A 117,043-nucleotide genomic window follows, 5' to 3' on the forward strand; every position below is an offset into this window, starting at 1 on the left:
TAGGTGGGCGTGTCGGCGGGAAGGGTGACTAAGAGTTTTCAGAAAATGGCCCGCAGCCATGGGAACAAGTCAAAGGAAGCACAGAGCCGGGCAGGGCAGAGCAGGGCAGGGCAGGGCAGGGCTGAGCAGCAGAGACCCAAACGAGTCCAGACAAAGCGATTAGTGTGTCCATGGCCAAATGCTCCGAGCCGAGGGCTAAGAGGCGGAGCGACCGCCTTCGAATTGAGATGGACTTGCGATAAAGTGGGACAAAGGCAGGACGGGACACACAGCAGAACGTGAATGAATCACACGATAAAGAGATGTCAGCAATGAAACGAATTAGGATAATATGTTAAGTGCCAAAGTGATGGGGATGCGGATGGGGATGGGGATGCGGATGCGGATGCTCACTCTTCATGCTGGAGTCAAGCCCGAAACAAAGGAGCAAACTAATAAAAAGTAATACTCTCAGCAGCAGCAGCAAGAAAGTCCCAGTAAATCTCCATTTCTGGTCGAGTGCCAGCACTGGACTATTAAAAATTCCAAGCTGCGATTGATGGAAGCCCAAAGAGGAAAATCATGTCCGGATGGCAGAGGCAGCGGCAGCGGCAGCCAAAAGCCCCACTGACAGGTCAAAGTCAAGGCGAAACCGCGGAATGGTACGGCTGACTTCTTGCAGATTAAGCTGTCATCTCTCGTGGCTTTGGCTCTGCCTCTGGCTCTGACTCTGGCTCTAGCTTTGACTCGAACTCCTATTCAAAGGAAGGGTCCGAACTGCTCCCAGCTCTAACCAGCTGACAAACTGACAAAGTTTGGCAAATTGCTTGAATGGCCGATTGCCCACACTTGCAGCCTGGACATGCAATTAAAGTTTGCGGTCCTCGGACACTTGAGAGACACCCCTGTGAGCCGGCCAATCCCTGCAGCAATTGTACGGCACTTGAGAAGTTCTCCCAGCACTCTGCACTCTGCACTCGAAACTTGTGAGCTTCAAACTGCAGCAAGAACACTTTTAATTGTTCAACAACTTTCGAGTTCTACCCGTCGTAGTCCCAGTCCTAGTCCCAGTCCCAGTCCCATGGCCAGCCGCCCCTTCATCAAAGATGCAAGTAATGTTTGTCCATGAACATGAAACATGAAGCATGAAAGTCGCAGCACAATGCCAGAATCAGAGGCAGAGGCAGAGGCACAGGCACAGGCAGAGGCAATGGCAAAGTCATGACAAAGTGAAACGTCTGCAAGTCGAAGGGGGAGCGGGTTGAGATGCACTGAGAGAAATCAAATTTAGTTTAAAAGCTCTCTGCGGTTCCACTCAAGGATATTCGATGAGCCTGATCTGCATTTTCTCTGGCTAGCTCGAGTATCTTTAACTTACAAACGGACTGCCGTGCCGTTGTTTTCCCTCTGTGTGGCAAGTGCCAGTCGCCGTCCCAGTCCCTTCCTGCATTGTGAATGTAAATACATGTGCGAAAGCGACCACCTGAGAAATCAGCACGCCAAGAAGGAAACAGACGGGAGCGAGGTTACCAAATCGCTTTAGCTCCGCCACAACAAGCAATAAAAATGATACTGAAATGCCGCCCACTCATTGCGGCTGGCGCGAATCCTCGGGGGGTGGCTGGCTGGGCCATTATGCTTGTGTATTGATCTAAAATTGAATGTAAATTGCGGCAACTCGAATGATGCACGTGGGAAAGGAGCAGCTGCCGCTACCGCTGCCGCTGGAGCTGGAGCTGCCTGCCATCCGAGACAGAGGCAAGGACTTGGCAACGCTGCCAATGTTGGGCAACAGCAGGAAGCGGTCTGGACGCTGTCTGGGACACGACAGGGCGTCGGTGTGTCCCGTTCTGCCAAGTCACTCGGCGGCCATTAAAGCAACGGCCGCAACACGTAACCCCCGCCGCATGCCACACTGGCAGTGGGGTGGGGTGCGCCCGTTGCATCGCTGCAAGTGTCGTTGACTCGCCGCTGGACAATGTTGCACCCTGGCCAGTCCCGGGTCCCGGGTGCCGGGTCCAGTGACTCGTAACTCTTCCAGATAAATATGGAGGGACATTCCGGGACACTCCTACACCCAAGTGGGCCACAAAAGGCCATTACATCTTATCTCGGCCAATTGGCTTTTGGTTGAATTTTGTTCGCCTCTGGTGGGAATTTATGCTGGGGCTCTGGCCCCCCGGGCCGGGCCGGGCCGGGCATGCGGATAATTTAAATCAGCGGCTGGCCGAAACCAAGGAAAAAGCACCTGTGAAAATTCCGGACTTTCGGCACTTGCTTTGTGTAGGGTAAGGGGCAGAGGCAGGGGCAGAGGCAGGGGCAGAGGCAGGGAGGAGAAGCAAGCGGAAGCGTATGCCAATGGAATTTGAAATATTCCATCGCTGGCAGCAGGCGAGGGGAGCAAACAGCACCCCCCCGCCACCGCCCATCGCCTGTCGCCTGTCGTACGTCATGCATATTCCGCTTGTTTATGCTCTTTTCCGTCTTCCGTCTTCCTTCCCCGCCGGTCCCTCCATTCGTTTGGCGTCCTTCCGTTTTATGACTCCATTTTGTATGTGGCATCCCCATTGAGCTGTTACCCCCACGTCACTGTCGTCTCTGCCACAGATTTTACGACCCTGATGGCGCATTAAATTTTATAAGTTATCAAAGAGCCGAAGCCGAAGCCGATGCTGAAGCTTCCCCATCATCATGTCATGTCAACGTGCTCACGGGGTGGGATGGGGGTATGGGGGTAGGGGGGGAGGGCTGCACCAGTGGGTGAGAATTCCTCGAAAGTCATTTAAATTTTGGTTAACTGTAAATTGGCTCTCTGTACCTCTTGCCACTCCCCCATTTCCCCTTGCCCATCCATTGGCCTTGCCTTTGCGGGCGTTAATTGAATTTTCAGTCAAACAAAAGACTCTGCGGCTGAAATGTGGCTTGTCACACCAAAAAGCGGGGATCCGGATGCGGATGTGGATGTGGATGTGGCTGGGTGTGGAATAGGTGACGCGGGACCTGCCTTTGACTTGATTACGACACGCGCTGACTGAGGAGTGGGGGAAGGGACGCTCGTTTACTCGTGTATCCCACATGTCACACAAGTGGCATAAAGGGGCACAGAGAATAGAGAGGGAGAGGCAGAAAAGTTACCAAACGAAGTTTTGACACAACTGTACTGATTGAGCGATTGAGCGACTGAGCCATGTCCCACCCACGCCTCAAGGGGGCTTCTATGCACTTCCTTGATGAATTTCGCATAATTCTCTGTCTCTACACTCTCTCGAATGTGCATCTGCATTAAGTTAAGAATGATATCCCATTGGAGCTTCCCATTCCATCAGCAAATCAAACGATTACTCTCCCTTTCGTCTGCACACTTTCATTGTCTGCCTGTTGGCTTCCTAATTAATTTGAGTTTGATTTCGTTTGCTCTGCTTCGTGCCACATCCCTCTGCATGCCATGCCACATTAGACTCGCTTCCCTCTCCCGTCACAAGTACAATTGTTATTTTGCAATCAAAGCCAATTAATGGAGCCAACCAAATGTGTTTTATGCCAGCAGGATTTTGCGTCTGACATGATCTCTGCAGACATGTCCCGAGTCCGCCTGCCAGCCAGCCCTCACCCCCGGCTTCAACCACTTGACCACAAGAGTCAAACATATGCACGAAATGCATTCGCATTAACAATCAACCAGCCAGCCAACAACCGACTATAAATGTGGCCATATACGTCCGTACGTACAGACACATGTACGTTGGATGTATACATGTGTCCTGTGGCGGGGTTTGAATACGGTACGGCAATTGATTTAAATTAAAATTTAAATGGAAATCAATTAATTGAGACTGCCAGAGATTTTAATTGAATCTCGCTTTGTGCCGTGCCCCAAAACTAAAGCCAAAAACCCACAACGAGCGGAGTGGCAGGGGGATGCCAAATGGACAGGCCAAATGGAAAATATCGGAAAGCGAATGGAATGGAGTGGAGTGGAGTGCAGAAAGATGGCACCACCAGAAGACACCAATATAAAGTGAAATTGAAACTGAAACTGAATTATCAGCGGGCAGACAGGACAGTTTCAAGGCAGAGACTCAATTATGCCAACATTTTCCATGACGATACAATTTTTGTGGCTTTCCTTTTGCCTCGATGGGCTCCAGCAGCAGCGGCAGCGGCAGCATTCCCGCACCACCCCCTCATAAATTGGCTTTGGTTGCAAAATTAACAATTTCATTTGATAAATCAAAGGTTCACCCAGCAGAGAGAGAGAGAGAGAGAGAGAGTTCAGAGTCAGAGTGAGAGTGAGAGAAATGCAGGACAGACAGAGAGATGGGATGGGGTGGGATGGAATGGAATTGCTCACTCAGTCACATGCTGCAACTGCAGTTGCTGTTGCATGCATCACTGGGCAGTGGCAACCTTTTGTGTGTCCATATTCAACATGACACGAACACCCACGCATCGTGGAGCATTCATTATGCATTGTTGCTTTCCCCCTTCCCCCTTCCCCTTCCCCTTCCCCACCACCACATACCCACACCCATGCACACCCACAGATACAGCATTTGCATAATTGCATCTGTCAATGGCATTGGCGCTGGCATTGGCTTGCTGGCCCTCTCTTTGAGTGTGTGCAACAATTGCATTGCAATCGTTATATGTGCCACTCCCCCCCGCCCCCATTCCAGACCTACATCCCACTCTGGCTCTGCCCCTGCATTTGTGTTGCACATTTGAACCATTTTACTTTGTGTTCAATATGTTGAACATGCAACTTTTGTTTGCTTTGCTCTGCAAAATGCTGCACAAATGTTCCCAATTACGAATTCGCTGGGGAATCTCCGCCGTTGCAGCTGAAGTTACTGGAAAATGATACTTGGGGCAAGGCCCTCGTTTATGGGCGAAGCGGGTTACTTTTCACAACTTGTGGAACATTAAGAATAACCTAACCTAACCAGAGGCAGCACACACCGTTTGAGTGCACTTGCACTTGCACTTGCACTCGCACATGTAATGTATATTCGTTCTCCCTTGGTAAACGATCTCTGGGATGTATTAAAGCTAAACATGAAAACATTTTGTCAGCTGAGAACTTTGTTGATTTTGTTATAAGTGCATTTTGGGGTCGATGCCAGGGACTCTTCGGCTCGTATTTGTTTTTACACTCTCGACATAAGCAAACACACACAATTTGGCACAGAGCCCGAGAGGGTCCACAGAGGAGAGAAGCAGCAGCAGCAGCAGCAGTCTGGCACTCGACTAAAATAAATGTTTGGAAAATGACTAGAGAACATTTTAAAATCATAGCAGCTGAATATTGACTGAATTGTCAGCCACCTGCCCCCGCTTGACCTGGCCAGAGAGAAACACAGGAGAGGGTGGCACTGGGCGAGACTTTTAATTAAAAGAGCCAAAGAGTGAGGGTAGAAAAGTGTAGAAATGTTGGCAAATATCAAAATATGCAGATTCGTAAATAAGGATTCGATTCTGGTGCTGGTGCTGGTGCTGGTTCTGGTGCTGCCTGCCTGCAGTTTCCATTGAATTCGATTAAGTTTGTCTAATTTTGTCGGCGGCTGCACTTCCAATCGATAATCATTTATCGAGCCGAATGACTCCACACTCTAACGGACTTTATTTCCCGCTGAATCATGGGCCCTGTGCTGTGAGGAATTTTATGGCATTTACTTTATTCCGACTATGTGTGTGTGTGTGTGTGCATCACTGTAGCCATGTGGTGTGGTGGGTGTGGGTGTGTGGGTTATTGCATGCACTTCATTTATTTTATGCGTTCGCTGTATCCTTAAATGTTCATGCATTTTGTTAGTCATTCTTCCATTCCCTCCATTCCCTTCCGTCCTTCCTTCGCTCCACTTCTCCTCTTCGTTCCGCTGCATAAAATTTATTTCGTTTTTATTATCATTTCGTGCACTGAGTGTGCCCCAGTCCCAGTCCCAGGCCCCAGTCCCCATCCCATGGCACCCACACCCACATTCACATCCACACCCGGAAGGAACGGAACAAATTCAAAGAATCGCCTGCAATTGACCTCTCCACCCTGCCCTTCGCCCTTCGCCCTCCTACCCACATGAAATGCTTTTCCCGGAGTACAAAAAAATGAAAGGAAAATAGTTTTCGCCCCCTTGTAAAAATATGTAAAGTTGCAACACGTTCGTTCTGTTCTGGGTTTCTTTTCTTGCTTTTGTTGTGCCTTAAAAAAAATGGGCAGCCACCGAGGAAGAGGCGAAAAGGGTTGGGTGGGCGGGGAACCAGTGATAGACGGGGACTGAAAAAAGAGAGAGAGAGAGAGAGATGGGGGAGAAAGAGACAATAACAACAAGGCCAGTGGCAGTGACAACAAGGATGGCGCTTCATGGCCCCGGGACGGGTGGCTGCTAGAAGGAGCACGAAGGGGGGGATAGTAGGGCGAGTATATGGGATCCCCTGTCTATTTTAGTTGTTTGGGTAATTTTTTCCGTTGTCGCAGTCGTAGTCTTCTCTATGTTTTGCGTTCAAATAATGCCATTTCGTAAATTGCTTCAATTCTTCCACCATCCCATAGACCCCCGCAACACCCCACCCACATCCCACAGCCCACCCCCTCGGACCATCCCCCTCGGCCTTTCCTGCCAACCGCACACCCTTGCTGGCATATTTTTTTAGGGCTTCATACACATAAAAAAAACACACACTCAATGACATATCCACAGACACCGATATGTATAAGTATATAAAATATATATGTATATATACGTGTGTATATGTATATCCTTTGTACTGTGTTCTGTTTTGGTACTTTTCCATTTATTTTTTTTGTTTGTTGCTTGCTTTGTTGTGCCGCAAACAATTGGCCCTTTAGCTCCGGCCCTGCAACCTGGAACCTGAAGCCTCCGTTTCTGCTCCTGCGGCTGTGGCTCTGCTCCATAGTCCTTAACTGGCTTTTGTTTCATTTATCCAACACTGCCCCAGCCCCAGCGGCAGACCCTGCCCCTGCCCCTGCCCCTGCCACGGCACCAACACCAACACCTCTGCCGCTACTATTCACACCCGACGTGTGTCCATGTCCCTTTGAAACTTTGCCTTTTGTTTGCCGCGAAAATCAATTAACGCGCTCAATGAGCTTCACAAAAGTTTTGCCACCCACCCCACCCCACTCACGGGACACGGGACCCACAACAAAGCCAATTTACAGTTAACCAAAATGTAAATGTCCCCGCCGGGGCAGAGAGGCAGGGACAGAGGCCGGGTCTGGGGCAAGTGTCAACTGCTTTGATAAGCTGTTAAATTTAATGTGCCTCACTGTCATAAAAGTCTGTGGCAGAAACAGCAGCAGGCCCAGCCACAGCCACGCAGCCACGCAGCCACAGCAGCAACGGGCGAGGCGAGCCCACAACACAGGGACACACGGATCAAAAGGCATATGAAGACATCATTGGGAGAGGAAACCACCACCAAGGGGGGGTACGGGTACTCAGCGGACAGATGGGAAAATCTGAGGATGAAAAACCGCAGGAATCTGATTTTCCAAGTAGTTTTAAGAACTGCAAAACACTGCACTGACATTTAATAGTATTCTCGAAATTAAACCCCTCGAAATATTGTGTATTGTCTGGGTATATTATACGTGAGTTACACATTCTCCAGCTGCAACATTTTCTCCCTGTGTGGGGCTCAGATGCGCTTCCAGGCATAAGCCAAAAAGTGCATCCCAGCCGATGAAAGCAGCTGGCCAAAGTTGCGCTACAACAAAGAGCCATCCATCAGCTGCTCGACTCCCACGTGCATCAGCGACTCAATGGGAACTGGAAGTGGAATCGGAATCGGAATGAGCTTCAGCTGCCGCATTTACATTCAATTTGGAGATCAATACGCGAACATAATGCTCAGGCATCAGCAGCCGCAACGCCCTCCCCTTGAGCTTGAGGTGGCATCAATTTGTATTCTTTTATGGCTTCTGGTAACGGCGCCAATGCGATTTGAGGATGGATACCCCCGCCTGCGACTCAGACTCAGGCTCAGACTCCGGTTCGGGTTCGGGTTCGGGTTCGGGTTCAGGTGGCTGCATTCACACATGTATTTACATTGCCGATAAGTGGGATGGGCTGGGCTGGGCTGGGGATGGGATGGGGATGGGATGGGCTTGCAGCATTACACTGTAGATTGATACCTTGGTTCGATTGCTTGTCCGAACAAGTTTCAGTTCAGTTAAAGCGGCACGGCACGCAACAGAACACTTGCAAGTTGCAGCGATTTGTGCCTGGTGCGTCCCGGACCGCAAACTTTAATTGCATGTCTGGCTCAGAGCAAGGACAATTGACCAGTCAACCAGTCAGCCAGTCAACCAAGTTGCTGGACTCTGGCAATTGTGTTTGATTTGATAGGCGGCAGGCATGTGTGTGGTGTGCCGTGAGCCGTGTGCCGTGCCTCCTTGGTTTGCTCGAGTTGCGTGTTTGCACAAATTGTGTGCGGTTTGTGGATAGCTCTCTCTCTCTCTACTCTCTACTCTCCACTTTCTCTCTCTGTCTTCTGCTGTTCTCGGTACGTCATGTCCGTGTCTCTTGTGTTGCTTTGGCTTTCTGTTCGGTATGCCATTTATTGGCCTGGCTCTGATATCCAAGGACTTATCTTGGCCTCCCCACCGCTCGCATTGTCATTGCCTTTTCCGTTTTCTTCACACTCCCAAACTGTCACACACCCCCTTTCATTCTATACCCACTCACTCCCTCTCTCTCTGTCTCTCTGTCTTTATCTTTTCCTAGCAATTTTCACTTGGTTTGTTGCCAAATATTTTTGCAGCTTTCCCTGGCGTCTTAGAAATGTGGCTTATTGTCGTCGTGTTCGGTTCTGCTGTATTTTCTTCGAACGATTCTTCGAACGGACAACAATTAATTTCGAATTGTATTTTTTGAGCCATGAAATTAATTTTGGGTCTTTGTGGTCAGCAGGAGGGTAAATCCATTGGGGGGTGTGTTGTGAAAAGTTTCATTAACTGCCTTTGACCTAAATCAAGTGCGTACGGACTCCTCGTACGGCTGTTTCTTTTTAGTCCGGCGGAGCCATTTTATTTCATTCCATTCCATTCAGCCTGAGCTGGCCTGGCCTGGCCTGGCCCCAGCACTACAATTCTTATGTCCATCCCCATCCAATAAATCCTAACTAAGAGACTGCCAGCAATTCGAACAACAAATTTTGAGTGCCATTCAGCCGGAATGAGCACTGAGCTTCGGCTTCGGCTTCGGCTACGGCGGCCATTGATACACGCTGAGTACTTTGTAGACTCGACTTTTGAGTGTTCTTCCATAATTTGCCGTTTGCCGTTGCCATGCCACCCGGTAGGTGGGGGGGACCCCACCCCTCTTGACTGGTACGGGCGGTGCGCTCAGGCGTGGCTGTTCCGTTCCACATGCATGAGTGCACCTTGACTCTCGATATGCCAGTTGCAAAATTGTTTTTCGTGCATCCCCCCACCCCCACTCAAACGGGTGTCGTGGCAACCGCCAGGAGTAGGACAGGTGAGCTGGAGCAGGAGCAGGAGCAGGAGCTGGGGCAAAATGATAACCTGAAGCTGGAGCTGGAGCAGCAGCATTAACAATACAATCAGTCCGGCTATCCAGTGGAGTGGGCGATTTGAAGGTGTTCCCACCAGCAGCAGGCAGCTTCTGTACCTCTACCTCTACCTGTATCTGTATCTGTATCGGGATCTGTGCCTAGCCCTGTGCCACTATCTCCTCCCCACCGCCACTCAACGAATCTCTTTCAGGAGCCCTGGGCAGTGGCAAGCTGCCATGAAGCTTTCGAGTGGCTCATCACTCGCTATTATACGTACGGCTGGGATGCACAGCGTCCTCCTCTCATATGTCCTCTCCGTTCCGTTCCGTTCCGTTCAGTTCCGTTCGCTTTCAAATGGATTAAAAATGCCCTCTGTGTGTGTTTGTTTGTGTGTGTGCGTTGGCTCCGGCTGAAGCTGAAGCTGAAGCTGCTGGAATTATGGAGATGGCGCCGGACAAATTAGTTTAACAGGCAGAACCAGCCAGAGTTCCGGCTGCAAAAAAAATGCCAAATTAATTTCAATGCCTGTGCAAAAGAAAAGCGAGTGGAAAATGGAAATGGAAATGGACATGGTAACTGGAGCTGGAGCTGGAGCTGGAACTCAGTTAAATTCCGTTTGACAGTGAATAAAACTGCTCGCGTTGCGTCTGCCAGTCGGCTCCCGCAAAGTCTGCTCGGGCCTTCCAGCTCCGGAGACGGAGGCCAGGGGACTGCCTCAACAAAATGCAATTCATTTGGCGCCGCTGTCGACGCCGCTGGGCGCCATTTTGCTGCTACGCATCCACAAAGCCAGCGGGGAGGGGTGAAGGCAATGAACAAGTTTTTTCCTGCTGCTCTTTCTTTAGGAAAAGTTTCAAGTTTACTGGGATTACAGTGTTAAAAAGTGGGAGTCCCCCCACCCACCTTACTCCTCACTGAATGGGTACCGTAATGTGCAAAGTTCGGGGCTAACTGCTGAGCAAGGCTGGCCGACTGCATTAAGGCGAAAGTCGCCAGCGGCAGCCATCAGCCATCAGCCATCGGTGCACCAGCTCCTGGTTGCGGCTCTCAGGTGCCTGGGCATAAAGGGGATTCCACTTTGATTCGTTGTCGGTGGGTATCGGTTTAGAAGGGAGCTCATGGAGAGTCGATTCCACTGATTCCACTGATATTCTCGGACTCGGGAATCAAAAGGGGAATTTCCCACAGTGTGGCTGTAGCCACATCGGATTAATCTCGTGCTGCACTCGCACTTCACTTGGGCATGCCACAGGCATCTCTGTCAGCGGGAACATAAAACGAAAATGTGCCGGAATAATAGGAATAATAGGAAACATCAGTCCCAGGAGTTAGTCAGCTGAAAGAGGGGGAAAAGGGCCGAGCACTGGCCTGGGGAGCCCACTGGAGACCCCGGAGAGACATCACCGCTCTGACACAGAGCCGCTTACGCAATAGAGCCCCTCCCCTTCCCGCCCGCCTCCATGAGCTCTAGATCCAATGAACGTATCCTAAATTATGTCGTTATCCAGCGCAAAAATATATGCAAATTGTTTTCGGCTCATGTCAGACGTAAACTATTTTTATGGCCAAGTGACATGCGCCATGCCCCATGCCCCGTGCCCCGTGCCACCCATAAAACCACTCCATTAGTCTGGCAACACTTTCGTCTGCTTCTGGCGTCGCCGCCAACAGGAAAGAGAAAGAGAGAGAGAGTTCCCAGTACATGTGTGTGTGTGTGTGAAAGATGGCGATGTGTGCACGTCCCTGCACTCTTCGTGTATCCTGGATCAGATAAGCGGCACCTAAACACAGGCGAAGCCCATCCACGCCCCCCCACCCCCATGCCAAAACAAACTCCGACTGAAAATTCCCACCTCTCTCTCAATCCTCTCCAGGCTGCAGGCAGGACGCGGTGCAGAATAATTGCAGAACATAAATATAAGGAACGACGTCCTCGACATTATTTAGTGGTGCAAACAGAAGCACTTCACCCTTCCCTTGCCACCCCTCCGGTAGCTTTGTTGCCTGTTGAATTCGCGGAACGCAGCCAGCAGGCAGTTAATTAAGACATTCCGAGCCCCTGCCCCACCATTTGCCTGCAGATCGCGTGCCTGCAACGAGGCTGCAGCCGTGGGGGAGTCTGATTGGAAGAGAGTCCCCCACAACCCACTTCCTACGAGGGAGCCTTTGTCAGGTGCCCGGGACACTGGCCTGGCGAGCAGTTCGTCTGCGATCGCGAATCGGGCTCGCTCCTGGAACTACAAGCGGCCTGGCGCCCAGACCCCAAGTCCCAAACGCCCAGGAGCTGGCCTTCAGCGTGGTGTTCGCCCTACGGCAGACCCTTCAGTAGGCTCGACAGGAGTGGGTGCGCCTGGGAGCACCTTGCACTCCCCAGACTCTGATTCTGTGTGCTGGCCATGGGGGGAGGAGCGTGAAGCTTAAGTAGAGTGGCATATACTCCCACTCTGAAGTAGTTCGGTCTATACTCGTACTCAATTGCAGACTTCTAGAGGCACCTCTTAACCTACTCCCATCTACACTCCCCGAATGGGCTGCGCGTTTGACATAATTCAGAGAATAGCAGCTCCCCCTTCCGTCTGGCAAGACCTTTTGCCTGCTTTACGGCCTCTTTACTTCGCGGAGTGCTGCAGCCAACAGTTAATTAAGACATTCAAGCCTCTCCGCCACCATCTCCCCGCTGAGCTCTGCTGCGGATCATCGCGTGTCTGCATCGAGGCTGCAGCCATGGGACGCTGGGGGAGGGGGACTGTGACGGAGAGTGCTTCCATGTTCATGTACTCCTCGTGCCCCTTCCTCCACTCACCGCTCACCCTTCCAGGGTGGAGCTTACAAGCTTCTAATTGAGCGTGCACGGGGGCGCTTCTAATTATCGCACGAAGCGAACGGTTTCCCATTTCCCATTTCGATCCTTTGACGCCATTGTCCCTCCTGCCTCCTGCCTTCTGCCTCTCCCCACTTCCAACTTCTCTTGTTTGTTGTTTGTTGTTTGTTGCAAATTGCCTGCGACATTCGGGTGGAGGCGGCGAAAGGCTCAGCCGGAACATGAATTGAGTTGTTCGCCATCTGCGATAAAGTTTAAAGTCGTCCGCATCCTGGGGGCTGGGGGTTGCCAGACTGCGGTTGGGCACTGGGGGAGTCACTCTGCAACCAGTCACCAAGCAGTCTCCCACCTTCGCCCATCCCTCCCTCCATCCATCCAAACTTCATTACCCCGAACGGACCTTCTCTCTGTGTGTGCAAATTTCCTGTTCTGCTTTTTACGGCGGCACGTAATCAAATTAAGCAATTACTGCCTGGCGCTCTGCCACATCCATCCCCACCATCCACCACCCCCCGCACCGACCCACCGGGCACACATCCCCTTGATTATGGGGCAACTTCAAGGGAAATCACCAGCTGGCGGAGCGACCGACCGACCGACCGACGAAGGAAGTCTGCCTGTGGCTCTGCCTGTGGCTCTGCCTCTGCAATCATAACGGTAAACGGTGCCCAGGCGAATGGCAATGGAACGGAGCATCAGAAATGCTCCCCCGTGAAGACAGAGACAGGGAGAGAGAGGCGAGAGAGAGAGAGCAGCCAGCGACAAGTGGCATTTACCCCCACACACCATGCCCCATGCAACATGCCTCATGCCACATGCCCCGTGTGTTCCGAATCTGCCGTCTAATCCAGAGCGCTGTCTGGTACTCGAGCATCGAAAGGCAAAGGGAAGGGCGCTGTCCGACTGGGATGGAATGGCATCTACCCTGTGTAGCCCCCCCCCCCCCCCCCCCACCACCGATCAGAGTGGGAATTATAATCGTTTGGTTTATGGCCAATTAATCAACTCTCGAGCTCAAGCGCAGGAGACATTTTCCACTGGCCATATGCTCATCCAGCGGAAAGGCCGCGCCCTTCGCTGTCCCTAAACAAACATCCCCACCCCCATCCCCATTCCGATTTCCATCCCGATTCCGGACATGACTTCCAATTCGACAGCGGACAGCGGACAGCGGAGTGTAACCGATATGTGTATGGGTCCCGTCCCCCCCTCTGGGTCCCAACGATTCGGCGGAATGTTTCCACGATGTCAATTAATAATATTGAATCGAAGGGAGCTGCTCCCGCCATCCTCGACGGGGAAGCGCTTACGACTCGCCTTGGACTTGGCCTTGCTGCTTCTCCTGCTGTGTATCCATTGTATCCTTCCGCCTAATCGCTCCCCTCGAGAGCCCCAAAAGGCTCCCTAATGATAACTGACCACGCAGCAGTGCAACGCAGTTGCGAATGCTTCCCTTCCACATCCCCATCCACATCCCCATCCTCATCCCCATCCATTTCCATTTCCATTGAATGCTGAATGTTGGTGGCGTGAAGGCAACGACAACTCCCCACTGACCTAATGAGCCATTTGGCCAATTGGGGTTAATGTCCACACCCGTCGGAGCAGGAGCAGGAGGGGAGGCGTGGTCACGCCTCTCAACTCAAGTCAGAGGAAGCCAACTCCTGGGCGTCTCCTTGATGAATTTTTGAAGAGGAATCCGCCGCGTGCAAAGTTTCACGAGGATAAATATATCAACCCGATTACGGTTACGGACTCCCAACTTGCCTCCTCCTCCTCCTCCTCCTCCTCCTCCTCCTCCTCCCTCCTCTCTCTCTCCTCCTCTGTCTTCCTCCTCTTCTCTTACATTATTTTCCGACTTGGTCTGTTCATTTTCATATTTTCCTTGCTTACGGCCAAACATTTCGGTCACGTGCTGGAGACGTGAGCATTTTCGGGCAACTTTCCTACGTGGCGGGGGGAAGTGCAGAGGGGAGTGGAAGGAGAGCTGGGAAGGTGTGGAAACCATGGCCCAGGGGACGGAAAGTGCAGTGTTGCCTCGCTGATGACTGCAGCAATCGATGGTTAACCGAATTCGCAGATTACTCCTAAACTTGTTGGCCCATCATCCTCCCTTTGGTCCCACTCCACCCCTGCAGTCGGCCACTGCCGGACCCAAGCCTCGTCCGACACAGCTTAGTCCTTGTCGGACACAGCCCACCCTCCCCCACCCGCCCTTATCGAATCTGAACACGACACCAATTGGATCCACTGCACTGGCCCTTGGAAGGGGCGCAGGTTGCATGGAATGCACTTCTGGATGCTTCTGATTTCCATTTGTCAGTGGGTGTCCCACCCCTCGGATCGGCCCAGCTCCTCCCCCTCCTTAGCCCTCTCCTGCGTGGCCTCGTGAAGAGCAAATCGGTTTGACAGTTCTTGAAGCGGTAATGGGAAGCCCCAGGAGGGGCCTGTCTCTGTCAGACAAGAGAGCTTCTCATAGCTGCGAGCACTCCCCCCGCACTGGAGGAGGATCCTCTTCAGCTGCACACTCGATAGACGGAAACCCCACCCCCCCCCCGCCCCGACTGACTTCCACCTGATTCCTGCTGGCACCATGGCGACCCACATATTAATTATGGAGGAGAATATTGGAACAGAACCCGCTGCAAATGCTGCAAAGACAGTGGACGGGTCGACTCCTTCTCCAGTCTGCTGACTCTCCAGAGGGTTCACCTGAACGCAATCCCTTGTGTCGCACTGCTCTGCCATTCATCGGCGTCCGATTTCAGCGTCGATTTCTGTTCCTTTCCCGTGATCCAGCACGTCATCCGTTGGTGTCAATTAGGCTGGCATTGGGCATCGCATCGCTTTGTTCCCCCTCCTCTCCGCATTGTCATTCATTATGGACCCATTCCTTCCCCCTCCATCCCCATTCGACCCCTTCTGTTGCCGTGATGGCGGATTCATTGGGTGCTATCTGTCCACGGCTTGGCTGCCTGCTCCTCTGGCTGCGCTGTTATCCTGCGTGTATCCTGCATCCTGTCTCCACATCCACATATTTTCCAACTCATTTCATTGCGTGTGGTGTGGTGTGGGTGTTGTGCGGGGGGGATTGGGAATCATCTGAAATTCAAATATCACTGCTAAAAAGCGTAACCATGTCTGAATCCGCCCGTATCCTGCCTCCTGGCCTGCACAGACACATCATCGGTGTCATCATCCCTTCATCCTTATCCGTGTCGCCCCCCCTGCTGCCCCCTGCAGCACCCCGTGCCCCCGCACTTTACGATCGAATGCTAATAAAGTCGTCTGCCGTCGGGCGGCGGCGGCGCCAACTTGCATAATTCAATTACATCCGATGCAGACTCATAAAACTAAATCAAAGGAAAACAAAGCGTCACGCTTCATTTACTTTAGTACAGCTCCCCGTTCCCGTTGCTGCCCCAAATGCGAGTGGGGGCACATCCAGCTGCGGAGACCAATAAAAGGCTTCGGCTAAGAAGTTCGCCCTCTCGCCACTCTCCTTCTCCTCTCCTCTCGTTCGTCCCAAGTAAAGATCTTCCATGTTGCGGCTGCTGTCTCCATCCTCTTTGGCCGCCTCCCAACTCCTGGCTGCTCTCCACTGGTCTCCGTCCTCGAGTCTGGTCTCTGGCCATGAAAGTTTCCCGTCACTTCCGACACCCCCGAGGCGCTTTGGCCGCTTTGCATGGCTGACTTTCGGAGGCACTGAAAGTTGGCTGCGACTTTGATTCTAGTTTGGCTCAGCAACAATAATATCCCAAAAGATGACGAGATATGTGGGGCTGTAATAGAGCTTATCCCTTGTGCGATTATCTGCTTTCCTTGTGTTTGTTTGAGTGGCACTTGCAACACTTGCACAGAGTGTAGCCACTGTTGGGATCCTTTTTTTGGCTCCTGCAAGTGTCCCTTCCCACAAATGCAATATGCATCTTGGCAATTAACAATGTGCATCCATCCATATGCATGTATATGCATGTACATAATATACCCACTCATAGCTAGCAATGTATATACACAGACGCGTAATATGAATCCAACAAACGGCGGTGGCACTTGGCCAGAACTGGAATATATCAGAAATAGAAAACGAATGAATGAAAATGGTACAAAGGAATATTCTTGCGTTCCCTCCATCCAGCACAAAGGAAGGAACTTGGAAGCTGACTGACAGCCGGGTGTTGCAGCAATGCGGGAAGCCTTCCAAAGTGGCAGCAAATGGTTCGACAGTTGTGGAGGAAACGGCCACGAAGAACGGCCATCCACTGGCCAGTCATCTTTTCCTCGCCTTGCCAGTTTGAGATTGCTCCAAAGATGTTTGATTTGACAGCCAGTCGAGGCAGACTGCAGATGCAATCGGAGTCGTGGATGGGGCATGCCAAGGAAATGGCAATGGGGGGGCAGCATGGTCATTGCTGGTGTGAATAATGCACAACCCACACTCCACCCTCAGGGCAGTACAATGTCTGCCAGCTCGCAAAGTGCTTCCCTTTTCGGATCCTAGATCCTGGCGCCGTCTCAATGTCCGTGAACGCCTCCGTGTCCACCTCCGACGGGGTTTTATGATGGCGCAACAATCTGCAGCCTGTCAGGATTACTTTCATGCGGCAATTTGTTGGCCGCTCGGCAACTTTTGCTGCTTATCCCGCAGCTCCAGACTCCAGACTCCAGAGTCCAGACTCCGCCTCTGCCTCCATCTCATCCTCCGTCTGCCCTGCCGGGTGCTCCCTTCCAGGTCACGTGCCCATTCTGTTTACAAGCTGCATTAGGGGGATTCCGTTTAGTTTTCCCCCATTCTCCCCCCCTTCCTGCGTTTCTTTTATATTTGTTTTGTTTTGTTTCGTTTCGTTTTATTGCGATTTGATTCCATTTTCTATTTGTTGTCGCTCGCGTGGCTGCCACTCGCACACATTCTCAGTCTCCGCAGCCAAGTCTCTGCCGCAGATCGAGTCTCGCATATTTGTTTTTACTCTCGCATTATTATCTTTATCCTTCTCCGCATCCCCATCCACATCCCACCCTTTTCCTGCACTCCCCCTGCTGGGGTTGGTGTGAACTTTGGCACTCTGTGGCAGCTCTTCCTGCTGCTCTCCTGCAACTATTTAGTGCTCTTCCACTTCTACTTCCACTTCCATTTACTACTGTGGCTGCTTATTGTGTCCGTTATCCGCTTTAGCACTGCCATTTGTTGCATTGTTTGGGGGTTGCTGTCTGGCTTAACCTCTCAGGGGCTTCTCTTTCTTCATCTTTTGCAGCTTGTTCCAGCCATTCAGCTTTTTTCAGTAATTACCGGGAAGTGGAATGAGCTTGGATTGGATCGCTATGTGTGTTTGTGTGTGTGGGCCATGCCTGATAAGAGCAAGGCTGTGGGATTTGTGGTCTCTTATCAGTGGAGTCGCAGCTTCCATTAAGCTGCATTTAAGTCACGTGTACCGTGTACCCCGTGTACCCCGTGTACCCCGTGGAGAGCGAAAAAGGGTTTGGGCCCATCAACAAATTCAATTAGTTGGGAAAGTACCTGGGAGGATTTTGAATCGTTTCCCCGTCTGTGCTGCATTGCCTGGGTGGAACTCAGTATCGCCGATGGCTCCACCATCAGAGGGGAACTCGACCTGAACAGCGGGATCTACATGGTGCGGACATTGAAGTGCCTGGCCCTGGCACTGGCCCTGGCACTGGCCCTTGTATTGGGCTGGGGTTCATCAATTTGTCTGGCTGCAAATCAAATCTATGGACCCCGCCTGCGGCCGTTGGTTTGTGCAATTAGTCGCTGTGCCAGGCACTCGGTGCACTCGTTCCGCTCTCCGGCTGATTCGGGCAGATTGGATTAGTGTCGCTTTACAGTGCAATCAAAAAGAGAAGCAACAGTTGCAGGCAGCCTGCAGACACATGGGCGGGGGGAGTCCCTCCCCAAGTGCGCATGTGCCCACACTCGGGCCGCCTCGCACTTCGGAATCTGTTCGTTGGGGTCGTTTCCCGCCTCGCTGCTCCGTTGTTGTGTAAACAGACGACAGTCTGGAATCGGAATCGTAGTCGGAGTCTTCCGTACGCAGTCGTCCGGCTGCTGATGAGCTTGCGGTTTGTCCAAAAAGGGACTGGCCCTCGAGGAAGGCACAGGAAGAGGCAAAGGCTTGACTTTTGGACCTTTGACAACGACAAGCGCTGCGAGGTGTGTCTGTGTCAATCGATGGGTGGCGGGGGGGTGGGGTTGTGGGGTTGTGGGGCAGAGCAGCTTTAAGGCCACGCAGAAATGCGGGAAATTCCGGAAGCAAGGGACACGGATAAGGATACAGATACGGATACGGAGATGTGGGTTGGGTGACCCTTGTAGCATCGGATGCCCCGGCACCTCCACGGCACAGCGATTCCGTTTACTTTGCGTAATGAAACACCTTTGATATGAAATCCCCGAGAAATGGCAGCGAGTCAGCGGAGATTACATATCCCCCCACCCCCCACCACCCCCTGCCCTACCCAACTTACGTGTCAGCATTTCGAGTTGATTGTTGAAGGGTTTGTTTAACACACACGCATACAGGGGGGGGGTGGGGGGTGGGAACAGCGGAAAGAAGGTAGGCAGGTAGAACAAGGAACTACACAAATATACATATGTACATACATATGTACACATATGATCATAGTAATAGGTACACGTTGAAAATTTGCAATTAAAATCTGTTTTATCGTACTTGTGTTGAAACACAAATTTTTTGTAGTAATTTTTGTTTGTCAATTTGGGAGGGCGTCCAAAAATTGTGGTATGAGACCCCTATAGAAACCTGCCAGCTGGATACACTGCATATTAAAAAAAATATTAAATATTCATTTAACAAGTTTTTATCTTAACAGCACTTCAAGTGTACCTATTATTTTGATCAGCCTGACATCGAATCTATAACATCTTTATAACATTATCCTATACTATAAAAAACTTTATATTAATGAAAAAAAATACTTAAAGAATAATTGGGAACTAATTTTAATTTTCAAATATCGAATAAAACTGTTTTCTGCTATGATAAAGTTTACGTATGTAGACGTGTGTAAATATTATTATTATCATGTGTGTATTTTTGTCCATTAGGGCATATGAACTTGCTACACTCGTTTAATGTCCCACCTTAATGCAGCCAAGAGCTGAAGGTACAGTACGGAACAGAGTACGGGCCGAAAAGATTAAGCCAGCAGTCAGTATGTTTCCATGAATCCGAAACTGATTTCTACTCACACAAATATACATACTCGTAGTTCACCCACTGCACAATACTCTTTCCAGGGTAACATTTTAGTCGTACCTTTAAAGCGTAAAGGCAAGAGACTGTTAGGTCTCTTCGAACATTATTTTGTGGCTGTCACCGCAGCGTTGCGTGACCAACCCTCATGTACAACGCCTCACACTTATGCGTGTATGAGTGTGTGTGTATTTGTGTGTGTGGTGGATACACAGATTAGAGTAATGCAAAGCAAAGAAATGATAAGGGAGAGGGCCAGAGAGGTTCTCCTTGGGTTATGTTTGTGGAAAATCAAAAAAGTTGACACTAATTGAAATATTCCAGAGATTAAGAGCCACTCAATAAACGCCTCCAACGTCGTTGGAGCCAACGACCCCTCAAACGGCCACCCAACCCACCCACTCTGATGGCGGAGTCCGGTTTCACGACCACAAAGCGTAAGCCATAAAAGAATATTATGCAAATCCGATGTTACGCTCGGACACTTTTCAGTGGAGACCCGGCCAGACCCTCCTGCTCCCTGCTCGTGATTTCTTTCGTTATGGCCATTGAGCCTGTCCACTAACTCCACTTAGTGGATTTTTGATTGAATGGCCGCTAAGTGCTTTTGGCCCCGGCCCCCCTCAACAGCAATAGCAATGGCAACATTAACCACAAAACAGGACACAGTACAAACTACAATGAGACGACTCGAATATCAGTCCTTGCCTTTAAATGCTAGGATTTATTTCCCGGAGGAAACTATGCATAGATTAGTCAGGGTTCTCATGAAATCCTCCATCAGTACGAGGGAGGAGGGGCAATGCCAGAGAGACAGAGAGACAGAGAGAGAGAGGAGAAGAGGGAGGTTTGATGACCATTTTTAAAGAAAAGAATATGCCGGACCCGGACTGGGAAGGCCATAAATCAATGATTATGTCTGAGACATTTACACTGAGAATAAAAGAAGTTCCAATGAAGAATATATCTATACATATGTATGCATGTACATACATATGTATATTCTTAACAAAATGTAGCATTAAATTGTATTTTAATTTATTATTATTATATATTTTATATATTATTTGTAATATTATTTATCATTCCCTTCAGTTAACAAATTTTATATGAAATTATGGCACTTTTTCTTGGCCTAAAACTATATTTTAAAATGCACACTAAAGAGATCTTTCCCATTCAGTGCACCAACAGCGGAAATACAATCTGTCTGCCCCTCTCCCTATTTGAGACTGAGCCAATGTCCCCCATCAAATATTAATTTCGGCCGCACATCTGATACATCCCCATAACATCCCCCAGCATCCCCCCACACGTATCAGCTCGGAGCCGAACATTTCCATTAGCTTTAATGTGGCAGCCCAATTCCCCAAGTTTATTAAATTCGCGTAAAATATTTCCGCTCTGCAAATTATAATGAACCGAAACGTGTAATGGGCAGCCAGAAATAAAAGTGGAGCACAAAGTGGAGGCCCAGGGACACACACAAACACCTGCCCAACGGCCAGACAAATTTTCAGCAATAAATTTTGATAGCTGATTAAAAATAACGAGCGACATTTGCTTTTGTTGTCCCTGTAAATGGAAAATGATTGCAATTGTTTTTCCAACGGGGCCACTGGGCGAGGGGTGGGGAGGATATCCGCGATAGCGAAGGTGGAAACCCACTCTAAATCGATGTATTTTCGTTTTCCCAGCTAATTGTATAGACAGTTTGTAATTTGTTCATTGAACAGCAGTTCGCATGGCCGAAAAATCGGGCACGGACGGTGCACACGATGAAGGTTTACACAAATATTTAAATTAAATTAAATAATTATACCCCAAGTAGGAAGGTTCGAATGGACGCTTGAAACGAGTTCAGCTGAACGTTTCTGGGGGATGGGGATAGGATACTCGTACTCGGATATCTAAATGTATTTACAGATCAGAATCAGAATCAGAACCGTGCCAAGTCGCCTCTTCTCGAGGCAGCTTCTTGTGCTGTTCTTGGAACGGAGTCCAAAGAGCTGCCTGAGATCAAAATAAGCCGGAAATGAGATGCTGTGCGGAGACCAGTTAATCATTCAAAGTAAACATTTCGCTCGGTCGGAGTTCATGAACTGCTTTCAAGGGGCTAAAAGCAAACACAGTGGAGTGCCGAGGTGGCATAAAGAACGAGCATTAACCGGCATGGAGTCTCGGGGCTTGCGATTCAATTAGAAACGAAAGCCACTTTGTAATTGAAAGAAGGAGGTCAGAGGGCAGCCCATCGATGTCCTTTTAATTGCTTGTTGCTTGTCCTGAATGCCAGTCCAGTGGAGAATGAGGAACTGCGATGGAATCTCGACAGGAGCAAAGTAAATATTGTTCCTGCGAGGAATCGTCCAAGAAAACAACTCGTCCAACAAGGAAAACGTGTCCTCTCTCCCCCTCTCTCTCTCTCTCTCTCTATCGCTGCTCTATCGCTGCTCTAATGGATGGAAAATGTTTGCAGTTTGGAGTGGGTAAGGCAGGGGACGATAAGGTTATTATTCATTAGAATTCCACTCCCTTTCCACTGCTTCGGCTTCACATCCTGCTTCTGCTGCACCTCCACCTCCTGCCTGCCTTATTTGCTGGCAAGTAATTGAAAAGTTTCCTCCACCAACCCCCCAGCCAACCCCCAGCATTCCTGCCTCATTTTCTGCTCATCTCATCTCATCATCTCCGTTCGAATGGCGAATGCTCAATTTGTCACTCGCTGGATCCATTCGGAGAGCGGAGGGGGCTGGGGGGCGTGGCAGACTGACTGACTGACAGATGATTCGTGTGACTAGCCAGAAAATATTCAGCAGTAGCTCCCACTCCCTTACTCCATACTCCACTCCATTCCACTCCTGATTATGATTGAGTCGATGTCGTTAATATGTTATCGACTAGCATAGGGAGGGAACCATCAGCCGCCGAGGGGGGATTGTGGGGTGGCCTCCTGTCCCACCCTTTTCGTGGCATCTCCCTCGCGAGCTGCTCTCGGAAGTGCGCCCTGCTGGCTGTTTGTCTGCTGCTCCACTTAAATCAGTTACAGAGACTCCCCCAAAGCAAACACACTCGCACTCACACGGCAGCCCCCACATTCCCATTCGCATTCGCCTTCCCCTTCGTTTGGTTTGTTTGTCTTTTGAATTATTAATGAATGCATTCGTTGAATGGCTCCGAATGCCGAGATGTGAATCCTTTTCCTTATCCTTCCCTGGCTGCTGATGCTGATGCTGATGATGGAGATGCTGATGATGGAGATGCCGATGTTGATCTGGCTCTTAATCAACTGCCTCCTTCTTGGCATCCTGCGGCACTTTTTGGCCGCAGATAAGTTTAATTAAAATGGCCGCAGAATTCTTTAGCCACGCCCACTTTCCGCCCGCTGCCACAACTATCTTCCGCTTGTAAAACTTTAAAATTTCGATGCTCAAAATGCTCAAAGCGAGAAAAACGGGAAAGGGGAAATGGGAAATGGAAAATGGGAAAGCGAAGGCAACAAACTTTTCCGATTTCGATTTTTATTGCGGCTAGAAAAAGGAAAGGCAGGAAACAGAGTGAAGAGAGAGTGAAGGGAGAGAGAGAGAGAAGAGGAGAGAATTCCCATGGAGATTTGGGGCAAGTGGGGCAGCTGCTGCTGCTGCTGCTTCTTGGCAACAATTTCATTTTGGAGGCACTCGACTGTTCCCGTTCCTGTTCCCCAGCTGCCTCTTCCATTGTCATGCCTACGCTTCCCCCTGCCCCCTGCCCCCTGCCCACTGCCACAATCGCCTGCACTTCACTCTCCTGCGTGCCCCACGTTGCAGTTGGAATTCCATTCAAGTTACCTGCACACGCAACCAGCAGGGATTGAGGGGAAGAGAGGGGCAGCAGCAGTGGCAGGAACAGCTGAATAAACAGTGCCACAGCCAGGGAAGGGGCTGGTCGGTGGGTGGTGGGCAGCGGGTAGGGGGGGCAAAGGCAAACCACTTGAACCACAAACATTTCGAATGCCAAAAGTTTTTCCCTTTTTCCAGTTCATAATTTATGCCAAACAAACACATAAATATAACCTCAAATATATTAAGGCAGCCCCTGCCTCTTCCCCCTCCCTTGATACAGCCACAAATGTGTGCGTGTGTGTGTGGGTGTGATGTAAGTGAATTCTGACGGAGTCTCCTCCGGATGCAGCCCCTCCGGAATCCTCTAAGCCGTTGTTAATCTTCTCTCAAGTTTATAATTACTTTTTATTCCCTGAAATTCGCATTTACAAATTGTTGACTCTGGCAGGGAATCACTCAACCCAAGGACCACAGACCAACAGGCACCCTCCCCACACTGATCCCATCTGCATCCTTCCTCAGCTTCTTCCATGTGCAACTTCTGTGGCAGCTTCCCGACTCAAGCTTAAGTAGAATAAATCACTTTCTATTCAACAGGAACATGGCTTTAAAGATGAATACACGATGAAAGGACACCGGAAACGGGGAAGAGACAGGTGTTCAACGCCATCGAGTCATCGAGTCTATGTGACAGGAGGAACCCACAACGCCACACACCAGAGTGGACAGACAGGAGGGTCAGGAGGGTAAGGAGCAGAGGCAAAAGCACAGGCAACTGACAGGAGCTCAGCCAATAAAAGTCCAGGAAAACTGTGGCAGGGCCGAGTGTGGTGGACACGTCGATGCGGCTTGGATGCGACAGCCGAATCCAGACAGCGGATGAGGAGCAGCGGGAAGAGTGGGAAGAAGGGCAGCAGCAGCAACCGCAAGCAAAACAAAGCAGCAAAAGTTGAGAGGAGTCCGGGAGCCGGGAGCCTGGAGCTGGAACAGCTCGAACGGGAGGCACAGGGAGGAACTGAAAAGTTACAAATTTCGTTCGGAGGACATCGTCCTGCCATCCCAGCCCATTCCCAACCCCAACCCCAACTCCAACCCATTTCCATCCGTAACTTTTAGCTGCAGAGCCGCCTCTGCACTTGGCTTCTGTTTGTGGCACCAGCAGCCGCAACTGGATTCAAATCAGCAACAGCAGGAAGCTTCCCCCGGGAGCGGAAGTGACTCCTCCACCCACTGGCGACGCTTCAGTGGCCAGGCCACACTCTGAGATTGGCTGCCACCGACTGCATGGAGAAGAGGACCTGAAGTGGAAGCGCTGGGCACATGCTCTGACAACTTATTGGCTGCACTCTGCACCCACTAGGCATCCTGCCCCCCCACTGCATCCTCCGCACCTCGCCATGGCCTGCTTCAGAGCCCGTTCCCTGCCGCATCCGCAGCCGCTGCTGCTGCTCCTCTGCCTCTCGTTGGCCACTTGGCGGACGCCTTCGGTCAGCGGCTATCTGAACATTTTCATCAGCCACCACGAGGTGATGAAACTGATGGGTAAGTCCAGTTCCAGTTCCTGTCTCCCCCTACCCTCTACCCCTTGGTGACATTTCGATTTGGAGACAAACCTCAGACTGGCACGCCCCCCTTCCAGGCACACTCCTCCCCACACCGAGCGATGATTAATAGTTGGGGCACAAAGTGCGACAGGACACATTCATTGATCCCGGAACACGGAAGCACAAGCAGGCAGTCCCCCAAGTCCAGGACTCTTGGGTCGTAGTCATTAATAGTTCTGAAATTATACTTGACCAGAGGGGGGAGTGGGGAGTAGGTGGAGCAGTGTATGGAAGTGGAGCGAGGAGTCGCTGGAGTCGATGGAGGAAAACAGAACAAATCGCACACAAATCGATTTCCGTTCCCCACCCCCCTTGCTGACAGCGGCAAGTAGCTTTTCCTGCCTCCCACTCCTGCCACTCCCCCCTGCTTAGCCACCCCACCCCACCCTCTCTCTCCCTCTCTTGCCTACTTTCCGTGTTGTTTTGCTGTTTTGCTGTTCCGTTGTTTGTTTTCTTGTTTTTGCGTTTGTTGCTTCACGCGAATTCCTGTTATTGATGGCGCCGGCTCCAGATCGGCTCCAAGGCCAAGACGCCTCTGCACTCCTCCCCTCTCCATGGTCCGGGACATAGTCATAGGCAGGATTCATTCGACGTGCCACAGCGGAATGGCCTCGTGCCTGTCGTTTGGCTCGCGATTTTCCTGCTCCTCGCGTTGATTAATGGATCACAGGAATCGGAATGGAAAATGGTAAAAAGGGAAGAGGGGAGAGGGTGCAGGAAGTGGAACTCCGAAATTGTGGGCACAAGGGGGGCAGAAGGGGAGAGGTGTCCCAGTTCCTGGCCACTCCGCCACTCCATCATTCGTCGCTTAGCTGGTCACAGCATTTTCCGGCACTTAACTGTAATTGGAGCATAAAGGCTTCCATCTCATTATCCAGGCTACGCCTGTGCCACTGCCCCCCTGCCTATGCCTATGCCACCCCTCCGTTTCCTAGTTGCCAAATCAGAGCCACTTCAATTAGTTGATGGCCCAAAAAATAATCCAAATCCACATCAACATCAAGTGGAAATGGAAATGGAAATGGAGATGGATACTAGAGTGATGGATGGAGCACTCCGCCCACCCCTACCCCTGCTCCTACTTCTGATGTCTCTCCACCTCAGTCGCTTCCCTCCCCTGTGCTTGAAATGCATTCCCTCCCCTCCACTCTCTTTGAAGGCTTTCAATTGCATTCGAGGTCGATGGGGCATGAATGCAGGCACCTTCCTGTCGATTGCCGCCCTCCAGAGGGACCCCCGCACTCCTCTCATTTGCGCACCTCTCACCTCCCCTCCCGCCCACTGTCCGGCCCATGCCAATCGGATTTCATTAGCGACAACTCAAAAGATTTTCCACTTTGTTTGTCGCTCTGTGAAATTTCCTTTTGCTTTGCTCGATTGCTTGGAGATTTTCTCTCCTTTGGCCTCACCACTCCACTCCACTCCCCACCCACCCCCTGCCTGTAGCTCTTTATGTTTTTAACTGCCAGTTAACACCCCTCTCCCTCCCCTCCTACCGTCCACCTTCACATTCCGCCTGCTTTGGGGATGGTTGCCGTTGCCGTTGCCGTTGCCAGTGGAAAATTAAGCAGCAGCAGCATGAAATCAAACAAACTGACCCGCACTCCCCCTGCCAGCACCTATACACCACACTCCCCTCCCCTTCCCATGTGGAAGACCGTTCAAGCGGAAGGCAGGCTCCAGTTACCGAAAGACCCCCCTCCCAGGACCATCTTGCAGCATGGAAATGGGATTCGATCCCCCCCCCTTCAACAATATGTTGCATCCTTTGGGGCTTCTCCATCTTCTGTGTCTGCGAGTGCCATGGAACTGTAAACAAAGTTCGACGATTGCCCCCGTCCGCCCCACGATTTCTGCTCCTTCTTGGGCGTGGCACTTCCCCCTCCCCCCACCTGTCTCTGCAATGAAGTGACGACAACATTGAAATTAAATATTTTTTACGCTTTTGTTGAGAATTTTCCGCCTCTGAGTTCAATTTGGTTCTGTTCTCCCGTCAGTTGCCCCAGAAACGGCAGCAATTTTTCCTCTTTTCCGCATTCGTTGCCAGCGACACCCACTCCCCGCCCCCCTGCATCCTCCGCACCATCTCCTTGAAGACTTTCCCGGTTCAAGGGTGCGTAAAAATGCAATTTCAACAAGTTTCGCTTTGATGTGCACACTTTTCCTTTTTCCCGAGTCCCCCCCCCCCTCGGACCAGCTTCCCCCTCAGCCCACACCGCACCCCCTTTGGGCAGAACTGAACCTTCAGAGAGTAAACGGAGCAAATTTCCCCTTGAAAGAATGAAAAGTTAATGCAAAAGAAAATTATTTTTAATGAATAGAAAACAGTCCGAAAATCCCACATTAATATGCTCCATCCCTGTGGGTCCTGCGCCAGTCCCTTGCCGGTCCTTTCCAGGGGTGGTTCGACACTTGGAAGCCACCATGAGGGGAGGGTATTGGAATCTGTGCCAATTGGGCGATTCTCGCCTCTGATTCGGATGACAATTGCAGGGAACTGGGATTACAGGGATTCCCCTTTAATCAGCGACAAGGTGCCACTGCACTCCCCAGAGAATGGAGAGGGGGTAAGGGGAAAGGGTTGCTGTCTCCGCACTAATGACACTAATTATCCTCTTAATCTTTTATGCAAAGTGTGCCAGAGCTGAAAACTAACACGGAACTGCCTTCCACCCTCCACCCACCACTCTCCACTCCACTCTCCAGCCAATCCCCTCCAGTCCACAGTCTCCAGTTGCCAGTCCCCTCCCCGCTCCCCTTCTGCACCCACGTTGCGGTTGCAGCGTCACGTGTGTGCGGCGGAGTCCTTCAGACAATCGCAATTGCAGGTATTATAATTATGGGCAGGGGGGGTAGGGGAAGGGGAAGGGGGAATGGGAATGAATCATAAGCGAGGAAAACTTTCGCAGGAAAAGTTCAGCAGCAACTGGCAGGAACGCGCAATATGAAAGACGAGCAAAGTTTGACACGGCCAGAGGGGGATGGGGAGGGGAGGGGGAGTCACTTGGAGCAGATAACTCCAGAAGGAGGTTGAACTTGGGCAGGTTGGAGAGGAGGGTGGGTGTGGGTGGGGGTGGGGGTGGGAATGCCAATTCAGGATGCTCAAAGCGCAGTTCGCGGATTCTGTTCCCCACCCCCCCAAAGAGGCCAATCGAGATGAGGGAACTGAATTAATTGAGGCTGTTGCAAGTGCAGCCCCCTACCCCTACCCCTCCCCTTCCACCCTTTGCAGAACAGTTTGTCAGGGTTGTCCTTTGACAGGAGAAGAGCGGCAGAAAGGACTGCGTGGAGATGTCCTTTTCGTCTGTTTGTGCATATTTGATGGGAGTCACTTTTGGGTTGTGTTTCGGGGTTTGCTCTGCGGGATCGTTCGCTGGGAGAGCCAGCAGGCAGCAGGTGACCGAAGGACACGCCAAAGGAAAGTGGCACACGTGCCCCACTCTGCCGCAGAGTCTGTGGCAGCGTCAGAGCGGCGTACGCTGTGGGGGGGCGAAGCAATTTGGGACTCTAAAACGAATCCAAGCTGAAATGGAAATAGAAGACGGAGCTGGAGCTGGAGCTGGGGCTGGGGCTGGAGTACTGGATCAGTCGGAAGATGAAGATGCTTCAAGTGGAGGCCACATTGAAGGATGAAAGCGAACGGAAAGCGCTTTTCTTTTTCTGTAATTGGATTTGAAATTGTTTTAAGCAGCACAGCACGCGGAGCGCTTTGTTCCACTCCAAATGCACACAACACTCCTTCTGCCACTCCTTCTGCCACTCCCACCCACTCTGCCGGTCCGCCGGAAGCGGAATCGCAACATTCAACATCCGGTGAAGTCTGCAGCGGAGGCAGAGCCAGTCAGAGGCAGAAGCAGCGGAAAGTTGAAGAGACCAAAGAGCATTCCCCGCTCCTGCTGCTCCCCCTGCTCCCCTGCTGGCATCCATGCAAAGCAAAGCTTATTCTGATCCCCGGGAGTAAATAATGCACCACACAGAAGGGGGTGGGGGGATGGGCAGAGGCAGAGGCAGAGGAGGAGCAACAATGAAAGCGGATGAAGAAATTTAATTTCACGTCGTTTTAACCCAAGGAGCTCGTCTCGTCTTTCATTGCCAGCGTGTGGGGAAGGAAGGTGAAGGTGGGAGGATGGAGGTGGGAGGATGGAGAGAGGATTAGGAAGCATTCCGGACCCGGACAGGGGCCAGAGCTCTCCAGCACTCCCACGAAAGATGATTCCCGCAGCATTTGACACCTTTTTTAACACACGACACCACCCCCTCCCATTCCCACCATACCGCCCTTTCGGTCCACATTCCGTCTCTGATTTGGTGGAGTCCCAGAGCCTGTCCTACGACCCGCAGCGTCGCGACGCTGCTGCTGGTGACGGATTCGATTTCGATTTCGATTATTATTGTGTCTTGGGTGTTGTTTACCCGCCAGTGTTGTCACCTCGTGCCACACTCCCTTGCCACCTTTCCTCCACCCTACACCCACCCACCACCCTTCGCCGCTCTCCTTTTCCTTTGTGCTGAAGTGAAAATCAATTTCCGCTCAAGGGCGTCGGCAAGGGACTTGAGGGGAGAGCAAACAGCAAATGCACAAAGTTTGCTCAGCAGGGTGAAAGGGGGGGGAGGCGGGAGGAGGGCCACGCTAATGGACGGGGGTGTGCCACAGCAAATTGCGAGGAAACTTTCCCTTTATGTCTGCACTGCATCCTCCTGACTCGTTCTCTCTGTGGCTCTCCATCCTCCGCAGGACTCGAGGCGGATCTGTTCTACGTGCACGAGGGATCCATTAACACATACGCGATGCACTTCACCGTCCCGGTGCCCGCGGACGTCCACGAGCTGGAGTTCTCCTGGCAGAGCCTCATCGCCTATCCGGTAAGACACCTGACCAGACCCCACTCCACGGCCCAATCTAACGTGTGGCACTCCCCACAGCTGCCCTACGCCATCAGCATCGAGTACGCCAACGACCAGGACGCCCTGGGCACGCCCACGCTGAGCATCCCCCACAAGGGCCTGGTGCCGCAGGAGATCGAGTCCTTCCTGGTGTACCTGCCGTGCACGGGCAACGCCAGCCTCCAGCTGCCCGTCAACGTCAACATGGTGGTGCGAGGACCCCCGCGCTTCAACGACACCAGGCTCCACTTCAAGCGCAACAAGATCTGTGCCAAGGGTAGGTGCTCCCACTCCCACTCCCAGCCACTCCAGTGGATCATCCATCACCATCCATCTGCTCCAATCAACAGGCATCTCACCCGAACCGAACCAGTCGCCGGCCCCCGCCCATGCCCCCTCCCAGGGACCCGCCCTGCTGAGTGCCGCAGCCTGTGCTCTCGGCCTGGTCCTGGCCGTGGGCCTCGTGGCCAGCATGATGTATTTGCGGGCTCGCAAGCAGCTCCGCCAGGACTCGCTGCAGTAAGTTATCCTCCCTCCGTTGCCATTCCACCGCCCATTAACACCTGTTCCCGCCCCTGCTTCTGCTTCTGCTCTTCCCCTCCCGCAGTACAAGCTTCACCACCGCGGCCTATGGCAGCCACCAGAACGTGTTCATCCGCCTCGACCCGCTCGGACGGCCGCCGAGTGCCACCGGCTCGTACGCGACCATCGCCAGCCTCAACAAAACCCCGGGGAGACGAAGAAGTCGTGCAGCATATTCGACCGTGAGTTACCCCAGCCCACAGCCCACAGCCCCTCCCTCCTCCCTCCGCCAATCCTCACTGACCACACGCATCCACTCTACAGGTTTCCGCAGCTCCCCCATCCCCACACCCTACGCCACCGCACTGCTCCCGATGGGGGACAGGGACAGGGACCAGGACCAGACGCAGACCGGAGAAACAATCTACTCGAAGCCAGAGTCGATCTGTCCCTCGAGGATATCCTACTACGCCTCCTCGCAGCTAACCCAGGTGAGTGCCGATAGAGAACTATCTCCCATCTCCCATCCCCCTCCCCATAAGCTGCCCCAAGGGGGTTGATTGGGATTGGAAATGGAACTGGGAGATGGAAACTGGGAGCTGCCCTCGGGTAAATCAAAGCCTTTGAAATATTGCGGCACGTGGCAGCCAAATGGAGATGGAAATGAATCCTGTTGAAGCCGAGACGATAAAAATTAAATTCTAATTTATATTTACGAGCTGATAAAGCTCCCGTAGTGCGTTAACTCGAAACAAGAGCCAGGCCATTCCATTCCACTCCATTCATAAATATGCGGCTGTCCCTGCCTCCTCCTCCTCCCCCCTCAAGGATGTCTGACTGCTGGCTGTCTACCTCTCCTTTGGCTGGGGTGGGGCAAGTTCTGTGCGGCACTCACGTACCCGTGCATGCCTCATGTGGAAGGTGGGCGCATGCGACACACAAACCCAGTGCCCGGAGAGGCGAAGGATGCGATGGGAGTACTCCCGTGTGGGTGAGTGCGCATGGAGTGGGGGCGACTGTTTAGATAAGCGAAAGGTGCCCCATGCAGGCAGCCGCAGACAGTCTGCCGCTTCCCTGTGTCTTTGCTTTTGTTTCAAATCGAGCGACTAGCTCGGGCCCGGGCCCCTTCGGAGTGGATCCGAACTAACCCCAAACAGCCAACTTATCTCCCCCATAAATCCCTTAGTTTTCCCTCAAAATTAACTGGGAAGTATCCACCCAGCCCTCCCTTTCCCTACTCCCCGCCTCGTATTTCTTTCGGGAAAGTTAACTTTTTGGTTGTGGGAAAATCTCCCAGAAATTAGAATAAATTATCTGGCAGCCTCTCGCATTTGTTGTCCTTGTAAACATTCCTCAGACTTTTCCAGCTGCGACTGTGACTTTTCTTTTCCCCCCTCTACCCTCGTATCCCAGCATCCTGCTCTCCTCCCTCTCATTATCCCCATGCCGTCTGGGGCCCATTTTCGTCACCAAGTTCCGACGCCATTTCCATCGACGCATAATTAAATATTCAATTTCCGTGGAGTTAGGCGGGGACTCGCTCTGTTTAATGCGCCCTGTCTGGGGCTTTCCTTTGGCCTGATCTTTGCCCGTATCCTGCTGCTGCTGCTTGCTCAACGATTTCTGTTTGTTTAGACTTCAATTTCATCCTCATTATGGGAACAGCTTCGACTGGTGATGGGGCATGGGGCATGCCGCATCAACTCTCGTTACATGGCTATCTGGCAGCACACAATGCCAAGAGTCATATCCATTTGGCTCTATCTACTCCCAGTGGAGGGACGCACGCATCGAAGCAGACGACAGGGAATTAAATGAATCCTCTTGCCCGCCCCATCCGGCTCCCCGTCCTGTACGAGTACTTCCCCTAATCGTGGAGGGGAGAGGCGATTGCCATGGAGATGGAGATGCGGTTGGGGGTCTGAGGGTGCTTTCCATAATTATTGTTGTTCTGTTCCCCATTCAGTGGCCTCCCCCCCCTCCCCTCTACGTATACATATGTGCGAGCGTTAAGCGAAGTGTGGCACAATTTGGGGGCACAGACATAGAGAGCAGCGGCTGTGGTGTGGGTGTGGGTGTGGGTGCGGGGATGTGCAGCTCCACTCATTTAGTCAAACAATTATATCCAAGTGCACACACACACACACACACACACACAGATGCCCTGCTCTGTTCACTTGTGTGGAAATATCTCATTTGGGTGTGGAGCGATTGGGGCTGGCAACCCCTCGCAGCCACATGGCGAGCCACTCCCTTAGATTCTATTAAATCAGTCTATAAATGTTGGCCAAATTGCTTTAATGTGCAGCCAAAGTTTAGCAAGCGGCAGCGGGTGTAACGGGGTGGAAAGGGTAGCAAAAGTAGTGGAACATAACAATAAAAACGGCAGCGAAACCAGAACACAGTACCAGACTACTGACTACGGACTACAGACTACAGCTGTTGAAACATGGCTTGGTGCTTGTTTAGAAACACTTGCAAAATATTATTGCAGCCCCACCAACCAACCACCAACAAAGTAAGGAGAACACCCCACGGGGGGGTGCGGGTGTGGGGAACAGACACCATATGCAGAGGAGGCAAGCAAACAGCGCTGCAAACAGAATAAATTGCAAAGGCACAGAGAGGGAGAGGCATTAGGATATTGACTCGGAAGAGCAGCCCAAGATGTTGCCTCTTCGGTGGTTCCTTGAGAGTGGGAATCAGAGCGAAGAACGGGAGGGAGCAGCAAGTGTCTGGGGTGCAGGAATGGGTTAAGGAGGAGGCAGCGACAAGGACGCCATGCGCCGCATTTGAATGGCATCATTAAAGCAAAAGTTTTCCAAGTGCGTGAGCAAAAGTGAACAGAGACACAGAGAGAGGGGGGAGAGAGAGAGAGAGAGAGAGAGAGAAGGTGAAGAAGAAAAGCGCAAAGGAAAGTTGGAAATTAATTTCCATGGCACTCGAAGCATGTCGCGGTGTTTTATGGAGATTACTGGATCAGCAAATGGCAGGCAGGAGGCTGAAGATGGTGGATGGAGACCCAGAGCAGGTGCTAATTAAAAATGTTGTCGTCGCCCCATTAAAGAAATTTGTAAATCAACCTGCAAACGACGCGCGCCGCATGGGGCAAGTCAAGCACCAGAGTTGCATGGTGGAGTTATCTAAGGGGAGACCCCAGTCATTCCCCGTAGAATCTGGCGGCACGTACTCCGTTAATGGATTTTCCACTGCTGTTCTTTTTGATTAAAACGCATTATTTACATTTGCCACAAAAGCTTTATGGAAACGAAAATGGCAAGGATGGGGGCATGTCGTGTCGTGGCATGTGGCCGGACAGGGGCCGACTCCAAGGGGGGCTGGCCTTAGCCCTAGAAACAAAAGAAGTCGCTGGAAGGTGACAAATTACCCGAACGCTTGTCGTAGTTTTTTTTTGGTTTCTTTTTGCTGCGTTTCCATCGCACCGCCGAGGGCTCTCCGGTGGCAGGCAAACTGCGGCGGATGACTCTGTCTGGCATTACACTATTGATTGCTTCCTGTCAGCCGCAGGAGAGAGAGACAGCGTTGGATGAGCACGGATGGGCGGATGGGTCCGGGGCAGTGCTGGATATGTTGGGCAGGCCACATAATCAGCCATTCGGGCCATAGTTCTGCCCCAGCGGGATGCCGTGGTTTTCGCACTTAACCATTTGATCGGGCCGGAACGGAATGTACGGAATAGGAGGACCGGAGGACCGGAGGACCTGAGCCCACTGGTTTAATTTGCGGTCAAGTGGCTATGAGTGGAACAGCTGGTATTAATCGCTCTCCTCCTGATGGCTGCCTGATGGCTGCCAGATGGGTGGTGGCCTGCACTTAAGCGGACTGTCAACCGTAATGGCGCCAGGGTACGGCTTGGCATGGCTATGATTAGCAAACAGTAATTGAAGACAAGAGCTGCCCATAAAAGGGGACTCGATAACTGGGTCACAGGGCTCCGAGTGTGGCTGCACACATCCAACCCATCCCATTCGACAGCGCAGCGAGTGTTTGACCAGCTCTTCCATTTCCAATGAAATCCCAATTAGAACTGCTGACCACCGCGGATGTAAGTGCTCCAGCTCCAGCTACGCCATTCAAATGTAAATGGACTTGGAATCGATTGTCCCAATCAGCGATGGAGCTGTTTCCATGCGATCACTGGCAATCGAGCTCGCAGGACTCCACTTTCATACCCTGCAGTGTCCTTGATGAGGGGCTCCTCGTACAAGTTAGGCTACAAGTCTCGCGGGAGGCTCCGACAGATTCTCGTGTACACTGCGGAAGTTACGAGCTCCCAAATTGAAATATAAACGCATGCTGCGCCTCCACCTTGCCTAGTCCCGCATGGAGCGCCAGGACGGGGGCCCCCTGGTGTGACACCTGACTAATTTATGTTCATTAAGCAGGCGTTAAGTCGCCTTGAGAGCAGCTGGCAACATCGTTGCCCATTTGCATACGACCGAGGGGGTGGTGGCTGTGGCTGTGGCTGGGGCTGTGGCTGGGGGGATAGCCGAAAGCTTTTGCACACACAGCTGATTACGTTTTACGTGTCGTAATGCCGAGGTGACAAACCAAAATGTGTAGTTCCATGTAATTTCAGAATGGTCGTGCAGACCTTCTGCACGATAGAAAGATAGAAGGTCCCTCTGCCACTGCCACTGCCACTGCCCCGTGCGGAGAAAGGAGAACGGAGAAAGGAGAAACGGGACCCAAGATTAATATGCAAATTCATGTACGGGCATTAAACGTGAGCAGAGAGAAACATTTCTTGTGTGTGTGTGTTGGCTGTGGGCACAAATTACGAGTGTCGTAAGGATGGGGAAGAAAAACAAAGGACACGAGAAAATCAATTTCCCAACACGAACGGGGAAGTTCACTCTCTAATTTGCGTTTAGTGCATTTCCGTGTCGTGCTTAAATGGCAAGAATTAAAGCCAGAAGCTGTCAAGGAATAGGACTTAGCCAGACAGACAGCGGCAAAGTTGGAGCGGAGCTGTGACCAAGCTGCCACAGCGACGGCAGGATGCTGCTGGGATGCAGCAGGGTAGCCGAACTGAAGCCGTAATCCCATCAAATCTATCAAAATCGTTTACGCAAATCGGAAGAGCAGAGAACGCATTTAATGGAGAGCTTTTCCTATGCCACCAACGCCACTATTCCGCCTCTCAGTCCCTTCTGTTCGGCGTGCTCCCCTTCAACATCATTCACTCGGAGAGCTGCAAATCCAATAAGGGATGAGCCGGCACCAGCTTGGTGAAAGTTTATTAAAAAAAAGGAAAACTCTTCGCACCCAAAGTGGCGCCAAACTGACAGCTTCGGTCGCAACCCCGGCCCCAACCCAGACCCATGCCACAAGCACCCACGCTGCAAGGCCCCCAGGATGTCAGGCAGTCAGTCAATTGTAGTTTCCGTGGCTGTTGCTCAAAGTTTTAATTACACAGTCCTTGCCGACTCCCAGGAGGAGCCAGAGGAGGGAGCAGCCTGGTTGCCTGGTTGCCTGGGCAACAACCGTCTACAAGGCCACTAGCATTTTTGGGCTGCCAATGAAAGTGCAGGAGCAGGGGCAGGAGCAGGAGCAGGGGCCTGGATAGTATGAACATCGAGCATCTCTGGTCCTGGTCCTGGTCCTCGTCCTGGTCCTGTCTGCGTCTGTTGCTCCATGCCCTGGCAGATGCTGCTCCTGGCCCCTGTTCACGTTTGGCTTTGGTTGTGGTCTGTTTTGCATGTGCATCCTGTGTGTTCAGCGACAAGGATTTATCACCGCGAGCACATGCTCACCCACGCAGGGCGGGCAGAGCATATCCGAAGATCCAAAGATTGGCAAACAGCAAAGAGGAGTTATTCCGTTAATTATGTTCTGGCGAATTCACAAAGCATTTTATGAGCGACCGCTGTCGTTCTGTGTGAGTGGAAATTCCTTCAAAGCTTAGCCAGTTGTCAAATTAATTCTTCAATTAAAGCAAAGCATTTTCGAGTCGTTTCTGTTGGGTTTGCAGTTTCTCTCTTCACTCCACGCTCTCTGCCACACACCAAACGACGAATTTAAACCAACTTTTAAGCAGTCTTTTTTCACTAACCCATTATGTGTATTGGAAGCAACCTCCGAACAGTGCCAACTGCACCACCCAGACCGACCAGTAAAGAGTCATTTGGCGAGACGCTGAGACTCGAGTCGACTTTTTGCCAGCCAAATACGTGCGGGGAGGGAGGGGAGGGGAATGGCTGCCAGGGTGTATGTCAGTTTGCCGCGTGGATGATGGAGTGCGCCATTGTTGCATTTTAATTGAAATTTCTGTGTGAACTTGGCGCGACACCCGTGCAGCAGCAGGCAGCGGCAGCGGCAGGCAGCAGCAACACTAACGAGAGCCCAGAATGATGGCATAAAAAAGGAGCAAATAAAACAGTGCCGGGTGCAATCACAAGGCAAACAAGGACAATGCCAAAGTGGCAATACATAATAATGAATGAATAAAGCGGACAGCGCAATAAAAGCAATAAGGAGTCGCCCCTAGAAGTACGAGGACTCGCAGTAGAGTAGAAGAGTCTGCCCAATCTGTCACCGATTTCCCCTCTCTGTGGCTCACCGGACCGATTCGTGTGTTTGCTGGCAAATAAAGGGTATTCAAAATTCAACCTAGCTGTTTATAAATTTGCAGATTCCCCTCCGCTTTTTGGGTCGTGGGCCGAAATCCGTCGCATTTTTGCGGCTCAACGCAAATATAATAATAAATTTTGCATATTGCTGTTGCCATTATTTTTCATAAATGGAAACTGTTCTGTTGTCAATGGTTCGGCTACAGTCGCCTCTTTTTCGCTGTCCGCGATGCTCTCGCCGTGCCCTTTGTTGCGGTCCTTTTTATGGGCATGGCATGGCATCCTGTTTGAGTTTTTGTCACCGTTTATTGTTTCCAGGACACCAACAACACCCCCACCCACCTCTGAGGTGGCGGAGCAGGAGACGGCTCCCGTTGTGGTCACTTTATTGTTTGCCGGATACGTTCCGCCACATTTCGAAAAGTGCCCCCAAATGCGATGGATGTCGGAGGGGGGACCAGGGCGCTGGAAACCACGTAATTTGCCGTCTGATGAAGATTTACGACATGGAGAAGCCGCCGCAAAAATAAACGCCAAACACACGAAGGCCATATAAAGCAACAAAGCGCAAGGTTACTCACCCCACAGACACAGCACACAGAGCAGAGCAGGAGGGGGCCAGTCGGGGCCATGATGGATGTGCATGCTGGTCGGGTGAATGCGAACCCTATCCGAGGCTCCTAGGCGGGCCTCCCCTTGGCCATTTATGTAAATTTGCTAAGAAAATTAAGCTCAAAATGAAGAGATTTGTCTCGGGTTTATTAGCAAAAGATGTGCGAGCTGAGAGCCGTGGCAAGGAGCTCATCTAGGAGCCAGGCCAAGCATCCCGGCTACATTTTTGCCCGTCCAAATGGGCCTCCAGGGGCAGGGCAAGTTCTGGTAAGTACCAACCAGGCCAGCACATTCTATGCAATTCCAGGGCGTTAACGAGGGGCAAGAGCTGTGCTCAAATTAGTGGGCGTGGTGGTGCATGGTAGTCCGAAACAGAAGAGTGAAGGCACATCCCACACATCCCACATATACATGTACATGTACGTATGTGTGTACGAGCGCCATGTGAGTATCTGTTTTTAATGGCTGCTCTATTAGGCGAGGAGGCTGCTTCATCCTGATTAGGAGGTGGCCCAGGATAAGGCTGTTTCGGCCCCACCATCTTTCACTGCTTATGAGTACTCTTCCGATGCTCCGAATGCTTGTCCAATAAATAATTCATGTCTGCTCAGAAGAGCAACCCCACAAAGGAGTGAGTTCCAGTTCCAGTGCCCATCCGACCCATCCGACCCATCCGCCTCAGCAGAGCCGGACACGAGGCTAATGCGGATGCAGACAGAGGAAGCTGTGTGTGGAAACGGAAACGTAATGCATTTCACGAGACCAAATGAATGGTTTAATGCATGCATACTCGTACATGGCATGTGGCCAGCAGAAGCAGAGGCAGGGCCAGGGCGTAGGAGGTGATTACCAGAATCTGGGATAATACTTGCTTGAAAGGACGAGGCGAGTGGGTTGGGCTGTGGCATTTTGTGCGTAGGTGACCTCAATGGCTCCATTAACAATTTACCAATGACTGAGCTAAAACAAAGGACGAGTTTGAATTTAATCTTTCAATTAGGGAATTTGTTTGCCATTAGTAATGCTACAATAGAGGGGTCTTAATGCAATCGAAGCTATCCAATTTAATATTAATGATATATTTGCAACGCCCTTTCCGCTCAGTAAATATGCATCTTTGATGCGCTTTTATTATGCTGAAACAGGTCATCTGCCCTAGCTATTATCTGCCCATTTGCAATGTTTGGATCATTTCTGATACCAATAGTTGCCCTGTTAATTAATACAGCAGAAAGTACGAAATCATATGCCAACTTCATATATAATACGAATATTGTAGTCCAATTTAAGGGTTTAAATGGTTTATGAAGTAGATCTCACTCGATAAATGGTACATTGTTCCCACAGTCGTAGTAAATGCACTCCTCTAGGGTCTATAGCCTAGAGGAAGGTCTGTATTTCCCAATGATCCATCCCCCTTCCTGCTTGAGTTAAAGAACTGTAACATATAACGGAGAGAGGGGCTGTTCAAATAACTGAGCGGGGTTCGCGATGGGAATCGGCTTTTCTCTGGTCGGCTGGGGTGGGTTATTAGGAAGAGGACGTCAGTTATGGTTCTCACAAGAAACAAGAAATCTAAACAAGAAATTAAGTTCGCGTACGGAAGGATGAGAACGGGAGAGGAAGACTACAGTACAGCAGACCATCGATGATCGATCTTGGGCTGCATGTGCTCCGCGGCACGGATGCTCACCCTACCATGATCCCTTTTAGGCCAGTTTGTCGCCAGGGATCCCTCCCAAAATCGTTCAGGCATCAGACTGTGGCATCCGGTACAGGCATGGGTCCAACCAAAAAGAGTTTTAATTTATTTTACTAACGCTATTTTTATGGACTAAATGAAAAATTCTAACTTTCACCATGATACTTCATGTTCTGTTCCTAATACTATTTCAGGCGTCGAAAATTGCCTAAGGTGCGAGGAAGTAATAGGCGGAGCAACTTCAACTTAGGTCTAGGAATATGTACATGAAAATGATTATAAAGAATTTATTTAACAAAAATGAATATGCAATAAAATCTAATATAATATATAATATACGGTAATACAGTAAGAGCCCAAACCCAATAATATTCAAGTTAATTCAGGCTAACATCAGATGGAAAACAGTGTGTGTAAGTATGGGGTACCAAAGGTGTCTTCATGCCCATATAAGTTATAACGGGTTCATAATCAAAACTCTCTTTCTCCTCTTTGCTCTGCCCACTCTCTCTACCACAAGCACAGACAAAAAAAAAACAATCTTAGGGGGTAAAGTTTGTTTCAATCACTCCATTCACGGTATGGAACTTATATGCCAATGGGTTTGGCGCACTTCCGGTAACTTCCGCTCACTTTAGCGATCGGAGATGTCTCTCCGCGAGCCCGGCGGGTGCAGCAGCCTTGCGGCTGATTAGAGTTTCCCTCGCTTACTGCAGCTTTGCGCTTAGCTCCAGTACGGTTGATAATGGGTGCTCTCTATTTAGAGCTTTCTCATCTCTCTATATTGGAAACTATAGCCCAGGTGCAATTCTGCGGTATTTAAAGTAAAACAGAAAAAGATCCAAGCCGAAGGCCGCGTAAGTGGGGGAGTCGTGTGTGTGTGTGTGTGAGCGCACACTAGTGACGAAATATTTATTTATTATCACACGGAGAGAGTATGGGGACTATCTACATTCGTAAAACATAGCATGAGTGGGCTTACAGGATCCGATATCTACTTGGCTAGGTAATTACACAGACAGTAAGTGGTAGATTTGAGCAACATTGGGTTCGTTGAGTAAATTCATTGAGGTTGTGTCCCGCGCAGACGTTACACCCGAGATCAGTGCTGCTTGATGAGAACGTGGCCGGCGTGCCGCTTGTATAAGACCAGCGAGATGTTGACCAGGAAGGGAGCAGCTAGCCAGAACATCCGCGTGCCAATGCCCGTGTCCTCGCGATGGAAGATGCCCGAAGCAGCCCCGCGGCCCGTGTTGCAGAAGGATTCCTCGCAGCAGGAGGTGCAAGCGTAGAGCTTGGTTCGCTCCCCAATAATGATGCAGCCGGGCTCACAGTTGGCGACACATCGACGATCTAGGGACCACATCTTTGGGGAGCTAGTGGAGTTTTCCGTGCTGGTGGTATACGAGAAACGCTTGACCTGAGGGAATATACGCGTAGTGCTGGCTCTCTTCTGGGATCATCACTCACCATGCAGATGAACTCCTCGCCTTGGCACTTCTTGAACAGAGCCGAATCATTGCGCACCGCCACGTCCACGCAGGACTCGCCGTCGTCCATCGTGTGGCAGGCGTAGCACCAAAGCTTGTTCACCCGCTCAATGGCAGCCGCAGTGCGGTGGATGTGTCCCGTCAGGGACGTGCTGGACCCAGGGCCGGGCGAACTGGTGCCCGTGACTGTCCGGGAATGCAGAGATTTGGGAGATTATTGATTTTTCTCATCTGCGGCTGCTGGCCTGGCCACCAAGGCCACACCGCACTCACCATTGTTGACGCAGGCCGTGAACACAATGGACGAGATGGTCAGGAGGAAGTAGGCGAGCGTGAGCAGCACTCGGCACATGATGCAAGCCACCAGCTGCGTTTTCTAATCTACGCTCGAGTCCCAAATGCTCGCCAAGTGTCGCTTGTTTATTGTGTGCGAAACATTCAGCTGGTCCATGTGTGGCCAGGACGAATGACAGGTGGAGACGCACTGGACGAGGACATGCGCAGAGGATACAGGCCATAGCCGAGACACAAACCCCGCAAGCAACTCGATTACGTGCCATCATTCGATAAATGATGCGACAGGGAAAGTTGGAAATGGAAACTGGCAAAAGGGCTTAAAGAACAAAGATCAGTGATCGCAGTTGGCATTTGGAAATAGGTAAGGACAGTTGTATGGGACAGCTGGGCGACTTTTACACTTCCAGAATGCCGCGATCTATTAACACGAACTCTTTTAATACGAACTCGGCCTTACACGGCTATAAAATTGCTCCCTTTTCCCTTTTAACACGATCAAAGCATCGTTCTAACACGATTGCAAAATATGGAAATTAATTTATTTTTTGTTATTATTATTTTGTTATTATTTTATGAGGCCTTACAAGGGAAATTGTTTTTTTTTTCATTATTTATTTTCTTTTTTAACTGAACCTTTAGTTTCGTCTTCGGCCCAACGGCCGAAATGGAATCGGCAAACAAAACGGTCTTGTAATTTTGGTTTTACCGAATAGTTTTAGTGCTTTATAAATTCTGATCCGCTCATCGAAAGACGACTTCAGTGAGTTGGAAAAAATACTTTCACCTTATAAAGATTGCTGATTACTGATTTTCTTGATAAACCAGAAGAGCCAACACAAAAAAACATTTTGGTTAATTAAAAAACAAATTTGAACAATAAAACAATTTTTGGCCTAAATTTTTTAATTCTAGGCATGTAAGCCCTTATTTTGTACCGAATCCATATATTCGCTGAAAACGCTTCCGCTTAACACGAAGTTTTCCAGGAACCTAAAACCCTTGTGGGCAGGGTGTACTAAATATTTCTCACATACTTTATTTGTTAAAAGATATACTGATGAATCGATGATATACCATCTCTACAATCAGTCAAGATAATATCAAAAACACGTTATATTTTAAATTAGATATCGAGAGGGTTGGAAAGAGGAAAAAGAAATAGCGTTACGATAGAGCCAGTCAATACTGTACTAAATTTCCAAACGCTTCGCTGTCAATTTTTAAATTAGTTATCGAAAGGAGTGGAAAGAGGAAATATAAATAACGTTACGATAGTGATATTTTCATGTATCGATCTGTTGGTACCATCCCTAGCATCAGTGAAGAATGTACTAAAATTGCCATACGCATCGCGTTCATTTTTGAAATTAACAAGCGAAAGGGGGTGGAAAGGGGAATGCGCAATAACGCTACGCTTGTTTGTTTCCCATCGTCCCTGCAGAACAATTTAAATAATTGTACAGTATAAAATAAGTGAAAAGTGCAACAAACACAGTGACAGTGTGCGTTATTTACATTGCAAAAATCAAAACAAATCCCAAAATGCCCAGGCCAAAGGCGAAAGCGAAGGCAAAACCCAAAGCGGCAGCGTCCAAAAAGAAGGCGGCCACGACGACCCAGAACAACAATGCCGTTTCGGCGGAAAAGGAAAACGAGATGGAAATCAGTGATGCGACCTCCGTTTCCAGTCGGGAACAATTCAGAGGTGGCGCGGAGTCCATGTACGCAATAATGCGTCACGCTGAACTCAAGGAGTCGCTCCACCAGCGCTACGAAAAGGAGCTGCAGCAACTGTACTCGAAGGTAGGAATAGCGTCACTTGGCAGCGCTGGCTCAGTCGATTAGAACTCATTCAAATTCAACTATGAATTTCCTTGCAGATGGGACACCAAGCGTTTCTGAGCACATTCATCAATGTGTTGAAGACTGTACTCGAGGCCGAGGAGAGCAACGAAAATGGAAACATGGCCCTGTCCTTTTGCGCCAAGATCGTGGCCAGCTTCGAGTCGGAGAAGACGCATCCGGTGCTGGCCGAAACATTCCACTGGCTATTGACAGTAAGCCTTAACTGTACTTTCCCTGGATGCATTTCCATTAAACGCGCTTGTTTGTTTGTTTTTCCCAGATATATTCGAGCAGCCCTTACGTTCGCTATCGGATTTGCTACTTTGTGAATCTGATACTTGAGAAACTGGGACCCAATGCGGCACTCGACGACACGCAGTGCGACGAGATTCTCGAGACTATGCTGGAGCGCGTGAAGGACGTGTCGGCCAGTGTGCGCAAGCAGGCAGTCCTGGCCATGCAGCGTCTTCAGATTCCAGACAATCCCAGCGATCCAGTTGTCTGCGCCTATCAGTTCCATCTCTCCTCGGATCCCTCGTCCACCGTGCGCCAGTGCATTATCACCTGCATGGGCCGAAACTACATCACCGTGCCCTACATACTGCAGCGTCTGTGGGACGTGGACGAGAAGGTGCGCCGCCATACGTACGTCAACATGTGCAACTATCCAGTGCGCTCCTACAAGGTGGCGCAGCGCCTGACCTTGCTGGAGCAAGGTCTGAACGATAGCTCGGCCAACGTTAAAAAGACTGTGGTGAACATCATGCTCAAGGCCTGGATCGACTCCTATCAACAGAACTATTTAGCTCTGATAGCGGCCCTCAAGCTGGACTCCAGCGAGGAGGAGCTGATGCGCTTCCGCTGCGTGACCAAGCAAATGTTGCGTGTGATCTTTGAGCAGACCGACAACCAGCAACTGATGGCCCAACTGCCCCTCAGCGACGACTGTGAGCTGCATCGATGTGTGCCGCTGGAAAATCTCAACGTTGAGCTGTTGCTCTATTGGCAGTGCCTCGGCGAGTATCTGGAGAGCACGCAGGCGAACGAGAGCGACCAGGTTCTGCCCGAACTGAGTGTCTTCTGTAGCTATGTGGACAAGTGAGTTTTAGCTGAATCAAACTCAATCCAAACAATTTATAATTGGTATCCATTGCAGGTTCTGTCAGTTTCAGAAGCCGGACATGGACAAGTTTGCCCAGATAGAGTTCCAGAGCATGCTGCTCTCGCTGGTGGAAATCCTGGACTCGTACGACCTGGGCGACGAGATCGGGCGTAGTAATATGAAGATGTTGATCAGCAATCTATTGAAGGACTGTCTGCTCGACCACAAGATCGTCTGCGTGCTGGTGCGTTGCATGGAGAAGCTGATCACCGACCTGAACGACCGGATGCAGTTCTTCATTGAGATCATCTACGAGACGTGCGACCTGAATACCAAACAGAATGAGCTGGTGCACGATCGCAGCCTGATCAATAAGTTGCTGGACGACTTGGACACACCCTCGAAGATGAAAATCTCTTCCCTGAAGGTGAAGATCCTGGAGCTGGAGGAGCAGGAAGATAACTTTGTGCGCCAGAAGGAGTATATACGGGCGCAGTCCGTCAACGAAGAGAAGATGGCCGTCACAGAGGAGTACACGGAGCTGATCAAGCCGCTGCTGGTGAAGCATGGTGTTATGGAGATGCCCGCCCGACCGAAGCTCTCCAAACAGGAGCGTGTCCTCAAGGGCCTGTACACCTCATACTATATGGTGGCCTCTCCGCATGTACACAAGCTCACGCCCAGCATCTGTAAGCTGTACAAGGACTTCATCTGCCGCCATCTTCCCTCCTCGGAGGTGGACATCTTCGAATGGGCCATCAAGTGTGGCACCACCTACAGTATGTTCTATGAGGCATATGCCAAGGAGGTGTTCGAGGTGGTTCTCGACCAGTTCTGCAACAACAACGTTGTCCGTCTCTGCGAGACCTCTGCCAGGTGTATTCTCGAGCTGCTGGATCACTATGGCATCGACTATTTCAACGATTTCAACCAGACGACAGGTGGAGGAGGGCTGGCGTCCAAGACAAAGCGTCGCCAGCTCTATAATGTGCAGGATATGTACGACGGCGAGGACGATGGCAGTCAGACGCAGAGTAGCGAGCAGAGCACCGACATCATTGTCGTGATGGGCCACTATGTGGAACGGGTGGTCAACAAGGGCGTGGGCCTGGCCATAGTGCGTGGCTTATGTCGCCTGGTGCTGCGCGGCCACCTCGACGATAGGCCCGAGGTGCTCGAGCAGCTGCTCAAACGTTACTTCAATCCGAACACAGAGCCCGTCATCAGCCAGGTCCTGGGCATGTTCTTTGAGAATCTTGTCCGGCTCAAGAAGCAGGCCCTTCTGCAGCCCTGCCTTCTGCCCACTGTGTGGACCGTCATTAACTGCAGCTTCGACTCGCCCTTGAACGGCGTCCAGCCCGATCACGTAATCAAGTTCTTTATCGATCTGACGACACAGGAAGCCAGCTCCCCGATGAGCAACATACACAACAGGATCGCCCTGAGCTTCCTGCACTACATTCAAAACTATTTCACCGAGCGCAGGGAAATGTGTCGCCTGCTGGCCAAGGAACTCACCAACCTCACTGTAAACGTGTTCAACGGACGGGAAATCAAGACTGAAATGTTGGAGATGGCGGACAAACTGATCACGGTTAGAATTCATTTGATGAATGCGCATGGAAAAACCGCCTATAATCATTCGTTTTGTTCGTTTTTCAGAGCGAGTTGGAGCCGCGTGTGGTCAAGAATATTAATAACTTCAAGATGATGGTTGACGGAAGCTTTAATCCACCCGCACGTGAGGCACGCGACGAGCTGGACAGCGACGAGGAGTGCGACACTGCGACTGTGACTACAATGGCATCTGAAAATGTTGGGCAGCCAGAGCAGGTGGCAGTCCCCCCAACGCCTGTAGAATCTGCCTCCGAACAGACCCTGACAAATGCATCAGATTCACAGGCTGAAGCACCAACTTCCACACCAAGTGAAACTGCGCCAGTTGCAGAGCCTGTCTTGACCACTTTCGGCACTGAAAATCGAGTGGGACAACGTTTCCTGCGACGCTCTCTATATAACTCTAGATGCTCCAGTGATAATGCCACACCAGAGGAACCAGTGGAAACGGATGCGGCCGAAACATCCAAAAGAAATCTCCGTCGGCCGCAGATGAAGCGACGCCTACAGCAGGCATTGGCGAGATCTTCCAAGACACCGGAGAAGCAGCCGCAAGAGCAGGAAGAACCCGATAACTCAGCCGAATCTGAGCAAAATGAATCTCTGCAAAGTCCCGCCCGGACAGACAAGGTATGTGTGGAACGGCCTAGGCGCTTTCTGGCAACTGCTGCTGGGAATAGGAAATAATAAGCTTTCTCTTCTTATAGTCGGACACATCCGAGGTAATTGAAGCCTCGCCCACCTCCGAATCACCCAAAGACGCGGCGGCTCCCAATGCCAGCCACCTGCGCCTGCGCTCGTTGCGCACCAGATCCGCTGCCGTATCCACATCCATGTCAATCACTGCCCCCACAGCTAGCAAAGTGAGTACCTCGCGCCTGCGCATGCAGCTCTAGGCACTGAAGCAGGAGATACGCACCGCTAATCAAAGAGAGAGAGAGAGACAATGAGTGAGACGTGTAGTGTCTTTGCGAGAGTAAAACATTTTCTAGCTTAAGCCAATACTTGCAATTCAATCTTCATTAACTATCATCAAACGATAATCAAATCAACAATGTTTATAAAACTCAAACCCAAACATGTTGTTTCCTTTAAGTGCCGCACGCTGTTTTTTCTATCAATATAGAGCTTGCCCGTAGACTAAAAACCCCCGCGCCCCACACACATCTCTTCTCTGGTAGATCCCTTGTAGTATATCGTCAGCTGAGATCTGGTAGAACTAGCTTAATTAGCATAGAAGTCCTATTTCGCAATGGGATCGATTGGCCTTTTGATTTCGCTTAAGTTTTCTACACTTTTTTGTTGTTTTTTTGTTTCGTTTTTGTTCTCAAGGTTCGCAAGGTCCTGCATCTTGAGACGCCGCTGCGTAATGGACGCAAGCGCGTCATTAGACGGACGCCCTCAGATCCACGGAAATCCAGCCAGCGTGCCAGCAATTCGTTGGAGTCGCCCTCGCGAAAACAGCCTCGCGTTGATGAAAAGACACAGACGAGTGAACTGGTGTCGCAAAACACAAACAGCCCCACGGACAGCACGTCCTCGGTGAAGGAGAACCGAGTTCCAGTGATTACCAGAGCTCCAGAATCGCAGTCAGAGGCAGAATCCGTGTCGGAATCGGAGCCATCGACCTCCAGGCAAACATCGACGAGGAGCTATTTGTCCCGCACCACCACCACAAGTACCCCCAAGGTGACAACACGCCATGCGGCACAAAAGGAGAGGCTCAACAGCATGTGCATGACACGCAAGAGGATGTCCCTCGAAATGAATCTGAGCGGCGGACAGCTGAAGGTGTCCACGCCCAAGCGTATAACGCGATCCGTAGTGTTGCCTGCCACTGAAGGCGGCGGCACTCGCAGCAGCAGCAGGAGGAAATAGCTAATCCAATAATAGTCCTTTGCATTCTACGCTTTTCGTTCCTTATTGGTAATGTATGCGAGTTTAATGTGCATTGGTTTTGTGTATATGTGTAAATTAGGTAGCAATATTAACGCATCGTTGATTAATTTAACCCAGATTAAGAATAGATTTTTCCAAGCGAGCACTGCACGGGAAAATGCTCAACGCTCTTGCAATGTTGGCTCGAAAGAGCGTTCACTGTAACGATTGTTAAATGTAATAATAAAGTTTTCTACTTCATATCCGACTGGGCTGTGTTTCCTCAGACAATGGGGCTTATAAAAAAGTTTATAATTTATTGAAAATATCCATAAAGAGGTGTGTGTATACGCGTAAATGTATGTTGATGTTGGTCATGATCTGCATGCAGCAGGCGGCGCATGGATGAATAAGTACATGCTGAGATTCGAGCGATACCTTTCGGAGCAGTAGAATAATGAAGGAAACGTTGTATCAATTGCGAGCAATGAGCAGTGCTTGAGTTTGGGATCGAGTTCTTAAGGCTACAAATGCTTAGGATGCGAGTTGAATTGGAAACAAGGACTGCTAGGTTAAGGCCACGGCGATCGTTTAGAACAAGTAAGGAAAGTAAAGGATGGGGATGTATCTATAGTTTAGGGCCATTCAGTTTGTGGGCCGTCGTGTGCAGATCCCATTCGTACTGCTGCAGGGCCTCGAACGAGGCCTCCAGGCTGAGATTGGCCTCGCTGACCAGATTCTGCAGCTTTATCAGCTTGATCGACTTGTGAACGTCCCAGTTGATGAACTCCAAAGCGCCCAGGCATCGGTTGGGCGTGCTCTGTAAGAGATAATCGGAATTGGGATTCCAATTGCTTTTGCAAAATGAAAACTAGATACTCACATCCTTGCCCAGCACTTTCACCATTATCCGCACTTCGTCAGAGTCCACGCCCCGCTCGCATCCTTTCGGCTTCTTGTCGGAGAACTCCAGCAGATCCTCGCAGCTGACAGAGTTCGAGTCGGCCAGTCGCGCTGCCGTGGCTGCAAAGTACTCGGCCTCGGTTTGAGGTTTGCCAGAACCGCTTCCTCCTTGACTCCCAGAAGCGCCAGTCTCGCTAATGGAGCTGCGACTCATGGCCAGATTGACTGAGGCTCTTACCTTCTTGAACAGAGCATTCCCTGCCAGCTCGTTGTCCGCACTGGAAGCGCGACGACATGTCTCCTGGGCGACATCTGCTGTCGCATCCTGCTGGCCCTCCTCCGACTCGAGCGCACTGGAGCTGGTTGCCTTCCGGCCGCTCTCAATGTCCAGATTTCGCAGCTCATCGTCGTTCACATAGAGGCCGGAACGACTAGAGATCTGGGTGGCTTCGAACTCCGCATCCTTGCCCTTATTGTAGTGCTCCTTTTGAATGGAAAAGTTGTAGAAGCCATCAGTGACATCGGGCGACTGCAGCGCGCTCTCCTTGCCGGAGTCAGCCTCCAGAATAGACTCGAACTGCAGCGATGCCGTGTCGGTCAGACCAGCTGCATCGGCAGGTAGTAGCTTGTCCAGGTTCTGGTAGGTGTGAGCGGGCTCGCTACCCACGGCCGGCATGTTCTCGTATTCCCTGTCTGAAGGGCGCACTTGGCGCCTCAAACTGCAGGGTCTAACGGCGGCCACAACCTCGATGGACCGGCCTGGCTGCGAATTCTGATGCTGGCCCGAAGCTAAAGAACTCCTGCCTGCCTCTTCGCTCGACTCCCCAAAGTCAGCCAGCTTGCTGAGGGTCCGCTGCAGGCCGTTGGCCGGAATAATCAGCGGATACTTTCGCACGTGCCTCTTGGTGCTGGTCTTCACCTGCTTCTTGCCCTCGCGCGGCGGCAGGGGAATGGGATTCGGATTGGCTGCCTCCGTTGTTTCCGCTGCGTCTGGGAACTTGTAGGTGCTGTGGCTCATGTAGCTGGGACTCTCGCAGGCCTCCAGCGAGTTGGAGTTCTCGTCGTTGTGCCTGCCCAGCGTGGCGGTGGCCAGTTCCATCTTGCGCACTCGCTGCGCGGCTCCACGCGTGGGCAGAGTCATGGGTCGTGCGGCTTGGTGCAGGCTCTGCAGGTCGAACTCGTCGGTGTCCATGTGCCGCAGCAGGGTAGCAGCCGGACTGGGTCCGATGTCCAGCATGCCCTTGCGCTCGATCAGACTGTTGTAGGCCTCGAGTCCCTCCTTGCCAATGAGCTCCTGTGTGTGCGCGCGGGGAGAATTCAATTCGATGAAAATTATACAAAATGATAATTAAAATGAAAAAAAATGGAAAAGGAAGGGGTAGGATAGTTAGAGATTTAGAGGTGCATTGGCGGGGTAGGGTTGGGGCTATGGTCCGGCAGTGGTTGTTCTAAACGACCCTCGGAAGTGCGACCCCCGCATTGAATTTCACATTTAGTTTTCGTTTATTGAATCCCTTTAAATATGCACAACATTTTTCTTTGTTTTTGATTACCAATTAACTTGTTTGGTTCTTGGAATCCAAACAAACTCAAACTCTTTGTTTTCGATCGTTTCAGTTGGGTTTTGTTTCGCTTCGGGAATTTGGGGATTTCGGTTCTTGTATAATATTATAATACTCGAGTATATTTTGTTTTGTTTTGTTTTTTGGGGTTGAAACGCTTTAAACGCATAGTTTAGAATATCATTTATATCATATAGTATGTATATAAGTGGTATACACATATGTATATAGTTTTTAGGTTGATTTAGATTTAAATTTAAGTAGGTGTATATATAATCTGTATATGTATATATATATATCTCGTATAATATTATCGATTTGAGTTCATAATCCATAAATGCATAGAATGCGAAAATCTTGTAATAAGTAGAATCCATATAATGTACGAGTAGGTTCTTAGTGAGGTTATCAAAAATCTTGGACATTTATATCCATTCCCATGCATTTAAAGTTAATTTTTGGTTGGTTTTTTTTTTTTAGGAGTTTTCTTTGGGTTTTTTTTTTTTTTTTTGGTAAGTTTAGTAGGCAAATACTCCCACTTTCATATACGATATTTAAGGGGTTCGGTTTCGCATTTGGTTTAGTTTGTAGTTTAAAGTCAGCTTTAAATGCTTCTTTTTTTTTGTTAGTTTTTGGGGGTTCTTCTCTTCTCTTTTGGTTACATTAAAATGCAAGCTTCAGGATATGGCACATAATATGGCTTTCGCAAGTAGTAGTACCTCTTGGTGTGGAAATTTTTTCGGTTGTCTTTTTGTTTTGTTTCTTTCTGACGATTGTCAAAGAGTATGTGTCTGTGTTGTGTGTATCGTCTAGAATTGTAGTCTTCTTATGTCCGTGTGTTAGAGGCCTGCATGGATGGCTAAAAGCCGGCCGCATTCGAATCAACAATTACGCGGACGCACAACATTGAAACAATGAGGCACGAATTGAGTGAGTTAGAATGTGGAAATGATTCGAATACCCACTGGCTCGAGCTGTATCTTAATTATTGCTGTTTTGCTGTGCGTAAGGAAAAGAACAAAGGCAATAATTCGAGAAATTTGAATGTCTTCTATAATTTCAGTCATTTCGATTTGCCGAACTCTTTCATTCAAACTCGCATCACTGAATGCCAAATGTTGTGAAACATTAATCATTCCGTTGGACTTATGTTTGTGTGAGGCCACGCAGATCTCTAGTGTTTGTGTGTGTGTGTGTGTGTGTTTGACTTAATAGTTATCTCTCAAAAGGCTCGAAAACAATTGAAGAACCCATTAGTAAGTGGTAATTGGTAATACCCTGTTGTCTAGTAGGAGGTAACTCTACCTCAGTGAGTATATTTTTCATTGTGTGACTAGCTTTGCCTTGACTTGTAATACTGTTTCCGACAACCAAAAGCTCTTGTTGGGGCTTCTCAAAATATAAAAAAAAAAAACAATATCCTTTTCAGTTTCCGTTTTCCTATTCGATTTGGAAGCCAAGCCTTTTCGTTACTCTTTGTTTCGAAATATTGGTTTTTGGTTTAGTAATTCTCTATTTCCTGTTTCTTCGAAATATTGTGTGACGTGAATCGGTGAATCGATGGAAGCGATCTCTTGATCTGATGATTTTGTAGGCGCTGGGCAGCGGTGGGCAGGATGTTTGGTAGCAGTCCAATAAAAATCCTTATCAGCGAAACTCGAATCGAGCATCAATCAAGGAGCTCACTCAGAGCAAGGACATGCCCACCGCTTAATTATGATGATGCGCTGGATAATGCAATGGCCAATGGATAATGGAGTGGAATGGAATGGAATGGAATGAAAGCTAGTATGTAATGTATGCTGCTAGTTCTGCTGCTCTGCACATTATTATCTGTTCTGAGAGGTCTTGCGGTGTTTTCCTGTAAGGCACACTCTACTCTCATTCATCTCGACTCAAAAAATTCAAATTCCAAAAAATATACGTATCTATCGCTGTAAATATATCATCAATTTACTTGCCGCTCCTTCCGGACCGCTCCACGAACCAACCGACCGACCGACCGCCCATCTTTTCTATTCTTCTTTTCCACCCACCCACTCACACACACTCACTCACTCACACACATACACACGCAGACACTCAACACACTGACACTGACACATACACGATACACTGCCCCCCACTTCCTTCGGCCTTGGATCCTGGGATCCATCCATTCCATTCCATGCCATGCCATCGATCGATCCTATAGAACTGAACTCTAATCGGACAGAACATTGCCAAACAGTAAATTGAGAACATATTTCAGCATTTTCCTTAGTTATGGGGCCGGGCTGGGCGGTATTCGCGGTGCATTGAGCTCCGACTCCCGACGAAACTGAAACTCGTCGCCGCTCTCTGTGCTCGAGGAAGAGGAGCTATCGCTGGTTCCTGCTGCCCCTCCGCCTGCTCCCCCGGCGCTTATAAGCGGCACCGTCGCAAGCAACTGTTGCTGCTGCTGCTGCTTCTGTGGCTGCTGCTGTACCTGCCTCCAGTGCATCTCGTGCTGCTTCACCGCCGATGCGTGTATCTTCTCTGGCCAGTGGAATTCCGTGGGCCGCTGGTGCTTCGGATTCGGCTTCCCAGTCGTCCCAGGCGTCAGCAGAGAGCCCGTCGATAGCTGTCGCTGCTTGAGCTCCTCCGGGGAGCTTCCCACGAAATTTGTTGATGTGGGACTCTTGCCCGTGAGCCGGCTAATGTCGAACTCGTGGAGGGCAGCCCCCCCACTCATTGGCCGCTGCAGGACGATTCCTCTACCGGTGCCGGTGCCGTTGCCCGTAGGTCTGTAGGTGGCATGCGCGGCCGACGAGGCCGCCGATGAGGAACCCGACCCGGAACCCGGTCCCAATTCCGTTCCGTTGGGCGCACACATAGGCTTCTGATAGGCCATCAGGTAGCCAGGCAGTCCGCTGCAGTAATTATTGCCCGGACCACGTCCACCAAAGTCGTAGATCCGCTCTTCGTACTGGAACTGCTCATAGCCGCCGCCGCCATGGCCATGGCCGGATCCGCCCCGGTGGAAGCTGCGTCGCTGTCCTCCAAAGTTGTAGTGGGGCGCAGACTTGATGCTCGAGTTGGAGCCGTAGATCTGTCGCGGCGATATGATGGCGTCCCGCTCGTCGTGGCAGGCAGACTGCACCTGGCGGATGAGAGCCGCCCGTCGGCGCCTGCTCATCGAAGTATTCGAACCGCCCACCACTCTGGCGCGTATGTCGCACTCGGAGCGGGCCAGACTGGGCTTGGTGTCCTCCTCCTCCTCGCCGCTGGAGGAGCTCGAGTACAGGGTCATGGGGTTGTAGCTGAGCCGCCTCATCGTCCGAGCCCGAATGGAGCGCGGCTTGTACGAGGCCGTGCGACGAGGTAGGGGAGCAGAGGGTAACTGCGGCTGCTGCTGCTGTTCCTGCCTGCTGACTTGCCGCTGCATGACTATCCTCTGGGGTGGCTCGGAGAGAACAGGGGAGATGGGGTGGAAGCTCTCGTTGAAGGAGGTGGAGCGCTGGCGGTAGTTCTTGGAAGCCATGTAGACGGAGCTACTGCTCCCCAAGCCTGAGCCCGATTTGATGGGCGAGGCAGAGGCCAGCATTTGCTTTGTGGGGCCGTTTCCGAATCGCTCGTAACCACCCAGCTCGTCCTTGAGGCTGGGATAGCCGCCACTGGTCATGATCACGGGCGGGGCGCTGAACAGGACTTCGGACTTGATGGGAAAGTAGCTCTCCTGTGGACTGTAGCTGGACTTCTGGCTGCTGCGGCGCGACAGCGAGATGTTGGTGTCCCGCGAGGCGAAGCCCGTGTCCGGGGTGCTCGATCGCTTGTCCTCCATCAGCTTGGGCTCTGGCCCGCCCGCCGCAGCGACGGCACTCATCTGTGCCTGGTTGTGCATGTACTGGAGATGCTTGTCCAGGTGGCTGGTGGCCGCATTGAAGTCGAACATGGTCTGGACTCCGTTGCTGTAGCTGTAGACGGCCGACTTGAGGCTGCCGGTGGCACTGCTGATCCCATCGTCGAGGCTGATCAGCTGCGGCAGCTGCTGATCGTTGAGGATCGTGTCGTTCGAGTCGCTCTTGTCCAGCTCCGTGTACGTGTGCATAAAGTCCAGATTGAGGGCCTTCAGCGTGTTCTCAATGTCCATGATGTTGTCGCTGATGCTCTTCGGCTGCTGCCGATCCTCAGCGGCCCCCTCCAGGGAGCTGTCTATGTTTAGCGGACGACTCAGTATCTCCCGCGACTTCTCGAAGAGAAAGTCGGAGCTCTCCTTGTCAAAGATGGGCACGCGCAGATCGGTGCCGTTCTTGATCTCGCTCAGCGAGCGGAAGCGCTGCGCGATGGGTCGATGGGGCGATGGAGGAGCAAACGAAACAACCAAAAGAAAATGCCAAACGAAAACAGGGAAATGAACAGGGGACAACGATCGTGAGCAGGAGGGGGAGCAGGAGAGCAAAGAGAAAGAGCAAAACGTGGACGAAAACTCATGGATTAGATACTCCAGACCAGGATAGCCAGACTGCTAGCAAACTCGTGCGACCCAATCTGCGCCTCACCTGTATGTCCGGAATGCTCTGCAACTCCTCGGTGAAGTTCTTCTTCTTGGAGAAGGGCGAGGCACTGCCCGCATGCGTGGGCGTATGCCCGGATCCACTGGCCGAGCCGCCACCGACGCCACCAAAGCTGTGGGCCTTGTCGCCACCGCCGCCGCTGCTGTTGTTGCTTAGGTGCGGGAATCGGAAGCTAAACTTTCGCTTGGGGCTATGGGTGGCAGGGGCGTGGTCCGAAACCAGGTCAATCATCGATCTGAAACACACACAGAAATGGGTTGTACTCTTGGGCTGAGCCTGAGGTTGGGTATCGTCTCACCTGGCGCTTATCTCGTTGGCTATTTCGATGGCATGGTTGAGCATCTTCTCGTCCTTGACGGATATGGGCTTCACAGTTCCAGAAGTTTTCTTCTTGGACAGCAGGCCGTGGCCATGGCCATGCTTGTTGCCATTGGAGTCGCCCGGCTTCTGGCCCAGCTTCACCGACAGCTCAGCAAACTCGTTCTTGCTGTTCACCTGCTCAAATCCTGGCGACTTTGGATGGCCCCCAGAGGCACCACTAATCGATCCAAACATCGAGTTGATCTCGTCCAGCAGCGAGGGCCCAAAGTCCAGCTTATCGGCCGCCATCTCATCGTCGGATATCTCGTGATACTCGTGCGGATCATCCTGCAGGACACTGCGGGAGCCTCCCCTAGATTGCATGTTGTTGTTCTGCTGCTGTTGGAGGGCGAACTCGAGCTGCTCGTCGTCCAGTTTGTTGAGGAAGAATGGATTGGTGGATCCGCTGGCGGCAAAATCAAACGAACTCTGGCCGTTGGTGGCGATCAGCTTGGGTGTGTGCTCGGCGGAGGGAATGAATGTGGGATTCAGGCTGTTGGTGCCGGACCCCTCGGGGAAGTAACCACTGGCCGTCTGCAGCGAGTCGGGGCTCGTGGGTGTCGGTGGCAGCAGCAGTGGCGTCTGCTCAATATCCTCCGACGGCTTGTACGGTGTGACTATCTGCTTGGGCACGTGATTGTACTGCGAAACGCAGGGGAATAGGAGAAATTAGTTCTGGATGAGATGGGAGAGTATGTCTGCTTACATTTTGAGAGCTTCCCAGGAAGGCAATGTCGCCGAAGGTGGCTCCATCGATGCCCACATGTCCGGTGTGCTTAAAATCGTTCTGCGGCTTGGAAATCATCTCCGTGCGCAGCTTGCGCTTGCTGATGCGATGGTCGCTCGCCCGGCTAAAGGAGTCGCGATTGGAGCTGGAGGGCAGACCCTCGAGGAAGGCCACCGTGTTCGAGGGATTGAAGTAGCCGGTCTTGCCGGTGGTGAGCACTCCCTTCCAGAAGGGTGAGCCCGTGTTGCGGTCCAACACGCTGATGATGTCGCCCTGGCGATACATCAAATGGTCCTTCTTCGGCTCCGTGCAGTTGACCACCGCCTTGAGCTGCTCGGGCTTCATGTCCGGCAGCTGGTCGTAGATCTCACCGAACTTGGGCCTCTTGGCCGCATCGTCCTGCCAGCACTTCATCATCAAAGTGTAGTACTCGCTGGGGCAGCAGTCGGGCTGCTCCAGCCGCTGAAAGTTGGGGGCATCGATGGCCTCCAGTATCTGGAGGCCGGTGAGGGCTGCCCAGGGCTGGAACCCGTACGAGAACATCTCCCACAGACAGACGCCGTAGGCCCACACATCAGAGGCGTTGGTGAAGCGCAAGTAATTGATGCACTCCGGGGCACACCAGGCAATCGGCAGCTTTAGGTTCACATTGAAGTTGGTCTTGTAGTAGTCCTTGCCAACGCCCAAAGCACGCGACAGCCCGAAGTCGGAGATCTTGACCTTGTCCTTGCTGAACACCAGAATGTTCCTGGCTGCCAGGTCCCTGTGGATGAGGCGCTTCTGTTCGAGGTAACGCATCCCATTGCATATCTGCAGGGCGAACTCGCAGAGTGTCGGGATCGTGAGGAAGCTGACGCGCAGCCCCGAGTCCTTGAGGCACTCGAGCAAGGAGCGCAGGTGCGCCAATTCAGTGACCAGCATGAGCGAATCTGTGGCCAGGACCACACCGTACAGCCGCACAATGTTCTCGTGCTCAATGGAATGCATGATGGCCGCCTCCTTCAGGAACTCCATGGGATTCGACTGCATCCGCTCGCGACAGAGGCACTTGATGGCCACTTGTATCTGCGGATGGGCAGCAATTAATCAATGGGGATCATCGTTTACGGGGGTTCCGCTGCTACTCACCCTCTCGCTGCCATTGGACCAGACGCCCTGCTGCACAATGCCAAACTCTCCGGTGCCCAGCTGCTTGTTGACGCTGATCGAGTCGGCCGGTATGATGTGCTTGTTGTTGGGCACCTTGCTGGGCGATGTTGAACCGTTCTTGGCTGCCAGCGACGTGGCTGGACTGCCATCGGGGGACACTTGAGCCGCCCCGGCGCCATCCTCCCGCCTCACCATCGTAGTGGGGGTCTGCAGCAGACGCTTGATCTTGCTGAGATAGCTGTGGGGGAAGTGCTTCTCGTAGTATTTACGCAGTCTTCGGATTTCCGGCCTCGAGAGGCCAATGAAACGCAAATCCTCATCCGCTGCATATTTAAATTGAGCCGCGTTCGTTATTTTCAATTCATTTCTGTGGGAAGAGTGGGAAGAGAAGGGGTGCCAGTGGCAGGGGAGGAGGATGAGTTTTAGGGGGGAAACGCATCGAATTTCTGGGTCACTCACTTGACGGCATTGTAGTACTGTTGCAGTTCGGACTCTGTGAGGAATTCGTATAAATCAATTTGTGGATACTCTGGAAACGGAAAACAGAAAGAACGGAGAATATAGTTTAAAAATAAACACATTAAATTCTCAAGTCCATAATCTGGCACTAGCCCGCACGCAGGAGCGCAGCGCAGCGGAATGCCCCTGAGATCAGGGCCTTATCTTTGATGTTTTTATTGGTCCGCAGAGGAACCAACGAGGGAGAGGATGGCAATAAATAAACACTTTAATTTAACGATGGTCCCCATCCATCCATGCATCTATCCATCCACTGATCCCAACCAAATCCGGCCCTGGTCGAACCAGCGCACCAACGCCAACGCACTTCCCCAGTGATTTTCGTTTGCTCCAGGGGCTCCCCTCTCCAAAACGTAAAAATCTCATTTAGCTTGGAGCTCTTTTCCGCACTCCCACTCCCCCCTCCAACGTGCCCGTACACACACACACACACACTCGCGCAAGCACACTCCCATGCGTGAGCACATTGACACAGAATTCAGATTGCCTTGCTGCCTGCTGCACCCGCATTTGTCATCCGCCACGCATCGCCTTGTCGCTGTCACCTTTTGTTTGCTGCAAGATACACACCTCCCCACCCCACCATTCTCCAGGCGCTCACTCCCACTCACTCACACACCGCTGCATGCAAGGGAAGCAGCGCAAGCAACAAATGTATGTACACAGCAGCACCAGCACCAGAATGCTCTTCTGTGCTGTGCTGTGTGTGGCTGATAATAGCCGTCAAGAGTCAGAACGTCAACCCTCTCATCGGTGCACCGGGATTTTGCGATTTGAGTCATCGGCGGATGCGAGGCGTTGCGACGTTAAAATTGTGATTTCCCTTTCAATGTTGCACATTATCTGGAGCCGCCCCCATTCAGGATGGAGGCCTTTCCCGCAGGATTACGCTTGTCCTTGAATATGCAAAATAAAATCGATCGGCCAATACATACACACACGGCACAGCACACCAACACAAATGCACAACGGCAGCAGAGGCAACAACTGCGTATCACGGAAAATCATGTTTTAGCTACATTTCGATTGATATTTTTGTATACACCCATTAAAAATCACTTGGGGGTTGACAATAAGATCACTTTTCACAATTGATTTGCATTTTTTCTGTCAAACTTACCCATTTTAATCTCGCGTGCGCGTCTGCATTGTTTTTTGTTTTTTTGCTGCAATTAGTATGACCATAAACGAAAGCGTACAAAATGCCGAATGCTTGGTTGGCTGTGGCAGTGTTGATAAAGTCTTGGGCACGCAGTAGTAAGACCACCACACAAAGATTCAAAGTGTTCCGTTACATTTGTGGTTTATTCAAAGACATATTTGATTAATTTAATTTAGATATAAAACAAAATGGTAGCCGCATTATTGCGTTTGTGAACATACTACTACTTCCTAATATTTGAGCAGAGTTTTAGAACAAACGGTATGTGCTTGGGAAGGAGGTGACCGTCATGCGTTTAATAACTACCGTAATGTGCTCGTGCCCCAAGGCACTGTTGATGGCGGCCAGTTCATCGTATTGCTCGCGTGTGCGTTTTTCTTCAATCAGCTTCACAATGTACTTGTACATGCGTCCATAGTGTGCATGGGCGTAGGCATGCCACAATGCAAATTGTATAGCCTTCGAGTCGTTGGCGTCCACAAACTTGATAATATCCGTGTACACTTCGTTTATTTCGGCCAGCCGATCCTTCAGACTCTCATCCAGGACAGCCAACTTGGCAATGGCTATGCCCTTCTTGCTCAATGCTTCGATGAGATTGTTTCTCTGCTTGTCCATGTTGCTGAAAGAGTTTTAAAAGTGAATTATACAAACAATAAATCAAATTGCATCCTCTTTCATTCACATACGTCTTGATCTTGGCCGCATCGGGACGAGTGTCGTTCTTGAGCCCGTAGTAGGAGAGCAATGACTCCGCATCCGTTTCCACAATCACATTATCGGCCAGCTTGATGACGCGCTCCAGGGCACTGCGCAGCTTCTTCTGCTCTTCCTTCTGCTGGTCGGCATTGTCCCCCTCGGGCTTCTCGCTCTTTTGGCAATTCGTAAATGTCAGCGGAAAAGCCGATTTCAGCTGCGCTGCCTCGATGTTCTGGATGAGCAGCAGATGGGCCTGTAAATGCTTGGGATGGGCTTCCACCACCTCGTTGTAGATCTTCTCGGCCATTTCCGGTTCTGCAAAGAAAAGGCAATGCAATGCAATAGATATTCTACCCGTAGGGGTATGGGATATGGGATACGGGCAATCTCTTACCACACTTGACTATGTGCGTGCACTGGAAGTCACGCAATATCTCGGCATATTCATCCGAATTAGTCTTCCCCTTCTTGGGCGAGACGGGACTGCCATTTCCCTCCGGTGGAGTGTCCGTCTGCGTGGCAACTCCATCGCCGGCTGCTGAATGGGCCGGAAGGACGGACTTGGCTGCCTGCGGAGTGGCCGGAGCCTTTGGCTTGGCTGTATTGGCGCTGACAGCAGCGGGTGCTGCCGCTGCTGCTGCTGCAATGGCAGTGCCAGAGTTGTTGCCGTTGCCAGATGAATTTGTCTTCTTCTCGGCAGGATTGAGGATGTAATTGAATGAATGAATGGCCACACGACGGCCTGCCTCGTCCTTGGGGAAGATCAGGTTGCCAGACAGCCAGGCACACTGGGCCGGGAGATTGGCCTTGTTAAGCCGCTCCTGGCTAATGGGAGCCACGTACACCACTCGAGTGGATCGCCGTACCAAGGCCGCGGCCAGCTTGCGTCCTCCCACAATGCAATGATTGTAGTTCTCGTAGAACTCGAGATTGAGGAAGTTAACGAGCTTGAACGAGGCCACCATATTGGCGTCCGAAATCTTTTCCAGCAGATCGCGCTTCTCGTGCCGCACCTGCAGCCGGATGGTGTATTCGCCCTTCTCCAGCTTGGTGAAGAAGTTCTGCGAGTGCGCATCGCCGGTGGCCACCATGGCCTTATTGCCATCGTACAGCATCCACATCTGGGACTCGAACTCCGACTCGTACAGCGAATCATTGAAGATCGGTGCATGGAAGGACACCTCCGCCGCCTTGGCCACGTTCAGACTGTACACCAACAGGTTCTGGTACACCTGTCGTCCCTCTGGTATGACATCGCGGGTGGCGCTCAATGGCGATATCTTTGCCTCGGTGGGCTTCAGCACAACGGCGGCAGTCTTCAGTTGCAGCTGTGGCTGGATATCCTCCGCCACCAGGGCCTCAATCTCCAGCTTGTGAATCCCCTTGCCAGCGTGCATTACATCTGAAAAGCGTGGATTAAGCGTCGATCAGTTGATCGAAGGAGCAGGACTCGCTTTCGATGGCGACTCACATGCATTGGGATTGTAGGCCTCCACGCCACGGAATTCCAGGCTGTACTTCAAGTGACTCTGGCCATAGTTGGACCAATATTTGGCTATGCACAGCTCCAGAATCTTGCCAGCCTTCACCTTGAAGGTGGTGGTCGATTCATGGTCCGAGCTGACGGAAATGATCTTCATGGTCTCGCTCTTCCGGCACGACTGCTTTGGCAGCAATTGGTTGGTGTGTAGGAAGAATTTTCCCGTGTCCTTTCCACGATTGGGATCGGTTATGCGCATGCGCAGCACTGTAAAAATACGGAAACATTTCATTTCGTACCGTAGCTGAACAATTGAATGCTGTGCTCGGCTCACCTGCCCAGTTGGCACGGTCTGGCACCAAGATAAAGTCCCGCTGTATGGTATTCGGCTGGAACTCAACGCTTTTGTCCCCCTTGGATGAGGCTGGCTCGAAGATTGGCGTGTTCAGATCAGACTCCAGGACATGGGGCTGCACCACCGTCACGGGGATCTCAAAGAGAGGCCCCTTGGTGACACAGTCCGTGTCGTAGGCTCGAATACTGAAAAACAGAGAGCAATAAATTGCCGGAACAATTACTGAGAGCTGGGGAAGGGCTTACACTGCGCTATGTACGCCTGGAGGAAGTCCCGTGGGGTCGATGCGAACGACAATTGAGCGAGTGCCATAGCTGAGATCCAGAAAGGAGCCACACTGCGCCCACGTCTGCGAGCTTATCAAATTCAGACGCACATTGAAGTTGAACTTGTCTTTGGGATCTGTAAAGGGAGAAACGTTTAGTGAGTGCTTCTCGGAGTCTGTTTTTCATACTAACCCGTCTCCTTGTCGTTGAAAAAGACCGGCTCAATGTTGACATTGTAATCGATGAAATTACGGAGTACGCCCTGGCGTACGTGGATGCCCTTGGCCATGTTGTTGCCCACGCGAACTGAGAACCTGCAAGAACGCATTCAGAATATTGTTTACTCCAATCGAAAACCCCCAATGGAGCGAGGACGCACCGCAACATATTATCCTTGGACTGACGATTCTCCACCAAATGCTCGAAGGCCTTCTCCACATTCAGCAGTCCGTGACCCTGGGCGAAGGGATCCACATAGCTCAGTTTGGTGGCAGTGACGCTAAGGGCTCGCTTAATACTATACGGCGAATACTCGATGTTCTGCTGCTTGAGCCCGGAGATGAGCAGAGCCACCGCACCGGCCACGTGGGGGGCGGCCATGCTGGTGCCATTCATCAGCTGCGACTTGCTCATGGTGAACTGTGGAACGGAGGCAATGGCTCCACCGGGTGCACAGACCGTAACGCCCTGGCCGCCATCGATGCAGGGATCGCGCGACGTCCAGGTGTACACATTGCCGGGCAGCTTGTCCCGCATGGCATACTCGGCCTCCATCATCTGGGGCGAGACATACGCACCCACGCCAATCAGGCTGGGCTGGCTGATGTCGGGCGGGGTGCCAACCGTGCTAAGCGCTGGACCATGATTGCCAGCGGAGGCCACCCAGACAACGCCATACTTGTTCACGATCTCGTTCATTAGGTCGCCAACGCGGCTGAATGATGATTAGGGGGGGGCAGAGCAGACATTTAATTTAATTGATATCGCACAGGTGAATTGTGAATGTTTGCTGTAGCGTGTTTATCTGATGTCAGATGTCGTAGAAAAAGAGGAGTGGACAGTTGTGGAGAGTGTGAGTTCTGGTACGTTTGGTGGTTGCATTTACCTCGAACACCCACTATTCTTCTTTACCCTTCGACGCTTATCATCAAACTCGCTAAAGAAACAGGCACTCTTGGGTTAGCTTCCATTAGGCCATTCGCACTCGCTTACCCGGAATTCGACCAGTTGGCATGCTCGCCATAGCTCATGTTGATCACATCGATGCGTCTGCCCTCGCGGCACAGCTCCATTACCTTCGTCATGGCCCGCACCAGAGCAGTGCCTGTCTCCATGGATCCCAGGCGCCCATCTCCGATGGTCATGGACACGATTTTGGCATTTGGTGCAACGCCATCAACGTCCCTGGAGCTGTGGTTCCCACTGGCAATCGACGAGACGTGGGTGCCATGAGGCGAGCACATGCCCACGATTTCCAGCACATCTCCCTCATCGTGAACGTTCACGGATATCGACAGGAAGTCGTCTACGTTCTGGGTCTCGTGCGTCTTCGAGTACTCGCCAATGCGCAGGGCCTGATCCAGGTTTCCCTGCTCCGTGGTGTCGACGAGCGCTAGCCACCCGTTGGCCGTGGGAAAGAGGACACAGTCGTACGAGGTTTTAACGTCGTTGTAGACCTTCTCATAGCTATTGAGCATCTCCAGCTCAAAGTCTAGGTTCTCTTTGATGATTTTCTTGTCCCACGGCAGCTTTGGGGCTTCACCTGAAAGGAGGATATACACCCAAATTTCTGTGCAAGATTCTCTTAACTAACTTACCTGAATTTTGTGACTCGAATTCAGATATCTTGCGACTGGCATTGGCCGTGGCAATCTTGTGGGGCTTGTCCCAGTGCTTCAGCTTCGCCTGGGCTACAATATTGTCGCGCACCTTGGACGGCACCAGATCCCCGAAAGACTTCAATCCCACGCGAACCGCCTTGTCGGCGTCCGTGTTTAGGGCCAGCAGCTCGGGACTGAGCGTCAAAGTGGTGCCAGACAGACCCTTCAGCGTTCCATTCTCATCTGGAGTGACCTTCTTCTTCATATCTACGTCGCCGCAGCCCGAGCAGTCGTAGCGCTCAATCACTTTAATCGTTTTACCATCGACAAGCGTCTACAGAAACGCACACAAGTGCATCCAGTGAAATTGAAATCCAATCCAATCCAAGCGACAATTAAAAATGCCAACTCACCTCAAGTCCGGTAGCCCGAGGATCCACACCGGAATCAAATATGGCAATTGTTACATCTTTACCGTCGTATTCGGGATACTTTTGCAGAAAATTTAGGACTCCTGTCTCCGCCTTGGGCACCAGGGCACCAGTGGGAAATGACTCGACAATTCCGCTTGTAGCCATACTCATACTCTCGAATTTATTGCTGCTCTCGCTGTGTGCTCTAAATTGTCGCGTTGTTGCTGTTTTTTGTATGTAGAAAAAATGAACAATTGAACGAATATTTGATATATAAATATATCGATATATATAATTTTTGTATAATATATTTTGGACTGGGGCGAAACGCTTATCGGTATTTTGGTGCGATATCAAGACGGAATTTTACAGCACTATATACACAGCTGATTTGTCCGTGTCCCGTTTGTGCCCGTTTGTGCAAAAAATAACAAGACACTTTTTCTTGACAAGATGTGGTTCGAAATCCTACCTGGTGCCGCTATCATCACCGTGCTCCTGTCCGTGCCCATATACGCCATGTACGGCGTCCAGAAGCTCACGCTGGGCAATGTGAGTTCGATCGCTGCCTTCTGGCCGAGCAATCCAAAATTCTTATATAATCGCAGTTGATTGGGCACTACACGGAATTTATTTAACATATTCCAAGCTCCGCGGGTGTGCAGCTTGTGGCAAATAGTTTACAGATGTCTGTAAGACCTTTGCAATGATTTCTAACCGTTTTCTTACACTCCCGCAGGCCTTCCGTCGCAACATGGACGAGCGTTTCAGCCGTGTGATGTACCAACGCGATTTCCGACTGACCGATAATCCGTACTTGATGAATGTAAGTGGTATTTGTTTTGTTGATAAGTGTTTTCCATATTCTCTGCATTTTGTTGGTTAGTGTTTCGTTTCGTTTTGTTTTTATTTTTTTTGCATTCCATTTGGTGTTGGTTCTCATTTTGCACGTTCATTTATAATCTCCCAGAACCGATCCTCTATTGTTCCATTGGTGTTGGGTCTCTTCATTGTTTGCCCATTTTGCACGTTCATTTATAATCTCCCAGAACCGATCCTCTCTATTGAGACACCGTTGATTTTCTTGCAGGGTCTCGACGCCATTCCAGATGAGAAGAAGGATTGAGTTGATCTAAGTGAAATTTCTCTAAAACTTAAGTGCAAAAGTGAATAAACGTAAAGTGCGGAAGTGAAAGATTGGTCGTTGTAGAGTTTTCCTGTAGTTTTCCTTCCTGCCCCCATGGAAATTCCGTTGCCCAGTGCTATAGCCAGCCCCCCATTTCTTTCCAGGGACTTGAGGCCATTCCCGATGAGGAAGAAGACGATCAGAATAAGGAACAGAATGAAGATTTCAATGTGGGGGATGATCCCGACCAGGAAAATTAGAAAACTGCAAAATGATAAATATTTTATACCATAATTTCCATTCAGAATAAAGTCAAGGTTTGGCTTTTGCCGCGCATTTAACAACCCTGTTCTTGTGGTGGAAACCACCCCTGTGAACCCCTGCCTAGTCCGTTGGCCTGGCGTCGTCAACTTTTGTGGTATTCGGTGAAAAGGCGTCGTCGACGGAGAATAACATTGCGAATATAAACAGGTTTCCGCGGGTATCCTAACTCAAAACCTTCCAGAAAGTGGCTAAAGATTAGCTGAAGAGCCACTGCATCCGCCTGGAGCTGTGTGAGATGAGTGAAATCGCGAGTCGCTGCGAGGATTTCGTTTAGAAAGAGTGCGCAAAACAAAGCTTCGGCCGTGCATATACAGAAACGCAGCCATGGTGGCCCGGTTGAGGGTGGGAGTGGGTGGCGATGGGAGTGTGAGTGTGGGTGGGGGGCCAGTTTTGGGGATGAGGAAAAAACCGAGGTTGTTGGTTTTTGTGGTTTCCGTGGGACTGTGCGTGTTCTTTTTTACCAGCGGAGCGCACGCCAACTCGCAGAACGCCATCGAGGAACCAGCACGGCGCCACCACCAGCACCAGCGTCATCACGAGCAAGACAAGGAGCGGGCCGAGGACAACGGCTACTGTGCCCCCTACAGCGGCAAGGTGTGCAAGCAGTACATTGTCGGCCAGGTGTGGTATAGCCTGGACGACCCCACGGGTGGCTGGAAGAATGAGCAGACCACCACGGCGCTCTGGGACGAGCTAATTAGCGATCTCACGGGTCTGTGCCGCGAGGCGGCTGAGGTGAGCATCCCACTGACAATAGGTGTCTTATTTAATCTTATTCCTTCGATCGATCACCCCCTTTATAGAAAATGCTGTGCGCCTATGCGTTTCCCAACTGCCATGTGGACGACGGACGGGCTGTGAAGGTTCCGCTCTGCTTCGAGGACTGCCAGGCCACCCACCTGCAGTTCTGCTACAACGATTGGGTGCTCATCGAGGAGAAGAAGGAGCGCAACATGTTCATCAAGAGTCGCGGCACCTTTCGGCTGCCCAACTGCTCCGCTCTGCCGCACTACGACACCTCCATGCGGCGGCCCAACTGCTCGTACATAGGCCTCACTGAGATCAAGGAGTCGGAAGCTAGCTGTGAGTTTCGCCCTCGCCGCTCATTCCTTTAGAGATGGTTCCTCCAATAACAGACGAGATTCTTTTGGCTTTTGCAGACGACTGTCGAAATGGCAACGGACGCTTCTATCTGGGGACTATGAACGTGACCAAATCGGGCATTCCCTGCCAGCGCTGGGACACGCAGCATCCGCACAAGCACATCCAGCCACCACTGGTGTTTCAACAGCTCCTGGAGGGCGAGAACTACTGCCGGAATGCGGGCGGAGAGGAGGAGCAGCCCTGGTGCTATACCGTGGACGAATCCGTGCGCTGGCAGCACTGTGACATTCCCATATGTCGTGAGTCGAAGAACTGATCACCTTCCAGCAGCACCTAATGCTTGTTTACATCTTTCCAGCCGACTATGTGGATCCCAATGCCGGCGACCTGAACACACCCATCAAGATGGAGAAGTTCTTCACCCCCTCGATGATTTTCCTGCTGGCGGGGATTGGTTTCGTTGCGATCGTGACCCTCCACCTGTTGATATTGCTGATCTACAAGCTGTCCAAGCACAAGGATTACTCCCAGCCGCCGGGAGGAGCCGGACCTGGTGCAGGAGCTGGTGGTGGCGACTGCAATGCCTCGATGCGGGCCGGCGAGTGTGGAGTCAACTTGGCCACCAGTCGGGAGACACTGGGAGGCAATACCAACACCCTGGCCAAGTGGGGCACCATCCGCAGCACGGCCACCATCCACAGCAATTGTGTCACCCTCACCACGGTGGCCATCCAGGATACGAAGGGCAAGCAGAATGCCCGTCTGGAGAAGCTGGAGTATCCACGGGGTGATATTGTGTACGTGCGCTCCCTGGGCCAGGGGGCCTTCGGCCGGGTGTTCCAGGCCAAGGCCCCCGGTCTGGTGCCTGGCCAGGACGATCTCCTGGTGGCCGTCAAGATGCTCAAGGACGATGCCAGCGATCAGATGCAAATGGATTTCGAGCGGGAAGCCTGCCTGCTGGCCGAGTTTGAGCATCCCAACATCGTGAAGCTGCTGGGCGTGTGCGCCCTGGGCCGGCCCATGTGCCTGCTCTTCGAGTACATGGCGCCGGGAGATCTGAGCGAGTTCCTGCGTGCCTGCTCACCCTTTGCCACCCACCAGGCCCAGCCCCGCGACCGCCTGCAGCTGAACGAGAAGCACCTGCTGCAAATGGCCGCCGATATTGCGGCGGGAATGCTCTACCTGTCGGAGCGTAAGTTCGTCCACCGCGACCTGGCCACTCGCAACTGCCTGATCAACGAGCACATGACGGTGAAGATAGCCGACTTTGGGCTCTCGCACAAGATCTATCTGCAGGACTACTACAAGGGCGACGAGAACGACTTCATACCCATCCGATGGATGCCGCTGGAGAGCATTCTGTACAACAAGTTCTCGCTGGAGTCGGATGTGTGGGCCTACGGCATCGTGCTCTGGGAGATCTTCTCCTTTGCCCTGCAGCCGTACTTCGGGCTCACCCACGAGGAGGTCATCAAGTACATCAAGGAGGGTAATGTCCTCGGCTGTCCGGACAACACGCCGCTCTCCGTCTACGCACTGATGCGTCGCTGCTGGCACCGCAAGTCCAGCGAGCGACCGGGCTTTGCCGAGATTAATCACTGCATCCAGCACAGCATAGCGGAGAACGAGTGCAAGGCCATGCTCTAGAGCAATCCATCGAATCCGAACAAAAACAACAACAACAGCAATAACTCCGTCGCGTTTCACACGTCTGCAATGAATCCGTAATCCATAAATCGTAAACAGAATGCTCGTCCGTAGTCTTCCGGGGCAGGCAATACAACGATTACTATATATACAGCAACAAACACTCTTTTATACACATATACCATTGATGATATATATAGTTGATATACATACTGATATATTGATTGATTTCCCAGATCAGAGGGGCAGGCGCAGATTGTGCTTAAGTTAAGTTGAACAGTTGTGAAACCCTGCAATGTTTCCATTCCACAACTCTAAGGAATTGATGTCTCTCTTTGGATGCTTCCACGCGCAGCCTTCCGTAAACCCGGTACTATTCTGTTATATTTATGAAAAGGGATACCCTCTGATCCGGGCACTGGTCTCTACTCGAATTAGTTTGCCACAACGAACGCATCATGAATGTCAGCCACGCTAATCAGGTGGTACGCGTACTCATATCTAGTCCGTAGACCTAAGTTTTCCATATAACCATATGTATGTAGATTGCATTTTAATGGGTTTTTACTAGGATTAAGCAGCCCACGGCCACATGGCATGTGTGGCATGTGTGAGCCATTATCAAAGTGAAGCACTCACTCCACCACAAAAAAAACTCGGTATGCATTTATCTACATTGTGTATTGTGTATTGTGCAAGACCATCAAAACAATAAGGAATATGAAATATTTAGAGAACTGTCTACACAGCCCAACTTTCTTGGGACATTTACATAATCAGAATTTATAACTAAAATGTTGAATGTAATTTGTATAAATAAACCCCCACTCATAATCGTACCCACTCCTACTCAGCACCTGTAGTAGCCGTAGTCGTCGTAGTAGCAGCCGCTGTAGGCCACCGGCAGGGGAATGGGCAATGGAACGGGTAGAACGCCTCCGTATCCATAGCCTCTATAGCCTCCATACCCTCTATATCCGCCATAGCCATAGTATGGTCGGCCGCCACCGTATCCGTATCCTCCATGGTGTGGGCCGCCTCCATATCCTCCTCCACGTCCTCCATATCCTCCGCCACGTCCTCCATATCCTCCACCACGTCCTCCAAATCCTCCACCACGTCCTCCTCCTCCGTGTCCACCACCTCCATGTCCACCGCCACCGTGTCCACCGCCTCCTCCGTGTCCACCGCCGCCGCCGCCTCCTCCTCTGGCCTCAGACATTTCCCATGTAACTAATAGCACAGTCAGGCATAGCAAAATCCTCAATGTTGACATTTTCCTTCCTTCCTTTTAGAGAACCTTTTCGATCAGTTTTTCAATTGCGACTGTGACAGAGCCTCCAGCGGAGCTTCGCGACTTGGACTGGCTGTAAGCTGACTGTTTATTCCCGATTAATTAGGATCACCGTGATAATTGCTATAGCGAAATTCCCCCAATGCATTGCAGATACAGATACAGATTTTTTTAGTGGTAATTTGTTTTTGTATTTGGATTTCACTCCTCCCGCCCGGCCCGGCCGCCACGCCACGCCCTCCGATTCACACTCCTCGATATCACAGCAGCCTAAATGATTAGGCATGAAATTCAATATGTGTTCCTTAACCAAATGAGAACCTAAATGTACAAATGGGGATGGATGGATGACCCATGGAGCTGTTGTTTTTGTTTTTTGTATTCAGAGCACCTCGGGGCAGTTTTTGTTTTTGCTAATGATCAATCTGTCCGGATCCAGCGAGAGTTTCTTCAGCACATCGTACACCTTGGAGCGTATGTCGACCTCGAAGTCGCGGTCACGCCCCAGTATCCATATCTGATCGGAATGGCCCAGGGAGCCAATGCTGCCGCAGGACCAAAGGATGGCAAAGTTCTCATAGTCCGTGTAGAGCACTTGGTACTTCCCGGAGCCGGGCAACAGACGGGCAATCACATCCGGGAATCGAGTGGTAAACTGTCCAAATTAGGAAGAATAATAACAGCTATGATAAAGTGCGAGCAGCGAACGAAGTGGAAAGAATCTCACCTTGAAATCCATGATGGAGGATCTGCTGTTCTCGGGCGTAGCATAGCCAATATTCACATTCGGATTGCCAGTTCTAGTACGGAGGATAAAACTTGCCTATAAGGCTCAAGATCTATGATGGGCTTGGCTCTACTCACATACGATTGATGTTCTTGATGGCCACTCCCAGCTTGAAGTTTTGGAACTTGGACTGTTCCCCCTTGTTGTATGGCTCGAACTGAAATGTGGTGCAGCCCGAAGCGATCTCTGGAAGGTAAAACGAACGTTCTACCTCATACCAATGGCCAAGAACCTGAAATTCAATTTTCATTCATTAATTTAATAACTAATAACCATCTTTCAGATGGAACTAGAACCAACTAGCTTGGAGCTACGACTCTGAAAGTTGGGCCCTTTCTTGCGCTTGGCACGCGCTTCACCTGCGTTTCTCTCGCATTTAACTGGGTTACTACTACAACAAGTCACCGCCGGCCCCCCTCCTTCCTCGCCGGTAGCATCCACCATTTAGCAAATAATGCGTAAAACATAAACATTTTTGTGTTGGAACTGGTTTTGGTGGCTGACCATTAAAAAAGCAGAGTAGAGTAGCGGCATCAGACTTTTGGCTTCTTGCAGTTCAAAGTCATGCGGAGAAGCAGTCGAGTCGGCTTTATGATGCATCTGTGGATGACGAGGCGAGGTCTTTGCCCCTGGGTCAACAGTTCAGAGCGGGGCGAATGGTGTGGGGAGGGGGGCGTTCGCTAATGATGTCAAATGATGTTTTATATACGCCCGTCCAGAGCTCAATTGGATGATGTACGCAGATGATGTGGTGGCATTTTATTATGTGGTGACGGTGCGAGCTCTCGCCGGGCCAATTATGAGAGATTATCGTTTTATGCAAATCAAGGCTCAATCAATTTAATTCGTGCTGCTAAATTGATTGTGCACCAACAGCGACAGTGGCAGCACTGTTTGGCACTGGTTCCACGTCTCCGTCAAGTCCCCTCCTAATGGGGCTCTGCAATTAGTTCACTTTGTTGTCCTTGGCATGCCTATGAATGCCGTTTTTATTGGAAGTTGTGGATTTACTTCTTTTTTTATTTGTATTTTAAAAAATACACAAGTAAGTGGCTTGTTTACCATCGGACGGACGGACGGACGGGCCAGGCCAGGCCAGGCCATCATGCTCGTAAAGCTTTTGTGTGTGTGGCTGTCTCCTTCTGTAAAACTGGTTTGCATTTTTACATTGGGGATGGATCGGATTTGGTGGCCTTAAATTGGTTCAAGTTCATCTTTATGCACAATCCATAAAATGAAGAAAGGTCTGCGGCCGCCTTGTGCTAATTAATTAAATATGCGACAGGTTTAAATTGATTTTTAAATTGGAAAGGGTTTGAACTATCCACAAGAACTCTGGCGCTAGGAAAGTATAGCGATTCAGTACTGCTTCGTTTGAAGAGAAACCCAATTTCTAATTATGAAAAACTAAATGAGAAATTAAGTGAATCTAGAGATTAAATTCCATCTGGAGTGCATACTTATTTAACTTATTGGACAATGACCTACTTCAATAAGTGGTCTCAATGTACTGCCTAAGTATTCTAAAGATCAGCACGAAGTTTAACTTACACGGCTCATATTAAACTTTGGCATCGATGGGTAGTTGGGGCAACGTCCAAATCCATAGGCATTTGTCTCCGGCACTAAGGTCAGTAGGAACATACTTGAGACCAGCCCAAATGCCGAAATTTGGCGAAGCGTTTGCTTGCCCATGATTGCTTGATTGTACTTCTTTTATTCTATTTTATTTTATTTTCCTTTCCAATTGGATTTCACTTTGAGTGCTCGAATGTGGTCTGGCACTTGACACGCGAGAATTGGCACAGTTCCGATGAATGCTCTTCTAACTAAACCGAATGGAATTCAAAAGCGAGTTATTAATGCGATTGATGTGATTCACTTGGCTATGCACAATGTGATTTCCGTTTTGGGTGTCACTGAGCCTGGGGGTTTGGGGTGTCTTTGGGGAGGAACAGGTTTACTTGGCCAACGAACTATGGATTTACATTTCCTCAAAGTACTCGTATGGGCTTGCCCATTAATATTCCGCAAGGGAAATGTGCGATAATAAAAACGTGCTGCTGCTGCTGCTGCTGTTGGTCTTCCAGTGTAGGAGCAGGCTGGTGGAGCAGCCACTCGACTTTGTGGCTCTGGACATGGATGACTGGCGCGTAGTGCAGTCGGCAAAGAGTGAAAATAACAACCGAAACTAGGTTGATGTGGGCCTGTGCCGTGCCTGGCCAGCAGCGTTACGTAAAAGAAAAGCCCGAGCAGCGCCAAGTGAAGCAAAACCCAGCCCCAAGTCCCCGAGTCGCCCGATTCCGATCCCAGTCCCAGCCCCAGCCACAGCCACAGTGCGAAATGCAGGTGGAACAGGTTGGACGACAGATTCGCGCACAGCACACAACACACCCGAACGATCCGTAGGAAAATGATTGCGCATTCGCGAATAAATAAAAGCGAAAATGGCTAATCAAGGAAGCGCACAGGGAAACCTGATGTCTGATGACTGATGCCGTCAATTGTGTCATGGAGTTAATCGAGTGCATTGCTCGATTTATGCTCGAATGCAGCGGTAGCATCAAGTTCAAGATAAGCCTCATTAGCTGCCAGAAGGAAGTAGTCCATAACTTTATTGCAGCCACTGTGTTTGCCATTACCACATTGGGGGATCGGACAAATAGCCGCTCTCGGCCCAATAGGAAAGTGTTAATTTCACAGTCAACACAGAAATCCGCTTAAACGAATCGCACAAATGGTAAACAATAGTGGCTGTCGTTGTTCAGTTGCAAAATATTGTTGCTGCTCGAAGTCTGATTTCACTTTGTGTACGAGAGCAGCACTCGCATGCCAGTATCTTTATCCATACATACGCACCCCCATGGGTGTGTGTATCTGTAAAATGCACTCGTTGTACCGCCTTTTTTATTGCTATCTCTTTGTTTACATCGTTATACGTATGTGGCATGCGTACGCGTTCTTTTCATCTGTAGTTTTATCTCGAGGTGTACCGCGCTGATGCCGTGGACCGACCGAACCGTTGAAAGCTAATGAACGGAAATTTAAATTGAACTTGATTCTCGGCACTCTGGTTACACTCGAACCGATCTATCGATATTCTGGTATCGATAGTAGGCAAAGGAGATGAGAGAAGAGTATGATCATACAGATGTCACTCAGCTTAATAGTTATTATTTTGTTGCTGGCAATTTTAGGAAATCACAGTAAAAGTGAAATTGTTAATTAATTTATTTTTATTTATATCATTTTAAATATTCATCCGATATTTCCCAGTCGCAGTGACTGAGCAGATTGCCCATCTCTAGCTAGCAGTGAAATGCCAAAGTTGTAAATTTTTTTTCGTTTTGCTGTAATGTGAATTTTTCTAATTTATTTTCGAATATTTTATTTGATAACACGAAAAAAAGAAGAGATCGTAGATATACACTAGCGTAAGTTGCAGTTCAGGTACAGGCGACCGTGGACTGCTCTTCGGCAAAGTCACGCACCAAACACGCCTTTGCCAGTGCCCTTTGTTCCATGTTCCAATATTTTACACACTTTCACCTTCTAGGATAAACATGGACACGGAAAAATCTAGCAGCAGCTCCTTCGAGGATCTGACCAATGCCGAAGATACGAAGGATATACGTAAGGCCACAGCCGAGGCAGCCTCTGAAGAAACATCAGCAACAACGACTCTCGTGGGCGGTGAGGGAGAGGAGGCCGAGAGTGAAAGTGAATGTGATATATTGGGCAACAAGCAGCTGATAAAGCGCATCATCAAGAAGGCACCGGAAGAGGCTAAAAGTCCCAGTCGCGGTGAACTGGTAACCATAAATTTCACCGGCAAACTGGATGGCAAAGTGGTGGAGGAGGAACAGAACTTTCAGTGTCATGTTGGCGACTACGAGGTGGTACAGGGCTTGGATATGGTACTGCCCATGCTGAAAGTTGGCGAAGTCGCCGAAGTGCTAGTGGATCCCCGATTTGGCTATGGGACACTTGGGCTAAAAAAAGACAACGACGGGGACTACATCGTCCCACCTAATGCGCACGTAAGTAAAAGCAGCAATGTCACGATTATTGAGCTTCATGTGTGTCTATATCTTACAGCTTACCTATGAAATAGAGCTGCTGGATAGCAAATACGAAGAGTTTGCCGATCTGAAGACCTTTGAAGTGATCCGCAAATATGGGTTTGTTAAAGCACAGCAGCTGCCTGTCCATATCACATGATCACAAGAGCAACTCTCTCCCTTTGCAGCACCCGCAAGAAAGAGCGTGCCAACTACTTTTTCAAGCGGTTGGAATACAATACTGCCATTCACCTGTACAGACGCGCTCTCGACTATTTGGACACACGTGATGGGGATCCGGAATCTGAATTCGACAAAGAAGATTTGCAGGTGAGTCAAAACTAACAGTAACGTGTCTCAGTGAAATCTAAATGATGCCTTTGACTAGCTATCCAACAGTGAAACGCAGACCATTCTGGATGATCGCTTGATTGTCTACAACAATCTGGCCATGACTCAGATCAAAATTTCCGCTTTCGACGCAGCCCTTAAGTCTGTGGAGAACGTCTTGCGCTGTCAGCCGAATAACCCAAAAGCCTTGTATCGCAAGGGCAGAGTAAGTGAAAATGTAGTTTCTATTCCTGTTCATAGTGTGTGAGCAACCGTTTTTGGTTAATCCCCCACTAGATACTGGAAGGAAAGAACGACACGCAGGGTGCGATTAAGTTGTTCCAGAAGGTGGCTACTCTCGAGCCTGAAAATCGTGGAGTTCAACAAGATCTGGCCAGGCTTCTTCATCAGGGCGCGTCGCGATCAACACAACGAAAAAGAAATGTATCAGAAGATGTTGGGCCAGGCCAAGAAAATGGAACAAAAGACTGCTGCCCGACAAAAGCAACCCCTTGTGGAGAACTCCAAGGTTCTTAAATCACATACAAATTGCTGTCCCTACTTTTAACTATGTATTCTATTTCTTTGCAGCTGAAACTCTTGGGCTATCTAATGGGTTCCATATTGATTGGCGTCGCTGGCGTTGCCATTTATCGTTACAAGTACTAAGGACAAGAAGTGCACTCGACGTGAGATTGACTGTGTACTTTGGGCAATTGAAATGCATTTTTAAAATTATACACAACAGTCAAAATTATGAACGTTAAAATGCCGTAATTGCTTACTTAAAAAGAAATGAAAGGGCTCTTGTTGTACAACTTATACTATGCACACTTTACAGTAGTATGTATTTGTCGAAGGTATGGTTTTGGATAATATACATATGTATAATGTTAATGCTTAGTTCTAATCAATTACATTCTTTTTTAATCAAGTACCAGGAATTGTTAAATAAAGCATAATTTTCATTTACTCATTAATGGAATGCGAAATGGCTTTCCATTTGATTGGAACTGTTCGCTATATAGTCAGACCTCTTTGATCGATAAAGCAACTTCCCGAAATGTTGCATTTGCTCCGAGGTTAGGCTGAGTTTTGCTGCTTGGCTCGATTCTGGGTGATTTATTCCAAAGCGTCGTTGATAGTAGTTTTCGTCCTTGATAATGGAAGGTTCAACGAACCTTATTTGAGGTTCGTTTGGATCAGCAGGTGGCTGTGGTGTGCCTGCTGACATTTTCCCCCATATAGGAATATCCAGATCTGTTATTTAATACGAAAATGAATAATACTTTTTATGGTGCAATGATCATCTTGCATCTTGTATCATCATTATTTCATTATTTTTCACTTTTGGTGTTGTGGCGATTCAGTTCGTAGGGTTTTTCTTTGAGCAGAGCGGGACTTATCCCCATTTGCTGGGTGTGTGGGGGCGGATCTTCGGCTGCAAAAGGCAAGAATAAAATTGGGAAACCTTAAGTGGATGATCGTAACTTACCGTCAGGATCTTCAGCTTCTTCTTGCAACTGGCAAAGTGTCCGCAAAGTGTCCTTGTGGGAAAGCCGTAGAGACCGTCCACATGCACGGTCTTTACTTGCCGCCCTAAGATCTTACAGATCCAACTTTTGCAGCTATGCTCCATCTGCAGTTACCAGAGCAAGTGTCCCTACTAAGCGGGTTGTAAAATAGAGTTCATCCTCTTGAAACTCATTGGGCTCGCTTATGTGGCATGAGAAATTTAAAATTTCCGCTGTAAGTATTTTTATCACAGATCCCATCGTTTTTATATCATTGCTTCATTTGCCAACCAATTTTTCCAGATTTACCTGTTTTGGTGGATAGTATGGTTTTTATTTTTCGGGAACTACTGTTTGATAAAACCATTTCGCCCCTTCGAACGAAACCAACCTTTTTTGAAAGATTTCGGGCTTGAATAGTGCTTAGTGATAAATTAACTTTTTTTTATGGCAGATCATTTTTTTGAAGAAATGCAATTTTTTTTACCTTTTTTCAGAGGTAGCGCATTTTTTCACATAACTTATGTATCTTACATCTGGTTGAAATGAACTTTTTCCTTCTAAAAACAAGCTATGAAATGCAGCTATAAATAGAATGTGATTTCAGCCACTAACCATACTGTACATAGATTTGAAAGTTCTTACTCAGAATGTGTCGCAGCTGAATTTTCTGTCCCACCCTTCGGCTGGGGTGCTGGGGTATAGGTGCATTAATTCGGCGTCGTTTAAGGTATTGCTCATTAAAATCTAAGTAGAGACGGCGGATCTAAAATTTGTTGACCAACTCTCCGAAAATCATATTTCACCGTTTTACCGTTATCTTACTTTCCGTTTTATGCTTTCGTTTTGTGCTTTGGCCGTTTTGGTTCAAACCTTATTATGTAAACAATCCAATAATAAGGAGTTCTGAAAACAAGCCAATCTTGTACAAAATTAATTGAGAAATTGGATAAAATTGTTTTTTTAAGGCTGAGAGGGCTAGCTAGCTAGTAATATTAAACAGAATAACAAAATCGAGGAATATCAACGCATCTTGTCGTGTCCTTCAGTATATTTACGGTATATTTCGAAAATGAGAAGGTATATTTGGAATATTTCTAAGGGTCAGGCGGTATATTTTATCGAAATATCCGCGGTCACACTGTCTACCACCCACTAGTCCTCCCCCCCATTCCAAACAACGAAAACACTAATCCAGACACTCAGCATCTAATTCGATACTGGCGGCATCAACATGGTGGACATTAACCTGGAGTGTGTTCACTTTATAGAGCCGAAGACCACCAGGTCCACAGAGCAGCAGCAACAGAATGTAAAGAACGCTTATCTCGAGGCGGTGCGCATTTTGCTGGTTTTGCTGGAGAATGTACTCTCCCAGCCGAACAACACAAAGTTCCGGACAATCCGGCTGGAAAATAAGGCCATCAAGGAGAAGCTGCTCTCCCTACCGGGATGCGAGAAGCTGCTAGATGCCATCGGCTTCAAACACGCCCCCAACTCCAACTCGTATACGCTTCCTGGTGATGTCTCCTTGCAGCAGGTTCAGAAGTACCACGATGTTCTGAGCGAGCGGCGCACTGCTTGGCTCAGTGGGGCCATGCCAAAAGGTATAACGTTTATATTTACCCTAAGGATGTACATTTACCATGGTTCTGTGGCTTCTGTTCCTTAGGTCCAGCTCAACCAAGCGCCGCCTGCAGCACTCCTTCGCCGTTGTTCATAAAACCATTGGTACCCTATCGCCAACGTATTGCCTTTCCGCGAGTGCTGGTAAGCACACATTTGCACGCTGATCAATCACAGTCGGAACCTAATTTTGATTTATCTTTGCAGCGCACGTCCAATCGATTTTTGCAGTCGCTGGAGCTTTATTCCGATGCCGTCATGCAGTATGAGGACGAGCTTCTGTTGGCAGCTGGCCGCAGCTTGATTCCCGTCGACGACCTTACCTCCAAGGCGAGCGAAAAGATGATCGACATGCAGGACCTTATTGCCTCTGGGGAGTGTCGCGAGAAAGAGCCTTGCATTCGCGATCTCTTGCTGGTTGAGCTGGTGAATTGGTTCAACACGCAGTTCTTCGAGTGGGTCAACAACATACAATGCCAGGTGTGTGGCAGCGAAGAGAGCAAGCTGCGCCGCACGCAGACGGAAGGTGATGTCCGTGTGGAAGTCAACGTCTGCTGTGGCCAGGAGAGCAAGTTCTATCGCTATAACGACATATCCCAGCTCCTGGTGTCCCGGAAAGGCCGATGCGGCGAGTACGCAAACTGCTTTACGTTCCTATGCCGTTGCCTGGATTACGACGCGCGCCTAGTGCATTCCCATTTCGATCATGTGTGGACTGAAGTGTTCTCGGAGACGCAAATGCGCTGGCTACACGTGGACCCATCGGATAACGTGGTCGACTCGCCGCTCATGTATCAGCACGGCTGGAAACGCGGCATCGACTATGTGTTTGCCTATTCTCGTGACGATGCCCAGGATGTGACCTGGCGCTACACGAACAATCACCAAGAGATTCTTCGGCTGCGCAAGCTGTGTGACGAAAAGGAGCTCATTCAGACGCTCAACGCCATTCGAGACAAGCGGCAGCAGAACTGCAGCACTGAACGGAAAAAGTTCCTCAGTCAGCGAAACATGTTTGAGGTCATCGGTTTGACCCTGGAGCGGTAAGAATTTAAGCCATTTAACACTGCATCATTCCAATTTAATCATCAACGCAACGCTGTTGCTTGCTTTCCCAATTACGCAGCAAGCCGACTGAGAACGAGCTTAAAGGCCGGAGCTCAGGAAGCTTGTCGTGGCGTCAATCGCGTGGCGAGCACACATTTACCAATGTGAGTATACCGACATTTTTGCGCTTTTTTATATATACCTACATATGTGTTTAGTATGATGTGTTTGCGATTTAAATGAATGCATTATTTCTTTGCAGATTTTTGTGTTTACTCCCAACGAAGCTGAGCTGAAGAAATGTCAGCTCAATTTGCGCTACAGCTGTGCCACAGACACATACGAACGCTACACCAAAGGTAGGTCTCTTACTGATAATTATCAGTAGAACTATTCATAGAATTAATGTAACTCATTATATATTCCATGCGCTCGAAGATGATGGGCAGATTACTTTGCTGGATACTTATAAAACTTGGCAAAGTGCTCAATTTTCCTCGAAGAATATTTATCGAAAAGTAGAGCGCGATTGGAAAATGGCATATTTGGCGCGATTGGAGGACACGGATTGCGCGGAGATCATTTGGAAATTTGATTTTACCAAGACCAATCTGAAGGTGAAGTCCCACAAACTAGTATTCGAAACGAAAACATTTGGCAATGGCAAAATCGACGTGTCCGTTCAAACCAGCGATGGAAAGGGTTTCATTGAGAACTCTAGTGAATTTCAGGTCGTTGCCAAGCTGATGGGCGGAAAGGGCGATGTGGCGTGGCAGCACACGCAGCTTTTTAGACAGAGTCTAAATTCTAGGGAATATCCCTTCGATCTTCAGGTAGAACTGCACTAAAAGCCCAACGAAATTCCAGTATAATTGTAAATATTGTGAATGTATGTATGATTGTCAGTCTGGATATAAATATTGACTATAAATAACCCATAACTTATATAGGACAGTGTACCAAGTGCCACGTCATTTAAAATTCAAATTAAAGAGCATGCCGCTCTACTTATACCCGTACTCAGTCAGTATATACATTTTTGAGCTTATGAATTTTTTTAATTTAAAAAAAAAAGTTTTAATTTTAAATTTTTTTGCTACATATGTTATCTACATATACATATACAGTGTATATTCTACATCTAACATGTAGATTGTAAATGTACCATTTAGATTCTACTTTTCCTCCGCTAGGGGTTGCTCGCGCACTGAACGCGGCGAGCGTACGAGCGAGAAGGAAAATGAGTAGCTGGTGTGGGCAGGGGAAGCAACTGAAAATGAATTTCTTCATTCTGGCTATAATTATGATCCGATCTTATTCAGATTCGGCAATCTGGTAGATATGGTCATTCTCTACGATACGATATCTTTAAAATTGTGGCTGCCACAGATTTTCGTCCTTTGTGGGGGCGGAAGGGGGCGGGTCGAAATTTTGAAATACACTTGTAGCAGTGTGATATCACATGAGTCTGGAAACAAAATTTGGTTCCTCTAGCTTTTATAGTCTCTGAGATCCAGGCGTCAAAAAAGACGGACAGACAGACATGTCTCTATCGACTCGGCTAATGATGCTAATCAAGAATATATATACTTTATGCAGTCGGAAACGTTTCCTTCTCTGCGTTACACACATCCACTTTTACCACAAATCTAATACCCCTTAACTCTTTTTGAGTACGGGTATAAAAAATACAAAATGATGCAGCCCTTGATTGTATACGAATATATAAATAGTGGAAAAAAGAGTATACAAGAGTATACTTTAACAAGCATGATAGCTTCCTATGAGCCATTACCAATGGTGGATCAGGAGTGTTTAAGAACTCTTTCTTCGATTCGATTATTGGGTACTCAAAAAAATGGAATAGCAGGTATCCCCCTGGAAGTAATGGGCATCACTTCGAAAAGAGGATAGGAAGTATAACTTTGATTTTTACGACGACATGAGACGAGGTGGCCTTTGATAAGATTTGTTATCATTTCGTTTTAATACCCGGTATTCGAAGAGTCAAGGATTATATTATATTTGAGGTCGAGGTGGATATGCGTAGCGCACAGAACGAAACGTTTCCGACGAAAAGGCTCACAATTTATGTGAACCGAACATCCAGAATCGTATTTACCATATGACAATCGAGATCAATTGAATATTATAAAGCCGGAATTTTGAGTGGCTATACCCCCAGCGCTGTATCTACCATCACCTCTCTACAAACTTTGCCTCGTACAGTGGTCGCCCTCTGGTGGAGGTGAAACAAGAGAGATGTAACAAAAAAATGTAAGCAGATAAAAAATTTTAGAATTCCTCATAAGCGGAGTATAAAAGTAGAGTCGCAGCAGTTGCAGCGACTCAAAACGTTACCTTTCGTTTGTTTATTCTTCTGAAATGAAAAAATTAATGCATTTCGTACATTTTTATTGAAATTAAGTTTTTGAAATATTATTCATAGAGTTTTATCTTTCTTGCGACATAGTAGATAAGCTTGGAAACGGTTACTGGCAAAGTTAACAAAATTCTGAGAGGAGCCCAAACATTGGGTCCGCCTTGTTCGCAGCGCACCGCCCTAAGGCCGGTCTCGACTTGGAGATCGAGGATTTTGATACCCTCACATCAGAGTTATAGATTTTTTAAAGTTTTTTTTTATTATTTTTTTAAAAACAAAGTTTTTCTGGGAGTCCTTAAAACCGACAGACGGTAATGGCTGTGCCGACACCTTCGCTGCGTTGGAAACTTACGGGTTTAAATGTTACTGCCCACAGTAAGGGCAATACAGTTTATAAAATACATAAATACATTGGGATATAGGGCTAGATCGATCTAATAATAATACTATAGCAGTTTAGACGTAATCTCCGAAAACATATTTCGAGGTCAAGGTACTGGTGACGGATGGGATCTGGCCGTCTCTGGAAGAAGGAATTAAGTTCAGGTTTGAAAGTGTGAATGAAGGGGTTTTGTACTCACTTTGTTTGCATTTTGACCACGCTTCGGACACTCATCATTATACCGTCAATATCGGTTGTCTTGCCCGATCTGTTCAGAGCCTCGCAGAGGGTCTGGATGAAGGGAGTGCCATCCTCAGTGCGATAGGAGACATAGCCCTCGTAGGTGCTGTAGCATTTTAGAATCTCGTTGGGAGATCCGTTTGGCTGGGCGCTATCTGTCATGAAGCCTCCGAGTTCATTAGCGCCCTTGCAAGCCTGGACAAACAACATTTTGGGTTTGTCCTTCAGCGTCCGGTTGCGCAATATGGGGAAGAGGACATCGTCGTCCAGCGAGTAATCAAGATCCCTAGCAGCAAGCCTGTCGTGGCGCGTTCCATGGCTTAGGAACACCAGGACTAGGGCACTCTTATCCTCGAAGTCTTTTGTCTCCACTGAAAAGATCAACAATTACATCATCGGCCTGGTATCGTTACATTCTTGCCACTTACACATCCTCACCGTACTCTTGACGGTGGCCAGTGTGGCGTCTTTGATGACCTCCACCTTGCACTTGAGCTGCTCGAAGGTGGTGCGCAGAACCTTGACGTCCTGGGCACTGCCAGAACGGAACTCGTTCTTGCTGTCGAACTTTTCGTTATTGAATATGTAGACTCGGGCGGCCTTCAGCTTGGTCTTGGTCCCAATTGGCTTGGTTGTGCTTACGCCGGCAAACAAAGTGGGCTTTACTACCCCCTGGGCATCGTGAGTGGTTACGGTTTTCTTGGGTGTGGCTCCAGTAGAGGCGGTAATGCTAGTAAAGGGTCTGGGCCCAGGTGTGGAGAGAAGCGGCCTGGTAGTCGGCTTGGAAGCCATGAAAACACTTGGCGCACTAGCCACTGTGCTGGCACTGGAGCTTGGGGTTGTGGTTGACTTGGCATAAGGCGACACATAAGTAATGGCTAGACTTGGCTTCTGGGCGTAGGGCGAGACATAGGGCTCGGATGTGGCCCCGGAGTTTTTCGAATTAAAAAATGATGGCGGCCAAGAGGGCTTTCCCTTGGCCTTGAGATCCACACGCTGCGTCTCCAGGTGCTGGGTGACGTTGCGTCCGTTCTTCTTCGTCACCGTAGTCTGCTCCGTCTTGAGCACAGTGCTGGAGCGTTTGTTGTTTGTCGTGGCCTTGAAGGATGGTGTGGAGCGCAGGGCCACGCCGTTCAGACTGGGCGGTCGGCCGCGCGTTGTAGTTGTCGTGGTGGTGGTCGTCGTGGCGCCATCGCCTCCCATTCTCATCTGCGCGAAGAGCAGCTCCAGCTCGGCCTGGCTCGGTGTGCGACGCGTTGTGGTTTCCGTTATACGCGCTCTCTGCGTATGCGTCACCGTCCGACGGGTGGACATGAAGGTGATAGTCTGCTTGTTGCTGTCCGTTATCGTCGAGTTCTGCACCGCCGTGTTGGTCGTCGCTGTGGCGGCGCTGGTGGTCTTCACACGCGTGCGCGGATCCTGCAGCACCAAAGCCCGACTGGCAGTGGATCCGCTGGAGCGGTCCGTTTCCTGGTCTTCCCTCTTCTTGCTCCACCAACCCATTTTTCTCAATGTACGTCCCTATGTGTCACCCGCGATCGAAAGCAGCGCTATCCGGTCCGCTGGGTCCAATGTTTCTCTTAGCACTGACAGCTACACAATATTTTTCCCATATTCTTTTTGCTCAGGAGATAAGGCGCGATTACTAATTCCCCCACTGTCGCTCCCTGTGCGGAGAATGAGGAGTACGGGCAGCGGGGATCGACTGTGAAGGTGGTCTGTTGGTATCCACCAACCTGCGACTGCGCCAGTGCTCCAATTATCACGACTGTGTGTGTTATCAGTGGGGGTTTCTCTGTCTCCTCTCTTACAATCTGATAGCCGAGCAGCTACACTCACGGAAGTTGGTTCTCTTCCAACAGGTTCTAAGCTTTGACTACTAACTAACTATGCGATGTGGAATTCTAAACAGGTATGCACTTAATTAATGGGTAATGCCTCTCACATTCACATAAACATGTACATATGTATTTGTGCTCATTTTGTTATTTCGCTCAATCGTTTTCTTTTTCGTTTTTTTTTTATTCATCGTTGCTGGTTTCTCTTCTTTTGTGTTGACAAAGAACACAAAATTTCCAAGAATTGTATGTACGTAAATATGTACATTTCATACATGCATATGTACATATGTTAGTATGTACAATCTTTATGTGAGAGAAAACACAGCTGATCGGCTCGACGCAAATCAACCAAAAGTTTTGATCTCAGCTGAGAGAAACTCTCCCGCATCGGCGATTTCTCTCTGTTCTGTTATTTTGCCGGTTTTTATTTTAAAATTGAGAGCAGCTTTTGGTGAGAATATTGTTTTACTTTAAGAGACGCTGCGGCGACACGACACGAAGCATCTACATATGATATGTACATATGTATTTATGCACGTATAATTGTTTATTTAGTCGTCATTTCTCGGCATCCAATTTGAATTGGGATATACATATGGGCATTTCCGCCGTCTGGTCGACCAGGACCAAAAAATAACTTATGTGGATATACTTTATAGAAAGCTACATTAATTATCTTTAAAAGTAAATTTATCGCATTAGAATATTGCATTTTCCTAGATTAAGTCAAAGTCGACTTCTATTTTTCGTACGTTCGCGACCGCATGATTTTTGCAATTATTATTAAAACTAAAACTTGATGGACCCCATGACCTGCACTAATCATAGAGCTAACAAAATGCTATTGAAACGCAAAATAAAAGCCCGGGAAAGTTTTTGTTTTCTATCCGCGGATTAGCCCAAAGGTAGAAAATCATCAACTTGTTGAATACTTCATCCATTATTCTATGTTGCTGGTGAGAAAAAAAGAGTACGGAAAGTGTAGAAACTATGGCACTAATATATGTATATATTATATTAATATTATTTATTATATTCGATCATCTGTGGGCACGTCCTGCCCCTATCGCTACGAAAAAATGAAAGAAAGAGAATATACGATCTAAGAATTCTCTAGAATTTCCTTTAGTTCGCCTTCGGCTGAAAAGATAACGATGACAAAAAAAAAAAGAAAAGCAATGCTCCAATGTAAGATAAACACATACTCGTATTTGAATAGATCTCGATTAATTTCGTTCATGTTTTTTATTTCCATTTAGAAAATTAAGCGTAGGTGATTCTAATAAATATTGTATTATATATAACATTTCGTCATTTAATGTTATTCTTAGGCGCTGTAAGACACTATGTAAATACAGTAAATGTAGTTATGCAAAAATATATATTCGTAAATATGTATGTATCATCGTTCATTTAGGGTAGTTATGTATTTAGCCTATCTCTGGAGTTAGCAGACATTCATCAGTGTACAAATATTAAAACTAAAAACGTAGCAAAATATAGTCATAGTCATAGTTATAGTGTTAATAGACAACGCCACTGGTTAATTAATTAGTTCGTAAATGAAGGAACCTGCCACACAGGTAGATTAGCGAGTTCAAGGCGATACAGATCTGAAAGTTAACTTAGATCTATGTATGTTCTATTTAGGTGCTAGCTTCATCTCGAATTCTCCTCATTTCGCGCCTTCAGTGGCACTTGTCGGCCACAATGGGGAATCGGACAACGCGTATTTCGTTGCCATAGTCGCAGACCACAGAGTCGCAGGCAAGCATCATGGTCTTGGGGCACAGCTGCAGATTGGCAAAGTCCAGCTTGACCTCGCGAGCCGGCTGTCCGGTACGTACATCCCAGACGATCAGAGATCCTGCCAAAATCACAAAAATTATTCAATTGCTTGCCACGAAACGTCTGACAATGGCACTTACCCATTTTGCTGGTCACAAGCAGCGACGGGGTCAGCATCAGGAGGCTCGAATAGGCATTGGAGATGTTGATGGTAGTCAGTAGGTTTCCCTGGAATCGCTCCCACACACAGATTCGCTCGTCTGTGCCCAGCGAGATCACGTAGCTGGGCGCACAGGCCAGACAACTGACCGCGCCATCATGGGCTTGGATGTTATACATGCAGGCGCCCGTAAAAAGATCCCAAACACAGAGGAGGCCGTCCTGCGATCCTGAACCGCCAGTGCCAGGCTGCCAGCGGTCCACAAACAGGCAGGTAATGGGTCCACAGTGTCCATGCAATGTGTACTCCGCATCCGATTTGTTGAGACAATATACCTGCAAGAGAGCAGCGCAGATGAGCATTTGTATGGTGCATTTGGAAGGGAATGAGACCTACCTTTAAGGTGTGATCCTGGCTGCCGGTGAAGACCATGTCGTTAACCACCTGCATGCAGGTAATGGGCTGCTGATGTGCGAGGCGCACTCCCTCGAGCGTGATCTTCATCTCCTCCTTGGTGGTTTTCTGCACTGTGTCCTGCTGGCATCGCTGCTGGCCCATCATCAGGCCCAGGCTGCCAGTCGAACCAGTCCGCACGTGAGCTGAAGGAAGGGAAAGCGAAAACCAGGAGCAATTTAATACAGCTTCAGATATCGCCTAACACTGTTATATGCATGGACTTACTGCGTCGGTACGCGGATGTGAACCCCCAGTCGATCTGCTTGCCCTTGTAGTATGTCTCCAGACGGTAGAAATCGAGGCGCCCATTGAGACGCGCTACAATCACACGATCGCCGTTCAAATGGATGTGCGTGATGCCCTGGTTGCGCTTGGCATCCTCCTGGTAGGCGCACTTGAGCACGCCCGCCGGGGACTCCCACAGCTCCACACGGCCATTGGCACAGCCGACGGCAATGAGATTATCAAAGTAGTCCAGACACCACACAGGCGAAACGGGTAGCTTCCGCACCAGTGTTTGTCCGTCCTGTCTCGGCTGTGAGATCTGCATCTCCGATCGCGCGATGCTCGCCAGCCGCTCGCCGCTGCGCGCGTCCCATACGCGAATCTGTCCTTTGAGGCAGCAGCTTATGATGTAGGCCCCGTCGGAGACCAGGCACTCGATGCGGTGCTTGTGGCCGGCGATCTGGGTGGGAACGCCCTCGAGTATTTGTTCGGTTTGTTTGTGGGGGGCCTCGGACTCGTTCCAGCTGGAACGCCACTCGGCGTAGTTTCTGGTGCAGATGCATCGATAGAAGACGACCATCGTGTAGCAGAGAACGAAGATGCTGATGCAGCACAACAGGATGGCGAAGAAGATCTCCATGGGGCTCTTGGGCACGAGCGGCATTCCGCCGGCCATCACCATCGGGGACTCTCGGCGAACATCGTCATCGTTGAAGTCCAGCGGGTCCAGTGCAGCAGCCAAGGCTTTCCACTGGAAATTCTGCTGCAGTTGCTCCTGGGGATTGCGCAGCAGAGTGGCCAGCTCCGGCGTTATGGCATGGCTCAGCCTGATGGTAGGCAGCAGCGTCACGTAGTGGCCGCTCAGCGAGATGTTGTACTGCTTCATAATCGTCGACCAGTGGAAATTCGACAGAAAATAGTTCTGGTCAAAGTTTGGATACCGCAGACGCAGCAGCTCCTCGGCCGTTTCATTGATGTCGTTCTCAGGACGCGCCTCCAGTGGTGTGCTAAACCCGTTGCTGCTTGGGTGGCTGGTTGGGGTTCGATGCCCGTCCGCTTTCAGTCCCTCGAAGAAGCTGCTGACTGCGCCGCGACCCGCCTGGAGGCGGCGCTGCAGCTCCAGAGTACCAGTCATGGTCCCGTTGCTCTGCATGCTGAACAGCTGCTCAAGCACACCCGAGTTGTACACGATGGAGCAGATCCACACAATCATCCAGACCATGAAGGCGCGCTGGAAGAAGCGCGTGCGCGCCCAGAAGTTGACGATCTTGATGCGCTTGGGGATGCGCTGCTCCTGGGTGGAGTGACCGTGGCCATTGACCAGGCCTGCCCGCTCTCCGGCAGCGGCATCGGCAAAGCAAAGCTTCGGATGGGACTGCGAACGCTGAAAGGAGCCGGGCACAAAGGGCGGCAGGGTCGGAGCGGCACCAAAGAAACGGAAATCCTGCCGTCCCGCTCCCTGAGTGCAGCTGAGCATCATTTTGGGCAGGTGCTTGGCCTCTGTGGTGTACTCGGCCCGCTTGATGTTCATGGCCAGGATGGTGGAGAAGAGCAGCATCTGCAGCATGAAGTCCGAGAGCAGTCCGACGATCGCAAAGATGCAGAACTCCTGAATGACGGGCACAAAGGTGGCCAGGCCAATGGTCAGAATGGTGATCTCTGTCAGCAGCGTCTTCGAGATGTGCCAGCCCTCCTTGCTCAGTGCCTGGGCGACACGGATCTTCACGTCGAACGTCTCGTCCATGGACACCACACTCTTCGTGATGACCAAGCTGTTCTCCAGGCCCACCAGAATGACCAGGTAGGGGAATATGTCCTTGGACTGCAGCGAAATGGTCAGGCCAAAGAAGAAGCATAGGCCCAGGGACATGGCCAGGCTGCCGGCGGTGGTGATGACGCTGCACAGGGCCAGCAGGAATCGCGACCGGAACACGTCGATCTTCCGCACGGAGAAGTAGACGTAGGCGAACACCAGCACGAAGGCCACTGTGTAGGGCACCAGCTCCCACATCCTGTACTCTCCCGGGTAGAAGATGTACGTTATGGTCGACGGCTCCTCCCCGGTCGCAGCCACCGGCAGCGGCGGATAGTAGCGCAGCAGCTTCTCCTTTAGCGTCTCCAGATAATCCACATCGTTGTGCTTCAGTATCAGCGTCAGGGCATACTGAACTATCCTGGCGCGTGCCCGTAGCGGGTAGCGCTTGAAGCCCGTGTCCTGCATGGGCAGGCCAAAGAGCATTTCCGCTGTGGATACCTTCGACTTTTGCAGATTCTGAAACAATAACAGCAGATGAAAGAGATTATAATTGAGATTATTGGTGGCCTCCAGCTCCTTCCAGGCTCGAATCACTCGTGGTGAGGGCCTCGTCGTGTATGGGGAAATGCAAATAAAAACTTAACTTTACTCGTGTAAAGTTCCACATGATTCACGGACACTAATTATCCGTTGTGAGCGTTTCTGAGTCAAGTTAATCGACTTGATTTGACAGTTAATTGGTAAAGCTCTTTATCAGCCAGAATAAATGTGTGCGCTTGTATTTACGTACGTATGGATTCCTCCTCCTCATTATTTCAATATCAGTAACTTCCTCTTGCGAGCAGAGTACTTACATATGCAGGTACATACATATGTACATATGTATAACTTTTGTTATCTCTATTCGAATTATTTGCCCAATTTCCTTGAACTTCTTCATTATCATTGCCATGGCATCGCTTTATTTGAAGGCGAGTTGCTAAAGTGTTTTATACAGAAAAGTTTCCATTGCGAATCTTTTTGTGCAACTATAAAGTGGAACAACGGGTACAGGAAGATTCCGAAAGTGCGGGAGGAGAGTTCGCTAATTGGTCAATAAGTTCCAGGTTTATGGAGACACAAGTTGCTGGCATATGCCCAAAGAGCGGCAATGAAATATTTAAAAATCCATTTGTACACACACGGCATAAAGCTATCGTTAAAGCAAATCGCGTCAAGGGTGAATCATATACTCGTACAACTCATACTATATAATATATAATACAACCAATCTGGAACTGTAGGCTTGCATCGTTTACTCTCGAGCGGAGATCCATTACGCCAAAACAAATCGGTTTAGATACCTCGTTAGGGTAAAGTAAGTGCATGCATACACATGTACATATGTATGTACCCATGGAATACCAAAGGTCTCCCAGTCTAGACTGCGAGCAAAAAAGCTATGCATAATGCAGTCGACTCGAGACTCGACACTCGACACTCGCGAAACTATAATGTTTGCAGTTCGCAAATGCCGAGGGACTGCAGGCGGCTCGGCTCCCTCCTGCCTCTAATTCTGTAGATTCCGAATCCAACAGGTGGCGGGTGCCACATTCATGTTCCGTGTGACTCAGCTTCAAATTCGTAATCGTTAAAAACCCAAATGTTGACTGATAAGACACGCGCAGCGTCCAAGGGTTAAGCCAACCCATTTTCCACTCAGACACGAGTGTTTGGACGATTTGGGGTTTATGTGCATGCAATTCGAATGGACAGACAAAACGCATTAGGCTGCTCCATCTCCTATGGCTACGGCTACGGCTACGGGTACGAGTGCGGATGCGGATGCTTGACCACTTACATGATATTGAAATATCGTGTTCAGAATATTCGTGTCTCTAGTAAAGTTCTGAGCGTTCTGCGTCCAGAGGTTGGCCGGGGAGAGCAGCAGACAGCCATACTCGGGAAAGATCTGATCCAGCTGCCCTTGGACCCCGCGCTTCACGTTCTCCACGTGAAGGCAGTTGTGCTCGAGAGTGCGCTGGCTGTGGAGGATTACGTGGACGAAATTTGATTCAATTACTCTGACAGCGTGCTGACAGTGGCGGGGCGTATAGGGGTACGGTACTCACGTCTCGCTGCTCTGATGATTGCGCACAATTTCGAGCAATTTAAAAACTTCGTAGAGTGGCGCACGAAACGCATCCATTAGCTGCATCCCATCGCTCCAGGGCAGCACGCTGGCTCGGAGTGTGATCTGCTGGACGTAGAATAGGGCTGGACTGCTCTGGGCCCAGGGCAGCAGCGGGGGCAGGCTGCGGTCTGTGGCACTTCCATTGAAGAGATGTGTCGCGGCAGCAGGCGGCGGATCGGGCCCGACCGGGGCCACGGAAGGCGTCGACGCTCCACTATGATTGTAGGCCAACAGAGAGTCCGCCTCGTAGGGCAGCACTATCTTTGTGGGTATGGTTCCCGGCAACGGTATGTTGATCAGCGGATAGCTATCAGAAGAGAAAGAGGAGAGGGTGGCGTGGTGGTTAGCCCTAGTGCTCGACTGGTTTGCTATTTTAAGAACTGGCGCGTGTTGGATCTCGTCGGTTCGTCATCTAACGCGTGTCCCAAGCATTCCCACTGCTCGCGCAATCGCCGGCGCTAAAACTCACATATGTACATATACAAATATGATTCGCGATTTAAATTTTAATGAATTCATGGTGAGCAGGCCATCGGCCATCGGGTGCCTGGCAGCAATGCTACCATTTGCCTGCGCCCAAGCCAAGCCAACACTAATGCGACCACGTCGCTGGCCACTGATAAGCGTCCTGATAAGTACCTATTACTAGACCCGGCAGGTCCCAAAAACAAACCCCGATGCTGATAAGCGCAGGTATCGGATTGCGCTGATCCCGCTTACAGACAGCGCGATCTGATTTGGTTTGGTCTATGAGTAAGCTGGGGAAATGCTGACATCTATCCGCCTTCAGCAATTTCCCCGCAATAATAGAGCTACTGAAAGCAATGAAATGTGATCCTTCTGCGGTCTTCTTCCCCACCTACCCTAGAACAAATCCAAAGTGCTGGAAATACTTATTTGATTGCTATTTAATAGTTTTCTAGTAATCTTCAAATCTGGCGAATAGAATATTTGCGGCAAGTCTAGACATTGTTTATTTCCCGGTCAGAAGCAAAATCAAAATACTGCTGGGTAGTACATAAATATGTATAAAAAGCAACCGTATGAAATCCTAATCAAGCGGGGTCCAAGGGCAGCTGGCCCAGATCTTTAATTGTTTACTTTATCAATAGGTAAGTTTTGCTCACCACAAATCCGTTTTCAATATGTCATAATTATAATCTACATTCATATACAAGGTACATATGCATATGTATTTATTTATATGGGCGCATGCCGAACACCCAGTGTGTGGGGTTCAACAAATTCCGCTCATAATCAATAATATTATCAAACTTTGAGTGCAGTTTGCCATAATCGAGTATTGTTGCTTTTGTTCAGTGACCTGGTGCCTTGTGCCTGGCCTGGAGTGCCGTATTAACTACAGATTAAGGAAGCACACAACACACCTAAAGCCTTAGTTGAATACTACATATTTCCAAACTATTGATTATTTTCCAAAGTTCATCGTTTGGGTGTCGCGTCGCTTTTTAGTTTCGCCCTGCTGGTTCAGTTATATAATCCGAATTGCTCATGTGTATGAACATATATGTAAGTATTTCAGTATGATCCGACTAACCACGAAAGTAAAATCGCCATAAAGGCTATGCTGGAGGCGCATGTCGGGTAGCTGGACAGGAAGAGGCCGTGTTTGTAGTAGAAATGCGAGACGGCGGCCGGCAGCCCTGCTGACGCTGACGACGTGCTAGATGAGGAGGAGGCAGATGATGCGGCTGCTGATGCTGCGGAATTTGGGGGTTTGCCGGCACTCGGCGTCGATGTGGTTGTTGTACGCGGCAATGTCGACGCAGCAGCCGCTGCTGCTTTGGCAGAGCCATCTGTTGCGGCAGCCATGTTGTTGTTGCGCTCACACTCACTTACACACAGATACGAGAATGAACTTGGGCCAAAACACACACACACACACACTGACAATTAGAGGAGCGACGGCGACTCGACTCGACTCTGGCCACGAACTTTGTTTCAAACTTTAGTTGTGTTTTATGGCGTTCCTCAGATTTGTACAATTTAGTTGCGGCAAATTACGCAATTTCGCATATGCAACGCATCATCTGCGTAGGCGAGACGCCGACGTCGACGCAGCGCTCGCTCCCAAAGAGATATTATTTATGTTTATTAATAGCGTTGATTTGGTTGCTGCGGTTTTTGTTCTATCGCTTTGATTTCCACTATATCGGTACATTTTCCTTAGCACTTGCTGAAATCCCCAACGATTTGCATTATATTTCTATTGATTTTTCTTTTTCTTGCGCTTCATTCGCACCTTTTGGCCCCACGTTTTGTTGTTGTTGCAATTAATTGACGTTTTCGCGCATCTTCAACGCTCACTCACACACACTCACACATAGCGGCACAAACACATTGGCGTTTTATTCTTATTAAAATCTACGACGTCAACGTCGCTGTCACCGCGAACTTTCAATTAAATGGAAATTCAGCACCGTCGCTGCTTATTGTTATCAAATTATCATAACTCAAAGCACAAGAAATGATTCTTTCATTTGATTAAGCACTTTTCTTCTGGTTTCCTTCGCTTTTTTCGTATTTTACTGTGGCGCAACAAAAATTTGACCGCAAGTTTAAGAATATATTTCGATATTTCACGTTATTTTAGTGCGAACAAATAGCGGGCCAGAATTAATCGTTCTTTCTAATATTCTATTTAGCACGTTTTTTTTTATTAGGGGAAGAATTTTTTGCCGTTTCCCATGTAAACACACGGCACTAGGGATGTTAAATATATGGTTATATCAATATATCGATGTATGTTCTTGCATTCAACCTATCGATATCGGTACTTTTGTGCGATAAGCGGAACGAATTCGGCGGTAACATACCTTTATTTTGAAAATAATAATATTCGAGGGCCACATCCGATTTTGTGATTGTTGAAAAATCATGAATGTTTCGTTCTCAGTTAACAGTCTATTCTTTTTTGATTATTTATTTATTTTCACTTTACGGCAGGCACACTTACAGAAATATAGTACATTATTGTGTAATTTGTATAATTATGATTTATTGCAATGTTGTAATAATTGATTTTTCATCAGAATAAGTTTCTACTGAACAAATATAATCTTTTAAAACTGTTTTTGGTAAATTTTTTTGGAATTATAACCTCAGTGAGCATGAATTTGTAGCATTAATTGTATGTACATACATATGTACACGTCTTTTGATCAACCTCTCTACCTCTCAGTTCACAGATCAGATGAAATCCTCGTTACTTCTGTATATGGAGTTACGGGACGGGGTCTAACTACAGAGCGTGGCCCGGACCAGACCAGACCGAAAGTTGCTAAAGTAATTCAAGAATTGACAAACATTGTGGGCATACAATATACGATATCCATTGCTCGGCCCTCTCCTTTGCTGTGGACTAGTCGATCCTGGTCGTGGGCATTCTATACTCAGCAGCGTCGTATATGGCCGCCATTTCGTCCGCATCATGCGAATGCATTCCACCCGAGGCTGCCGAAGCTGCCTGAGCATTGTACCGATGCCGCATTAATGTCTCTGTGGCCTCCTCTGCTGTGCCGTACTCCTGTTGCGCACGCTGATGATACATGGCAGCCTGAGTCTCCGTCCCCGCCGCGGGCAAAGTCTCACGACCCACGTTCCTCATCCTCGCTCCATTCTCACCGGAGGCGCTCTTCCGGCGACCGAACAAGAGTACGGTTCCCTTGCTGAGCAGCGGGCAGAGCAAAGCCTGATGGCAACAAGCAAAAAGTCTGTAGTTGGGGCCCTGAAATGGATCAGACATGGCTGCGCACAGCATGTGATCCAGATTGATGCCAGTAAACTAGAAAAGAAAAACCAGAGGGATAATAACGTTGTACGTAGCTGCCATTCATCGACTTACTATGGAGAGTGGGGATAGGAAAATGAAATGATAAAACAGCATGAAAGCTGTTCCAATGTGTGACCAATGGAAGTCGCCTAGGTCCTCAACGGTGTACGCGCCTGAAAGTGGGCAACAGTTACAGTTTAGCGGGGGAAACACCTCCAAAAGTCCTTTCCTTACCGCTTCGTATAATGTAAATGGGTATAATGTAGAGCAGAGCATGCTGTATCCAGTACGTGGACTGCTCGAAGGGATACGTGCGCCCCTCCACCTCGGGAAAGAGAAAGGCCAGGAAAGGGCCGTTCAGGTTGCTCATTTGTATCCGAAACATTGCCGTAGTTGTCCTTGTCGGCTTGGCGGCCAGAAGATAGATCTGAAATGAGTGCATTATATTTAGATGGTGTGTGGTGTGCATGGTTCATTAATGCAGCAGAACTTACCTGCAGACACGTCTGCACGTGGCAGGGATTCAAGGCGAAGATCATTGACTGGCCGGACAGCTTGAATCCCATCTCAATGCCAAACACCATGGACATGGCGATCAGGAGGAACAGTCGCGTGGGACTGTGTGACTTTTGAATCTCATGGAGTGGCGGCAGGTTAATGGGAGCCAGACGCTTCCAGGACCTGTGCATAATAAAGATGAAGAGGGCCGACAGCAGCACCGTCTCTATCCAGCGTCGCCGATCCGTCATATAGTTAATGCACTCAGGCCCCGTCGTCCTTGGAACTTCAGGGGTGATGCCCGCAACGGCCCAACTCCAGTCCCATTCCATTGTAGTTCTGCTTTTGATTTCAGGTTCTGTAAATAATATTGACTTTTGAGCTCATTTCTTATTGATTCTGTCCAACCCATGTCCTTAGATTCTGCATTACAAATGAACAGTATTTCGTGTCGCTGAAAGGCCAAGACTGGACGTTCCACTGCCCCAAAAATTGGAATACTCTTGGACATGTTTTCACGGAAGCACAAAGAATATTTAGGGACTGCCATATGGGTGTAGGAAATTGATTTTAGTATTGAATGGAAGAGCATGAAACCTAACTAAAATTAGTTTCTCACGCGTTTACGCTGAATGAAAGCCATTGCTTTCCCTTCCACCCCGCAAAAGTAAACAAGGGTGGGGGTAGTGTTTGCGTCTAAGCGGTGAAAAATCCATGGATACGAACCCATACCAGGTAAACCCAACCGGACCCAAGCAGAACCACCTGCACTGCGGTTTTCTTTCTGGCTGAAACAGGCAGATTGTTTGTTTGCTACGTTTTCTATGTTGTTTGCCGGAAGTCGTGGAACTCTAAAAGAACGATTAATAGCGGTTAGCAGACTTGGGACCCTTCCAATGCAATTACCACTGGAATCTCACCCCTTTGGCTAGCTGCCAAGGCAGAGGCGTGGTACAGCACTGGCACTCGCCCTGTGACTGCGCTGCTTGTTGATTATTTTTTGGGCCAGACCGACTAACAGGAACGCTGCAGTGTGGGAGGAGAGCGAAGGTAAGCTCTTGGGGGGAAAATGCGATGTGAAATAAATTGAACACTGCGCCGGGGGAGACACAATGAAAGAGTATGAAATCATTTCAGCGCTGACAGTTGCCGCAGCTGTCGGTTTGGCCAAACGCCAAGACCTGAAGGCCACCTCGCCGCACCACCAAGCATTTCTCCCGACCACCCTTTAGGAAGAACCGGCTGGGATAAGGTGCATGTGTGCATATCTCCGAGTGTTTCTTACCGCAGCGGCGGGGCCACGCATGTATTTTTAGCCCGCAACATTTTTAGAAGCACACTTTTGAGGGACAACCTACCTACACCTGCCCTGCCTTTGCTCTGCCTCTGAATCACGCCACTGCAGTCGCGACGTCGCATGATCTACTTGAAAGGTGCAAGCAATGGGAAACCAAACACAATACGATTGGTCTGGTCAAGCGTGGAAAAGCGAAGGAGAGTGGCAGAGGGAAAGGTTGGTCTTCCTCCACTGACGTTGTGCTTTTCATTGTCAAGAGCAGGAGAGCACAGCTTGAGGACACGCGGCTGAGAGCAAAGCTTTCAAAGTCAGGACACTAAAACAACACTAAGGCTGTGATTAACAACCAAACCAACCCACAGACCACACACCACCCACCACCAAGACAATAAAGAAGCTTTCACACAAACCACCCGATTAAAAAAGCACTGCAGTTGTTATTTGTTTGCCGCCTGCCGGTCGCACAATTATTTTTTCAGCTGTGCGCAGATTACAGCGGAACCCGCGGCCCCAGATAATGGGGGCGACACATTTTCCACATTGTCTATTCGATTATTCCGTTTTTCAGCCTATATTTTTCCGTCAATTACCTCTTCTTTACGATGTGGGATGTTTTTGGGATTGCCACGTGGTATTGTGCAAAGCTCGCCTCGAACCCACTAATAATCACCAACCCGACGAACTTTTCACGCTACAGTCCAGAATTTTCCATTATCGCATTTTTCTAATTGTCGTATGCGCTTCCCTACAATCTGCATTCACTTAATTTTCTGCATTTACGATGCAATTGTTGGACAAGAATAAACGCGGAGAGTGAAGTGGGTATATAACGCGCCGACGGGCGTTTCTGTTGGACGATGTTTGCGTATTGTCGAGATGACTGCCGTTCAAGTCGTGTAGCGGCTGTTCGGTCCCTCCCTAAGCTGGTAGTCACGTTTCCCCTGCCATTCATTGTCCTTGAGTGAGCTTTCGCTCTCTTAGTACTGAGCATTCCGGAGAGACGAATTTAGCTATGTTTTTCTCTCTCCCTGTTTAATTGGGCGCCAAAAATTCATACGCAAACGGTTGTGAACGGGAGGGTGGGTGTAGGTTTTGCAACATATGATATTCCTATGTATATATGTGTGTACAGTGTACATACGCCTGCATACTATATATGTGTTGGATGGCGTATGCACTTATAATGACTGAGAATCGGACGCGACAACTGTCGGACCCAAATTGGATTAGTGGCTGCGAGAGTGACCCAGAGAACTCATGGCATCGTAATATTTCCGGCGTGCAATACCCATGTAGCCAAATCATACTTTTATTTACTATGCATACACTTTATTGAAACTATTTACCCAAGTGAAATTTTGACTCGGTATTTTGACCTTACAAATACAAGAAATTTCACAGGTCCCGGGACTGGCCAGGCTGTTACCGTTACCGACAAGAGAACACACGTAACTGCAATTAACCGTAAATTGCGAAGAGGAACAACAGACGACAAAGCGACTGAGGAAGCCAATCGAATAAAGCGAAAGAACAAAAGACTAGCGACTGGGGTAGATGCATTGCATTAGTCGAATGCAGAAACAATTTAATTACACATGCCCGTATTAATAATGTGCATCAACAGATAGTCATAATTTACGTGGTGGTGTGTGTATAAAAGCCTATCTATTTAAATTGGCACTTAAATGAGTAACGGGTTGATAAGATTGCGTTTTGTCCAAAACGATTCATGGTTTACAGATTAGCCGAATATTGATTACTCTTAAAACAAAAGATTTTCAAATGAATTTCATTTAACATTAAATAAAACATTAACTTTATATTTAACAAATAATGGATCCAGCTTTAAGCATAGTATCCAGCACTGCGGAACATTAAATAAAATGTCATTGGACTACCATTTTCCCACTCCCTGGAGTCCATTTTCCCATCACCAGGTTCCCTGGACTGAGTGCTAGCTCCGTAAATCCAACTTGGGATCGACTCCCAGAAGGAATACCACAAGACAATACAACCCAATGCCATAATTATTAACGGAATAATTAATTATAATAATTAATTTAATTAATTAAATTTATATTTAACAAATAATTAATCCAGCTTTAAGCATAGTATCCAGCACTGCGGAATCGAAAAATTCCTGTCAAACTGTGACAGGATTGTTTCGTTTACGTATTCCTGGAATGTGTAACCAGCAACACGAGCGGAATCCACAGATTTATATCGATAGTTGCCTATCGGGACCGTGTGTGGACTGAGAGAACAGCTGATATTCAGCTCAGGAATACATACTTTACAATTCTTCCTGGAGTGAGTGGTGCAGGATGTAGGCAAAAACTGTGCGCAAAACCAAAAAGAGAGATGAAAATTATTCTTCGTTGTTTTGCGCTCAACGTGCGCTCTATCGATAGTACTACCCACAAACGAAATATTCATATCGATAGAACTATCGTTGGCTTGCAGCTGTATCATAATAAAAATAAATAAAGTAACTTGGATTGCAGAAAAAATCCACAGGTTTTATAATTACCTCACGAATGCCGCTGTCCGTGTGAAAACGGGAAAAACTCTGCTGAGGTTCAAGTCGTAGCCAATTTGGGGAAACTGTAAACGGAAAAACACAAAGCAGTGTTGTGTGCGTTTGTGTGTGTGAATTTGTGTGGGCGCCGCGTAAACAACAACACCAACAATGGTCGGAATTATTGATGAAACGCAGCTGTTTTATCCCCTGGGAACACGCATCAAAATAGCAAACAACTACGGAACAGTGCGATATGTGGGCGAGGTAAGGGAGAAAAAAAACACATTGGCTTACGACATGATTCCAACGATGCATTTTGCAGGTGATGGGACACATAGGCACTTGGCTGGGCATCGAGTGGGATGACGGCATGCGAGGCAAGCACAATGGGATTGTGGATGGCAAGCGCTACTTTCAAACGCAAATGCCCACCGCCGGCAGTTTCATACGTCCGGGAAAGGTGGGTCCTTGCGCGAGCCTGGAGGATGCTGCCCGGGAGCGGTATCTGAACTACGACTCGAGCAATGTGGATGAATCGCTCATTCGGGAGGCCCAGGCCAGTCTTCAGGCCTCGTTATTCGAGGTCGTGGGCATGGACAAGATAGCGCGAAAGCAAAGCAAGTTCGAGCAACTTTCGGAGGTGAGCGTCGATGAGACGCCAGTGAATGCGGCCGGGTACCTGAAGGATTTGACGCAGCTGACGACGCTGAATGTGAACCACACGTTGATTTGGAACTGGGAGACAGTGGCCAGCATAACGCAGCAGCTGCCAACCTTGAAGAATCTGAATCTTAGGTGAGTCAGCGCTCGAATCACTTACTTGTTCGGTTGATGACTTAATTGTTTAGCTCTAATCGCTTGGTCCTGCCCTCGGCATCACAAATTGCGGAGTTGGAGCCTGCCTTCCGTCATCTGAAGCACATAAATTTAAGTAGTTGCGGCTTCACCGACTGGAAGGATGTCATGCAGACGGCCCTACTCTGGCCGCACATTGTGTCGTTGAGTCTGCAAGAGAACCCTCTAAGTCAACTGGCTGTGGTCGACTGCAAGCGGATTTTCACTCAGCTGCAGGAACTTGACTTGCATCGAACAAATCTTATGGATTTTGATCAAGTTGTCAAGTTGAGCAATATCACCACATTGCGCTCATTGAATCTCATAGAGAATGGAATTGAAGAGATTAAGTTGCCCGAATGTGAGCCTCAGGACAAACTCAACATGTTCGTGTCGCTGGAGAAACTCAACCTACTGCACAATCCCATTTGGAATGAGGTAAGCGCCAACGATCGGTTTTGATCTGTTGCATTAACTGTTTAATCATGTCTACCACAGGCTGCTGCCTTCAACGAGTTGGATAAGCTGCCGAAGTTGAATCATCTTTGCAAGACGCCGCATTTGAAGTCAAACTTTGATGAAATGGTATCCAAAGCTGTTGGCTGCATCGCAGGTTTGCAGTTTATTAATAAAGCTAAAGTCACTGCGGGGGAGAGGCGTGGCGCCGAGTACGATATTTGGAAGAAATACTCCTTGGAATGGATGCAGGCGACGCAACAAGGAGCAGATGCTTTACGCGAGTTCTGCAGAAAGCATCGCACCTATCCGTTCCTAGTTAAAAGTACGCACGCCTATTATATCAATCGATTAGCATTTTTAAACTTGGCCTTTCTCTCACTATCTAGAGTATGGCTCTCCGGCGGACTTTGTTCCCGGCATACAGGTCAAGAAATCGAATCTGATCAAGCTCTTCATAGTGCATCAGTCAACCGGCGAGATCTGGGAGAAGAAAGTGCCGCGAATGATAACAGTGCAAACATTGCAGGGACTGGTCATGAAGCGGTTCCGGCTGACTGACATCGTTCCCCAGCTTTGTTACCATGATGCCAAGCATCCCGAGCTGGTGGTTCCCCTGGATAACAATGCCAAGACTCTGGACTTCTATTCAGTGCAAGAACACGACACAGTTTTGGTTGAGTAGCGGCTGCCCCATATTTTAAATCGGCTACCATTCTCTTTTTGGTATTCAATACTGGTATTTTAGTTTTAGGCAATGTGCTAAATTATTGTTCTGATCCATGGCACTTGCAAATTTAAATTACTAATGTTATCGTTTAGGTACTGATAAGTTGAAATTTCCACTGCAATTACATGCGATATTTATATTTTGTTTTGCTTATAAAACCTAAACAAAAAGTTGCCTAATCCACATTTGAAAAATATGAAAACATTTTGGGAATGGTTTGAGATGCTTTCAGAAGCTCGAAAATTTTAATTTGATTTTAGACCAGGCTTGCAAGCAAATTTAAAACATCGTCACAACACATTCATGACAGAACAGAATAACAAAACTTTCATTCAAAAATGCAGTTGAACTTCAAAGAGAACATTTTTGTTTGACAAAATGTTGAGTTACGGAGTATTGCAGACATAGTATGAAAACTGCTGATTTAAGTTAATATGTACATGTGTACGCATTTATGCATTTACTTATTGTACTGGGTGGCAAAAATACAAGAGTTTCTACAATATGTTACCCAGATATAAGGCCTCTTTTGTTTTGCAGATTTTGTAGAATGTTACAAATAGGACTGAACGCAGACAAAGTCGAGACGACTGGCTTCAAAAAGGTTAAACTGTGCTATGGATGTATTTACCGATGTACATGTATGCAAGTACATATTTACATGTTATAATATTGTTTGTAGTCAGGAAAACATCGCGCAACAAGAGCGCCAGCGTCGGGGATGGCAGACAACGTTGTCCCAAGCTCCAAAACAAAAATATTGTTTGACCCTCATTAAGTTTGAAATTTGTTTCGCTCGGCAAAAGCAAGGAACACATTAGGATGGGATGAAAGAGTGGTCACGTTGAAACTAAAAATACCCTTCATTGGGAAAACTTTTAACCCTACGAAAAAAGTACCTTTATTTTTGATAAGCATAACCATCCGTCCGATTCGATATACATATACAATTCTGAGATCAGATCAAGTTTCTGTAATGGAGGGAAGCGTTCTGGGGAAAAATTCACGAAATTCCCTTAGTTCACCCGCGCCGGTCTTGCGGAACATGTTTGGAACATTCGTTGGTTGCCGCTCCTGACAAAAAGTTGATGACCCTTCTTGAAGAGAGTATAAGGAAAATAAAAAAGGAACATAAACCGAAAACAAGGGAAGCCTTAACAAAGTAAGATGCGAGAAGTTAGTTTTTCTTTTCCTTCCTTTTTGCCTCTCCCAAACTCATTTTCCTCGCCCATGATGTAAGTAGCAGGGCAGGGGAAAGAAAAACATCAGTGGGAATACGAGGAACAGCGCTGGCGGCAAACTTACAGAAGAGTAAGGTAAATATTTTCGGCTGCCTGTGGGCAGTGGGCCAGGCACCAAAGTATAACGAGTTTCATCTACCACCCAGCTTCCCTCTCTCAATCACTTTCTGCCGTGCTCCAAAAACAACAATAATATAATTCCATATACATGTCTATATGTATACTTATACATACTCGTACATAAGCGCATAAGTGGACTCCATTGAACTTTCACATCATTATGGAGCTGTTAGCAACGCCAAAAAGGAAGCACCTTCCACCTCAATACAATAAAAAGTCGTCAGTGAAAGCAAACTTAAATATCCATCTGAGGTCCGGCAAAGCTTGCCTTACATATGTACATATGTATGTACGCTTTTCCTTGCTGTTGTTGTTGCACTGCTGACTCGCACCTCGGATCATAAACCATCCGCTTGAGCGTATGCACTGAAAAGTACAACTTTCGCATAAGCTCGGAAAACTTTCACGCTCACGGAGCTAAGAGTAAACAAATTTGCTGAGGAGCGGACCAGCAAACAACTGGCGTACCGTACCTTATTAATGAAAATGTACTAAAAGTGCGGAGCAACGCTTAAAAATTATGCAAAAATAAACATAGAGTATGGAGGGGAAATGGGAGAGTGAGAAAAATGAATAAAAGGCGGCACACGAAAAGAAAAAAGTGCGATAAAAACAAATGCGCCTTCTTTTTGAGGGCTTCCTTCCAGATGCCAAGATATATGGAAAGGAAGGTCGTGCTGCCGGCCAGAACCCGCTCTATGCAACACATTTTCAGTAGTCGTTTGCCTTACCTGCTATTCCATATATAATTTCTTATATACATGCATACATATGTATGTATGTATATTGTAGGTAAGCCCACTGCTCTGCTTTCAACTCTGGGCTTCTCTTTTCTCGAGGTGATTATCCATAATCCCCAAAAAGCGTTCGTTGGGCGGAGGATGACGATGACTCCCGGCTGTCGGATTGGATGACTAAAGACAAAGTTGCCGTTGCCGTTGCCCAGAAGATAAATGCGGGATGTAATATTCGCTTGTCCCGCAGCCATGCCATGTCCTGCCCCACCTCCAGGCAGGATAGACAGGTACGAGATGGCGGCGTTAATATTTGTATCTGCGCACGAATCTGTAGTCTGGCGGCGATAAAGCATCTTTGTGGCGACAATGAATCGGGGATAAAGCTTTTTACGTGCCAGCGGGTAAATAAAGTGCTTCTCCGTATCTCAGACTCATCCCATCCCATCCCTGACACATACACAGCTGTTTCGGCTGTTGCTCTTTGTTTGTCAGCTCCGGCGCTGATTTCGCATAATTTTATGCAAGTGAAAAACCGGGGGGCTACGGATACGCCAACATGCCGTCGACCGAATCTGGTCGCCCACACTGAGAAATTTTTTAATCAATTGCTCACAAAAACGCCCTTTTGCAAATCATCATCATATACATTAATTAATTTGTAAATAATATCAGCTCTGTTATGATCTATACAAATTTAAATTAAATTTAATTGAATTTAAAGTTCTGTTTTCGCTCAGTGCAGACCACACCTCAACTTCTCACAAATTACAAATGGGCCCTTTATGCAGTGGAAACAACACGTTTTTGTGCGTGTGTATTTGGATTTGCTGGATGTTTGGCTTAAATTGAACTCCGCTCCAGCCCAGACTCGGATCCACGGCCAGAAAGCTACTTACTGAGGGCAACGAAAACCACAGAGAACTCATTTCCCTTTGAAGCTAACCGAAATTAGTTTTCTAAGCTTTGCAGAATGTGTTAATGAATATACATCCACTGCTGCTCCTTCGATGTGAGGTGGCAAGGGCAGGCCAACAGCATCCATGACTCCGCCTAAATGGGTCCGAATCGAATAAAGTCATTTCGAAGGGCATTTGACTGGAAGACCGCAAAACCAATTGCTCATATTTCTCTGTGGTACGGACGAGACGAGGGGCAAAGAAAGAGAAAAAAAATCAACATTTATCCAAACGAAATAACCTCCATGTAGCGCCACTCCCATCCACCATCCACCATCCACCATACTCATCCTGACACCCACCTGAGTGTGCTCGAAGCGACCCATGTCCATGACATCCATGACATGTGCGGAGTGTGCTCACTCCTCAGCCACGAAAAAGCTGCAGTTTCACTGCCGGGAGCTGCTGTGCTGTGCTCTGGCCGGGCAACAAGTTGGATTGCTGATGCGGGCCCCCTGGTCCTGGTCGGCACTGGCTGTTGCTGTTGCCCCTGACACACTTCCACCGTGCAAACAATCTTTGCGACATTGTCTTGGCCATGTACACGGGAAATACAGTAAAGTCATCTCTATTATGGGCCACCGGGAAGGGCTGACGCTGACTGAACTTTTATGTCATAAGCATGCGACTTTATCGAGCCGCTGCCCGGGCAGACAAGACCCCTCCATTTCCCTTTGCCATTGCAAGTCGCACAGAACATGGGCTTCGACTTTGACTTTAATGTTGAGACATCTGCCCATCGCAGCTGCGTTCCTAGAAATTTTCTCGAACTGTTAAAGCCAAACCATCGTTTAAATAACTATTCAGGCAAAAACGAATTTAAAAATCGATGGTGTGAAACAGAAATTGTATGGTTTCTATGCAACGTTTTCTTAAACGTTAAAGTTATGATGAAATCAAGAATTCCGTCCAGACCCTAGGAGCAATAACAATAGTCAGCGCCCGTAGTTTGCACCCAACCCCCTCCACAAGCCATTATACTTAGTATGGGCCATGGCAAGCTCCATTTCATTGTTGCTAATTTGCAACGGTTTGTAATTTTGTATATTTGACATTTTGTATGAATTGGTACCCTTGTCAGTCGGCATCCATCGATGGGATGTGTTCCGTTTTGGTCCTTGAACACCTATTTGTGTCCCGGACACGGATCGGCTTGGTCGGGCATGCTGTTATGCAAATTACAGACCAGACCCGCGCACACATGACTGCGTGTAGGATTTGAATGGGAAAAGGACGAGCGGGACTCAGAGATGGGGCGCATGTGTCGTACACCGGGATGGGGTAGAGGTGAGCCGAATGCAAAGTAAACGTTTTGAATGGTTTTAATAACTTTACACACTCACACACACTCGGCTCTCACCTGCTGAAGCAACAAACAACAACGACAACGACAACGACTAGGGACAACAATGGTCCTTGGTAATGCGAGTTGGATGAACCTCATACATATATACATATGTATGTGTGTGTATGTACGTTTCTATGTTCTGCATGGCAGATGGCTTAAATGCCATCGCAGCTGAAAATTAATTCCGCTCACTAGCCATCAGGCCTCAGGGTCGCCCTTGGACTGAACGAAATTAATGCTAACGAGGATTAGACAAAAGTTATTTACATATGTACATACAACTGTATCAGAGTTGGCCAACTTGAGTTACGGTTCCAGTTCCAATTCTTATCGTCGTTAAGCGTTTCAACGTAAATTGGTTAAGACTTACCACAAGAGGATACAGTAAGGTACATAAATCCCTGATGATCCATGTATAACTTACGAGTATGACGCACATTTTGTTCACATTTTAATGTTTTGAAAATTGCCCAGTCGAAATGGGCATTTTTCTTTAGATGTCTCTGCATCAAGAGTTTCTGTCAAAAGGAAATGTTTAAATTTGGTTAGTAGATCCCCTCGACTCACTCACGGACACTTCCAGCAAAGTTTGGCGATGTTTTGGCTTCGTTGCTTCCATCCGAAAGGGAATGAAATTATGCTGGCAAACTTTTTAAATGAAGTCAAAAGATAATTAAATCCCATTTTTATTTCTGGGCGTCAAAGCGCTTTGTTGCCAAGTTATTAAGAAGCGCCCAAAGGCGCCCGAGCCCCAAGCTCTGCATAGTTGGGTCTGGCAAGAATTTACGTGGAGCTCTTTTCAATGGAAACAATGCTCTTAATTAAAGCAGAATTGCTGTCGCCCTTCCTGGCCCCCTGCTTGAATGCAGGATGAATCCGTGAGCAGGTGAGCCAAAACCAATTACAAAAGCTGGCCAAAAATCCAAAACAGACAGACAGCCAGCCAGAGAGGTGGAGAAATGGGGATAAAGAGTGGGAGTGAGTACCTCTCATATGCAAAACACGTATACAGCGTGTGGACCATAAGTCAGGCAATTTCGAAAGCTTGTGTGTGTTTCGGACGGGAGGCTGCTGAAAAATGTCGGATGGTGCAGAATGCAGGATGCACCTGGCAGCTGGTACCTGGCAGCTGGCACCTGACCTAAACACGATTCCACGGAAGAATGGCTGTCCCTGTGGGGCAATCATGGTGATGCTATTTTGGGGATCCCGATTATGCACGTTCATTGCAGGTAAATCAGGTAGCACAGCACCCACCCACCCGTGACAGCATAAATCGCAGAAACCCAGCCAAAAATGAAGTTGCCAAGCCAAAATTTTGTGGCCGTGTTGTGGCGGAAAATGAAAGTTAATTGGTTTAAGGAGCTTTCCTGTCGAGGCGATGAAGTGGCAGCAGGCGGGAGCAGAAGCAGGCGTCTGTTCGCGCATTCCTCGGCGGCAAACGAGCCAGCCCAAGTGCCAGACTTGACGAAGCGCAATGAGGCGGAATGCGTGAAAGCGGCGTGGAAGGAGGAGGTTTAGACGGGCCTGTAATCAGCCTAGGACATCATGGCCTGAGCCATAGTGATATGGCTGAATGAATTCATTTGCAAGCCTGTCCCCGTCCCCGTCCCCGTTCGCGACCCCCTGCACCACTAATGGGTAATAATTCGCTGGTTGTTGCTTCTAATTGTCAAAGTTTTGCCGTTCACTTAGTGGCAAGCAAATTGTCGACGCTGTCTATAAATGCTGTTATTTGTTGTACTTATTGAATGACTTGTATGGAATGGGATTTGATATTGCTGCGGGATAACAAGAGAAAACAAATTAAATGTGCAAGAGCACTTTTCCCTTACTGAATTCCATTATTCAACGCTAATTGGACTTGCAACAGCCTGTCCAGAAATAGTTCCATCCCACACATGTTCTCAATGACCTCGACATTCTGCCTGTACAGTGCGTATCGCAACAGTAAGAAGAGCGGCCGATTGAGTATTTTTATTGACGATGTTGATAGAAACGGCAGCAAAAAGGAAGTGAAAACAATTTATCCGAAACATCTGTTGGACCTCCTGTCCTCCTGAACTTGGAATATTTCAATTGCGCAAATACATAGATGAATAAGAACCAGTTTTAAAGCTTAACAATTTTAATTCAAGTGAATGTTTAAAATTAAATTTTAAATTTTAAATTAATATTTGTGTTGAGCTACTCAGCTTTTTCAGTAGCGTTGTAACATATGCACATATGTTACATATGTATGTAATATCGAAAAATAGCGAAAGGTGTGCGGATTTGATGACGAGAGTTCACGATGAGTCGATTGGAGACGCGGGGCTGGTTCAAGACTGCTCAAATATATTATGTTATGAGCGTTTAGAACTATGCGGCAGGCAGGTCACAGTGCCAGCTAGCAAAACGTTTAACTGCGGCTGACGCACGCCGAGAAAGAGCATGAGCAAAGGCAATCAAAACGGTGATAAAGAGAGACGTTAAATTAGGAGATGTTACATATGCTCAACTGCCCTTTGTGCTGCCATGGGCCGGCACTTAGCCGAACAATTTGTTTATAAAGCAGATTGAAGCAGACTAACACACACTCTTCGGCTCTTTGGTTATAAGTTCTGAAACGCACTGTACATCCTCCGCCCCACTAGCTGGCCCAATATTGATTAAGTGAAAATCGCATTTGAATCGAATCTGCATTTACAGATTAAGTTCCTCCATTCATCCGCCTGCACGTCCAATTATGGAAAATGCAAATGTTGCTCCTGTCGGCAGATAGAACACCTTGAACTGCAAGCACTTCATCAGCAGGCTTCGAGCTTCGAGCTTCGGATGTTCGTCGTCCGGAGTGACCTCAATTGAATTGCATTCCGCTGAGCATTCCACATGTTCGTGCAGACGCTTATCAGCAGCAGGCAGACTGCCTGCTGGACAGGATAATCGCCTGGCATTGTTCTGTCCGTGTCCATAGGGCACCCAAGCCCACACAAATGCCTTTCACAGTGGCAGTCGAGCAGAGGGAGGTTCGTTTTCAAAACTGAATTTCGCTTATTGCTCCATGATTAGGGCGACTCCATTAGACCGCCGTCAGTGAACAAAGTGATTATCTCGAGCCGAATGCCAGCTTTGCTACCGATTTTACCGCTCACGTCCCTGTCGATTGTGGAAAGCAAGTGTCAGGTTTCACATTGAATGGCAAATCAGAGCCCAGAGCATGCGCTACCTTTACATCCCAGGGCGCTTGTTCGACCAATGTGTGGCAACATGAATTCCCCATCAGCAGAGCAGAAACACGCCTGCTGCTCCGGACATGGCCATGGAGTGGATTGGATTGATTGGTAACCAATCTCAGAATGTAATAATTATCTGCTCATTTGAATTTATATTCGTTACGTTGATTGGCATTGTTCAGGCCCACACACACAGAACGTGGACTTGAATGCACATTGTACATGCTCGTATTCCAATTATTTCACAATACTAAATTCTATTGGAATATTGAATTTCGTTGGGGACGGACTTTGCGACTTTCGTTGGAGCAAGTTAATTTCATTGTTAAACAAACCGCAACCGCAGAGCAAACAGTGAAACGACCCCACAATAACAACAACAACAACAATAACAACAAAAACAACGACAACTACAACAGCAAACAGATGGCCGAAACGACAATTCAACTTTAAACGAACCGGAAATGGGTGAAGGTCCCGGCACGGGACCAGCACGGCACCAACCAAGGACATCATTAATCATGAGTAGCTACAGTTGGCTACAGTCTGGGCTCCGGGTTCCTGGCACGCACTTAGGCGGCTTTTTTCCTCCACTTCCGTGCTTTTCTTTCAGCTCTTTCCTTTTGGGGCATTAAATTTTAATCCCGCTGCAAACACACACTGGCAAATGGACAAAAAAAAGGAGGATCCAACCTTTCCGACGAGCGTCCACCGCAAAAGTTAATGGTATTTGGAAAAGTGTAAAGCGAAACGGAGGTCAAGCCTGGGGATGCTGAGCCGAAACTTTTCTCGTGCAGTGTTGCGCGTCAATTGGCGCCTGAGTGCAAGTGGGCGGGCATTCTGCCCGATGCTCTCCGCCTTCCCAAATGCACAATACTTGTATGCAATGTCACAACACGTCACATCACATATCATCAATGTGGCTGCAGAGTGCAAGAGCTTGACAGGACACACACTTTCACTCAGAAGGAGATCCCGAAGACCCTTCCCCCACAGCCCACAGCCCACAGCCCACAATGACTCGCAATGCTGGCAAGATGGCAGGTCCAAGTGGCCAAAGTCGTAAGTTAGCCAAGTTAGCCGATGCCATAACAACATTAATGCGATCACTTACAGGTTGTAATCAATTTCAAGAGCAACCAAACAACAAACAAGCCCCCCACCAGTGGCCGGAGGGAGGGCAGAATCAAAGAAAACTTTTTGGCTTCTATTTCCAGAGTCCAGGACGAAGTTCAGGTTACTGCTTGGTCCTTGCTGGTTGCTTCGGTTGGCCCATAAAAAACTTTTTCCATTACTTCTAGACCAGCTGCACATAGCTGTTCGGATGTCCCTGCTCCTATTCGCACTCCCGCGTGGCGTGGCCACATCCGCACTGGTCTCCTATCGCATTTCCCATTGTTGTTTGCTGATAGGAGCGGAGCATGATGCATGGCGTCTGCTTTTATTACACATTACATATAATATTGATTGATTGTTTGGGATGGACTCAGGACTCAGGACTCAGGACTGCTTCTGTTGACGTTCCGCGAGCAGGCCCTTGACTAGACTCACCAGCAGGTCCAAGCCTTCCTGATTGCCGCTCTTGTAGTAGGGCAGGGCCTGCAGGCGCTTCACCCACCCGGCGAGAAGGGGATACTTGTCAGCATCGATGGGTGCGAACGCCTCGGCCGTCGACACCGAGGCAATGCAGCACAGATCCGCGATGGTCAGTGCCTCGCCAGCCAGGTAGGGGCCGCCTGCCAAGCAGTGTTCGAGGCCGTCGTAGGCCCTTTGCACATAGGTTACGCGGTCGGCGGGCACCTCGGACACCCCGAAGTAGATCACGGGCTCCACAATGAAGCGGATACGGGGAAAGATGTGTCCGCAGTCGTAGTAGAGGCGTGCGTCCACTATGCGCCGCTGCGAGGGGTCCTTCGGGTACAGGGAGTCGGAAGCGCCTCCGAACTTGTCCGCCAGATAGCTGCAGATGATGTGCGAGTCGCTTACCACGGTGCCGTTGTCGTCCAGGACCGGAATCGTGTGCTGCGGATTTAGCTTGAGAAACTCCGCCGTCAGGTGCTCTCCCGCCTTTACATTAACAGCGCTGAGGGGCAAGGGAATGGCCAGACAGACCGGTTAAACAGAAAGCGAGAGGGAGGGAGGGACAGCCACAACGTACCGTAGATCCAACTCCAGGCCCAGGGCGGCGGCTGTTAGCAGCACTGCCCGGCAGGGGGGACTGCGGGGGGTGTAGTAGAGAACGGGTTTGTTTGACATTGTTCGTTCTTGGGGAATCTAAAACAGATAAAATGATTAGAAATTTGCGATTAACTAAATAGAACACCGCCACCTTCTTCACTTCTTAAACGCAGGTTAGCGAATGGGGAATGGAAAGAGAACCGCACAATTGATCGCTGGAGCTTTGAAAGCTCCCTCTCTTGCGTTCAAATTAGAGATGGGGCTGGAATACAGTCAATAGATGGATAACATAATTAATACAACCGAAACGTCCCAAAAGAACTTGCTGCGACAGCTCCCACCGCTCTTCGATACCATTTAGGCACGTACAAAGTAAGTTTACATTACCTTTAATTGGATTTTATTATTGGTTTTTTATAATTAATGGGACGATAAGTTAATTGAACATTTCCAGTACATATTCGAATATTTAGCCGGTGTAGAAGTCGTGACCTATAAACTAAAAAAAAACGTTGATTAGCTTGCACTTTTTGTATGTATGTATGTATGTTACATATGGGAATCTCTGACGAAGTCCACCAAAAAATGCAATGTCTATAAAAACACATTTCCATATCATTCCGCTGCGATATTATAGTCTAAATTTAATTACCCAATTTACATATAATTTCCTAAACCTATTCAAATAAGCAAATGTTAATTCTTTCGTTACATTGCTGTCTTTTTTTTGTTTTTTTTTTGTTTTAGTCATGTTTTTTAAAAAAGATGATTCTTAAGAAAACTTATTACCCATAATCTTTCTTACATATTCAACTATCTAAAAAAAATACAACAAAATGGTTCAATATCCGTTAACGGTATATTTTTAACTGTTATTAAGCGAGAAGAAATTTTTAACCCGTACGACAAAATTAAAAATTCTTAATTTTAAATTTAAAAACCATTAGAACCATTTTATTGGGACATCAATGCACAACAAATGCCTCAACTTTCGCTTAAATCTGAGTTTGAATTGTTATCTCAAAAATATCAAAATCGAACAGTTGCCCAAAATCAACCTGAGCAGCAGCTATAAGTCTATTCAAAAGGTGTGTCGTAATGGTGAAACAATTTTGAAATCCGTCATATTTTGGCTTTCTACCACTTTTAATGCGTACGACTGTCCCGTTCGACGTCAGACAAATTCCCATATGAACATCACAGCCTTGGTTGACGGAGGTGAGAACAACATTTTCCAAACAAAAAAATTTAATACATTTGGCTTACATTCATACCTACATATGTAGTACATAGTACATAGTACCGACACAGGTATTGTATGTATGTGTGGCAATTCACGGATGTGAACTTCTGAAAATGCTCTTAGCCAATTTAAATTTTAATTCACGCACCGAGCAGCTGACTTACTAAGAGGATTCCACATTTCCTGGGGGCAGCCCTTTTTTCGCACACGGTTCCGAAAGGTGAAAAAATTTAATTTTTAAGCGGATTTCGGTATTAGTTAATGGCGCAGGCCAGAGGCACCTTTTCCGGACTCCCCTCCCTTGCGCTCCTGCAGGAGCTTTTCCGTACAAAAAGTGAATATAATTGGATTTCGGCTGCTCTGCCGTCGAGTGGGTGAGCGAGATAGATGGATGAATATTGGTAGACTGGCTGAGAGGGAGAGGGACGTGGCGAGATGTACGAGTGTTCGGAATGCAGCGGAGCAAGAAAGAAAGAGGAAAAACGTCGATAACATCGTCGCCGTTACCGTCACCGTCCCCGTCCCCGTCCTCGAACTCCAGCTGAAGCTCAAAGTGCTGCTCACGTGGAAGGCTCTCAAATATTTGGTCACGGGCCACGGCGACACCGAAATGGGAAAAATGTTCGCCCAGGTATGCGGGTGGTCCGCGGAAAGGGAGACCAGGCCCACCCAAACCCCAGACACACTTTTCCTCCTTCTCGGTATGCTGTGCCGAAGACAAATTTGTAAAAGCAATTTACAGTTATTAAAGCTTTTAGTGGGATCAAAAGCATGCTGCCTTCCCTCCCCAAGCGTCCCCCAGCCACCGCGTGTCGCCCTCTCTGAGCTCTGAGTACAAGGCATTAAATTTAATTTGGTAATTGAATAATTTCTGTGACAAACACAGACTCGGGGCCCAGCTCCCCCCCCTGCACACTGATAGCGAAAACTTTTGCTGTTGGGAAAACTATGTTGTCTTCGCTTTCTTCCTCTGCCTCTCCCTCTCCCTCTGTCCCTGTCACTGTCTCCGTCTTAGCCACAGTTCCAATTCCTGTTCCTGTTCCTGTTCCAGTCCCTGTCCCTGTACTTGTCCAGGCGTCAGGCCTTTGGGAATGAGCCTCAAAGGCGTCGCTGGAAAGCATTAACTAATTGATTGCCACTTGACGAGTGACATTTATCTTCATAACTTGGTTTTTCCCGTTAATTGAAATCACAGAGAAGACTCCGACTAGGCGCAAACTAGGAAGCCGCTGGGTGCTGAGCAGATGTGGCTCTAAGGACTCCAAACTGTGCATGAGATTAATGGTAATGAGAGAGCAAGGCCACCCACCCACGGCCTGGACAGCTGTGTGAGCGGGCTCAAGCTCAAGTGCAAAATCCAGTGTTATTAATGATCCGTCGTTGCCTCGGAAGGGGTTTCGGGCCAGTCAATGGCGCAGACAGAATCCTTCCATAAATATTACTTAGTTCCATTGTTCCATGGCATTTATAACAATTAAATTGTGGGGATTCTTTGTCTAATTGTTCGATGCGACCCTGCAAACCAAACAAAGATGAAGGCACTCTTCATATAATCGAAGAGAGAGAGAGGGGCGAGAGAGTCTCTAACTACGTGCATGTCTGAGAATGGCGGCAGGCGAGTGGACACACACACTGCCAGGAATCTGATAAGCACAATGAAGATGCCCGTATAGAGCCCTTCTCTACCACTGCCCTGCAGCGCCCGGACCTCCCGCATCTGCTTATCGTCATTTTGCCTTTTTATTGGAATTGAACTTGTGCGGCAAAGGAATGTCCAGCTGTAGATGTCCAGCTATGTAGTGTCTGGAGATTGGGCGTATAAATCGTTGCTCAAATTAAAAGTGACATCCCATTATTTAGATATAGATACGAAGCGAGACCCGGAGCCAAGTCAAATGAAGGGCAGAGCCCGAGCAAATCTTGATGGGCAATCAGTGACTGACAATGACAGTGTTCCTCATGCAGAAGGATGGACGGCACGGACGATGAATCGCTGCCGCCTAGTTGGAAGTTGCCTAGTTGCCGCAAATTGTAAATGCAGGTTTGATTTTTTTCTTTTTTTTTGCCAATTAAGAAAGAAGTTGAAGTCTCCCATTCTGAATTCTCCCAGTTCCCAGTCTGGTTCTATCACCATCACACCTCCGATCTACTGGAATATCCTCCAACATTCAATCAGACAACAGCAGCGTTTTTGAGGCAATTATTTAGATAGTGTGCTATACTTCCCGATATTCAATTCCAATTAATTCCAAACTAGGGGTAACAAATGCAGCATCAAATGCAGATGTGTAAGAAATGGGTCGCAGTTAAATAATGCGATTGATAGCCTTGGAATTCAAAAACTATTTAAACAAATATGGATGGAAAAGAAGAGTTCTGATTATGTAAATATAGTCTAAAACTATATCCAAAGTAAGCTCTTTAGCAAGCTCACCCGCATGTTTAATAAAAAAAATAATCAAATTCATATGTGTTTGATGCAGCTCAATAGATATCAGCCAGTATTAAAGGTTAAAGATTAACAGACAACCGAATTATATAACTTATTAGTTCATGATATGGATAAACAACCAAAGTATAAAGTTTGCTTGTTCGCTTGCAGCTCAATTTAGTCCGAGCTCAGGGCCATTCGACGTAGGGAAAAGTTCGACTTTTTTCAAAAGTTATAGATTTTTTGAGGATGGATTGTTGGCGTTTGAATGCCAATTGATTCGCACAATGGCGGTCGCTTTTCATGTGAGCGGGGATGACCATGGCATATGTTACCAATGCCGTTTCCCATTCCCATTTCTCGGGAGTCAACCCCCATTTAAGACCCCACCCCCGTCGCTCTTCAGCTTGTCTTCGTCCATCAATGCCAGCCCGACACGCACTCTTGGCCTTCTGCCCGCTAACACTGACAGCTCCAGTCGCTCTTGAGTTTCGCTTCTCTCAATGGGCGTGCTGCCTGAGTCTTTGCACTTCAACAACTGTAACGGTCCTTCGAGGCTTAGGGCTTTAATTTGGCCGATCCGTCTGCGCCCATCATCAAAATCCATCTGACTGTCCTCTTGGCTTTCGCTTCCGAATTTATTGGACTTTATTGAACTGTAAAACACGAACATAAATAAAGCCTGCTGGTGCTGCTGCTCATGAGACGCACGAGGAGCGAGGGAAGGGAACTCCTCGGTGGCAGGCTGCTACATTGAACAGCGAAATCTACATACGTACACCCTCGATGGATGAATGATGGAGACCCATTTGCCTCGGCAAGTGAGTGAGTCCATGGGAGAAGGGCATGGAGAAGGTGGTTGGGGGGTGGTGCTCCGACATTCGCGCTTTTACGACCCACCTGAATGAATGGATTTTAGGGCTTTTCGAATATGTATTTTAATGGACGGGACCGATTCTCCACCGCCCTGCCCTGCCCTGCCCCACTCTGCGGTAGCGTCGTTGTTCTAAGCGAAAGCTTTGGGTATTTTATTGGTTTTTGGTTTTTTGGCTTTTGTGTTGTTTGCCTTGGCTGCGGTCCTCGGAGCCGCTGTTGGCACTTTCTGCCTTGCTGCCATTGATGGATTAGCAGTGAAAGCAACACAGGCACAGGTGGCACCCGGCTGTTCTGTCAAGCCTAAGCCTTTAGGTCATTCGATGCATCATCAAATGACAGGCAAACACGAAAAGGGAGGGAGGTATGTACATACAGACAAACACACGTCCAAATAATTGGATGCTATAGCAGAAGTTAAGTTTTGAATATATAAACAACAATGGGGGAGTACGAGTCTTAGCCTGGTCGCTAGCCACAGCAGGCCCTTCAATATGGCGCTCAATCCTCTTTTGTTTTACTTGTGGTAAAATCGAGTTGTAAATTGAGTCCCCTGAATTGCCTTTATAATCGCCCAAAAAGCTAAAGCTAAATGCTCCTGGAGATTGGTTAAGTTTCCTCCACCGGAACGTGCCTCAACTGAGTTTAAATGATAATCCCCTTGATCTGTGCCATCTCATTGAATATAATTCAGAATTTGAATATTCGTTACAGTTCCTCATGGAACTTAGCCAGAACCTCTTCATAGCGTTGCCTTGAATCGATTCAAGTGCATAATCCTCCCATAAGCTCATGCCCATCGTCATGATCTGGGTAATCCCATTGTCGCTTTGGAATAATTCAATTCGAAATTCGAATCATTTCAATGGGAGCCACAGAATTAGAAGCTGCCAGTTCTGGCAGTGAGTTAACCAGTTTGCAGTCTGGCAAAATTCGTTGTGGCCAACTAAAATAAATGTTTCGATTCTCTCTCGATGGCAGCATTAAACTAGCTGCCACAGCTCGACCCGACCCCCACTTCACCCTTGCCTCAGTGTCCCCCATTTATGTTGTTTTGTTTTCAGCTGCAAGTGGGAAAATCTTTGCCATTTTTGGACGCTGCAAGCTTGAAAATTAAAGCTTAAAAATGATTTTTTCAGCATCTTTTTAAATGGGCAGAAAATTATTATCCAAACATTTTATTTTATAGCTCGAATCGGAGAATTTATGTGCAGGAGAGGAATTGTTTAGATTTATAGGTCGTTAGGTTAGGTGGTGCGGGGTGGGGTACCCTTAAGCAACATGGACAGCACTGGACCCCTTTGCCATAAATCCTTGAAGGATGCCTGGCACGTGTGGCCCATTATCTAATGTGCTTAAGTGTGTGCTAGCGCACACTCGTACACCCATATGTGCCCGGACAGGGTTAGTAATTAACGAGGCAAATATGTATTAATTGCGTATACGCACTGGGGCATCAAAACCAGAAAATGCTAATTAAAACTGAGGGTCCCTCCCTTTCCAGCCATCCGCCCCATCCGTCAGCGCTCTGCTCAGCTCAGTTCTGTTCTGTTCTGTTCAGCTCTGTTCTGGATAAATCAATTAATTTATGCAGCGTCGGTGGGCCGAGTGCATTAGCCATTAGCCATTCAGCCAGTCGGAGAGGAGAGAGAAAGTGAGTGGCAGCGGGCTACAATACGCCGCAGGAGTCGCCGGAGGAGCCACAGCAAACACATCCATTAAATTACCAGCAACATGGAGCCGTGGTGCACCCCTCCTTAGGCCACCCCGTCCGCTGCTCCCTGCTCGACCCCCTGCCTGGCTGCAGCGCAAAAAGAGCACGCGGCGTGTGGCACAGCGGGTGAAGCTTATTAACTATAGAAATGGATTTCGCCAGAGGGTAGGAAGTGAGCGGACAGCGGGCCGAAAACCAGAGGGCAATCCCCTCTCCTTCCACCCTCGCAATGGTCGGTGCACGGACAACCCGTTGGCTGCCTAATCGTGTTTAATTTGCTGCAGATGGAGCGTCCGACACCTGAGATGATGCTGCCTCCGTGGAAGCCCAGGCAAAAGTTCATTGCCTTCGTGCTCGGACTCCCGCCCTCCCCCGTTCCTCGTCGATTTCGTGAGCTTCGATAATGAAAACTTTAATGGAAATTTCAACTATTTAATTACTGCTAAAGTTCGTCCTGGCCATCCTTTCACGGAGTGTGTCCTGCTTACCGTTTGGCCTGTCTGGCGGAGCATAAATCTAAAAGACCTAATTTGAGCCCCATTAGGTCATTACCGGGAAACGGACAGGAGGATGGGAGGACAGGAGGAGTGTCGACTGTGTACTGGGCTAGGCGGAGGAGTGGAGTCCGAATACCAGTATTAACTAATCCTTGGGCCTATTTTCTCGTCTGATTTTTTTGGGGAATCTTCACTTAATCAGCTGCACATGAAATCGTAATAAAGCGCGTCGAGTGGAACGGAACGGAATGGAACTAGCACGAGCACGAGCACCATTGTCCCCAAAAGCTCTCCGCTGCATCCGTCGGTCGGTCGCGGTCGCCTTGTGGCTGCCCGGGACTGAGACTGACACCCCGTCCGGGGCTGGAATTGGCACAGAGGCGGCGTACAATCACGGACATAATACATATGTATGTGTATGTGTTTGCGTATGCGTTTGAGTTTGTGTTTGTTTGTGCTGTGGCAACATTGAGTGGCAACAGGAACCACCCTGCCCGATCGTCTCTCAGCCGATGTTTATCTTATCAGCCGCCAGTTGGCCCGCACAGATGGCCGGAGGTCGGTCGCAAAGTGTTTACACTCGCGTCCAATCATTCTGCGGCTGTGGCGTTTCTGACGCT

The 117,043-nt window shown here is 48.8% G+C and overlaps 15 protein-coding genes, 1 long non-coding RNA gene and 1 pseudogene across 29 annotated transcripts; 7 read left to right on the plus strand and 10 right to left on the minus strand.

Moving 5' to 3' along the window:
• The first annotated feature begins 24,691 nt into the window (after positions 1 to 24,691).
• LOC121404599 lies at positions 24,692 to 30,951 on the plus strand (annotated as a pseudogene).
• A 9,214-nt stretch (positions 30,952 to 40,165) lies between these two features.
• Positions 40,166 to 41,260, minus strand: LOC111079132. 2 transcript variants are annotated; one of them, XM_022374150.2, is made up of 3 exons: positions 41,062 to 41,260; positions 40,769 to 40,974; positions 40,166 to 40,718 (listed from the first exon to the last, which is right to left on the minus strand). In XM_022374150.2, the coding sequence occupies exons 1-3, from the start codon at positions 41,138 to 41,140 to the stop codon at positions 40,401 to 40,403; spliced, it is 603 nt and encodes a 200-aa protein (XP_022229842.1). In that variant the 5' UTR covers positions 41,141 to 41,260; the 3' UTR covers positions 40,166 to 40,400. The 2 variants fall into 2 exon arrangements, with proteins under 2 accessions (XP_022229842.1, XP_022229843.1); XM_022374151.2 differs by having other exon boundaries at positions 40,585 to 40,692.
• Positions 41,261 to 42,439: 1,179 nt separating this feature from the next.
• LOC111079127 (condensin complex subunit 3) lies at positions 42,440 to 47,795 on the plus strand. The gene is made up of 7 exons (XM_022374145.2): positions 42,440 to 42,888; positions 42,966 to 43,142; positions 43,211 to 44,028; positions 44,087 to 45,626; positions 45,695 to 46,279; positions 46,357 to 46,512; positions 46,982 to 47,795. The coding sequence occupies exons 1-7, from the start codon at positions 42,628 to 42,630 to the stop codon at positions 47,525 to 47,527; spliced, it is 4,083 nt and encodes a 1,360-aa protein (XP_022229837.2). The 5' UTR covers positions 42,440 to 42,627; the 3' UTR covers positions 47,528 to 47,795.
• Positions 47,796 to 47,824: 29 nt separating this feature from the next.
• Positions 47,825 to 58,505, minus strand: LOC111079125 (activated Cdc42 kinase-like). 2 transcript variants are annotated; one of them, XM_041594418.1, is made up of 8 exons: positions 58,403 to 58,503; positions 57,223 to 57,292; positions 56,743 to 57,130; positions 55,594 to 56,679; positions 54,826 to 55,529; positions 54,513 to 54,762; positions 48,411 to 49,724; positions 47,825 to 48,347 (listed from the first exon to the last, which is right to left on the minus strand). In XM_041594418.1, exons 1-8 carry the CDS (start codon positions 58,404 to 58,406, stop codon positions 48,156 to 48,158), a joined length of 4,008 nt encoding a protein of 1,335 aa, XP_041450352.1. In that variant the 5' UTR covers positions 58,407 to 58,503; the 3' UTR covers positions 47,825 to 48,155. The 2 variants fall into 2 exon arrangements, with proteins under 2 accessions (XP_041450352.1, XP_022229834.2); XM_022374142.2 differs by lacking the exons at positions 47,825 to 48,347; positions 48,411 to 49,724 and adding an exon at positions 50,506 to 54,289 and having other exon boundaries at positions 58,403 to 58,505.
• Positions 58,506 to 58,595: 90 nt separating this feature from the next.
• On the minus strand, positions 58,596 to 63,726 carry LOC111079126 (tripeptidyl-peptidase 2). Of its 2 annotated transcripts, XM_022374143.2 has the most exons (12): positions 63,478 to 63,726; positions 63,062 to 63,398; positions 62,457 to 63,006; positions 62,350 to 62,400; positions 61,624 to 62,178; positions 61,437 to 61,558; positions 61,224 to 61,380; positions 60,958 to 61,163; positions 60,615 to 60,890; positions 59,538 to 60,545; positions 59,134 to 59,458; positions 58,596 to 59,066 (listed from the first exon to the last, which is right to left on the minus strand). In XM_022374143.2, exons 1-12 carry the CDS (start codon positions 63,646 to 63,648, stop codon positions 58,694 to 58,696), a joined length of 4,131 nt encoding a protein of 1,376 aa, XP_022229835.2. In that variant the 5' UTR covers positions 63,649 to 63,726; the 3' UTR covers positions 58,596 to 58,693. The 2 variants fall into 2 exon arrangements, with proteins under 2 accessions (XP_022229835.2, XP_022229836.2); XM_022374144.2 differs by lacking the exon at positions 62,350 to 62,400.
• Positions 63,727 to 63,845: 119 nt separating this feature from the next.
• Positions 63,846 to 64,939, plus strand: LOC111078588 (NADH dehydrogenase [ubiquinone] 1 alpha subcomplex subunit 1). Of its 2 annotated transcripts, none has more exons than XM_022373369.2 (3): positions 63,846 to 64,029; positions 64,217 to 64,303; positions 64,768 to 64,939. In XM_022373369.2, the coding sequence occupies exons 1-3, from the start codon at positions 63,931 to 63,933 to the stop codon at positions 64,861 to 64,863; spliced, it is 282 nt and encodes a 93-aa protein (XP_022229061.2). In that variant the 5' UTR covers positions 63,846 to 63,930; the 3' UTR covers positions 64,864 to 64,939. The 2 variants fall into 2 exon arrangements, with proteins under 2 accessions (XP_022229061.2, XP_022229062.1); XM_022373370.2 differs by lacking the exon at positions 64,768 to 64,939 and adding an exon at positions 64,568 to 64,672 and having other exon boundaries at positions 63,855 to 64,029.
• Positions 64,940 to 65,009: 70 nt separating this feature from the next.
• Positions 65,010 to 67,678, plus strand: LOC111079129 (tyrosine-protein kinase transmembrane receptor Ror2). Its single transcript, XM_022374146.2, has 4 exons — positions 65,010 to 65,662; positions 65,731 to 66,010; positions 66,088 to 66,330; positions 66,390 to 67,678. Exons 1-4 carry the CDS (start codon positions 65,252 to 65,254, stop codon positions 67,676 to 67,678), a joined length of 2,223 nt encoding a protein of 740 aa, XP_022229838.2. The 5' UTR covers positions 65,010 to 65,251.
• An 850-nt stretch (positions 67,679 to 68,528) lies between these two features.
• On the minus strand, positions 68,529 to 68,900 carry LOC111078626 (glycine-rich RNA-binding protein 2-like). The gene has a single exon (XM_022373436.1). It carries the CDS (start codon positions 68,898 to 68,900, stop codon positions 68,529 to 68,531), a length of 372 nt encoding a protein of 123 aa, XP_022229128.1.
• A 315-nt stretch (positions 68,901 to 69,215) lies between these two features.
• Positions 69,216 to 72,800, minus strand: LOC111078590 (apolipoprotein D). Of its 5 annotated transcripts, none has more exons than XM_041594420.1 (5): positions 72,659 to 72,800; positions 71,311 to 71,584; positions 69,837 to 69,991; positions 69,700 to 69,772; positions 69,216 to 69,627 (listed from the first exon to the last, which is right to left on the minus strand). In XM_041594420.1, the coding sequence occupies exons 2-5, from the start codon at positions 71,452 to 71,454 to the stop codon at positions 69,355 to 69,357; spliced, it is 645 nt and encodes a 214-aa protein (XP_041450354.1). In that variant the 5' UTR covers positions 71,455 to 71,584; positions 72,659 to 72,800; the 3' UTR covers positions 69,216 to 69,354. The 5 variants fall into 5 exon arrangements, with proteins under 5 accessions (XP_041450354.1, XP_022229064.2, XP_022229065.2 ...); XM_022373372.2 differs by having other exon boundaries at positions 72,619 to 72,800; XM_022373373.2 differs by having other exon boundaries at positions 72,689 to 72,796.
• A 284-nt stretch (positions 72,801 to 73,084) lies between these two features.
• LOC111078589 (peptidyl-prolyl cis-trans isomerase FKBP8) lies at positions 73,085 to 74,946 on the plus strand. The gene is given in 8 exon segments (XM_022373371.2): positions 73,085 to 73,193; positions 73,316 to 73,799; positions 73,858 to 73,940; positions 74,009 to 74,150; positions 74,209 to 74,376; positions 74,448 to 74,552; positions 74,554 to 74,679; positions 74,742 to 74,946. Coding segments are annotated over 7 exon segments (1,179 nt in total). The 5' UTR covers positions 73,085 to 73,193; positions 73,316 to 73,322; the 3' UTR covers positions 74,820 to 74,946.
• Positions 74,756 to 76,123, minus strand: LOC111078592. Its single transcript, XR_002608270.2, has 3 exons — positions 75,974 to 76,123; positions 75,646 to 75,897; positions 74,756 to 75,591 (listed from the first exon to the last, which is right to left on the minus strand). It is a non-coding gene; the product is annotated as an uncharacterized LOC111078592 (long non-coding RNA).
• A 679-nt stretch (positions 76,124 to 76,802) lies between these two features.
• On the plus strand, positions 76,803 to 79,381 carry LOC111078597 (peptide-N(4)-(N-acetyl-beta-glucosaminyl)asparagine amidase). Its single transcript, XM_022373382.2, has 6 exons — positions 76,803 to 77,271; positions 77,337 to 77,434; positions 77,498 to 78,333; positions 78,417 to 78,501; positions 78,600 to 78,696; positions 78,776 to 79,381. Exons 1-6 carry the CDS (start codon positions 76,899 to 76,901, stop codon positions 79,183 to 79,185), a joined length of 1,899 nt encoding a protein of 632 aa, XP_022229074.2. The 5' UTR covers positions 76,803 to 76,898; the 3' UTR covers positions 79,186 to 79,381.
• Positions 79,382 to 80,760: 1,379 nt separating this feature from the next.
• Positions 80,761 to 83,279, minus strand: LOC111078596 (mucin-5AC). Its single transcript, XM_022373381.2, has 3 exons — positions 81,771 to 83,279; positions 81,302 to 81,713; positions 80,761 to 81,243 (listed from the first exon to the last, which is right to left on the minus strand). Exons 1-3 carry the CDS (start codon positions 82,843 to 82,845, stop codon positions 81,177 to 81,179), a joined length of 1,554 nt encoding a protein of 517 aa, XP_022229073.2. The 5' UTR covers positions 82,846 to 83,279; the 3' UTR covers positions 80,761 to 81,176.
• Positions 83,280 to 84,405: 1,126 nt separating this feature from the next.
• Positions 84,406 to 92,462, minus strand: LOC111078593 (sterol regulatory element-binding protein cleavage-activating protein). 4 transcript variants are annotated; one of them, XM_022373375.2, is made up of 7 exons: positions 91,300 to 92,462; positions 89,680 to 90,048; positions 89,409 to 89,592; positions 85,813 to 88,084; positions 85,528 to 85,730; positions 85,112 to 85,466; positions 84,406 to 85,050 (listed from the first exon to the last, which is right to left on the minus strand). In XM_022373375.2, exons 1-7 carry the CDS (start codon positions 91,572 to 91,574, stop codon positions 84,872 to 84,874), a joined length of 3,837 nt encoding a protein of 1,278 aa, XP_022229067.2. In that variant the 5' UTR covers positions 91,575 to 92,462; the 3' UTR covers positions 84,406 to 84,871. The 4 variants fall into 4 exon arrangements, with proteins under 4 accessions (XP_022229067.2, XP_022229070.2, XP_022229068.2 ...); XM_022373378.2 differs by lacking the exon at positions 91,300 to 92,462 and adding an exon at positions 90,869 to 90,927; XM_022373376.2 differs by lacking the exon at positions 91,300 to 92,462 and adding an exon at positions 90,211 to 90,296.
• A 240-nt stretch (positions 92,463 to 92,702) lies between these two features.
• Positions 92,703 to 96,850, minus strand: LOC111078595 (transmembrane protein 164). 3 transcript variants are annotated; one of them, XM_041594252.1, is made up of 6 exons: positions 94,953 to 95,111; positions 94,765 to 94,883; positions 94,029 to 94,390; positions 93,769 to 93,961; positions 93,607 to 93,707; positions 92,703 to 93,546 (listed from the first exon to the last, which is right to left on the minus strand). In XM_041594252.1, exons 3-6 carry the CDS (start codon positions 94,362 to 94,364, stop codon positions 93,124 to 93,126), a joined length of 1,053 nt encoding a protein of 350 aa, XP_041450186.1. In that variant the 5' UTR covers positions 94,365 to 94,390; positions 94,765 to 94,883; positions 94,953 to 95,111; the 3' UTR covers positions 92,703 to 93,123. The 3 variants fall into 3 exon arrangements, with proteins under 3 accessions (XP_041450186.1, XP_041450184.1, XP_041450185.1); XM_041594250.1 differs by lacking the exons at positions 94,765 to 94,883; positions 94,953 to 95,111 and adding an exon at positions 96,676 to 96,850 and having other exon boundaries at positions 92,704 to 93,546; XM_041594251.1 differs by lacking the exons at positions 94,765 to 94,883; positions 94,953 to 95,111 and adding an exon at positions 95,920 to 96,208 and having other exon boundaries at positions 92,704 to 93,546.
• A 912-nt stretch (positions 96,851 to 97,762) lies between these two features.
• On the plus strand, positions 97,763 to 100,369 carry LOC111078625 (tubulin-specific chaperone E). The gene is made up of 5 exons (XM_022373435.2): positions 97,763 to 98,114; positions 98,173 to 98,645; positions 98,699 to 99,122; positions 99,183 to 99,465; positions 99,530 to 100,369. Exons 1-5 carry the CDS (start codon positions 98,019 to 98,021, stop codon positions 99,823 to 99,825), a joined length of 1,572 nt encoding a protein of 523 aa, XP_022229127.2. The 5' UTR covers positions 97,763 to 98,018; the 3' UTR covers positions 99,826 to 100,369.
• Positions 100,370 to 108,906: 8,537 nt separating this feature from the next.
• LOC111078613 (glutathione S-transferase 1) lies at positions 108,907 to 109,853 on the minus strand. The gene is made up of 3 exons (XM_041594270.1): positions 109,822 to 109,853; positions 109,646 to 109,763; positions 108,907 to 109,570 (listed from the first exon to the last, which is right to left on the minus strand). Exons 2-3 carry the CDS (start codon positions 109,741 to 109,743, stop codon positions 108,988 to 108,990), a joined length of 681 nt encoding a protein of 226 aa, XP_041450204.1. The 5' UTR covers positions 109,744 to 109,763; positions 109,822 to 109,853; the 3' UTR covers positions 108,907 to 108,987.
• Positions 109,854 to 117,043: the final 7,190 nt, after the last annotated feature.

The sequence above is a fragment of the Drosophila obscura genome, unplaced genomic scaffold (assembly GCF_018151105.1).
Source record: "Drosophila obscura isolate BZ-5 IFL unplaced genomic scaffold, ASM1815110v1 contig_25, whole genome shotgun sequence".
NCBI classification, from domain to species: domain Eukaryota; kingdom Metazoa; phylum Arthropoda; class Insecta; order Diptera; family Drosophilidae; genus Drosophila; species Drosophila obscura.

Excerpts from the sequence above, each read along its gene's own strand:
- LOC111079132 (XM_022374150.2), bottom strand. The coding sequence starts at position 41,140 with ATGTGCCGAGTGCTGCTCACGCTCGCCTACTTCCTCCTGACCATCTCG. Across the intron at positions 40,975-41,061 it reads CACGGCCTGCGTCAACAATG|TCACGGGCACCAGTTCGCCC; the intron begins GTGAGTGCGGTG and ends ATTCCCGGACAG. Across the intron at positions 40,719-40,768 it reads GCGAGGAGTTCATCTGCATG|GTCAAGCGTTTCTCGTATAC; the intron begins GTGAGTGATGAT and ends ATATTCCCTCAG.
- LOC111079127 (XM_022374145.2), top strand. The coding sequence starts at position 42,628 with ATGCCCAGGCCAAAGGCGAAAGCGAAGGCAAAACCCAAAGCGGCAGCG. Across the intron at positions 44,029-44,086 it reads TTCTGTAGCTATGTGGACAA|GTTCTGTCAGTTTCAGAAGC; the intron begins GTGAGTTTTAGC and ends TATCCATTGCAG. Across the intron at positions 46,513-46,981 it reads CTGCCCCCACAGCTAGCAAA|GTTCGCAAGGTCCTGCATCT; the intron begins GTGAGTACCTCG and ends TTTGTTCTCAAG.
- LOC111079125 (XM_022374142.2), bottom strand. Across the intron at positions 55,530-55,593 it reads TCCTGGGAAGCTCTCAAAAT|TACAATCACGTGCCCAAGCA; the intron begins GTAAGCAGACAT and ends TGCGTTTCGCAG. Across the intron at positions 54,290-54,512 it reads AGAGCATTCCGGACATACAG|CGCTTCCGCTCGCTGAGCGA; the intron begins GTGAGGCGCAGA and ends CCCATCGCGCAG.
- LOC111079126 (XM_022374143.2), bottom strand. The coding sequence starts at position 63,648 with ATGAGTATGGCTACAAGCGGAATTGTCGAGTCATTTCCCACTGGTGCC. Across the intron at positions 62,179-62,349 it reads AAGAATAGTGGGTGTTCGAG|CCGCGTTGGCGACCTAATGA; the intron begins GTAAATGCAACC and ends ATCATCATTCAG. Across the intron at positions 59,067-59,133 it reads GATGCGGCCAAGATCAAGAC|CAACATGGACAAGCAGAGAA; the intron begins GTATGTGAATGA and ends AAACTCTTTCAG.
- LOC111078588 (XM_022373369.2), top strand. The coding sequence starts at position 63,931 with ATGTGGTTCGAAATCCTACCTGGTGCCGCTATCATCACCGTGCTCCTG. Across the intron at positions 64,030-64,216 it reads AGAAGCTCACGCTGGGCAAT|GCCTTCCGTCGCAACATGGA; the intron begins GTGAGTTCGATC and ends ACACTCCCGCAG. Across the intron at positions 64,304-64,767 it reads ATAATCCGTACTTGATGAAT|GGACTTGAGGCCATTCCCGA; the intron begins GTAAGTGGTATT and ends ATTTCTTTCCAG.
- LOC111079129 (XM_022374146.2), top strand. The coding sequence starts at position 65,252 with ATGGTGGCCCGGTTGAGGGTGGGAGTGGGTGGCGATGGGAGTGTGAGT. Across the intron at positions 65,663-65,730 it reads TGTGCCGCGAGGCGGCTGAG|AAAATGCTGTGCGCCTATGC; the intron begins GTGAGCATCCCA and ends CCCCCTTTATAG. Across the intron at positions 66,011-66,087 it reads CAAGGAGTCGGAAGCTAGCT|ACGACTGTCGAAATGGCAAC; the intron begins GTGAGTTTCGCC and ends TGGCTTTTGCAG.
- LOC111078626 (XM_022373436.1), bottom strand. The coding sequence starts at position 68,900 with ATGTCTGAGGCCAGAGGAGGAGGCGGCGGCGGCGGTGGACACGGAGGA.
- LOC111078590 (XM_041594420.1), bottom strand. The coding sequence starts at position 71,454 with ATGGGCAAGCAAACGCTTCGCCAAATTTCGGCATTTGGGCTGGTCTCA. Across the intron at positions 69,992-71,310 it reads CAAAGTTTAATATGAGCCGT|GTTCTTGGCCATTGGTATGA; the intron begins GTAAGTTAAACT and ends ATTGAATTTCAG. Across the intron at positions 69,773-69,836 it reads ATCAAGAACATCAATCGTAT|AACTGGCAATCCGAATGTGA; the intron begins GTGAGTAGAGCC and ends CCTCCGTACTAG.
- LOC111078597 (XM_022373382.2), top strand. The coding sequence starts at position 76,899 with ATGGTGGACATTAACCTGGAGTGTGTTCACTTTATAGAGCCGAAGACC. Across the intron at positions 78,502-78,599 it reads GCGAGCACACATTTACCAAT|ATTTTTGTGTTTACTCCCAA; the intron begins GTGAGTATACCG and ends ATTTCTTTGCAG. Across the intron at positions 78,697-78,775 it reads ATACGAACGCTACACCAAAG|ATGATGGGCAGATTACTTTG; the intron begins GTAGGTCTCTTA and ends ATGCGCTCGAAG.
- LOC111078596 (XM_022373381.2), bottom strand. The coding sequence starts at position 82,845 with ATGGGTTGGTGGAGCAAGAAGAGGGAAGACCAGGAAACGGACCGCTCC. Across the intron at positions 81,714-81,770 it reads CAAGAGTACGGTGAGGATGT|TGGAGACAAAAGACTTCGAG; the intron begins GTAAGTGGCAAG and ends TGATCTTTTCAG. Across the intron at positions 81,244-81,301 it reads GTGGTCAAAATGCAAACAAA|AGACGGCCAGATCCCATCCG; the intron begins GTGAGTACAAAA and ends TCCTTCTTCCAG.
- LOC111078593 (XM_022373375.2), bottom strand. The coding sequence starts at position 91,574 with ATGGCTGCCGCAACAGATGGCTCTGCCAAAGCAGCAGCGGCTGCTGCG. Across the intron at positions 90,049-91,299 it reads ATGGCGATTTTACTTTCGTG|CTATCCGCTGATCAACATAC; the intron begins GTTAGTCGGATC and ends CTCTTCTGATAG. Across the intron at positions 89,593-89,679 it reads AATCATCAGAGCAGCGAGAC|CCAGCGCACTCTCGAGCACA; the intron begins GTGAGTACCGTA and ends AATCCTCCACAG.
- LOC111078595 (XM_041594252.1), bottom strand. The coding sequence starts at position 94,364 with ATGGAATGGGACTGGAGTTGGGCCGTTGCGGGCATCACCCCTGAAGTT. Across the intron at positions 93,962-94,028 it reads ACGTGCAGACGTGTCTGCAG|ATCTATCTTCTGGCCGCCAA; the intron begins GTAAGTTCTGCT and ends CACTCATTTCAG. Across the intron at positions 93,547-93,606 it reads TCCTATCCCCACTCTCCATA|TTTACTGGCATCAATCTGGA; the intron begins GTAAGTCGATGA and ends TTTCTTTTCTAG.
- LOC111078625 (XM_022373435.2), top strand. The coding sequence starts at position 98,019 with ATGGTCGGAATTATTGATGAAACGCAGCTGTTTTATCCCCTGGGAACA. Across the intron at positions 98,646-98,698 it reads TTGAAGAATCTGAATCTTAG|CTCTAATCGCTTGGTCCTGC; the intron begins GTGAGTCAGCGC and ends TTAATTGTTTAG. Across the intron at positions 99,466-99,529 it reads CTATCCGTTCCTAGTTAAAA|AGTATGGCTCTCCGGCGGAC; the intron begins GTACGCACGCCT and ends CTCACTATCTAG.
- LOC111078613 (XM_041594270.1), bottom strand. The coding sequence starts at position 109,743 with ATGTCAAACAAACCCGTTCTCTACTACACCCCCCGCAGTCCCCCCTGC. Across the intron at positions 109,571-109,645 it reads GGCCTGGAGTTGGATCTACG|CGCTGTTAATGTAAAGGCGG; the intron begins GTACGTTGTGGC and ends CTTGCCCCTCAG.